General features: G+C 43.1%; 2 protein-coding genes across 2 annotated transcripts; one reads left to right on the forward strand and one right to left on the reverse strand.

The window, feature by feature from the left end:
• The first annotated feature begins 15,330 nt into the window (after positions 1-15,330).
• On the forward strand, positions 15,331-106,325 carry LOC120062236 (LIM and calponin homology domains-containing protein 1-like). Its single transcript, XM_039012055.1, has 25 exons — positions 15,331-15,398; positions 19,164-19,233; positions 33,461-33,567; positions 36,993-37,023; positions 47,751-47,861; positions 51,304-51,505; positions 70,964-71,258; positions 82,714-82,752; positions 87,757-87,883; positions 87,995-88,155; positions 88,913-89,399; positions 90,540-90,875; positions 91,414-91,528; positions 91,824-91,954; positions 92,692-92,797; positions 93,778-93,809; positions 94,442-94,564; positions 97,150-97,242; positions 99,429-99,593; positions 99,923-100,020; positions 100,823-100,993; positions 102,363-102,446; positions 103,081-103,189; positions 103,606-103,708; positions 104,069-106,325. The coding sequence occupies exons 5-25, from the start codon at positions 47,853-47,855 to the stop codon at positions 104,092-104,094; spliced, it is 3,012 nt and encodes a 1,003-aa protein (XP_038867983.1). The 5' UTR covers positions 15,331-15,398; positions 19,164-19,233; positions 33,461-33,567; positions 36,993-37,023; positions 47,751-47,852; the 3' UTR covers positions 104,095-106,325.
• A 1,423-nt stretch (positions 106,326-107,748) lies between these two features.
• On the reverse strand, positions 107,749-109,633 carry LOC120062110 (paired mesoderm homeobox protein 2B-like). The gene is made up of 3 exons (XM_039011920.1): positions 109,393-109,633; positions 108,553-108,740; positions 107,749-108,180 (listed from the first exon to the last, which is right to left on the reverse strand). Exons 1-3 carry the CDS (start codon positions 109,631-109,633, stop codon positions 107,749-107,751), a joined length of 861 nt encoding a protein of 286 aa, XP_038867848.1.
• Between the last annotated feature and the right edge of the window lie 34,546 nt (positions 109,634-144,179).

Genomic DNA, 144,179 nt, shown 5'->3' on the forward strand with positions numbered 1-144,179 from the left:
TAATGGTGTGTCTTGGTGAGGGATTTACGGACTGTGTTTTGACTTTGCTGTGGTCTAGTGCTGATTCCAACTGTGTAATACCATAGTAATTGTGCTCCATTAACTGTCATTACCTGTGATGATCCCTCCTCACAAAAGGCTTTTGTTCTGCCTCTGGCAAGCCCATGTTGTGGTTTAGTTGATTTAAACCCCTGGCATTTCCTCAGAGCTGACTGCCGCTCAATTTTCGCCAAAAAATTGAGATGTATATGCAGTGTTGCAAGGCTAATGTAGATGTAGGCTATAGACTGTGTGTTTCTGCACTCTCAAGGACATCGTAAAAGAAAAGTTAAGACATGAATATGTCGCAATTCTGAAGTTTATGTTATTTTTTTTTTTTTTAAATTGCACAGCTCAGTGCTGTCAAGCAAGTATTCCTGTCCCAAGCGTTCACATCTGTATCACTGTATATCCATGAGCTTGTATCTATTGGATGTCAGCCTCTAAATACTTTTGACCTCCACTTGGGTGATTTACTGTATAGATCTGTATGCAGCAAGTCTGAGGACCAGGTTGATACAACCTCTGCCAAGATCACATCAATGAACCCCAATGTTCCAAAGTAGACAGGGGATTTTTCTTTCTGTTTTACAGTCCTACACATTCTCTCCAGATGCTCTAGCTTCTCTCCTCTTCCTACACCATAGGGGTGAATATGACGACAGTATATTGTAGCTCATTCCTGTTCACCCCACGCTTATGCTAAGCTGCTAGCCTTGCGACATAGGAAGGGAGAGAGAACAGGGTAAATATCATAGTGCCGTGGGGGAAAAGGTTCTTCATTTTTTTTGTTTTATAGAAATTCACTCCTTGACAGGTGGCATGGCCAATAGTTTCCGAGGACTCGGACGGAAGGAATTAAACTTCGTTGACATTTGAAAAATTTGACCACAGGCATTTGAACAGTGTTCTGGTTAAATAAGTATGGACGTTTTGCTGCTCTGAATCACGCTCTTTGGAAATAATAATTTTGCAGTCATGTTTTTCCTAGCTGTCTATCAGTTGTGAAAATATCATTTTGTTGATTTGTGACCCTGTGACCCTTTCGTTGATTAGTGGTTGAACTCTGGGTTAAAATGTATGTTGATGACTTTTTGCAAAAAAAAAAAAAGAGATATCGAGGAACCTGATGGAAATGTTAACCAATTCTTGCCCAAAGGTCATGTATTTCTACTACCAAACGAGGCTCTTCTCCACCTCCCCCTCCTCATCCCCCTCTTCCTCCCACTCCGTAGGCCGAGTCCTTAATAGAATAGAATAGCACACTGGGCTAGTGCTAAAAGCAGAAAGTAGGCCAGAATCCTCCAGCTGCCAACAGCTTTACCAGCAGCCTTTGGGACTGTAGAGGAGGGCAGCAGTGGCAGAGACGTTTCATCGTGTTCTCACCCACTGCAGTGATGCAAAGCCTCCTTAAAGTTTTAACAGCTGCCCCCTGAGTTACCAACAGTGGTGTCAGCAAGCACAGCCACTAACTGTGACATTGAACCCCAAACCTCCCTCCCACCCCAGTCTATAATATATCCCCCAATGTGCCAAGCCCCAGGGTATCCAGCCCATAGTCACAATAGATGGGGCTAGCCACTAGAAATCCAGAGCCAATTGGTTTCCTTTGAGAATAGCAGCAGTGGCAGCGCGTGAAAAGGTTTGAATGAAGGTTCCTGGATGGATCCCTCTCATGACCTTTGGCTGAACTGTTGAAGCCTCAAATAGTTAGACAAACCCAAAGAAATAATAGAGGACCCCACGCATAGAATTCCTACAAACTGATGATACACAATGCACAGATGATTGAGTCCTTGGGTGTGTTTATTTTCATACATATTGTACATTTCTCTCTAGGTTAAGGGACAGGGATGGTTTGAGAGGGGCCCAGAGATTTTTATCATAGCTGTATCTTGGTAAAACGTGGCAGTCACAACATTTGCGGAGTTGTGCTATGTTTTGTCATGTCAACAAAAATGTGATTTAGTTCCTCCTGCCGTGCAAGTTGTAAATGGCTGTATTATTGTTGTAGTGGTATCACTCAATTTTCTACTCTTTTAATACCTTATTTTTATATACCTTATTTATTTATACCTTATTTTTATACCTATTTTATACCACAATGTCTAGTGCCTTGAGAAAGTATTCATACCTCTTCACTTATTCCACATTTTCTTGTGTTACAGCCTTATTCTAAAATGGATGAAATAGTCCCCCCCCCCTCAATCTACACACAATACTCCATAATGACAAACCAAAAACATTTTTTTTTAAATTTTTGCAAATGTATTAAAAATAAAAACTTAAATATCACATTTCCATACGTTTTCAGACCTTTTGCGATGAGACTCGGAATTGAGCTCAGGTGCATCCTGTTTCCATTGATCATTTTTGAGATGTTTCTACAACTTGATTGGAGTCCATCCGTTTGAACGTAAAAATATTTTTGGGGCAGAAAGGCCTTCTCAAACATATGAACTTTCATGTGCCTTAATAACAAACTTGTATGCCATCTGTAAATATAAATACAATTGTTAAATTATGAGCTTTGTTTTTTAAGCCACAGAAAAAGTCAGCAACCTTCCCACTAGCCATGATTGGCTGAGATGATGAGTGGGCTGGACATGCCAAGAGATGAGTTTGTATTGGTCTACCATATTGCATGATGGACGCGTCTCCCTGTCACGGATGTTTGAAGATGCCCTTAGTTTGTAGATATAATCCGGAGACAGGTGTTTTCTCCATCTCGTTAGCTATCATACTGTAACGCTCGTCGTTAGGATAATGAGAGGAGGACCAAACTGCAGCATGGTGAGTATTCATATTCCTTTTAATGAAAACCGAAATACTCGAACAAAACAACAAAATAACGATAAACGAGAATAAACCGAAACGAAACAGTCCTGTCTGGTGATATACACAAAGACACAGGAAACAAACACCCACAAACCAAAAGTGAAACCCAGGCTACCTAAGTATGATTCTCAATCAGGGACAACGATTGACAGCTGCCTCTGATTGAGAATCATACCAGGCCGAACACAAAACCCCAACATAGAAAAACACGCATAGACTGCCCACCCCAACTCACGCCCTGACCATACTAAATAAAGACAAAACAAAGGAAATAAAGGTCAGAACGTGACAGTACCCCCCCCCCCCCCAAAGGTGCGGACTCCGGCCGCAAAACCTAAACCTATAGGGGAGGGTCTGGGTGGGCGTCTGTCCGCGGTGGCGGCTCTGGCGCGGGACGTGGACCCCACTTCACCATAGTTTTTGTCCGCCTCAACCGCCCCCGTGGCCTCTTACGAGCGGCGGTCCTTGCCGCCGACCTCCGACTGGGGACCCTAGCCATGGGTCCCAAATGGACGGGCGATTCCGGCATCGCCGGCGTGACAGGCGGCTCTGGCAGCTCCTGGCTGACTGATGGCTTTGGCAGCTCCTGGCTGACTGACGGCTCTGGCAGCTCCTGGCTGACTGACGGCTCGGGCAGCTCCTGGCTGACTGACGGCTCGGGCAGCTCCTGGCTGACTGACGGCTCGGGCAGCTCAGGCGGCGCTGGACAGACGGGCAGCTCAGGCGGCGCTGGACAGACGGGCAGCTCAGGCGGCGCTGGACAGACGGGCAGCTCAGGCGGCGCTGGACAGACCGGCAGCTTTGTAGGGAGGAGACGGAGAGACAGCCTGGTGCATGGGGCTGCCACAGGACTGGGGAGACCTACAGGAGGCTTGTTATTAGGAGGAGGCACCTGAAGGACCGGGCTGTGGGGTGCACTGGAGCTCTGGTGCGCAGCCTTGGCACCACTCCCCCAGGCTGGATAACTACTCTAGCCCGGACCCTCCAGAGTGCAGGCACAGGTTGAACCGGGCTGTGGGTAAGCACTGGAGATCTAGTGCCTACTACGCGCACCTCTCCCTTAGGCTCCTCGCACCTCTCCCTTAGGACATTCAAAAGCATTTCTCTGACTACGTTCCTCCATTGAGTCAAAACAAAATCTGATTCCAGGGGCACCATGAGCTGTTGCTATCGATAAGGTGTCTGATTCATCATTCATCATCAACTTTATGCACTTGGCCAGATGATTCTGCATCTTTGTTGCATTCTTCACATATGATTTGGCACAGTATTTGCAAATGTACACAGCTTTTCCTTCTACATTAGCTGCAGTGAAATGTCTCCACGCATCAGATAGTGCCCATGGCATTTTCCTGTAAAGATTAGAAGGAAAAAAGATGAGGGGAAATGAGTAATAAAACCCAAACACAATTCCATGTACAGATACATTTTTAAGCAGTTAGATTAAACAACTCCTTTGTAAGATACATGTTTTTAAATGAAACATGTATGGGAACAGGTGAATTAACACTCATTAGTTAGCAGGCTCAAGCAAGCTAAAACCCACATGGTAGCAAAAACTAACTAGCAGAAATTGTTAACTGTCACGATCGTTTGAAGCATACTCGGACCAACGTGCAGCGTGATCTGGGTTCCACATCTTTATTTAGTGAAACACACAAAACAATAAAGAATAACGAATAACGAAACGTGACGACAATGGAGTGCTGACATACAACTACCCATAAACAATATCCCACAAAACACAGGTGGAAAAAAGGCTACCTAAATATGATCCCCCAATTAGAGACAACGATAGCCAGCTGCCTCTAATTGGGAATCATACAAACACCAACATAGAAAACACAACTAGAACCCCACATAGAAAATCTAAACTAGACTAACCCCCAGTCACGCCCTGACCTACTCTACCATAGAAAATAAGGGCTCTCTATGGTCAGGACGTGACATTAACTTCTTATGGCTGCAAGCCCGAGGCCGCCCACAATATGACAACAGCCAGCTCAAGTGCAGGGCGCGAAATTCAAAATATATATTTTTTTAATATTTAACTTTCACACATTAACAAGTCCAATACAGCAAATGAAAGGTACACATCTTGTGAATCCAGCCAACATGTCCGATCTTTAAAACTTCTTGCCACTATAGGGGGTGCTGTTTTCGCATTAGCATAATTTCCTCTACAGATTAAACTGCCTCTTATTCAATTATTGCTCTTACTATATGCATATAATTAATACCATTGGATAGAAAACAATCTATAGTTTCTAAAACCGTTTCAATTTTGTCTCTGAGTTAAACAGAAGTCATTTGACAGCACTTTCCCTGACCAAGAAGAAGAATGCAAGATGTGTATGCTCGCTTCAACGCTCTGCCTATATATGGTCACGCCACCTATGACCCGAAACACACTTCATTCGTCTTCCTCTGGGTGTCAAGAGGACGTCAGAGGAGAAATTTTTTGTTTACCTTGTACTGACGTGAAATAAGACCTATTTCTTTGGCGTGACCGACAACTTCCGGTTCTCTGATTCGCGCTATTTGGAGGTGCGATTGTCTACTGTTTTGCTGCCGTTACGGATGAAAACTATCTCCGTCTCGAAGTTTGTTTGATACATGTGACCATATCATCTTAATGTATGTTTTTTCAATATAGTTTAATCAGATTATTTGAATTTTTTCGGGAGTTTTGCCGTGTTCCGTTCTGTGACTTTTTTTACTTTGGCCAGTCGACCAGTACATATGCTAAATGAAGAGGGAAAGTTGCCATTATGAATGGATTGAACGACTCATCAGGACTAAGGACACATTGATCAACATTCTGATGAAAGATCAGCAATAGTAAGACCCAATTTACGATGTTATTTCATATATCTGTCGTGCATGTGAACTGGTCGGGGGCGCCCAGCTGGTTCTGGCTGGCGTGGCTATGCTAATTTAGCGCTACATTTTGTTTTCGCTATAAAACATTTAATAAATCTGAAATATTGTTTGGATTCACCAGATGTTGGGCTTTCAATATCTGTACGCTGTGTATTTTTCTGAAATGTTTTAAGATAAGTAATTAGTTATATGACGTTGGTCTCTGTAATTGTTCTGGCTGCGTCAGCACTATTTCAGATTGCAGCTGCAATGTAGAACTGTGATTTATACCTGAAAAATGCACATTTTTCAAAAAAAAACTATGCTATACCATAAATATGTTATCAGACTGTCATCTTATGAAGTTGTTTCTTGGTTAGTGGCTATATATATTTTTATTTAGTCGAATTAGTGATAGCTACTGACGCAGGAAAAAACTGTTGGAGTAAAAAAATTGTGTCTTATGCTAACGTGGTTAGCTAATAGATTTACATATTGTGTCTTCCCTGTAAAACATTTTAAAAATCTGAAATGGTGGCTTTATTCACAAGATCTGTATCTTTCATCTGGTGTCTTGGACTTGTGATTTAATGATATTTAGATGCTACAATTTACTTGTGACGCTATGCTAGCTATGCTACTCAGTGGGGGGGGAGTGGGGGGTGATCCCGGATCCGGGTTGGTGACTCGTTAAAGGTTAAAATGTTTTACAGCGAAAACAGCACGTATATTTATGTTAGCTCACCACCAAATACAAAAAAAGGACAGACATTTTTCACAGCACAGGTAGCATGCACAAAGCCAACCTAACTAACCAAGAACCAACCAAACTAACCAACAAACAACTTCATCAGATGACAGTCTTAACATGTTATACAATAAATCTATGTTTTGTTCGAAAAATGTGCATATTTCAGGTATAAATCATAGTTTACATTGCAGCTACAATCAGAAATTGCACCGAAAGCAGCCAGAATAATTACAGACACCAACGTCAAATACCTAATTACTCATCATAAAACATTTCTGAAAAATACATAGTGTACAGCAAATGAAAGACAGGCATCTTGTGATTCCAGCCAATATTTCCGATTTATTAAGTGTTTTACAGCGAAAACACAATATAGCGTTATATTAGCTTACCACAATAGCCAGAAAGACAAGCCAAAAGTTAGTGAAAAGTTAGCGTAGCAAAAGTTAGCGATCGTAACAAACCAGTAAAATATATATATTTTTTGACTAACCTTGATATTCTTCATCAGATGACAGTCCTATAACATCAGGTTATACATACACTTATGTTTTGTTCGAAAATGTGCATATTTAGAGCTGAAATCAGTGGTTACACATTGTGCTAACTTAGCTACTTTTTCCCACAACATCCGGATATTTTTATGACACTTTTTCTGACACACATATTCTGACCAAATAGCTATTCATAAACATAACTAAAAAATACATGTTGTATAGGAAATGATAGATCCATTAGTTCTTAATGAAATCGCAGTGTTAGAATTCTAAAAATAACTTCATTACGATATGCAGCTTCGGTATAGCTAGAGTACCCAAACGTTGGGCGTCGGCGACTAGTTCACATGTACGACAGATATATGAAATAGCATCATAAAATGTTTCTTACTTTTGCTGATCTTTCATCAGAATGTTGGACAAGGTGTCCTTTGTCAAGAACAATCGTTGTTTGGATTTGGAACGTCCATTATCCCTCTCGATTTAGCAAGCACACTTGCCAAGTGGCGCGAATCTCTCCATCGTCAACAAAGTCAGAGAACGGAACACGGCAAAACTCCCGAAAAAATTTAAATAATCTGATTAAACTATATTGAAAAAACATACTTTACGATGATATGGTCACATGTATCAAATAAAATCAAAGCCGGAGATATTAGTCGCCTATAACGGCAGCTAAACAGAAGGCAAATCCAAGTCCCCCTGCGCGCTCTCCAGAAAACCGGAAATGGGGGACACGTCATACAAAGAGCTTGTATTCCACTTCAGATCAAGATAAACACTAAATTTCTTCTCTCACCGCCTCTTGACATCCAGGGGAAGGTCTATGAAGTGCACGTATACTCTTACGTATCATGCCCATTTATAGGCAGGAAGTAGAACAGAGCCCCGATTTCAGACTTTCCACTTCCTGGTCAGGAAGTTTGTGCCAAATGAGTTCTGTTTGACTCACAGATATAATTCAAACGGTTTTAGAAACTAGAGAGTGTTTTCTATCCAATAGTAATAATAATATGCATATTGTACGAGCAAGAATTGAGTACGAGGCCGTTTGAAATGGGCACCTTTTATCTGGCTACTCAATACTGCCCCTTCAGCCCAAACAGGTTAACAAGTTTGAAATTATTTAAACACACTTTGCTGTAGGCTACTATTTACTAGTTAACAAACAATCATGTATGTCATAAAATATTTTCACCCCACCCAGTATTGTAATCAAAACTTACCAGAAAGCATGTAGTCCTTGGCTTAGACAGTGTAGTAGTGTGAGCTCAATAGCATATCATTAGTGTGCAAGATCTTGAGAATCAGCTGTACATGTGATGGAAGAGTGCACTGCACATGTGATGGAAGACTGCACTGTGCATGCAGAGGGTTGCAATTCCATTGAATTGTGGATAGTTTAACCAAAATATGCCACAAGACCTAGACTTGCCTTGTGTAACGGCAGCCTTCCCTCTCTTCACTAGAAGAGGGGGTGAAACAGGGATCGGACCAACACGCAGCGTAGCCAGTGCTCAACATGTTTAATTAAACAAAAAACAGTGAACACTTACAACGAACAAAATAACAAAGTGTGGCAAACCGAAACAGTCCTATCTGGTGCAGAACACAAACACAGAGACAGGAAACAACCACCCACAATCCCCAACACAAAACAAGCCACCTATATATGATTCTCAATCAGGGACAACGATTGACAGCTGTCTCTGATTGAGAACCATATTAGGCTGGACACAGAAACAGACAAACTAGACACACAACATAGAATTCCCACCCAGCTCACGTCCTGACCAAAACTAAACAAGCAAAACACATAAGAACTATGGTCAGGACGTGACAGTACCCCCCCCCTGAGGTGCGGACTCCGAACGCACCCCTAAAACTCATGGGGAGGGTCTGGGTGGGCATCTGTCCGCGGTGGCGGCTCCGGCGGTGGACGAGGACACCACTCCACCACTGTCTTTGTCCCCCTCCTTAGCGTCCTTTGAGTGGCGACCCTCGCCCCCGACCATGGTCCAGGAACCTTCACCAAGGCCCCTCCTAAATATAGATAACTCAGGACAGAGGGGTAGCTCAGGACAGAGGGGTAGCTCAGGACAGAGAGGTAGCTCAGGACAGAGCGGTAGCTCAGGACAGAGAGGTAGCTCTGGACTGAATGGTTGCTCCGGACTAGATGCAGCTCATGACTGGAGGGCAGCTTATGACTGAAGGGCAGCTCATGACTGGCGGGCAGCTCATGACTGGCGGGCAGCTCATGACTGGAGGGCAGCTCATGACTGGAGGGCAGCTCATGACTGGAGGGCAGCTCATGACTGGAGGGCAGCTCATGACTGGAGGGCAGCTCATGACTGAAGGGCAGCTCATGACTGGAAGGCAGCTCATGACTGAAGGGCAGCTCATGACTGGAGGGCAGCTCATGACTGGAGGGCGGCTCATGACTGGCTGGCGGCTCTGGCAGCTCCTGACTGGCTGGCGGCTCTGGCAGCTCCTGACTGGCTGGCGGCTCTGGCAGCTCCTGACTGGCTGGCGGCTCTGGCGGCTCCTGACTGGCTGGCGGCTCTGGCGGCTCCTGACTGACGGACGGCTCTAGCGGCTCCTGACTGACGAACGGCTCTAGCGGCTCCTGACTGACGAACGGCTCTGACGGCTCGGGACAGACGGACGGCTCAGATGGCGCTGGGCAGACGGATGGCTCAGATGGCGCTGGGCAGACGGATGGCTCAGATGGCGCTGGGCAGACGGATGGCTCAGATGGCGCTGGGCAGACGGATGGCTCAGATGGCGCTGGGCAGACGGAAGGCTCAGACGGCGCTGGGCAGGCAGGCAGCTCAGACGGCGCTGGGCAGACGAGCAGTGCAGACGGCGCCGGATATACCGGACCGTGCAGGCGTACTGGCTCCCTTGAGCACTGAGCCTGCCCAACCTTACCTGGTTGAATGCTCCCCGTAGCCCGACCAATGCGGGGAGGTGGAATAACCCGCACTGGGCTGTGTAGGCGAACCGGGGACACCATGCGTAAGGCTGGTGCCATGTACACCGGCCCGAGGAGACGTACTGGAGGCCAGATATGTTGAGCCGGCTTCATGGCACTTGGCTCAATGCTCAATTTAGCCCGGCCAGTGCGGGGAGGTGGAATAACCCGCACCGGGCTATGCACACGTACAGGAGACACCGTGCGCTCTTCCGCATAACACGGTGTCTGCCCGTACTCCCGCTCTCCACGGTAAGCATGGGAAGTGGGCGCAGGTCTCCTACCTGACTTCGCCACACTACCCTTTAGCCCCCCCCCCCCCCCCCCCCCAAGACATTTTTGGGATTTCTTCTCGGGCTTCCTGGCCAGCCGTGTTCCCTCATAACACCGGTTCCCCTTCTCAGCTGCTTTCGCTCTCCTAGCTGCCTCCACCTGTTCCCATGGAAGGCAATCCTTACCAGCCAGGATCTCCTCCCATGTGTAGCAACCCTTTCCGTCCAATACGTCCTCCCAAGTCCATTTCTCCTGGTCCCGCTGCTGCTGCTGCTGCCGTTGCTGCCCGTTGCTACGCTGCTTGGTCCGGGTTTGGTGGGTGGTTCTGTAACGGCAGCCTTCCCTCTCTTCACTAGAAGAGGGGGTGAAACAGGGATCGGACCAACACGCAGCGTAGCCAGTGCTCAACATGTTTAATTAAACAAAAAACAGTGAACACTTACAACGAACAAAATAACAAAGTGTGGCAAACCGAAACAGTCCTATCTGGTGCAGAACACAAACACAGAGACAGGAAACAACCACCCACAATCCCCAACACAAAACAAGCCTCCTATATATGATTCTCAATCAGGGACAACGATTGACAGCTGTCTCTGATTGAGAACCATATTAGGCTGGACACAGAAACAGACAAACTAGACACACAACATAGAATTCCCACCCAGCTCACGTCCTGACCAAAACTAAACAAGCAAAACACATAAGAACTATGGTCAGGACGTGACACCTTGTGTGTATCCCACTAAAAAGGTTAATTGTTATAAGCTAATTTATAATTCTCCAAATTCGCGGGCTTAACTTCCCATGTATAATTTCAGGAAAAATTCAGGAAATTTACCAGAAAGTTTCCGACCCTTTGCAATCCTAGATGGGACATCATACTACACTCCTTCAGTCACGGAAACCTGCATTTCGTGAACCTGGAATTACCGGTTATTAATTTGGGACAGGTAGCTTTCCAGGGAAATACCCCAGAGATTACCATATGGTAATTGTTCTGTTTTCATTGGCTGGGCCCTATGGATCCAGTTAAGTATATTTCCACAAAAAGAGACATCTGTTCAGGAAAATGTTGGCCCTTTGATGGGTCTTATGTCACAGGATTTTTGTCTAGTTTGGATGTCTTGGTCACTGGATTTGAACATGCAGGTATAGTAATATACAGTACCTTGTCTTTTTTTATAAGGGCCTCAGATTCCAATTTGTTACGCAACTTAGTTTCTCATGGATTTGATTTGATATTGTATGAGCAATTGTCGATTTGATTAGCCAGGATGGAAAGCAAGCAATGTCTCATCTTTCATTGCTCGTTCCCTGTGCTTGGCTTGAACAAGCGGACCGGACAGTTCTTCAGAAGTAACAAATGGTTACAAACTGCTTCTCCTTTGGTGGATCAGATTTCCAAGACTTCAGATCTAGGACACTTGAAGTCATCAAAGTGGAACAAGGCCTTTGTCAATTTATTCTTCAGAGTCCTTTTGCCATGGTTTCCTGGCTCAGAAAATGAACAAAGCTTTGCTTTTGCTTACTTTAAAAGTATGTCCATGCGGTTTTTCTCCAATGGAGCCTTCTTCTCTGCAAGCACGAGAAAGTGCTGAGACTGTTACACTTGGATACAAAGCCATAAGAACTGATTCTGTTTGGTCAGTAAAGATGTCCATGGGGATGGAACGTACGATTTCTTTTTGTCATGATTGTTTGCGGAACAATGCAGCCAAGCGTTGTGGACAACAAGCCTCAGGCCGCATTCCGCTGGAGGAAACAAAGGCGACACATTCCATAGTCTAATTGAGCACCCTCAGATGACCCCGCTGTTTTGAAACGTTTGGTCCAGAATTTACCAGCAACTTCACTGTGCAGGGAATTTGATATCAAGGCTGTGACCTTGATCACTTGGTCAGAATGACTCTTCATTACTTAGTTTCTATCTAGGTTTCTGTCTAAATGAGAGGTAATTATAGGCCATTTGTAATATAGATCCATTTATCGAACAAGGCTAAAAGGGCTTTTGAACTGGATTGAAAGGTTTTCAACTTTGAACTAGACTAAAGGGTCAATTAGACTTTGGGGTCAAACTCTCCTGGGCGCTTGACCCCAAGGCCATTTTTACTCAGGGAGCTGTGTGTTTATTCAATTGAACCTGTCACAGTACAGTAAAGCTCCAGTCTAAGGACCCTCCCTTGGTGTGCTAGGAACTAATTCAGCTTTTACTGCCATGTTAGACTATAGCTTCCTGATACAAGTCCCAGAGGGGCTATATTAGCCAGGACGGGCCTGCTTTAGCGATCAGCCCCCCCCCCCCCCCCCCCCCCCAGCCAGAAACCTCTATGATGAGGTAAGCCTGGGTGTGGTGGTGGGCCAAAGGCCTGCGCGAGTTCTACCAGCTTCCTTTCGTCCTTAGCGGGTCTGTGTTGTCTGTGTGTCTAGGCAGCTCGTATGAGACAAGCAGACGTGCAGGAATTACAGGGTCTTTAACAATTACAGTGGCTGCCAAAGAGGGGCCAGGCAAGGAGAAAAACAGAGCCCCTCAATATTCTGAGCCCAGACGTCCAATTGGCCAATCGCAGGCGGCGTTATAGCCAGCCTCCAGACCAGGAAGACGTAATGCAGGTTTATGGACGTAACCCCAAGGGCAGTGCATTTTGTGGCTGTTGCTCGAGGCGCTTGTATTGAGCTCTGTTGGTTATTTACTTCGTAGTTGTACGTGAAGCCGTGTATCGTCGTCATATTTCGAGCTTCCCAGTTTCCTTCAAAAGAATGAGTCTTTAGTTAGTCTTTAGTGAAACACAACTGCTGTGGGCCAGTTTGCCTGAAACAGACTGCTTGAATGAGTGTGTGCAGTTTTGTCCCTCTGCTACAGTACATTGCAGCTCTTTCTGTGTAGTAAAAATAACCAGATGTCATACTGTATCCCCAGCCCTGTTCAGTTGATGAAACACAGCTATCTGCCGATGCCCTCTACGCCTCGAGTCCACATCGGGTGAATCAGTGGACACCAGGTTGACATAAGCCATTATTCAAGCCTTGTAGACATTGCCGTTATCCTCAATTTTAGCTCAGAAATATATCATGCGTTGATATATCAAGGTCATCGTCACTAGAGTGAAATATTCTGCTGTATTCAGCACATCTAGGCTGATACTTTACTTTTGAGTCTGACACTGTATTAGTCTACATTGCACTGTATTATTATACACTGAAAACTATACAGCAATTAAAAATGACGCTCATAATTTGGACCATATGCTTTCTGACAGGTTAATGTTTGGACGATTGGACCTCACACGGTGACACAGACCTCCCAAAAGAATGTCGTCTCTCATCACTTTTGTAGTCAATGGGCAGACAATGCCGGGTTCACAATTCTCACCCACCGTATGAATAGTAGTAGTGAATGGCCCCAACGTCAGCACACTAGCCAGATCTGTAACACACACACACACACACACACACACACACACACACACACCAGGTGGTAGGGCTTGTTTTACCCACCACCCAACACAGATCAACATTTTGGCCTACTCACTGACATACAGCAGTCCATTTATTTTGTACACCGTCCAAGTCCAAATGAGCCAAAGAACTGACAGAAATGCACACCCCAGCCAGCAAGCCAGTTGTTGTATATCCCCATTCCCCACACTTTTTCCACAGCTGTACTAATAAATGTAACTGGACCAGTCAGGGAATTTAATCCCGTAATTGTTTTGGCTTCCAAATGAACGATCCGAAGAGGTCTACTTTTTAAATGGCTATTCTTTGCTATGTGAAAATGAATGACTTTTAACTTTGTCTTGCACTTACAAGTCTGACAGCGGGGAGGTTAGAGGGGGTTTTTGAGTGAGGAGAGATTATTTAAGTAACTACTGCTGATATTTGAGCAAAACGGTTGTAATTAGTTTGGTACTGTGTGTGTGTGTGTGTGTGTGTGTGTGTGTGTGTGTGTGTGTGTGTGTGTGTGTGTGTGTGTGTGGGGGGGGGGGGTGTGTGTGTGTGTGTGTGTGTGTGTGGGGGGGGGTGTGTGTGTGTGTGTTCCTGTCTTGTAAACATTGTGTTTGGCAGGATTTGGATGTGTGTGAGGAGGATGTCCTTCTGTACACATAACCTTCCAGGTTAGAGGTCAAGGAACCTTGAAGGGTCAAGAGGTGAAAAGGTACTCTAACTTGCTGAGGTTTCCATCGTAAGTTGTATTCGCTAGTGTGCTGACATTAGTCAATGCTTTCTCTAAGTGTTACTCTGCTTGAAACCTGATACCAGTCCGAAGTATATAAGCATACTATCATCTTTGGATGCTACAAAAATGTGTTTCAGTTAAGACTGAAAATAACAAATGTACATTTGAACAATACAGCCTAGCCTATACATCCAAATCTCCTATTTGGATGTATAGGCTAGGCTAGGCCTTAGACCACAGTGACAAATGTAGACTTAGTCCAGCAATAGCATGCAAACGTATAGCTTACCCCCACCAAGAGACCACTGAACTACTAGTAGAGATTAATCTCTTATGTCACAACCAATTAGTGGCCTGGAGCAGCCCCAGAGAGCGATTTTGTGGGGATGATGGCAGCTTATGTCAAGCTTGTTAGCGTACCGCTTGTCAGCTAGCGCTGTGAACTAGCAAGCGTTACCGAATAGACTTAGTTCCTCGTTCTCTTCCTCTTCGCTCTGGCGGTTTTATCTGGAGGTTTGTGGAGGAAAAGCTTTAAGCGCCAGGAACAAAGGTTATTGTTTTGTTTTTCCCCGCAGAGGGGTTTTTGGTTAGTGGACGATGATGTACAGTTTGACGTGGGATGTTTACTGTACACTCTCTTTAATCCGCTTCGGCCGGCCGTGCTTCTTCATGTGCTATTGAAGTAGCTAAATGTTTTTAAAAAACATAGCATTTTCTAGTTATTTATCTTCAACTAAGGAAAGACTGGTGTTTTTGAAAGAGAAAAGGCGGTGGTACACTGAGAAAGAGGAAAAGGAATAGCTGTTGCACATGACTTCTGACTGACACCACAGCACCGAAAAGGTTGAAGTAGCAATGAGGAATACGAACAAGGGAACTGACGCCATCTTTGTTTATTCTTTTTGATCGACAGGCGGTCACAGGCAGATGCTTCGGTGACAAGGACTTCAGGGGAGGCCTGGAGAATGGGATCCTGCTGTGCGAGTAAGTGCCCCCCGTCTTTTGCAACTCCTTCACGTTACTGTAGGATACGTTTCCTCAGATACGTTTCCCCTTGTGGCTCGGCACAATAAGTGTTGCATTTATAGGGCAATTTTTCTAAGTGCTCAAAGGACTTTATGCACAGATTATACTGTACAGTAGTAGCCTGGCATGCCAGACCGCGTGGTGCAGTAGTGAGCAAAATAAATGACACGCTCAACTGGGGCAATCAAATCAAATCAAATGGTGTTTGCCACATGCGTCAAATAAAACAGGTGTAGACCTTACAGTGAAACGTGTACCTACAAGCCCTTAACCAACAATGCAGTTTTAAGAAAATACCAAAAAAAAAAGAGATCAGTATAACAAATAACGTTAATTAAAGAGCAGCAGTAAATAACAGAGTTTGACTTTGTTGGCCAGGCTAACTGTACATTATGTGCACATTTTATAATATTGGCTATATATGTTAGGGCTATCGACCGACAGTTTGAGTTGAGTGACTTGGGCTTAACACAGAATTTGTTACCAAAAAATATTTGAAATTAACCAAGTCAAAAGACATTGGTCCAGAGTTATTTAATCCCCATTGCATCTACTCAAAACATTTTATTAAGATAGATACAGTAAATAAACAAATAAATAACTACAGTAAACTACTCGTTGAGTCCTCAACCCTTTTCCCGTAGTGTATAAATCACATGCATCCTCCCACCCAGCCTGTGATAAAAGTGTCAGCTACATACTTCACATTGTGCGAACACCTGTGTTATGGCTATAGTCTCTACTCCCCCCCCCCCCCCCCCCCCCCCTTCCCTTCAGACATGTTCCTCATCCTGTGGACATAACATACTTTACTTTACAGTCCCTGTCCTGTTCTTTTCAGCTGTGGAGTAAATCTAGGAGATTTATAGGTCTCGGTCTTCCCTCTGAGTTCCAGTGGTGTGGAGTCTGTTCGTGTAGTGCAATTCACAGACACCCGAGGGATATAGTACAACCCTTCTGGAGACTATGAAGGGGCTTGAGGTGCTTCCCTGCGGTCAATTCCAACAGATTGGTAATCTTAGGCGGGTGACAGGCAGTCTTCAAATGTGAATTGTGTGTCTCTGCCGTGTGTGTGTGTGTGTGTGTGTGTGTGTGTGTGTGTGTGTGTGTGTGTGTGTGTGTGTGTGTGTGTGTGTGTGTGTGTGTGTGTGTGTGTGTGTGTGTGTGTGTGTGTGTGTGTGTGTGTGTCTGCGTGCATGCGGGATAACAGTAATTATCGAATTGATCATATTAAAAACATTCACGCATTCGAGGCCAAATAAACATTTATTTTCATGGAGATCCATGCAGAAATGTGACACCGCCATTAGGGCTGGGCGATATGACGATATGTATCGTGTGACGATAGAAAAACGTCTATCGTTTCATATTATGCTCTATCGTTTATTTCGTTGTGTCGCAAATCGCACTCTTTACGGCAATATTTTTCGCCAGTTGGACGACGCTTTGCAGCACGTGTGGAAGGAAATTTGCAACACAAACAAACATGGAGGAGAGTGAACGTGACACAGAGCACGGGAGACACGGAGCTCGTACCTAAAAGAGGGGCTACTTCGGTCACATGGACGTGGTTTGGCTATGAAAAGTCTGACAGGGACCAGAAAACCCTCCTCTGCCGCAGGCCGGTCAGGCTCAAACACCACGAGTCTCTTTTACCACCGACGCAAGAATCATGTGAAACAGTACGGAGAGAGTCTAGGGATGAGACCCCCAAAAAAAGTTTTGTTTGTAGCACTTTGGTTGTTTTCATATAATGCTACAATTCAAACTTGAAGGAGTGTTTTGTTTACTTGTTATATTTGATATATTTATTTGGGAGGCTTATTTTGCTGCTATAGTTTAAACTTGAAAGTGTTCCATGTTTACATTTGGTATAAACCAATATTTGTTAGGCCTGTATTCATTTGTTTGCTTCTACAATTCAAAACGGTTCTACTATTAAAGAGCATGTTTGGTTGGGATATTTTAGACCATATTCACATTTTAGGCCTAATTGTTTTGTTTGCAGCTATAGGTGAAGTATTTTCTATTTACCTTTTTTAGATTTTATTACATTCATATTTTATATTTTGTTACATGCTTAATTGAAAATGTGCACAAAGGTTCTAAATAAAAGGAGAAATAATCAAATGTGAGTAAGTACCTTTTATTTGTTGAGTATAATTCAAAATGTAATAAGAAATAGGCCTTTACATGTGGTCATTTTATATAAACTATTTATTCATTGAATTTACGGAAAATGTGCTGTATCGTGATATGTATCGTTATCGGGATATGAAATGACCTATATCGGGATATGAGATTATGGTCATATCGCCCAGCCCTACAGCCATTGAATAATCAGCTTTTATCTTACCATATTATCAATAACCCCTATCACAGAAAAATACTCTTTCTCCCGTTTCTCGAGCGTAAAACCCCTTTGTCAACAACCAGAGGCTCCCTTACAACCATACACCTAGTCCTTTCCATATCTCGCCATCAGCAGCCATCCATCTACAACTCAACCTCTCCACTTTTCCACTCAGCGTTTGAGGTAGAATCACATTGCCATCCAGGTGTATCATAACATAACCTTAGAGATTGTTATCACGAGACGATTATTGGCTCTGGCTTTGATGACGAACAAAGGATGAACTTTGAAGTACATTCCTCATGTGGAACAGCAATAACAGAACTTAGGAGCAGGTCCGGGATCAGATAATACGAGGAAAAGTGGAGAATCTTGTAGTGCATTCCACAATAACAGGATGTACTGTAGTAACAGGTCTGGAATCAGATAGGGGGAACTCTTGTACATTCCTCAGGTGGAACATCAACAACTGGACTTAGGAACAGACCTAGGATCAGATAAGACGAGAACATCCCCTCTGAATCGTTCTAAAAAAACATTGCACCTCGGGAGGAAGTTGGAGAATGTCCCCTGTGGACCTTGTGCACTCTCTAAACAAGGGAAGGGTTGGACCGCAAGGAAATTATCTGTTTGGCTTTGACACCCTCACCCCAATTGTTTTTCTCATGTTTTGTTTTTGAGGAGGTTGCCTTCAGTAGAGAGGGGTGGTGGATGGACTTCAAAAGGGGGGTCTCATGTCTTCCCATGTCTTTGAAAGATTTCGTTGTTCATAGAAGTGTGTGTGTACAGTAATGTATTATAGCCACAGTACTCTGTCTGTGTGTGTTTTTGTAATGTGTTGTGATCCATGACCTGACAACATTATCCCAACCACTCATGCCCACTTCCTCAGGAACAACACATGACTGGATACACTAGAGGCACACTGAGATGGAGTATGATCGTGCACCACGTGTTTGCATTTGTTTGTGTGTGTGTGTGTGTGTGTGTGTGTGTGTATGCCTGTGTGTCTGTGGGTGTATTAAAGTCTCAAGGCCTTTCTGTGTGTCCTTGAGTCCTTCCAACTGATTTAGAGCCAGTGTCACCACTAACCTCCCAACACAGCCACATCGGATTCCTTCTTTCATTTACTCTTTCTTTTTTTAACTTGTCTTTTCATGACCTGATGAAGATCCAACTCAGATTGAAACGTTGTCTTTTGTACGTCTGATTCTGTCCTGCACCTGATTGGATATTATATATTACTTTTTTAATGTTTTTTTAAGTTGGGTGTACATTTCGTTTTTTTTTTAAAGATGTTATCTATATTCCATGGATAAAGCTGTAGAAATGTTATCTCTACCTATCTTTTCTCTCTCTCCTCCCCTCAGGTTGCTGAGCTCCATCAAACCTAGCGTGGTGAAGAAAATCAACAGATTACCCACTCCCATCGCTGGCCTGGTGAGTTCTCTCCTTCTTCTACCATCCCGCCATTCCTCTCCCCCTCTATCTTCCTCTCCTTCCATTCTTCTCCTCCCTCTAATGACTCCCCCTCTCCTCCCTTCCTCTCTTTTCAACCACCTATCCCCCCTTTCCTCCCTACATTTACTTTCCCTATCCTCCAAGTCCTCTCCTCCCTCCATCCATCTCCCCCTTCCTCTCACTATACCTATATTCCTTTCGGAATATAGTACAGTCTGTTCTGCACATTAAGTTATGCACAGATATACAGTACAGAGGTAACGGATCAATTCCCAGGCTGTAAGAAGACTCAAGCTCTGTCTGTCAAACAGCTGGGAACAAGGGTGTAAACATCACAGCAGTATTCAATTAGCAACTCTGTGTGTGTCTGTGTTAATGTGTGTGTGTGTTTTAGTGTGTGTTTTAGTGTTAGTAAATGAATGTGCGTGTGTATGTTTGTGTGTGTCTATGTTTCTTAGTTTGCATGTGTGTGTGCGTTCATGCATACGCATGTGTTTGTTTGTGTACCGTAGGCCTTTACGTATGGTGCCATTTCACATCTTGAGGCCACGTCGTTGGCGTTGGCCTGTATCTTCAACTGTGTCTGAACTGTGTTCAGCCTCAGAGTGTACATATTATTGTACTCCACATACCAGGAGACAGAAGGGGTGTACCCCTCCAACCAAAAGGATATAAAAGAGTCTCCCCGCAACTAATTGCAGCATGTCTTTCAAGAATCTTGTGGAAATACATCCAGCTCCTCATTTCACTGTCGGATGTGTAGAGTTGGATATCAAAGGAGAGGAAAGGAAGGAAACTTCAAGAGATCTGCCTCATTTTTTATTTTTGATGTAGTGCGTTAGAGTTGGTCTCTCCTACGCCAAGCCTTTCACATCTCTTTTTTGCACTCTTGTTCTCTTCTCTTAATGATTCTTCAGCGCTCTCTCTCTCTCTCTCTCTCTCTCTCTCTCTGTCTCTCTCTCTGTCTCTCTCTCTCTCTCTGTGTCTCTGTCTCTCTCTGTCTCTCTCTGTCTCTCTCGCTCTCTCGCTCTCGCTCTCGCTCTCGCTCTCTTCTCTCTCTCTTCTCTCTCTCTCTCTCTCTCTCTCTCTCTCTCTCTCTCTCTCTCTCTCTCTCTCTCTCTCTCTCTCTGTATCTCTCTCTCTCTCTCTCTATCTCTATCTCTATCTATCTCTCTCTCTCTCAATCCTCTGGGGTGTTTTGGCTTGGTTTGGGTCTGCTTTGATTCGCTGAATGAAGACAACTGGTTAGCCAAGCTCAGATGTACTGGGACAGCCCTGGGATCAGTTCTTAGTGTAAAATGAGTGTGTGATTGCTGGCAATGCTGCGAGACGAGCCCCATTTCATGGTGTGAAATCATAACCACAATGTTATGACTTTCCACACTACCTCTGCTCGACACTTTGGTCTTGGTGCATTATCGCTACCAGGCAACAAATGTAACACTTTAGTAGCCCTTGTATATCTTGACTAGATTTGTCACTACTATGAGATTTTGGGCTTTCGTAAATTCGTCAAAGACTTGACCAAATGTGTCACTATTGTGAGATGTAGGCCTTTCATAATGAACCAAGGACTGGACTGGCATGAACTAGCACACACAGGGTTCCTTCAGGACCAAGGCTGAGGGGCAAACAACGAGGCCTCTTTGAGAGTTAATGGAGAAGCAGAGAGGTGAAAGGTCAGCCTGTGTACTTCCTTCCTTCCGTCTCATACAGTACAGTGGCTCTGGCCCTCTAATAGTTCCACCTCATGTTGTCTCAGAGGGCGTTGTTTGATATGCCCCCCCCATTCGCTCATGACATCAATGCAGTCCCTGTTGGTCTCCGGGAAAGCTTACCTAGAGTTTCTTGCTTAGTTCCCACTTGGCTTCGTATGGGCTTTGGTTGAGAGAAAGCAAGGGAGGTTATAGAGCAGGGGTAAGCAGAGTCGGGTCGGTTTTATTGGCTAGCTTCTCTATGGGAGATCTAGGATCAGCTTTCCCACCCCAAATCCTAACCTTAACCATGAGTGGGGGAACATAGCATCTGAGGGAAACTCGTTGAATTGTTGTGGCTATAAGACAAAATGGCCTTGTGTTGTCTTTGACTGTGCTCGTGGTTGGTTAAGACTGAAGGGTAATGGAAAGAGTGCAGAAGGCATGAAGGACAGAGGAGAAAAGATGAACCGCAGCTGAATGAGATCGAGAAAGAGATAAGCAGAGACAGTATGAAAGAGAGGGGAGCTCAGCAGCTGAACGAAAGATATACAGCATATATAGAGAGAGAAACATTACGGAGGCCAGGAAGACTCAACAGCTATTTTTACTTAAGTAGTTTACACCACTGGTTCTGGAAGACCAGTGGAAGGCCTGAGATCATCACTGGACATAGAGAGAGAGAGAGAGCGATAGAGAGAGAGAGAGATTGAGAGAGAGAGAAAGAGAAATGCATGCATCATTGGCAAGGAGCAGAAGTGTTAAACTGTTTTGAAGGAAGTTTGGTTTGGCCCAGCTTCTCTCTCTCTCTCCTTACTCTCTTATCTGCAGGCGTCTCTAATTGCCGCCAACTAGCGTCCCCTGGCTTTAACAAACCCGGTAATTACACTCCTGTATTTTTAACAACCCTTTCTTTTTCTTTTTTTACAATCCCTCCCACTACAATAACATTGGATTATCTTATTATCTTGTTAAAGTTTCAAAGCAAAAGAGTTATCGCCTCAATTCTTACTGCTCGCGGTAAAAGTTTATGCTGCGCGATGTCAGTCGCTCTATCTCGTTTCTCTCTTTCTCTTTCTTTCTTTCTCTCACTCAGTCTTTTTTAAGAGAAGATACCTCAATATCTACGAGCAGCAAAAGTCAGTCTCCCTCTCCCTCTCTTTGTCTAATGATTTCTGTCTACATGACCCGAGGGAACAGTTCATCTGGGGTGGGTATCGAGTCAGTCTTTTAAAGGATTATAAGGGTTATCAATGATCCATCTACACACAGGTCCTCCACCAACAAGGGACATTAACAAGGAGCTTGTGAGTGGGAGGAGAAAGGGGGCATTAGTATACCTTTAGCAAGCTTTTGATGCGTGCATGAGTGGGCACCGGCCAATTACTGTATATACTGTATGAATGGACAAAGCCATCGATCACTTGGCACCATTCATTCCTATATGAAGAGTCAATAGCACATTGAAGCCAAATTAAAGTTTACATGTGGTCATAACATGCGTAGTTTGAGCTACTCCAGGAAGTGACGTTGCAGGCTAATTTAGAGCCGCTCCCTCTCATTGGGTAACTCAAGTTGAATTCCCTTTTTTGTGATATCTAATTGGCAGTTACGATCTTGTCTCATCGCTGCAACTCCCCAACGGACTCGGGAGAGGCGAACGTTGAGAGCCATGCGTCATGACCTGCCAAGCCGTGCTGCTTCTTAACCCAGAAGCCAGCTGCACCAATGTGTCGTAGGAAACCCCGTCCAACTGACAACTTGAGGCAGCTTGTAGGCGCCCGGGCACGCCACAAGGAGTTACTGGACCATGATGAGCCAAAGAAATCGACCCGGCCAAACCCTCCCCTAACCCGGACGATGCTTGGCCAATTGTGCGCCGCCCCATGGTGTTCCCGGTCACGGCCGGCTGGGATCGAACCTGAGGGTGTAGTTCCTACGGAGAGAGTGATCACACAGTCGTCCGGAACAGCTGGTGCTCTCATGCATGCTTCAGTGTTGCATGATATCCACACCTAGCTTTGTGTACACTAGTGAAACCATACAGCTCTGCTCACATGCACACTTCTACAGTTGAAGTCGGAAGTTTACATACACCTTAGCCAAATACATTTAAACTCAGTTTTTCACAATTCCTGACATTTGATCTTAGTAAAAAATGCCCTGTCTTAGGTCAGTTAGGATCACCACTTTATTTTAAGAATGTGAAATGTCAGAATAATAGTAGAAAGAATGATTTATTTCAGCTTTTATTTCTTTCATCACATTCCCAGGGGGTCAGAAGTTCACATACACTCAATTAGTATTTGGTAGCATTGCCTTTAAATTGTTTTTAACTTGGGTCAAACATTTTGGGTAGCCTTCCACAAGCTTCCCACAATAAGTTGGGTGAATTTTGGCCCATTCCTCCTGACAGAGCTGGTGTAACTGAGTCAGGTTTGTAGGCCTCCTTGCCCGCACACACTTTCAGTTCTGCCCACAAATTTTCTATAGGATTGAGGTCAGTGATGGCTTTGTGATGGCCACTCCAATACCTTGACTTTGTTGTCCTTAAGTCATTTTGCCACAACTTTGGAAGTATGCTTGGGTTCATTGTCCATTTGGAAGACCCATTTGCGACCAAGCTTTAACTTTCTGACTGATGTCTTGAGATGTTGCTTCAATATATCCACATAATTGTCCTCCCTCATGATGCCATCTATTTTGTGAAGTGCTCCTGCAGAAAAGCACCCCCACAACATGATGCTGCCACCCCAGTGCTTCACAGTTGGGATGGTGTTCTTCAGCTTGCAAGCCTCCCCCTTTTTCCTCCAAACATAAAGATGGTCATTATGGCCAACAGTTCTATTTTTGTTTCATCAGACCAGAGGACACTGCTCCAAAAAGTATGTGCAGTTGCAAACTGCAGTCTGGCTTTTTTATGGCGGTTTTGGAGCAGTGGCTTCTTCCTTGCTGAGCGGCCTTTCAGGGTATGTCGATATAGGACTCGTTTTACTGTGGATATAGATACTTCTGTACCTGTTTCCTCCAGCATCTTCACAAGGTCCTTTGCTGTTGTTCTGGGATTGAATTGCACTTTTCGCACCAAAGTACGTTCATCTCTAGGAGACAGAACGCGTCTCCTTCCTGAGCGGTATGACGGCTGCGTGGTCCCATGGTGTTTATACTTGCGTACTATTGTTTGTACAGATGAACGGGGTACCTTCAGGCATTTGGAAATTGCTCCAAAAGGATGAACCAAACTTGTGGGGGTCTTCAAAAAAAAATTCTGAAGTCTTGGCTGATTTCTTTAGATTTTCCCATGATGTCAAGCAAAAAGGCACTGAGTTTGAAGGTAGGCCTTGAAATACATTTTCTGGAATTTTCCAAGCTGTTTAAAGGTACTTAGTGTATGTAAACTTCTGACCCACTGGAATTGTGATGCAGTGAATTATAAGTGAAATAATCTGTCTGTAAACAATTGTTGAAAAAATGACTTGTGTCATGCACAAAGTAGATGTCCTAACCGACTTGCCAAAACTATAGTTTGTTTACAAGAAATTTGTGGAGTGGTTGAAAAACAAGTTTTAAAAACAACTGTACATAACAGTTGTGTCCAGGCTTGGACTTACGTATCCAAAGCAGAACCCCATGTTTGTTCACTTCTCACACCCTAATTGTGTTGTCAACAGTAGTAAAACCATACCGCTGCGCTCACACACAGGTCTGTGGATTACAGTGAGACCCTATGGCTGTATTCCCGCATGGTCTTCCACACAACAGAGAGACCTTATAGTTGCACTTACACAATCTACACAGGCTCAAGTATTCCATACCAGAGCAATGCTAGGCACCAAAACATCAACAAGAATACACACACAAACACACATACACACACTGGCCTGTGGGGGAGTTTTAGTGGGATTACTGAGGTGAGAAAGGCGTAAACAAGAGGACTGCTGTTATCTCAGCCATCATAATAAAACACAGACCAGACCAGGCACTCCCCCTTCCTTCCCCTTCCTGTTACAGCCTAATGGGAAAATGGTTCTCTGTGGAATTCCCTGTTGTGTAATCAGGCCGGATGGTGGATGGGGAACAGAGTGGAGCGCGGGATGTTTAGCAGGTTGGCTGGTTTGCTCTGGTCCAAGGCGTTAGGAAGGCTCAGGGTTAGCAAGCCGCACTACCTCCCTGGACGACAGGTGGTTGGCTATTATTATTTGAGTGTTATCCTTGGCTGCGAGTCTGCGAGGTTGGAATCTGAAACAAATCTGTGAGACATCCATTTCCCTCGGCTTAATCTGTGAACGCCTTTCCCCTGGATACTCTATAGGCTAGGTGTGAACACTGTTTTACTTCCCCCCTACAAGCATCTGCAGTCAGATTATGCCAGAAAGATATTGATTGCATCCAGCACCGTAATCAAATATGATCTGAGTCATTACAACTATTCCAATGGCTCATTTCAGAGGAAGGAACATGTTTAATGTCTAAGTACTTCATTCTTTATATCAATTCGCTCTGAATAGTTTTTTACTGTTTTAAGTCTGTTGGGGAAAGAATGTCTTAAAACCACTGGATTGGAATTCTCTGCGGATGTCTCTTTAAGTCTGTGTGTGTTATTGTGTGGGTTTTCTTGGGCCGTTGTCCATTGTTTTGGTGTCTGAGGTGGGGGTAGGAGGATGGAGGGGTGGGAAGAGGAGGGCAGTGGCTGGGGCACTGTTCGTGTTGACGTAGACGTCAGCGTCAATCATCTCAGCTGCGGACTCCACCCCGTTGCCTCTGCCAGTGACACACACGGTTCAAACGCCTAAACACAAATGCAAATGTGCAGGACATGGATGTGTCAAGTGATTTCCCCTAGACACATACATGTACAGTACACGCACGTACAGTACACACGCACGCACACACACCCTTGTCGACTTCTCTTTCGCACTCGCTAATATTTACTCAGTGTGGTCCTCTGTCCGAGTGTTTGTTTGCGTTTCTGTTATTGTTGGCCTCGGGCGACTTGTTGTCAAGCGACTTGTTCGTCAGAAGAGAGGAAAAAAGGGAGGAATTTGGTTGTTTGGTTTGGGAGTGGAGTGTGGAGTGAGATGGTTTGCGTGTGTTGTCTGAAACTATTGTTTGAGTTTTTCTCCTTTTTTCTCCTCTTCCTCCAGTTTCTTTGCTGTTCTTGGTTTGTTGTTACTGACTACTGGATTTATCAGGAAAGCTTTTGAGTGGATGGGGCAGCTAGCTACGAAAAGGGCTGTGTATTACCCTGCGGCCCCCAACATACAGTGAGCAGGTCTGCTGCTTGGAGCACCTGCACGGTGTGAACACACACAGTGGCGCGGAGCGTTACCCGCCAGGCATACAGCAACTATTTTACTGCCACCTTATTTGTATATAACCACACATTCATTATTTACATTTAGTTACACACCCACATATCTCCCACCCTCCTTTTGCGTCAACAATGGTAAAACTCTGCTTACTCCTAACCATGAAGTTATTATTGACACCTTCTTACTCACACCAAGGTAATCATGTTCTGCCCTTCAGTTGTGACTTCCAACTAACCATGACCCAGATCAACTGAAAACAGGACATCAACTAACCATGACACAGATCAACTGAAAACAGGACATCAACTAACCATGACCCAGATCAACTAAAAACAGGACATCAACTAACCATGACCCATATCAACTAAAAACAGTACATCAACTAACCATGACCCAGATCAACTGAAAACAGTACATCAACTAACCATGACCCAGATCAACTGAAAACAGGACATCAACTAACCATGACCCAGATCAACTAACCATGACCTAGATCAACTAAAACTGTCACGTTCCTGACCTGTTTTCTGTTGTTTTGTATGTGTTTAGTTGGTCAGGGCGTGAGTTGGGGTGGGTATTCTATGTTGTGTGTCTAGTTCGTCTGTTTCTATGTTCAGCCTGATATGGTTCTCAATCAGAGACAGCTGTCAATCGTTGTCCCTGATTGAGAATCATATATAGGTGGCTTGTTTTGTGTTGGGGATTGTGGGTGGTTGTTTCCTGTCTCTGTGTTTATGTTCTGCACCAGATAGGACTGTCTCGGCTTTCACATTTGTTGTTTTGTAATGTTTGTTAATGTTCATCGTTTATTGATTAAGTAAACATGTTGAACACTAACTGCGCTGCATTTTGGTCCTCTCCTTCATCCCAGGAAGAAAGCCGTAACAGAACCACCCACCAAACCCGGATCAAGCAGCGGGTTAACGGGCAGCAGCGACAGCAGCAGTGGTTCAAGGAGGAATGGACATGGGAGGAGATTCTGGACGGAGAAGGACCCTGGGCAGAGCCAGAGGAGTGTCGCCGCCCAAAAGCGGAGCTGGAGGCATCTAAAGCGGAGAGGCGGCATTATGAGGCGCTAGCAAGGCAGAGCGGCTGGAAGCCCGAGAGGCTCACCCAAACATTTCTTGGGGGGGGGGCTAAAGGGGAGTGTGGCGAAGTCAGGTAGGAGACCTGCGCCAACTTCCCGGGCTTACCGTGGAGAGCTAGAGTACGGGCAGACACCGTGTTACGCAGTAGAGCGCATGGTGTCTCCTGTACGTGTTCATAGCCCGGTGCGGGTTATTCCACCTCCCCGCACTAGCCGGGCTAGAGTGAGCATTGAGCCAAGTGCCATGAAGCCGGCTCTACATATCTGGCCTCCAGTACGTCTCCTCGGGCCGGTGTACATGGCACCAGCCTTACGCATGGTGTCCCCGGTTCGCCAACACAGCCCAGTGCGGGTTATTCTACCTCCCCGTACTGGGCGGGCTACGGGGAGCATACAACCAGGTAAGGTTGGGCAGGCTCAGTGCTCAAGGGAGCCAGTACGCCTGCACGGTCCGGTATATCCGGCGCCACCTTCCCGCCCCAGCCCAGTACCATCAGTGCCTACACCACGCACCAGGCTTCCTGTGCGTCTCCAGAGCCCTGTTCCTCCTCCACGCACTAGCCCTATGGTGCGTGTCTTCAGCCCGGTACCACCAGTTCCGGCACCACGCATCAAGCCTCCTGTGCGTCTACAGAGCCCTGTACGCACTGTTCCTTCTCCCCGCACTCGCCCTGAGGTGCGTGCCCTCAGCCCGGTACCTCCAGTTCCGGTACCACGCACCAGGCCTATAGTGCGCATCGAGAGTCCAGTGTGCCCTGTTCCTGCTCCCTGCACTAGCCTTGAGGTGCGTGTCTCCAGTCCGGTACCACCAGTTCCGGCACCACGCACCAGGCCTACTGTGCGCCTCAGCAGGTCAGAGTCGGCCGTCTGCCCAACGCCGCCTATACTGCTCGTCTGCTCAGCGCCGTCTGAGCTGCCTGCACTGCTCGTCTGCCCAGCGCCGTCTGAGCTGCCTGCACTGCTCGTCTGCCCAGCACCATCTGAGCTGCCTGTCTGCCCAGCGCCGTCTGAGCCATCCGTCTGCCCAGCGCCGTCTGAGCCATCCGTCTGCCCAGCGCCGTCTGAGCCATCCGTCTGCCCAGCGCCGTCTGAGCCATCCGTCTGCCACGAGCCTTCAGAGCCGCCCGTCTGTCCCGAGCCATTAGAGCCGTCCGTCAGTCAGGAGCCGCTAGAGCCGTCCGTCAGTCAGGAGCTGCCAGAGCCGCCAGCCAGTCAGGAGCTGCCAGAGCCGCCAGCCAGTCAGGAGCTGCCAGAGCCGCCAGCCAGTCAGGAGCTGCCAGAGCCGCCAGCCAGTCAGGAGCTGCCAGAGCCGCCAGCCAGTCAGGAGCTGCCAGAGCCGCCAGCCAGTCAGGAGCTGCCAGAGCCGCCAGCCAGTCAGGAGCTGCCAGAGCCGCCAGCCAGTCAGGAGCTGCCAGAGCCGCCAGCCAGTCATGAGCTGCCCTCCAGTCATGAGCTGCCCTCCAGTCATGAGCTGCCCTCCAGTCATGAGCTGCCCTCCAGTCATGAGCTGCCCTACAGTCATGAGCTGCCCTCCAGTCATGAGCTGCCCTACAGTCCGGAGCTGCCATTAGTCCAGAGTTGTCCCTCTGTCCTAAGCTACCTCTCTGTCCGGAGCGATTTCTCTGTCCTGAGCTACCTCTCTGTCCTGAGCTACCTCTCTGTCCTGAGCTACCTCTCTGTCCTGAGCTACCTCTCTGTCCTGAGCTACCTCTCGGTCCTGAGCTACCTCTCGGTCCTGAGTTGTCTCCTCTATTTAGGAGGGGCCTTGGTGAAGGTTCCTGGACCATGGTCGGGGGCGAGGGTCGCCACTCAAAGGACGCTAAGGAGGGGGATAAAGACAGTGGTGGAGTGGTGTCCTCGTCCACCGCCGGAGCCGCCACCGCGGACAGATGCCCACCCAGACCCTCCCCTTGAGTTTTAGGGGTGCGCCCGGAGTTCGCACCTTGAGGGGGGGGTTCTGTCACGTTCCTGACCTGTTTCTGTTGTTTTGTATGTGTTTAGTTGGTCAGGGCATGAGTTGGGGTGGGTATTCTATGTTGTGTGTCTAGTTCGTCTGTTTCTATGTTCAGCCTGATATGGTTCTCAATCAGAGACAGCTGTCAATCGTTGTCCCTGATTGAGAATCATATATAGGTGGCTTGTTTTGTGTTGGGGATTGTCGGTGGTTGTTTCCTGTCTCTGTGTTTATGTTCTGCACCAGATAGGACTGTCTCGGCTTTCACATTTGTTGTTTTGTAATGTTTGTTAATGTTCATCGTTTATTGATTAAGTAAACATGTTGAACACTAACTGCGCTGCATTTTGGTCCTCTCCTTCATCCCAGGAAGAAAGCCGTAACAAAAACAGTACATCAACTAACCATGACCCAGATCAACTAAAACAGTACATCAACTAACCATGACCCAGATCAACTGAAAACAGGACATCAACTAACCATGACCCAGATCAACTAAAAACAGTACATTAACTAACCATGACCCAGATCAACTAAAAACAATACATCAACTAACCATGACCCAGATCAACTAAAACAGTACATCAACTAACCATGACCCAGATCAACTGTGGTCATCTTGTTGGATGCAGGAAAAATGCAACTTGAAAAGGATGTTACAATCTGAAAAGGCATTGGAAATGTATTAATGTTTGCAAACATCAAATACTTAAGGGGGGGAAGTGAAATGTTTGGGGGGGGGGGGGGTCTTATTATCTGACTCCTTTATGGTCAAATAATTTCTTTGCTGACTTAAATATATGTTTCTGCATGAGTATATTTAAGCAATATGGTCCTAGGGGGTGTGGTATATGGCCAATATACCACGGTTAGGGGCTGTTCTTACGCACGATGCAATGCGGAGCCCTTAGCTGTGGTATATTGGCCATATACCACAAACCCCCTAAGTGCCTTATAAACTGGCTACCAACGTAATAAGGGCAGTACAAATACATGTTGTGTCATACCTGTGGTATACAGTCTGATATACCACGTCTGTCAGCCAATCAGCATTCAGGGCCCGAACCACCCAGTTTATAATTGTGAAATATGTTTATATTTAGCATTGCTGTTGTACTGTAGTAGCTTAGGTTTGCTTAAAGAAGAAAAAAATGTGACAAGTTATATCTTGTGTCCTTTGAAAATCTGTAGTAGACCACATCTTTGTACTATAATGAATAGCAGCTACTGTACTATGTACCAAATACACCCGTAACCGTGTCAACAGGAATATTTCCCACATTCTGGACTACTTTGGCTCCCTATGTCGTGGAAAGAAACACCTACCATATCTCTCTGTCAACATGGTGCTCCCGAGTGGCGCAGCGGTCTAAGGGACTGCATCTCAGTGCTCGTGGCGTCCCTACAGACAGTGGTTCGATTACAAGCTGTAGCACCGCAGATATTGCGATGAGCGCGATGCAAGACTTTACTCTCACATAGCCACACAGAGTATCTGCACGGGTTCGCTTCATGCTGCTACAACGTGGTATACAGTACCAGAAGAGCAGAGAGGTTTAGCATCGCGCTACAACGCTCTTATTTGTTGTGTAAATTGACCGACCATTACTCTTCACTCTGTGCTTTGCTGAGTCTATCTTTAAGGCATTGTGTCCCCTTATTCTCACATAGTAAACTAAACCAACCCAAATTAATGCGTAACCACACACTTATTGAACAGGCCCTTTATAATCGATTAGCTTAGCATTTCTAAGCAATGCAGGCATTACAAAGCGTGACCGATCTGTTACTCACAATAAGAAAGTGAAAAGCATGAAAGTGTGATTTCACAATGTCTCCTCTAAACCCAGCCGCCACTTTATAATAAAACCATCCTTTTTAAGCCCACCATATTGTGCCAGATCTCTGTGGCTAACTGGATTTCACTGGATTCCACTGGACTTAACTAGATTTAGTTTGGCCTCCTCCCGTATGTATTTAACTGGTCTTGATTGCCCTCCTAAACCCTTTCCATCCTCCTCTTCTTTCTTTCTTCTTCCCCCTGCCAACATCAGATTCAGCTATCCCTACAACAGGCTTTTTAAGCTGTGTAATTCAGCTGTGGTAATTGGGAAGTCTCTGTCCAATGGTAGGCCCGCTGTATTTACTTCATTTCAGTCAATGATTGGTGAGTCATTTGCAAACTCAAAGCAGATTCTGAATTGGTGATGCATTGCCAGTCAGGCTTCCCCAGTTGTGAGAAAATAGTTAGGAATTTTCTCGGAAGTTTTTTTTTGTAGTGTGCTTGGTGAAGTTAATTCTTGGATTTCAGGATATGGATTTCTCTAAATGGAAACAACCTCATTTTCCCATATCAGAACATATTTACACATAACCAGAAATATTTAGATATATACAAGTAACTGCCAAAATAAAGGAAACACCAACATAAGGCGTTGGGCCACCACAAGCTGCCAAAAGGGCTTCAATGCACCTTGGTATAGCTTCTACAAGTGTCTGGAATCTATGAACTAGGGATGCGATATCATTATTCCACGAGAAATCCCTTCATCATTTGGTGTTTTATTGATGGTGGTGGAAAACACTGTCTCGGGCACTGCTCCAGAATCTCCCATAAGTGACTGAGACGACCACGGCATATGGTTCACATCATTTTCATGCTCATCAAACCATTCAGTGGCCACTCGTGCCCTGTGGATGGGGGGCGTTGTCATCCTGGAAGAGACCACTCCCACCAGGGTTGAAACGATTCGTCATGGGTTGAAGGTGATCACTCAGGATTGCTGTGTATCTATTGCCGTTTAACTTGCCCTCTAAGGGGTTGAGTGGACCTTAACCATGCAGGGAGAAGGCACCCCACACCATAACAGTGCCACCATAGCCCTCATTTACTTAAGTGTTTCCTTTATTTTGACAGTTACCTGGCAGTTAGAGCAAAAACTTGCAGATTTTTTAAATGTATATGAATATTTTTCATCAGTGTGTGAATGCGATGCTGATTCGGGAGAAGTTAATATCCTTGAAGAAACTACCAATTGTGCTATATTTGTCGAATTTTTTTTTTACTCTCTTGCTGATTGTCTCTTACGTATCCTGCTGGCAGAGCGATATCCATCCACGACCTCATTGTGTGTGTGTGTGTGTGTGTTTTTATTCTCTGAGAAGTAAGGTCATTTAAAGTTATGTGATTTGGTTTATTTAGATACAACATTTCAATGTTGTTAACACACAGTAACCAAAAAACAGAATGTTCACCATAAGTTCCCAGAATTGTTTGCCAGATCTTAACAAGTTGCCGCAAATTTACCGCAACAGTTTGCCCCAAAATATTATTTGCATGTGAAAATATGAGCTTGCTGCAAAATTGCGAAAAATTTGCCAAAGGTTTGCCCCAACTGTTTACCAGGAGGCTGTATTTTCGGTACGGGTGTGGGTGGGGACTCCTCTCCAGGGTAGCAGAGATGGCACTCTCCCAAACATACAGGAAGCCAGAGGGAGGGGGGGTGGTAATTTACCACATTGAGAAAGGCTCTGGAACGTGAGAAAATCCAGCTCTGTGTGTGTGTGTGTGTTTGTGCGAGAAAGAGGGAGAATGAGAGAGAAGAGAGTGAGAGAGGCTGGGAACTGAAGACCAGAAGGGAACAGGAGCCTTAGCAGGGTCAGGTTTTACCAACTGAACAAAGGACCGTCGGACACCTGGCAAGCTCTGTATAGAAGACGGAGAAAGAGAAAGAACAAGCAGATAGGGAAAGAGGAAACAGAGAGAGAGGGTGAAAGACAAAGTTGCAAATAGATAGGGAAGGAAAAAAGAGAGTGAAAGTTTGTGAGTAAAAATCAGAGGGAGAAAGAGACTCGAGGAGAGATAAACCAGGGGAAAAAAGGGTGAGGATAATTTAAGAAGCAAGTCGGTTGTGAGAAAGCAAGAGTTGTTGTTTTCCTCTTTCTGGGGTGTGCGTGTGAGTGTGAGCGTGTGTGTGTGTGTGCGTGCCTGTGTGCATGTTTGCTTGTGTGTGTCCGTGATGGGGCACAATCTCAATGTATTTCTCCCTTTATCCACAAGAGGAGTGTATTCACCTTTCTCTGAGTAAAAGTGAGTATGTGCCCTATTATAACTGTGTGTGTGTGTGCATGTGTGTGTGCATGTGCCCTCTCTCCACAGGACAACCTGAGTGTGTTCCTGCGTGGCTGTGAGGAGCTGGGACTGAAGGGCTCTCAGCTGTTTGACCCCGGGGACCTGCAGGACACCTCGACACGCCCCAAAGCCAAGTAAGACATCACACACACACACTTGCTTCCCTGACTGGCTGGATGGCTGAAAGGCTAGCTGGTTGATTGGCTGGCCGACTCACTGTCCGTAGGTCAGTAGGGTGGTTGGACAGTTGTTCTTTCTGTGTCTGTCTAGCTGTCTGCCTGTATGTCTTTGTATTTTCATTCATGCTTGTCTTTCTACATCTCTGTGTCGCTCTTATGTCAACAGTACAGTAATTAGTGTCAAAGCAAAGAAATGTGGCTCTCCTTGTATGCAACGTCACTTGACAGGAGATTGTGACGTTGTAGCTGTTGCTAGGTGAGTGGGTGTTTCCCCCCCCCCCCAACTCTCCTTGTGCCAGGGCTGCTCCGTCAGTCAGTCAATAAAGAGATTGGGAAGGAGAGAGAGAAGAAGAGAGGTAGAGAGAGAGTTTCTTCACTTTGTGACAGGGCAATGTCAAACTTAGCAGGTCTCGGGGATGGCTTGACTGGTTCTGTCATGACATATGATTCCATGAAGAGTTCAGGTGTGGGCCAAGGGAATACTATTAGCTTTACACACTAGTCACTTTGTGTGTGTGTGTGTGTGCGTGAAGGTGTTTTTGTGCACGCGTGCAAATGTGTGTGTCCACCCTTTCACTGATGCCTGTGCATTTGCTTGGCTCCAAACCAAGTGCATTGCATTTGAATTGACCCTGTTCTAATGTTGATGGCTATGCATCCTTGCATTGACTTATATGACCTTGTTACTGTCCCTTAGATTTTGTGTGTAGCTCTACCCTTTTCTCCTGCGACTCTGCCCAGTGCTCAGGCAGGTGTTTTCTTATCTAGAAAACAGATTTGGACGGGGGTGCATAAAGAGACACCGCTCCACACAATGTGCTAAGGCCTGAAGTATGTCTTCTGTTCCATCTGCTGATGGAAACAGATCCATTTCCAAGATAAGTGACAGGTGGAGAGAGCGAAAGAGGGGGGTGGGGAGAAAGAGAGAGGGCAAGTGAGAGTGAGAGGGAAGAGAGATAATCGAAGGGGAGAGAGCGAGAGAGAGCAACAGCAAGAGAGAGTGAGATAGAGAAAGAGAGAGTAAGAAAGAGAGAGTGAGAGAGAGAGGGAAAAACAGAGAGAGGGAGGGAGTAAAGGTGAGATCACATGCAGTGATCTATTACCTAGTGGAATCTTTATTGCCTTCTTTCTCAGGCAGGCTTTAGATGTGGTTATGTAAGTAAGCAAGGTAGCGTGGTAGAGAAAACAGACCTGGCTCTCTGTTAATTTAGTCAAGCGAGAGGAGAGGAGGAAGGAGATAAAGAGGGGAGGAAGGTGAAATGACACAGGGACCTTCTGTTGGAAAAGAGGGAAGTTGGAGAGGGAGATGGAGAAACTAATGCTGAGACTGACTTGACCCCTAGCCTTTTGGTTTCAACCCCCCTATTTCACGTTCTTTCTTTTGAACTTTCTTTTGCTCTATATGAAGTATCTCTCTATCTCTTTCTTTCTCTCGTTGTCTCGCTGTCTCTCTCTCTCGCTGTCTCTCTCTCTCTCTCTCTCAATCTCTCTTCCCTTTTCTTCCCCCTTTTCTGTTGGATCAGAAATGAGTATTACGTTGCCGACCAACAAACGTGTTCCTCTCAAGGGGAGGTCCTATCAAATCGGCCAGAAATGGGAACAAACAGAAAATCTTCCAAATATCTTGTAGTTGCTATAGAGCCTTTCTGTTGATAATTGGAGAGATCTGGCTTTTGAACCCCTGAAGGAGGATCTGACAGGGCTAGGTGCTGCACAGAATACCTGATCGACAAATCACCTCCACCTCAAAACATCCAAGCCTGAACTAATTCATATAGTATAAGGATTAGTGAATCTACATGATCCCATGGCACTTGTCGCAAGAGTATGGGGTGTTATCCTTGGTGTCTACCAAATCATCCTCGGCTTCCAATTGGCTCATTCAAGCCCTGTTCTTTCCCCTGCAATTCTTCCCTAGGTCGTTGAAGAGAATGTGTTCTCAGCCAACCTGGTAAAATAAGGGTTAGGTATGAACAGGCATATTGACGTGTAACTCAATGGAAACGTTTCATCCCTCACGTGATTACGCGTCCACCTACTAACGATCTGGACATGAGTCATTTGATTGACAGTTTGGTAATAATCCCACTCATGTGGGAGTTAGCTGCATAACACTCTTAACCCCTGGGTGACCTGCGCAGATCATTACGACAAGGAACCGCGTGTGGGAGCTGAACAAGCCAACAAGGTTGACCTATGACCTCTGCTGACTAGTGTGTGAGTAAAGTATCAAGTGTAGGCTTAGATCAGCGCACGCACGTGTTCCTTCACGAACGTGCACGATACGCACACAGACGGAGGCGCACGCGCACAGGCACACACACACAAAGTCATGCACTCACACTCACGTGCCAGACAAACACAGAACCTGTAGCTATAATTCAGTCTCTAACCATTCTGAAACTGACATATGGTTTCATGTTTATTTAGTTTGATGAAAAATATGTTAGCGAGAGAAAGAAAGGCAAACGTCGCTCTCCGTGTGCATGTCTCTGTCTGTCTCCGTGTCTGTGCTCACGTCCATCTGTGTGTCAGAAAAAGAAAATGAAATAAGAATTGAATGTGTGTGTGTGTGTGTGTGTGTGTGTGTGTGTGTGTGTGTGTGTGTGTGTGTGTGTGTGTGTGTGTGTGTGTGTGTGTGTGTGTGTGTGTGTGTGTGTGATTGAAAGGCACTCTGGCCTCTCCGTCTTTGCCCTGCTGTTGCCTGGAGCCTCTTGAACACTAGACAAACATCCAAACAACCTTGCACTGCAGCAACGGCAATCAGGCTGGAGAGTTTGGAGATCAAACACTATTATTTTCTCTCTTTCAACCACTCTCTCTCCCCTTGTCCCTCTCTACTTCCCTCCTCTCTCTCTCTCTCTCTCTTTCTCTCTCTCTCTCTCTCTGTCTCTCTCGCACGCTCTTTCTCTCTGCCTCTGTTGCTCCTCCCTCCCTCTCTTTCTCCCTCCCCTCTCTCTCTCTTTCCCTCTCCCTCCATCTCTCCCTCCCATTCCCACTTTCACTTTCTCCCTCCTTCTTCTCTCTCTCCCTCCATCTCTCCCGCCCACTCTCACTTTCTCCCTCCTTCTTCTCTCTCCCTCTCTCTCCCTCCATCTCTCCCGCCCACTCCCACTTTCACTTTCTCCCTCCTCCTTCTTCTCTCTCCCTCTCTCTCCCTCCATCTCTCCCTCCCACTCCCACTCTCACTTTCTCCCTCCTCCTTCTTCTCTCTCAGCCCAGATGGGGGCTTTCCACAACTGCATCTGTGTGTCATTCCACACTGTGACTACTGTGTTGTTGTTATTGATTTATTTCTCTGAGAGCGAGGAATGCAGCTCGTTTGACAGCTCTCTGACCTGGAACCTATGATCACCTTCGTCTCTCTCTCTTCCCGGCAGGGTTGCCGACTCCAGCAGGAAGCTGACGAATGTAAGTGTCACCTCTATATTGTGTATTTTGTTTGTCCGGTAAATATATGTTTATGCTATGTACGCTCGCATGCATGGGTTGGTCTCTCTCTCTGTCGCTTTGTCCGTCTGCCTCTCTGTCTGTGTTCTCTCTATTTCTGTCATTCTTTATTTCTCTGTCGCTCCTTTCTCTTCATCATCGGTAAGGTCTCCCTCTCCCTCAGTCAGTCCATCCCATTACCGCCTCTCTCTCTCTCTCTCTCTCTCTCTCACACACACACACACTCCCTCACTCTCTCACTCTCCATCTATCTCCTGTCTCTGCTGCTCTAAGAGGAGCTAGCGAGCTAGCATAGTGCTGTTGTCATTCTCTGCGGTGTGAGCAATGGGAGCTCTCTGCTTGACTTGGCTAGCTATAGTGTACTCTGTAGGCCGTCTCCAGCTCTAGCTCCACAGCTGACCGAGCTGTTTTAGCTGTTTTAGCACAGGGACATTGAAACGCTACATTAGACTCCGTCTGCACTGCATCAGAACGTCCCATGAACTCACAACAGCTCTAGAGGGAGCTAGCCTAGTGCTAGTGTCGACTGTAGTCTTTTCGTTGTTGCCAACTGCAGCAGCAGTATTCAATTATTCATATTTTTGCTCAGACTCTGAGCACCATCAGACTGAGAAGATGAGATAGGTGGAGAAGTATTTTTGGACCGTTTTGTAAACGCAGCTCGGACTCGGCTAGGAAAAGGGACTATCATGCGGGACTGGAGGGAATTCTGCTGGCCTTATGCAATGTTAAACTGATGCATACGTAAACAGTAAGGTATCTATTTTGTTTATGTTGTAGGTATGTTTTATTATAAATATTGTTTGGTGTTTTGGTTCTGTAGCTGCTGCTGGGTGAAGTTGGTGTTTGTGCATGCTTGTGCTCATGCAAGCATGTGTGCTCTTGTGGGAATGTTGTGTGCACGCGTGTGTATGTGTGTGTGCTTGTGACACAAAGAGGTTATTTTCCCATCGGGAAACAACACATTTTGTCTGGTCCAGTAAAACACATCAGAGAAAACAAGCACTGTAAAGCAGTGGTGAAAAAAGTACCCAATTGTCATACTTGAGTAAAAGTAAAGATAACTTAATAGAAAATGACTCAAGTAAAAGTCACACAGTAAAATACTACTTGAGTAAAAGTCTAAAAGTAATTGGTTTAGAATATACTTAAGTATCAAAAGTAAATGTAATTGCTAAAATGTACTTAAAGTGCCTTTGGAAAGTATTCATACCCCTTGACTTTTTCCACATTTTGTTAGGTTACAGCCTTATTCTAAAATTGATTAAATCGTTTTTTTCCCCCTCATCAATCTACACACAATACCCCATAATGACAAAGCAAAAGCAGGTTTAGAATTTTTTGCTAACTTGTAAATGTGATATTTCAGTTTTTTATTTTTATAAGTATTCAGACCCTTTACTCAGTAATTCGTTGAAACACCTTTTGCAGCCTCGAGTCTTCGTGGTTATGATTCTACAAGCTTGGCACATCTGTATTTGGGGAGTTTCTCCCAATCTTCTCTGCAGATCCTCTCAAGCTCTTTCAGGTTGGATGGGGAGTGTTGCTACACAGCGATTTACAGGTCTCTCCAGATGTTTGATCTGGTTCAAGTTCAGTCTTTGGCCGGGCCACTCAGAGACTTGTCCCAAAGCCACTCCTGCGATGTCTTGGCTGTGTGCTTAGGGCTGTTGTCCTGTTGGAAGGTGAACCTTCACCCCAGTCAGGTCCTGAGTGCTCTGGATCAGGTTTTCATCAAGGATAAAAGCTGAAGAACATACAGTACGCTGAACATACAGTACCTGGCACCATCCTTACGGTGAAGCATGGTGGTGGCAGCCAGGTACTTTCAGCAGGTGCTGGAGTTGTAGGCAAACTCATGGAAAACAGAAAGGAAAATGCTGCACACTGCTTCTCATGCTCCCAGGTGATATTTATTTACAACATTTTGACCCGTAGGTCTTCATCAGGCATCCGTATCCCAGGTGGGGGTGGAAGGTCCTATATATAGGGGCAGTACTCAGTGAAATCAATTCCTGAAACAGGAAGTAAAAAATGTATAACATAGTTTTCATCAAGGACCTCTCAGTACTTTGCTCCGTTCATCTTTGCCTCGATCCTGAATAGTCTCCCAGTCCCTGACGCTGAAAAACATCCCCACAGAATGATGCTGCCACCACCATGCTTCACCAGGTTTCCTCCAGACGTGACGTTTGGCATTCAGGCCAGAGTTCAATCTTGGTTGCATCAGACCAAAGAATCTTGTTTCTCATGGTCTGAGAGTCTTTAGGTGCCTTTTGGCAAACTCCAAGTGGCTGTCATGTGCCTTTTACTGAGGACTGGCTTCCGTCTGGCCACTCTACCATAAAGGCCTGATTGGTGGAGTGCTGCAGAGATGGTTATCCTTCTATAAGTTTCTCCCATCTCCACAGAGGACTCTAGAGCTCTGCCAGGGTGACCATCGGGTTCTTGGTCACCTCCCTGACCAAGGCCCTTCTCCCCCGATTGCTCAGTTTGGCCAGCTTTAGGATGAGTCTTAGTGGTTCCAAACTTCTTCCATTTAAGAATGATGGAGGCTACTGTGTTCTTGGGGACCTCCAGTGCTGCAGAAATGTTTTGGGTACCCTTCCCCACAACAAGGAGGCATGAGGACTGCAGATGTGGCCAGGGCAATAATTTGCAATGTCCGTATTGTGAGACGCCTAAGACAGAGCTACAGGGAGACAGGACGGACAGCTGATCGTCCTCGCCGTGGCAGACCACGTTTAACAACACCTGCACAGGATCGGTATATCCGAACAGCACACCTGCGGGACAGATACAGGATGGCAACAGCTGCCCAAGTTACACCAGGAATGCACAATACCTCCATCAGTGCTCAGACGTCCTCAATAGGCTGAGAGAGGCTGGACTGAGGGCTTGTAGGCCTGTTGTAAGGCAGGTCCTTACCAGACATCACCGGCAACAACGTCGCCTATGGGCACAAACCACCGTTGCTAGACCAGACGGGACTGGCAAAAAAGTGCTCTTCACTGACGAGTCGTGGTTTGGTCTCACCAGGGGTGATGGTCGTATTCGCGTTTATCGTCGAAGGAATGAGCGTTACACCGAGGCCTGTACTCTGGAGCGGGATCGATTTGGAGGTGGAGGGTCCGTCATGGTCTGGAGCGATGTGTCACAGCATCATCGGACTGAGCTTGTTGTCATTGCAGGCAATCTCAACGCTGTACTTGGATGTGCACATTATGTGTGTGAGGTATGCCTAGATTGTGTACATGTCTGAAAAGTGTGCTTCCAATGACTGTATGCCAAACATAAAAAACTCTAGATCCTTAGATTACATTGATATAGTAAAACAAAGCAGCCAATCAGTCAGATTTTTATTGGAACATCAAAGAGCCTGCGTGATCTCCATATGGCCACAGTAGCAGGCAATCAATCAATCAAATGTATTTATAAAGCGCTTTTTACATCAGCCGATGTCACAAAGTGTAATATTGAAACCCAGCCTAAAACCCCAAACAGCAAGCAATGCAGATGTAGAAGCACAGCGGCTTGGAAAAACTCCCTAGAATAGCAGGAACCTAGGAAGAAACCTAGAGAGGAACCAGGCTCTGAGGGGTGGCCAGTCCTCTTCTGGCTGTGCCGGGTTGAGATTATGGCCAAGATGTTCAAATGTTCATAGATGACTAACAGGGTCAAATAATAATAATAATAATAATAATAATCACAGTGGTTGTAGAGGGTGCAACAGGTCAAATGGCTTTTAAATGTCAGTTGGCTTTTCATAGCCGAGCATTCAGAGACAGCAGGTGCGGTAGAGAGAGAGAGAGAGAGAATCAAAAACGGCAGGTCCGCTTCAAGGTAGCACGTCCGGTGAACAGGGGACAGCAAGGAGTCATCAGGTCAGGTAGACCTGAGGCATGGTCCCAGGGCTCAGGTCCTCCAGTAGGGGAGGGAGAGGGTGAGAGAATTAGAGGGAGCATAATTAAATTCACACACGACACCGGATAAGACAGGCGAAATACTCCATATATAACAGACTGACCCTAGCCCCCCGACACATAAACTATTGCAGCATAAATACTGGAGGCTGAGAAAGGAGGGGTCGGGAGACACTATGGCCCCGTCCGACGATACCCCTGGACAGTGCCAACGAGGCAGGATATAACCCAACCCACTTTGCCAAAGCACAGCCCCCACATAACTAGAGGGATATCTTCAACCACCAACTTACTACCCTGAGACAAGACCGAGTATAACCCACGAAGATCTCCCACACGACACAAACCTGAGTGGGGCGCCAAACCCGGACAGGAAGATCACGTCAGTGACTCGACACACTCAAATGACGCACCCCTCCTAGGGACGGGATGGAAGAGCACCAGTAAGCCAGTGACTCAGCCCCCGTAATAGGGTTTGAGGCAGAGAATCCCGGTGGAGAGAGGGGAGCCGGCCAGGCAGGGACAGCAAGGGTGTTTCGTCGCTCCAGTGCTTTTCTGTTCACCTTCACACCCCTGAGCCAGACTACACTTAATCATAGGACCTACTGAAGAGATGAGTCTTTAATAAAGACTTAAAGGCCGAGACCGAGTCTGCGTGTCTCACATGGATAGGCAGACCATTCCATAAAAATTGAGCTCTATAGGAGAAAGTCCTACCTCCAGCTGTTTGCTTAGAAATTCTAGGGACAATAAGGAGGCCTGCGTCTTGTGACCGTAGCATACGTGTAGGTATGTACGGCAGGACCAAATCGGAAAGATAGGTAGGAGCAAGCCCATGTAATGCTTTGTAGGTTAGCAGTAAAACCATTAAATCAGCCCTAGCCTTAACAGGAAGCCAGTGTAGAGGCTAGCACTGGAGTAATATATTTTCGGGTTCTAGTCAAGATTCTAGCAGCCTTGTTTAGCACTAACTGAAGTTTATTTAGTGCTCTATCCGGGTGGCCGGAAAGTAGAGCATTGCACTTCTAATCTAGAAGTGACAAAAGCATGGATTAACTTTTCTGCATTATTTTTGGACAGAAAGTTTCTGATTTTTCAATGTTACTAAGATGGAAAAAAGCTGTCCTTGAAATAGTCTTGATATGTTCCTCAAAAGAGTGATCAGGGTCCAGAGTAACGCCGAGGTCCTTCACAGTTTTATTTGAGACGACTGTGCAACCATCAAGATTAATTGTCAGATCCAACAGAAGATCTCTTTGTTCCTTGGGACCTAGAACTATCAAATCAAATCAAATTTTATTTGTCACATACACATGGTTAGCAGATGTTAATGCGAGTGTAGCAAAATGCTTGTGCTTCTAGTTCCGACCATGCAGTAACATCTAACAAGTAATCTAACAATTTCACTACAACTACTTTATACACACAAGTGTAAAGGAATGAATAAGAATATGTACATAAACATATATGGATGAGCCATGGCCGAACAGCATAGGCAAGATGCAGTAGATGGTATAGAGTACAGTATATACATATGAGATGAGTAATGTAGGGTGTGTAAACATTATATAAAGTGGCATTGTTTAAAGTGGCTAGTGATACATTTATTACATCCAATTTTTTATTATTTTTTATTATATGTTTTGTCCGAGTTTAAAAGTAGAAAATGTGCCGCCATCCACTTCCTTATGTCTGAAACACAGGCTTCCAGGAAGGGCAATTTTGGGGCTTCACCATGTTTCACCAAAATGTACAGCTGTGTATCGTCCGCATAGCAGTGAAAGTTAACATTATGTTCCCGAATGACATCACCAAGAGGTAAAATATATAGCGAAAACAATAGTGGTCCCAAAATGGAACCTTGAGGATGTCATGACTAGAAGCTCATTATTTTTGTTGTAAATTGAAATTTGCTCTCGTAAATGTTAGCATTACTCCACCTTTGCGGGATGCGCCAGGGATATGGTCACGAGTGTAACCAGGAGGAGAGGCCTCATTTAACACAGTAAATTCATCAGGCTTAAGCCATGTTTTAGTCTGGTCAATCACATCAAGATTATGATCAGTGATTAGTTTATTGACTATAACTGCCTTGGAAGTGAGGGATCTAACATTAAGTAGCCCTATTTTGAGATGTGAGATATCACAATCTCTTTCAATAATGACAGTAATGGAGAAGGTCTTTATCCTAGTGAGATTGCTAAGGCGAACACCGCCATGTTTAGTTTTGCCCAACCTAGGTCGAGGCACAGACACGGTCTCAATGGGGATAGCTGAGCTGACTACACTGACTGTGCTAGTGGCAGACTCCACTAAGCTGGCAGGCTGGCTAACAGCCTGCTGCATGGCCTGCACCCTATCTCAAGAGTGCTGAGTTCATACAGTGGCTTTGCTAAATAGAGGGAGATGAGATAGCCTAGCTACATAGAGGGAGATGAGATAGATAGCGGATGAGGTTGGCATAGTAAATTAGTCTGTCAGGGCTATGCTAGCCCAAAAATGGACTAAAGGAGCCTAATGTTACCCTTTATAATCCAAGGACCTTACATGTTCTGTTTTGAGGTGAATTGGCTCTGGCAGCCAAAACAGCCAAATACTCCATCTAAATGTGAATTGATTCTCAATTACGGTACAATTTTAGAAATGTGAAGCCCTCTACTTTCATATCACCTCAAAATAATTTCACAAATACTAAATATACACTTACTGTGCACAGGTTTTAACACAGTTTGAACAGACAGTATTTTCAGTGACGACACATGTGTGGTGTCTGTCTTCCGTTTATACACAGGTGTTCGGCAACGCAGATAGCTAATTAGCACAGGTACGGTATGCCTCTTGTCTTCCTTCTGTTTTCCGTAAATAAGCATTGTAACATGGTAACCCTATAAAGATGTGGCGTAACGTAACCTTTTGCTTTTTGAAAATGATTAATCTCCGATATGAAAGAGACGTTCCTTATATTTCTAAAACCGTACTGAAAGCGATGCGTTTTAACGTTTAGAATGAGCGTCAGGGCTCTTAACAAAACTCCCTTGTGCCAGAAGACACTATTGTCAATAGACGCTAAAGGTAGTTAGCCTCTATGAATGGGTTAGGGCTATGCTAGAATAGTAAATCAACCTAACCCATGTGGCAATGGTAAAGAGAGAGAGAAATATAGCTGTGTGTTCACATTGTGTTCATATTGACCCGATTTGTGGCCAGGACAATGGCTGGGTCTTGTCTTGCTTGTACAGAAACCCATGGCTAGCCAATTCCAATGATAGTGAAAAGAGTGGACCAAAAAAACAGGAAGTGAACCCTGTTGGTGGCCATTTTGATAAAACTGTTGTTTGTACTCCTCACAAATGAAAGACAAGTGGAATTGAGGGTGATTTAGGTTGTATGCCATGACTTCACATCAAACAAACAGTCAACGGAGGAAATGGTATAGAGATGTGGTATATTCTTACTAGCTAATGGCTACAGTGTGCCTTTGAGCCATAGCTGGCATCTATCACAGTGTGTAATGTGGAATTATCTGATTGTTCTCAGTTGGCTGAGAATGCTTGTGTTACTGTTGGATAGCATTAGCGTTGTGAAGTATACCTTAGAGCTGTCAGGAAGGTATTTCGTGGCCTACAGTATGCTAACTTTGCTTATGATAGCATTTTGCCAGTTTTACTCAGGAAGAAAAACAGTTGGTTTTGGTGTGGGACATTGTGCCCATAAAGCATATATGTAGCAACTCTGCTAATTAGCTCATTAGCTAATGTATCATGTGCTAGCAGCCTTGCATCATAAATTACACACAACTTGTGCACAAGCTATGGAGTATGAGACCACTGGGAATTGGTTAGGCCAAAAGTGCTGCCAAAAGTTGGTCAACTGTGTGGCCGGGTCAATTGGAAATGAACTGCCATTAAATTGAAAACTACAGAGTGTGACGTTAATGCATTGTCTTGTTAATAGACAATGCATTTAGCACACTCCGCCATGTCCTTGCCGTGTCTGAATCCTGGCTTAGGAAGGCCACCAACAATTCTGAGATTTCCATACCCAGCTACAACATTTTCCGTCAAGATAGAACTGCCAAAGGGGGAGGAGTTGCAATCTACTGCAGAGATAGCCTGCAAAGTTCTGTCATACTTTCCAGGTCTATACCCAAACAGTTTGAACTTCTAATTTTAAAAATGAACCTCTCCAGAAATAAGTCTCTCACTTTTGCCGCCTGCTATCGACCCCCCTCCGCTCCCAGCTGTGCTCTGGACACCATTTGTGAATTGATTGCCCCCCATCTAGCTTCAGAGTTCGTTCTGTTAGGTGACCTAAACTGGGATATGCTTAACACCCCGGCAGTCCTACAATCTAAGCTAGATGCCCTCAATCTCACACAAATCATCAAGGAACTCACCAGGTACAACCCTAAATCCGTAAACATGGGCACCCTCATAGACATTATCCTGACCAACTTGCCCTCCAAATACACCTCTGCTGTTTTCAATCAGGATCTCAGCGATCACTGCCTCATTGCCTGTATCCGCTATGGGTCCGCGGTCAAACGACCACCCCTCATCACTGTCTAATGCTCCCTAAAACACTTCTGCGAGCAGGCCTTTCTAATCGACCTGGCCCGGGTCCACTGATAAATCCATGATAATCGAAGATTTCAATAAGCCTTTCTCAACGGCCTGCCATGCCTTCCTCCTGGCTACTCTAACTCCGGCCAACAGCTCCGCCTCCCCCGCAGCTACTCGCCCAAGCCTCCCCGGCTTCTCCTTCATCCAAATCCAGACAGCAGATGTTCTGAAAGAGCTGCAAAACCTGGACCCGTACAAATCAGCTGGGCTAGACAATCTGGGCCCTCTCTTTCTAAAACTATCCGCCGCCATTGTTGCAACCCCTATTACCAGCCTGTTCAACCTCTCTTTCGTATCGTCCGAGATCCCTAAAGATTGGAAAGCTGCCGCGGTCATCCCCCTCTTCAAAGGGGGTGACACCCTAGACCTAAACTGTTACAGACCTATATCCATCCTGCCCTGCCTATCTAAAGTCTTCGAAAGCCAAGTTAATAAACAGATCACTGACCATTTCGAATCCCACCGTACCTTCTCCGCTGTGCAATCCGGCTTCCGAGCCGGTCACGGGTGCACCTCAGCCACGCTCAAGGTACTAAACGATATCATAACCGCCATCGATAAAAGACAGTACTGTACTGTGCAGCCGTCTTCATCGACCTGGCCAAGGCTTTCGACTCTGTCAATCACCGTATTCTTATCGGCAGACTCAATAGCCTTGGTTTTTCTAATGACTGCCTCGCCTGGTTCACCAACTACTTTGCAGACACAGTTCAGTGTGTCAAATCGGAGGGCCTGTTGTCCGGACCTCTGGCAGTCTCCACAGGGTTCAATTCTCAGGCCGACTCTGTTCTCTGTATATATCAATGATGTCGCTCTTGCTGCGGGCGATTTCCTGATCCACCTCTAAGCAGACGACACCATTCTGTATACTTCTGGCCCTTCCTTGAACACTGTGCTAACTAACCTCCAAACGAGCTTCAATGACATACAACACTCCTTCCGTGGCCTCCAACTGCTCTTAAACGTTAGTAAAACCAAATGCATGCTTTTCAACCGTTCGCTGCCCGCACCCGCCCGCCCGACTAGCATCACCACCCTGGACGGTTCCGACCTAGAATATGTGGACAACTATAAATACCTAGGTGTCTGGCTAGACTGTAAACTCTCCTTCCAGACTCATATTAAACATCTCCAATCCAGAGTCAAATCTAGAATCGGCTTTCTATTTCGCAACAAAGCCTCCTTCACGCCGCCAAACTTACCCTCGTAAAACTGACTATCCTACCGATCCTCGACTTTGGCGATGTCATCTACAAAATAGCTTCCAACACTCTACTCAGTAAACTGGATGCGGTCTATCACAGTGCCATCTGTTTTGTTACCAAATCACCTTATACCACCCATCACTGCGACCTGTATGCTCTAGTCGGCTGGCCCTCGCTACATATTCGTCGCCAGACCCACTGGCTCCAGGTCATCCTAAAGTCTATGCTAGGTAAAGCTCCGCCTTATCTCAGTTCACTGGTTACGATAACAACACCCACCCGTAGCACACGTTCCAGCAGGTATATCTCACTGATCATCCCCAAAGCCAACACCTCATTTGGCCACCTTTCCTTCCAGTTCTCTGCTGCCAGTGACTGGAACGAATTGCAAAAATCGCTGAAGTTGGAGACTTTTATTTCCCTCACCAACTTTAAACATCAACTATCTGAGCAGCTAACCGATCGCTGCAGTTGTACATAGTCCATCTGTAAATAGCCCACCCAATCTACCTACCTCATCCCCATACTGTTTTTATTTAATTTACTTTTCTGCTCTTTTGCACACCAGTATCTCTACTTGCACATCATCATCTGCTCATTTATCACTCCAGTGTTAATCTGCTAAATTGTAATTATTCGCTACTATGGCCTATTTATTGCCTACCTCCTCATGCCTTTTGCACACACTGTATATAGACTTTCTTTTTTCTACTGTTTCATTGACTTGTTTATTGTGTTATTGGCTTGTTTATTGTTTACTCCATGTGTAACTCTGTGTTGTTGTCTGTGTCACACTGCTTTGCTTTATCTTGGCCAGGTCGCCGTTGCAAATGAGAACTTGTTCTCAACTAGCCTACCTGGTTAAATAAAGGTGAAATAAAAAAATATAAATATAAATACGGGCTCTTAATCCTCCTCCTGTTGTAATTCCTCCCCAGGTTTTGATTACCATATACTGGCTGGGCCGGGCTGCCAACAGCTGCACCTCCTATAACGGGCCCACACTTGACCTGAAGGAGTTCGAAGGCCTGCTGTCACAGATGCGAAAGGTACGTACAGGGAAGGACGTAAGGCTATGAGATGTCATAAACCCTGAGGTTTGTGGAGGCTCAGTCGCTTGCAGTGCTAACAATGTTAAGGTTGGCGGTCCAATTCCTCGAAGGGCTGTGTATTTTAGGTACTTTTTCGCAGTTGCTAAGTGACTGTACTATTAGGAATATTAGACGAGAAGGCACTGTCCAACCAAAGCATATGTTTTATTTTGCAGACATAAGGATGTTATTATGCAAGCTCCCCTCGGGGTGCATTCATTGTTTCACAACTTCCTTTATCTCCTCTCCTCTCTTCCCCTCATCACGGAGTCATCCCTAGAAGAGAATGCTCTCTCTCAATCTCTCTCTCTTTCTATCGCTCTCTCTCTCTCTCTGTCCAGTGATGATCTCAGGCCTTCCACTGGTCTTCCAGAACCAGTGGTGTAGAGTACTTAAGTAAAAATACTTTAATGTACTACTTAAGTGTTTTTTGGGGGGGTATCTGTACTTTACTTTACTATTTATATTTTTTGACAACTTCTACTTTTACTCCACTACATTCCTAAAGAAAATAATGTCGTTTTTACTCCATAGGTTTTCACTGACACCCAAAAGTACTTGTTACATTTTGAACGGTTAGCAAGACAGGAAAATGTTTCAATTCACACACTTATCAAGAGAACATCCCTGGTCATCCCTACTGCCTTTGATCTAGCGCACTGAACACAAATTGACGCACTGAACACAAATTATTTGTTTGTAAATGATGTCTGAGTGTTGGAGTGTGCTGCTGGCTATCCGTACATTTATAAAAAACAAGAAAATTGTGCCATGTGATTTGCTTAATATAAGGAATTTGAAATGATTTATACTTTTGCTTTTACTTTTGATACTTAAAAGTATATTTAAAACCAAAAACTTTTTGACATTCAATCAAGTAATATTTTACTGGGTGACTTTTACTTGAGTCATTTTCTATTAAGGTATCTTTACCTGCACTCAAGTATGAAAATTGGGTACTTTTTCCACCACTGTCCAGAACCAGTGTCAGTCAGGCCTATTGGAACCTGGACTTTGGCTTTGGACAGACATTGAGGGACAGACAGGGACGTAGCTGTAGCTACCGGTCCCCCCATTCAGAGCATGATGTCACTCCTCTGCCATTTATTCCATCCCAGCAATTTGACATCCCCATCTGCTATTCTCTTAAAATGAGAAAGGACCAATAAGCCTAGAATGCTTTCCCAGATGTCCTTATAATCCACCACAACAGGGCTACGTCTCCACTTAACAAAAGATAACGACAGTGACTTAACGTGAGAGAGAAATTCAATATATTTATGAAATAATGTTGCACGCAATACAGGAGATGTAGTGATATGTGTTAGCTGCTGTAGTGGTGAAAGGCTCAAATGATGCAAACTTAATGTCGATGTAGACAAATAGTCATTTAACTTGACAAATGACACTCAGTCAATAGATCAGTTGAATATCCTGTCTGAAAATAAAGTATGATAGTTTGTTACCTGAAAAGGGCCAATGTGTCCTCTACAGGTTAGTTAGGCTCTCTGAAGGCTAGTCAGTTCAATGGTCACCAGACACATTCCTAAAGTAGGGCTCTAGGTGTATTGGTGCTGGGCTGGAACAAAAGCCTGCACACCCTTTAGCTCCAGGACCACTGCTGTTGTCTGAGCTCACTCAGGTTTCAGCTTGGGGTTCAGAGGACTGATCTGACCAATAAGTAAGACCCCCCCCCCCCCCCCTCAGAGTTGCCACTCAAAGCTAGCCATTGTACCCAAAATACCCACAACCCCTCCCCCCACACCCATCACAAGGTCAGACAAATAGGACCCCAGCATCCTCCTTCACTCAGGATCTGGCACAGAGAGAGAGGAAGAGAAAGGGGGAGTAAATTGGAGGGGAAAGTGGTTGAAGTGGAAGTAGGGAAGAGGGAGGGAGGGGGAAGGGGGAAGGGAAAGAAACTGAAAGGGATAGTGGGAGGAAGGGAGGGAGACTCTGCATGTAGAATTCTGCAAAAATAATGCATGCAGAGCAGAATTAGGCTGATAACCGCTGATTATCAAAATCCAGAAAAGAGACGTTAAATTCTACAACCATCTAAAAGGGAAGCGATTCCCAAACCTTTCATAACCACTCCATCACCTACAGAGAGATTAACCTAGAGAAGAGTCCCCTAAGCAAGCTGGTCCTGGGGCTCTATTCACAAACACAAACAGACCCCACAGAGCCCCAGGACAGCAACAGCAACACAATTATACCCAACCATATCATGAGAAAACGAAAAGATAATTACTTGACACATTGGAAAGAATTAACCAAAAAACAGAGCAAACTAGAATGCTATTTGGCCCTAAACAGAGAGTACATGGTGGCAGAATACCTGACCACTGTGACTGACCCAAAATTAAGGAAAGCTTTGACTATGTCCAGACTCAGTGAGCATAGCCTTGCTATTAAGAGAGCCCACAGTTGGGAGACCTGGCTCTAAAGAGAAGACAGGCTATGTGCACACTGCCCACAAAACAAGACGGAAACTGAGCTGCACTTCCTAACCTCCTTCCAAATGTATGACCATATTAGAGACACATATTTCCCTCAGATTACAAAGACCCACAAAGAATTTGAAAATAAGTCCAATTTTGATGAACTCCCATATCTATTGAGTGAAATACCACCGTGTGACATCACAACAGCGAGATGTGTGACATGTTGCCACAAGAAAAGGGCAACCAGTGAAGAACAAACACCACTGTAAATACAACCCATATTTATGTTTATTTATTTTCCCTTTTGTACTTTAACTATTTGCACATCGTTATAACACTGTACATAGCCATAATATGACATTTTAAATGTCTCTATTCCTTTGAAACCTTTGTGAGCTTAATGTTTACAGTTCATTTTGTATTGTTTATTTCACTATTTCACTTGCTAGGGCAATGTAAACATATGTTTCCTATGCCAATAAAGCCCTTTGAATTGAATTGAATTAAGAGGGGCTGGAGGAGGGAAAGAGACAGAAAGAGCGAGGGGAAGAGAGGGAGTAGGAGAGAGGGGTAAAGTAAGGCGATAGAGAGAGGGGGTAAAGAGGGGGGGTAGGTGGCTGCCAGGAGGGGGAATGGGAGGGGAGGAAGAGAAACAAGGCAAGACCAGGAGGTTCCTCAGGCAGGCAGGAAGGAAAAGCTTTTACTCGGCCCTGGAAACCAAGGAGGCCACAGACCAGGATACACTGCTGCAGCTTATAGACGCACAGAGAGAGACAGAGGTAGAACATCTATTCAAATCGGAGAGAGGGAGAGGAAGTGAATGTAATTGTCCAGGTTGGAGGAATCATGGTGAGTGATGGATCCGGATTGGATGGGATATTGGGATAATCTCAACACAAAAATGTTTACATTGACGTGATGGATGTTTTTATTTGTGTGTGTGTGTGTGTTAGGAGGCGGAGGAAACGGAGAGCCCCCAACGCAGCATACGGGACAGCGGCTACATTGACAGCTGGGACTCGGAGCGCAGCGACTCGCTCTCCCCACCTCGCCACGGCCGAGAGGACTCCTTCGACAGCCTGGACTCGTTCGGGTCACGCTCCAGACAGACGCCCTCGCCGGACGTACTGGTCACCCGCGGCATCGGCAGTGATGGTAGGACGCTAGACGCCCGGACAGGTCACACCACACATGCTTTTACTGTCACATACTTTCTACCTGAACTTCATTTTTGTTGTATAAAATGTTCTGTTGTTAAAGGTTTTGCTACGGTGTGCTAAGGTGTGAACTAATGAATATGACCCTGTTGTGTTATAGTGGCTTGCCGCTTGCATAGCTGTAACTATTTTGTTCATGTATCGTCATAGCACATAGTGACTTACCTCATCCTCTACCAATGTTTTACTTTGTGCACTTTAATGATGCATGGCAGCCATTTTGCACATACAGTATCATTGGGGAAGGTCACCATCAGCTGACGTGAAACTAGCTGTCCCTATCTGCTCTTTTCAACCTCTCCCTGTCTCATATCAATGGAATCATCTGGCAGGGTGTCTTCTAGCTCAGCCTAGCTCTGCTATTGACATCTGTGCAAAGGCGGTTTGGTGTTGCGGCTGACTGTTTGGAGTTGTTGCCATGGGTTACATCTCTTTGAAAGCCCTCTTGAAGAGACATGTGTTGAGAGGGAGAGAGAACATTGAAATCAGGCGGTGGATAGAGGAGATGGCAGCCTTGACTGATGGGTTGCAACATATTTCAGAGGAGTCGTGTTTTACACGGCATCTCATCTGTTCCAATCTGAGTGGTGTTGCACAAGATGATGATACCTGGTACTGATACCGATTAGTCACTGTGGGTGTGAGTGTTTCTGCCTGTCATATAGGGGCACACTTAATCTTGTGCCTATATTTTTATGCACAAGCATGCACACACAAACACACACACACCATTAATGATTGATATAGTTCTACAGTCCTACAGCACACTCGGGGCTAACTGGAGCTGAGCTGAGCGCCGTACTCAGATTATTGCATGGTGTGCTTTTTCCGTAAAGCTTTTTTGAAATCTGCCACAGCGGTTGCATTAAGGAGAAGTTTATCACTTGTATCTTTTATCAATGTTTATTATGAGTATTTCTGGAAATTAATGTGGCTCTCTGCAAAATCACTGGATGTTTTGGAGGCAAAACATTACTGAACATAACGCGCCAATGTAAACTAAGATTTTTGAATATAAATATGAACTTTATCGAGCAAAACATACATGTATTGTGTAACATGAAGTCCCATGAGTGTCATCTGATGAAGATCATCAAAGGTTAGTGATTCATTTTATCTCTATTTCTGCTTTTTGTGACTCCTCTCTTTGGCTGGAAAAATGGCTGTGTTATTCTGTGACTAGGTACTGACCTAACATAGTCAGATGGTGTGCTTTTGCTGTAAAGCCTTTTTGAAATCGAACACTGTGGTGGGATTAACACCAAGTTTATCTTTAAAATTATGTAAAATACTTGTATGAGCCAGAGGTTCTGTCCGAATGAGAATGCTAGAGGGATTTAAAATGCATCAGAGAGGTGTTGAAAGGTTCAGGAAAGCAGAAGGAAGATCATCGGGATCATTGTGAATGTCATCTTTCTTAGAGCAGGGACATCAATTTATTACCCCCGAGTCATTATGTGCTGTTTTGTCACAGTCCCTTCTAACGAGTCCTGCGTGACTTGTGGGCATTGTAGAGGGCAACCGAAAACAGATATATGTTCCTGAGAGGCTTACCTTTCAGGAATGGGGTCATTGTAGCTAATGGCCCAAACCGTTCAAACGCTAGAGCCAAATTCATAGGATGAAAACAAATTCAACATGTCTCACCGGCTTTAGAAAACCATTGGTTGCAAACAGCCTGACCGCCGTCTCAAAGGCGGCCACATGGTCCTGAAACACACCTGTAATTGCTATACTGGTACCATAGTAGCAAACAGCTTGCTACTGAGGACCATCTTCTGTATAGCAGTTGCAACATTATATCTATCAATGTCATCCCAACAGAGGAACTTGCTCCATCAAACACAACAGAAGAAAAATATATGATATGAATGTTTTATGTATTTTCCAGGCATGGATAGAGAAGCCAAGAAAACTCTTAGGCCCTGTATTTTAAAGCCCGATGATTGATTGTCCTACCAGGGCATTTTAAAAACCTGATTGTTCAAGGGGGACTGAGCCAAGAGTGAGGCCTAACCGTAACCGCACCATCCTGTCCAGAGTGACTCTAGCCTGCTTTCATCTTTTAATATACATATGTGCACACAAACACACGCAGACATTTTTTGAGCTGCCAGTCCATCTTTGACTTTTGCAGCTCAGTTATGTTTCAGGTTTTTATTGCCATGTGCACTAGTACAGTGGAACACCTTTCTTGCTTGCTTTTTCCAAACAATGCAGTACTCTATATCAGTCGGTTGTACTATAACAAATCAAATGAAAAGTCAAGTGGAGCAGAAACATACAAGAAATCGAAATAAGAAGAACACGAAAAAGTAAGTAAGCTATATGTAGGGTCAGATCCAGGGTCAGTAGCTATATACAGTGTCAGTTACAGGGTCAGGAGCTATATACAGGGTCAGTTCCAGGGTCAGTAGCTATATACAGGGTCAGTTCCAGGGTCAGTAGCTATATACAGGGTCAGGTCCAGGGTCAGTAGGTATATACAGGGTCAGTTCCAGGTTCAGTAGCTTTATACAGGATCAGTTCCAGGGTCAGTAGCTATATACAGGGTCAGTTCCAGGGTCAGTAGCTATATACAGGGTCAGGTCCAGGGTCAGTAGCTATATACAGGGTCAGTTCCAGGGTCAGTAGCTATATACAGGGTCAGTTCCAGGGTCAGTGCCAATACCATATTTACACTGGAGTGGTAGGGTTAAATATGTATAGGGGTAAGGTGATTAGGCATCAGGATATACAGTATGATAAACAGAGTAGCAGCAGCGTATGTTGTGTGTGCATGTGCGTGTGTGTGTGTGTGTGTGTGTGTGTGTGTGTGTGTGTGTGTGTGTGTGTGTGTGTGTGTGTGTGTGTGTGTGTGTGTGTGTGTGTGTGTGTGTGTGTGTGTGTGTAAAATGTGCATAGAGAAAAAAATGAAATAGAAGGGTCAATGCAGATAGCCTATGTTGCCATTTTGTTAACTCTTTAGCAGTCTTATGGCTTGGGGATAGAGGCTGTTCAGTAGCCTGTTGGTGTCAGACTTGATGCACCGGTACCGCTTGCTATGCGGAAGCAGAGAGAACAGTCTATGGCTTGGGTGTCTTTTGTGCGATTACCGGCCTTCCTTTCCCACCACCTGATATAGAGGTCTTCGATGACAGGGAACTCGGTCCCAGTGATGTACTGGGCTGTCCGTACCACCCTCTGTAGCGCCATGTGATTGAGGGCGGTGCAGTTGCCATACCAAGCAGTGATGCAGCCAGTCAAGATGCTCTCAATGGTGCAGCTGTATAACTTTTTGAGGATTTGAGGGCCCATTCCAAAACTTTTCAGCCTCTGGAGGGGGAAGAGGCACTGTCGCTTGTCACCTAAAACCCTCACAAACCTTTACAGATGCACAATTGAAAGCATCCTGTCGGGCTGTATCACCGCCTGGTATGGCAACTGCACTGCCCACAACCGCTGGGCTCTCCAGAGGGTCTGCACAATGCATCACCAGGGGCAAACTACCTGCCCTCCAGGACACCTAAAGCACCTGATGTCACAGAAAGGCCAAAAAGATCATCAAGGACAACAACCACCCGAGCCACTGCCTGTTCACCCCACTATCATCCAGAAGGTGCATCAAACCTGGGACCGAGAGACTGAAAAACAGCTTCTGTCTCAAGGCCATCAGACTGTTAAATAGCCATCACTAGCACAGAGAGGCTGCTGCCTATATACACAGACACATTGGCCACTTCAATAAATGGAACACTAGTCACTTTAATAATGTCACTTTAATAATGTTTACATATCTTGCATTACTAATCTCACATGTATATACTGTATTCTATACTATTCTACTGTATTTTAGTCTATGCCGCTCTGACATTGCTCGTCCATATATTTATATATTCTTAATTCCTTTCCTTTGCTTAGATTTGTGTGTATTGGGTATATGTTGTGAAATTGTTAGATATTACTTGTTAGTTAATGCTGCACTGTCGGAACTAAAAGCACAAACATTTCACTATAACATCTGCTAAACACATGTATGTGACCAATAGGATTTGATTTGATTTTTAAGTCCTTAGTGATTTGGACACCGAGGAACTTAAAGCTCTCGACCCGCTCCACTGTAGCCCCGTTGTGGTGGATGGGGGCCTGTTTCCTGTAGTCCATGATGAGCTCCTTGGTCTTACTGGCATTGAGGGAGAGGTTGTTGTTCTGGCATCACACTGCCAGGTCACTGAGCTCCTCCCTGTAGGCTGTCTCATCATCGCCGGTGATCAGGCCTACCATCGTTGTGTCGTCAACAAACTTGATGACGGTGTTAGAGTCGTGCGTGGCCACACAGTCGTGGGTGAACAGGGAGTACAGGATGGGACTAAGCACACATCCCCTGTGGGGCCCACGTGTTGTGGGTCAGCATGGCATAGGTAATGTTGCCTACCCTCACCACCTGGGGTCGGCACGTTGGAAAGTCCAAGATCCAGTTGCAGAGGGAGGTGTTCAATCCCAGGGTCCCATGCTTGGAGGGGACTATGGTGATGAACAGTGAGCTGTATAGTCAATGAACAGCTTTCTCACTACGCTCTATTTCTCTCAAAAAAAATTACGCACTTATTGCTGGGCCAAACAACTATCTGTTTTTCACTGTATTTAGGTATGGGTGGCCACACGTGTATGTTTTCATGTTTTAATTTTGGATGGTGCTAGTGCATGTCCTTCCATTACCAGACAATGGATGCAAACGTCCATATTCCAATGCGTCCACCATGTTTGCAAATGTCGCATGTTACATATGATGCCGTGAGAAAAGTCTAATGTCGGAAACAACTGTAAAGAATATTTACTGACTGCGTCAAAGACACGAATGGAGTCTGGATTATAGCTTGGCTGAATCGGAAGGTGTTTTGTAATGTCATGCCAGTCATAGAAAGACGTTGAGTAGTACCACAGTGTATTGCAGCGCAACCGCTTAACTTTTAATGGAGGCTTGTAAAAGGTTATGACGTTCGTCACCGAATGTATGTTTGGGCTGACATTCTGAAAACGAAATGCAACACATGGGACGAGGCCAAGCTTCCTGTCTAGGGCCAGGGTGTGTTATTGTTTGGGAGGAACTGGAAGTGTGGAGGAAAAGGTTGTGTCTATGGGTGAAAGTGCTTAGAGCTGGAGAGGTTGATGTTTGGTTTGCTATTGGTTTGTAGGGAAAGTTGGGTGGTTGATGTTTGGTTTGCTATTGGTTTGTAGGGAAAGTTGGGCGGTTGATGTTTGGTTTGCTATTGGTTTGTAGGGAAAGTTAGGTGGTTGATGTTTGGTTTGCTATTGTTGTTGCGAAAGGCTGAGTGGTTGATATTGAGTTTGTAGGGAAGCATTGAGAAGTAGATGTTTGGTTTGCTATTGGATTGTAATAAAACGCTAAGTAGTTGGTGTTTGTTTGCTATTGGTTTATAGGGAAACATTGATTGATTGATGCTGGGTTTTCTATGTAGGTAAACATGGAGTGATTTTGGTGAAATGAATTAAGTGAGGCCAGCTGTACATTAAAATAGGTTTCACTATCCATGTCACGGTGCCTCATGTCCAGACCATCTCCAGCCCTGGGCTCATCTAACTCTGACTCTAGAACAGTTCCTGGAGGCCCACACACTAGATCTGAGAACAGCTGAGCAGACCAGAGATCAGCCAATGATACAAGATTTGATTACACCAAGAAGAAAAGCTCCAAATGATCACTGTTTACACAAAATAGCTACACCAAACTAGTTTTTCATGGTCCAGGGCTTTCTTATGCTGCTACCGCCATTCAGCTCTCACACTCACTCTGGAAGTTCACTTAGTCCATCCCGAAAATAATTAGAGGACACAGGATTTTAATTTAATCTTCAAAAGTAATTTGATATCGACAGCCCTCTTTTGTTAGAGTTATGTAGATCAGCACACATTGTGGATAAATATACATCTTTGTGCTACTGTACTCTATCCCTATTCTAGTCTTCCCTTCCCTATTATTTTCTTCCCTCTTCTCTTCCCTCTCTTTTCTGCTAAAGCCGCTCCATCCACAGTCAGCAACTATGGAACTGAATACAGTGGGTTATGTGATGTCATTGAAATGTGTTTTATTTGTAATCACGTGGCAAGGAGCTTCACAGACACACAGCAGTGCTTTAACATGTGTGGAACCATGATATCATACACACAGAATGGAGGGAGAGGTTGGGGGTTTTTTTGCACGGGGGGGGCTTTCATGGTTGAGGAGCAGCTCTCGGGGAACTGTACGGGGGATCTTGGATGGTCGGGGGCCTGGCGGTTGGGAGCTTGGCCTGGAGGCAGGTAGGTCACTGGTTCGGGTCCCAGTTTTGACTTGGTGGGAGGTCTGTCGACGTGCCCTTGGGCGGGGTGCTTGACCCTGGTTGCTCCTGTAGGTCGCTCTGGATGGGAGTCTGCTAGATGACTGAATGTAATGTAAATGTTGAGCTTCTTCACTGCAGGAAAATTCTATATTTTAATATTCAATAAAACAATATATTTTTGTTGTCGAAAGACCTAGTTATTTTGTTGCTTTAACAGATATTTCTGAAGATATTTTTTTATATTTATGGGATTAGTGATGCATTTACGTCTGTCCCTCTTATGCAAACAATTTACCCCTTTAAAATAATTGACCATTCCACCAAGTTACATGTTTCACGGCACATGACGTCGTTTGGGCCTCCTGAACAGCATGGCGGGAAAGGAAGTTAGTATTCTCTGTCTTTATGGTCAGTTTATAAGTGTTTTATCTTTGACTGAGGTGGTCTAGCTCAACACGTCAACCCTGTTCCCTTAATTAATGTTAGCAAAGATTTTATTTGATTAAACATTTGTTGTGTGTGGAAGATATGTATAATTCCTCATTTAATTTACACCATGTGGTCCAATGAGGAGAAATGGCTGATCTTCACCTCAACCCTGTTATCCAGCCTACACAATACCCCATCATGTCAAAGTGGAACTTTGTTTTTCAAGAAAAAAAATAGAATTAATAAAAATACGAAAAGCTGAAATGTCTTGAGTCAATAAGTATTTTACCCCTTTGTTATGGGAAGCCTAAATAAGTTCAGGAGTAAAAATGTGCTCAACAAGTCACATAATACGTTGCATGGACTCACTTTGTGTGCAGTAATAGTGTTCAACATGATTTTTTAATGACTACCTCATCGCTGTACCCCACACATACAATTATCAGTAAGGTCCCTCAGTCGAGCAGTGAATTTCAAACACAGATTCAATCACAAAGACCAGGGAGGGTTTCTAATGCCTCGCAAAGAGGGGCACCTATTGGTAGATGGGTACAAAATGTAATACCAGATATTGCATATCCCTTTGAGCATGGTGAAGTTATTAATTACGCTTTGGATGGTATATTAATACATCCAGTCACTACAAAGATGCAGGCGTCCTTCCTATAACTCCGTTGCCGCAGAGGAAGGAAACTCAGGGATTTCACCATGAGGCCAATGGTGACTTTAAAACAAAGAGTTTAATGGCTGTGATCTGAGAAAACTGAAGATGGATAAACAGCATTGTAGTTACTTCACAATTCTAACCTAATTGACAGATTGAAAAGGAGGCCTGTACAGAATAAAAATATTCTACAACATGCATCCTGTTTGCAACAATGCACAAAAGTGATACTGCAAAAAATTATGCAAAGCAATTTCACTTTTTGTCCTGAATACAAAGTGTTATGTTTTGGGCAAATCCAATACAACACATTACTGAGTACCATTCTCCATATTTTCAAGCATAGTGATGGCTGTATCATGTTATGGTTATGCTTGTAATCATTAAGGACTGGGGAGTTTTTCAGGATAAAAAATAAATGGAATGGCGCTAAGCACAGGAAAATCCTAGAGGAAAATTGGGTTCAGTCTGCTTTCCACCAGACACTGGGAGACGAATTCACCTTTCAGCAGGACAATAAATTAAAACACAAAGCCAAATCTAAACTGGAGTTGCTTACCAAGAAGACAGCGAATGTTCATGAGTGGCTGAGTTACAGTTTTGACTTAAATATGCTTGAAAATCTATGGCAAGACCTGAAAATGGTTGTCTTAGCAATGATCAACAACCAATTTGACAACCAATTTGCCCATTATTCTTGAAAAGAATCCAGGTGTGGAACGCTCTTAGAGACTTACCCAGAAAGACACACAACTGTAATCGCTGCCAAAGGTGATTCTAACATGTATTGAATCATGGGGTTGAATACTTATCTAATCAAGATATATTAGTGTTTTATTTGTCATACATTTTTTGTGTCGATCGTTGGAGAGAAAAAAGGACAATTAAATTGATTTTAATCCCACTTTGTAACACAACAAAATATGGAAAAAGTAAAAGGGTGTGAATACTTTTTGAAGGCATTGTAGGTTTTTTTTTCATGGGATGTTTATCTGAATTTTAAAAGGTACACAGATGATATGGTAGAATATGTTGTTATGTCAATCCTTTTAGGAGCTTAATTTGTACCGAAAATAATGCACAATGATTACATTTACAGTTCATGTTCATTTCAATGTGTAGAACGTTATGAAAACTATAATTCATACTGACATTTGTATGAAATTCCAAAGACAGACACATTTTTACATGAAAAAACATAGGGTTTTTACATGCAAAATGCAAACTACATGCTGTATCATTGTAAAATGTTATGAGAACTGTAATTCATACCGACAGTTGAATGAAATTCTAAAGACAGACACATTTTTACATGAAAAAACATAGGGTTTTGATATGCAAAATACAAACTCCATCTGTATCATTATAAATTGTGGGTTAACTTTAACTGTTTGATATTGTATGGGAGTTTATTTGTACACTTGATCAATGAGTGACACTTGATCAATGAGAAAATGTTGGATTTATCTCAAACATGCTTTAAACTAATAGGCTGTTATATACACTACCGTTCAAAAGTTTGGGGTCACTTAGAAATGTACTTGTTTTCCATGAAAACATACATGAAATGAGTTGCAAAATTAATAGGAAATATAGTCAAGACATTGACAAGATTATAAATAATGATTTTTCATTGAGATAATAATTGTGTCCTTCAAACTTTGCTTTCGTCAAAGAATCCTCCATTTGCAGCAATTACAGCCTTGCAGATCTTTGGCATTCTAGTTGTCAATTTGTTGAGGTAATCTGAAGAGATTTCACCCCATGCTTCCTGAAGCAATTCCCACAAGTTGGATTGGCTTGATGGGCACTTCTTACATACCATACGGTTAAGCTGCTCCCACAACAGCTCAAAATGGTTGAGATCCGGTGACTGTGCTGGCCACTCCAGCTGACTGCTTCTTCCCTAAATAGTTATTGCATAGTTTGGAGCTGTGCTTTGGGTCATTGTCCTGTTGTAGGAGGAAATAGGCTCCAATTAAGCGCCGTCTGCAGGGTATGGCATGGTGTTGCAAAATGGAGTGATAGCCTTCCTTCTTCAAGATCCCTTTTACCCTGTACAAATCTCCCAGCAAAGCACCCCCAGACCATCACATTGCCCCCACCATGCTTGACAGACGGTGTCAAGCACTTCTCCAGCATCTTTAAATTTGTTGTTTTATATATCAACTCATGGAATCAGTACATCAAAAAATGTCTTCCCAACTATTTTGCAATCTGTATGGCACAGTTGTCAACATCATGGTCCTCAAAGGAAGCTGGTATACTTTCCTATTTATGCTCATTTTATTCCTCCACCAGTTTTGATCCTTTATATTGGGCAGACAGACCAGTTCCCTACCTCCTCCCGCTGCCACCTGCCTCCTCCATTTTTGTGGTAATGCTGTAATCAATTGGTTGTACTCTTGGATTGAGCAGACCTTCCCATACAATGCTGATAACTCCATGAAGGACGTAACTCTACCATTCCAATTTATAATATCATTTAAAAACAAATTACCCTTTTCAAACATCTTTCCCATAAATACAGGTATTTTATCAACCAGCACATTTGAGTTCAGCCATAATATCTGTTGTAATATTTGTTCTATCTTTTCAGGGGGATGAAATTGAAATTGTTGCCAGATCTGCAATGCTTGTTTGAAAAAGAGAGATACTTCGAAAATGAGACATGGCAATCTGCACAAAGGCAAAAAGGCAATTTTTAAACAATGGATGAGCTTTTCTTAGTAATCTACTTGAGAACCATTTAGGATTCAAGTAAAACTTTTAAATAAGTGAAGCTTTTAGAGAGAGGTTTAGTGCTATTATATTTAATTATCTCAACCCACCCAATTCATATTCATTATATAGATAGGCACATTTTATTTTGTCTGGTTTAGGGTCATAGAAAAAGCTAAATATTTTTTGCTCATATGATTTGAAAAACGAATCATCAGGAGTAGACAGCGCCATAATTAAGTGAGTAAACTGAGATATGACTAAGGAGTTTATCAGGGCAATGTTTCCATAAATAGACAGGTATTTACCTCCATGGTTGCAGGATCTTGTCTGTTTTTACAAGTTTTCTATTGAAATTCATTGTTGAGAGCTTATTTATAACTTTTGTGATATGAATACCAATTATGTCTACTTCACCATCAGCCCGTTTTATAGGTAAACTGCAGAGTAATGTAAAAGCTTTATTTTTTAAAGATCCAATACGTAATATTGTACACTTATCATAATTAGGTTTTAGTCCAGAGAGTACAGAAAAGTTATCTAGATCTTCAATGAGACATTGCAGGGATCTAGCTTGCGGACTTAATATAAAACTTGAGTCATCGGCATACATGGACACCTTTGTTTTTAAGGCTTGGATTTCTAATCCTCTAATGTTGTTATTGGATCTGATTTTAATAGCTAGCATTTCGATGGCCATAACGAATAGATATGCTGACAGCGGTCACCCTTGTTTACCTCCTCTGGACAATTCAAAACTCTCTGAGAAGTAGCCGTTATTTACTATTTTACACCAGGGGTTGCTATACATTATTTTTACCCATTTTATAGGAGAATTACCGAAATAGAAAAAAAAATCCAGGCATTTATAATAAAATCCAGTCTTACTTTATCAAATGCCTTTTCAAAATCCGCTATAAATACCAGGCCTGGCGTCTTAGATGTTTCATGATGTTCTATTATTTCTAGTAGTTGTCGTATATTATCTCCAATGTATCGTCCATGTAAAAAACCTGTCTGATCAGGATGAACAATACCTGGTAAAACCCTTTTAATTCTGAGTGCTATGTATTTCGCTAGTATTTTTGCATCACAACATTGAAGTGCAAGGGGCCTCCAGTTTTTTTAGATAGACCGGGTCTTTATATTTGCCATCTGGGTCTTGTTTTAATAATAGAGAAATCAGACCTTCCTGCTGAGTACCTGACAGATTACCATTTTTATAGGAGTAGTTAAAACAATCTAACAATGGAGCTTTTAGTATATAAAAAAAGGCTTGATATTCCTCTACCGGTATGCCATCAAGCCCTGGGGTTTCTCCAGACTGAAATGATTTAATAGCCTCAAAGTTCTTCCTCTGTTATTTGGCCTTTGCACTGATCTTTCTGTACATTTGTTAATTTTCTATTTTTTATATTATTTAGAAAAAATTGCTTACCGTAATCTTCATTCAGCCTGAAAAGAGAACATCTGCCTAAAATATGTAGCTTCGTCTTTTAAAATATAATTCGGAGAATCATAGATGACTTCGTCTTCAGTGACGAGTTTCTGCAAATTATTTTTGGTAGCGTTCCTGTATTGGAGATTCAGGATGAATTTTGTGCATTTTTCTCCATATTCCATCCAGTTTGCTTTATTTTTGTAATAGATTACATTAGATCGTTCTTGAATAAGTTCCTCAAGTTCTTTTTGTTTTCCCTCTAACATATTTTGTATCTCTATAGTATCGTTTTTATGGCTATCTACCTGTACTATTAGTTCATGGATTTCCCTTGTTAGTCTTGTCTCTTTAGCCAGAAACTGCTTTCTTATTATTGATGAAATGAATGACCTCTGAAGGTACATTTTAAAGGTATCCCAAACATTAAGGGGTTTTGCTGAACCTATATTATACTGGAAAAATTCAGTTATAAATTATTTTGTCTCAGTTAAAAATAAGTTGTCCTCCAGTAAACTTTGATTAAATATCCAATATCTCCGCCCACGTGGAAAATCTATAAGAGTTATGTGAATGCCAATTAGATGATGATCCAATCGCATTCTGTCTCCTATTAAAACTTTTTTAACCTTTGATTCAAGAGAGAAAGAGACAAGAAAGTAGTCAAGACGACTAGCTTGATTAAGTCTCTTCCATGTATATCTCACTAGGTTGGGATTTTTTAGTCTCCAAATATCCACTATTTCTAATGTGTCCATAATATTTGTGATTTCCTTAAGGGCACGGTGACGATAATTTGTAGAGTGATTACCTTTACGGTCCATTGAGGTACTGAACACTGTGTTATAGACTCCTACCATAATGATTTGATCATTTGTTGCCTGTAAGTTCAATAAATTGGTATAAATGTTTTCGAAGAAGTATGGATCATCCTGATTTGGACAATATAGATTAATGAGCCAAATCTCTTTTTCATCCACTTTCATATTCAAAAGGATCCTCCTTCCTTGTAAATCATTCCTGATTATTTGCACATTCAGATCAACATTTTTGTTAATTAATATCATCACACCTTTTGAGTTAATTTGTCCATGACAGAAAATTATTTCACCACCCCATTCCTTTTTCCATGCAACTTCATCTAAGGATGTAGAGTCAGTTTCCTGTAAACAGTATATGTTATATTCCTTTTCTTTTAGCCATGTAAAGACTGATCTTCTTTTTTTATAATCTGATAAACCATTACAATTATAACTAGCTATACTTATTTCACCCCTTACCATAACTAGATACTATTCTCAGGCTAAATTGACCATAATTCATGCTTGTAAAGTCCATGACTGCCATCAGAGGTATTTTGACGGTCAAAATTAGAGCTTCTTATATTTAGAATTCAAGAAATAGGTTCTAGCAATATTTGTTTTATTCCCTTGCCTGTTTGCCTGTGAACGAGGGCGATAGATGTTAGAAAATTGAGACAAGATATTATGTGTGTAGTAAATCTGAGTACGTTGATGTGTATGCTATTGGATGTGATTTGGTGAGAGTGTGTACGATGTCTGTATAAGAGTAGGACTATAATGTGTGCTGTCCAAATAAATAATATCTCTGCTAATTTGCATAGTTGAGTGTCTGTGTGTAACATGTAGTGTGTATAGCCTTAATATTCATGATGATAATTGTAATCCAAATCGTATCACCATTATAGTTGCACCATAATTACCTTTAACATCATTGAAAAACACATCCCAGCATTTCCATAGCAATTGACGTTTCACATGATCATGAGAGACCTTGCATTACTCGGGAGACGGCTTCTCTACAGTACAAATGTATTCCGTACAATATGTTATTATTCCCCTACGCCCCTATTCTTATATCTTCCCCTTGCTTGTTGTAAACATATATAAACTTGTAGACAAATACATAAAAAAAAGATAGACAAACAATAGACACATTAAATTATAAAACAGTTCTCGACAATAGAGAGATAGGTAGAGAAGAGAAAAGAGAGAAAGAGAGAGTGAGAGAAGAGAGCGAGATCAGGTGTTGTGTGTATAAGGTCATATGTGTAAGCGAGCATGTAATTGAGTACGTGTGTGTTCATATCCACCTCATAGTTTTCAAATATTTTTACAGTTCCCATACTTTCTTTTTTTCGTAACCTGAAGTCCCTGTAGAATGTAGTACAGCCATGGTGTTATGGAGCTGTCTCCTCAAACTTAGATTTGTCTGTCCAAAACACTTTTTTCCAATCAAATCAAATCAATCTTACACTGTCCAGTGTCTGTGTTATTTTGCCCATCTTAATCTTTTCTTTTTATTGGCCAGTCTGAGATATGTTTTTTTCTTTGCAACTCTGCCTAGAAGGCCAGCATCCCGGAGTCGACTCTTTACTGTTGACGTTGAGACTGGTGTTTTGCGGGTACTATTTAATGAAGCTGCAAGTTGAGGACTTGTGAGGCGTCTGTTTCTCAAACTAGACACTCTAATGTACTTGTCATCTTGCTCAGTTGTGCACTGGGGCCTCCCACTCCTCTTTCTATTCTGGTTAGAGACAGTTTGCGCAGTTCTGTGAAGGGAGTAGTACACAGTGTTGTACGAGATCTTCCGTTTCTTGGCAATTTCTCGCATGGAATAGCCTTCATTTCTCAGAACAAGAATAGACTGACAAGTTTCAGAAGAAAGTTATTTGTTTCTGGCCATTTTGAGCCTGTAATTGAACCCACAAATGCTGATGCTCCAGATACTCAACTAGTCTAAGGAAGGACAGTTGTATTGTTTCTTTAATCAGGACAACAGTTCTCAACTGTGCTAGCATAATTGCAAAATGGTTTTCTGAAGGACAGTTGTATTGCTTCTTTAATCAGGACAACAGTTCTCAACTGTGCTAACATAATTGCAAAATGGTTTTCTAATGATCAATTAGCCTTTTAAAATGATAATTTTGGATTAGCTAACACAACGTGCCATTGGAACACAGGAGTTATGGTTGCTGATAATGGGCCTCTGTACGCCTATGTAGATATTCCATTAAAAATCTGCCATTTCAAGCTACAATAGTCATTTACAACATTAACAATGTCTACACTGTATTTCTGATCAATTTGATGTTATTTTAATGGACCAAAAAATTGCTTTTCTTTCAAAAACAAGAAAATCTCTAAGTGACTCCAAACTTTTGAAAGGTAGTGTAAATTCAAGGGATTTTAATTCCAGAGATGGGAAACTGTTTTTCCGTATGCTAGACATATTCTCCATGCAATTGAAAAAAATATATATTTTAAAGTTAATTTCTTAAAAGTTTGCTTGTCCAAAATGCACACATAATGACCATGATACACACAAACACACACACCCACTCACACCAACACGTGCTTTAGTATTAACATATGTGATCCCATGGTATCATACAGAAAGATATAGAAACACGGGAACCTACAGTATTGAGATTCGGTATGGCATTGACACATGGTCCAAGATTTCTCATACAGGTCTTTACAGTAGTGATGTACCGATATGACATTTTTGGCCGATACCGATATTCGATATTTTCCTTGCCAAAAAAACACGATACCGATATTAAAACTGTTAGCGGCCTTTTAAGCATTCTAGTACAGTTAAATAGTTAACACACACACACATGGACGCAGTGGTCTAAGGCACAGTATCTCAGTGTAAGAGGCGTCACTACAGCCCTTGGTTTGAAACCAGGCTGTATCACATCCGGCCGTGATTGGGAGTCCCATAGGGCAGCGCACAATTGGCCCAGCGTCGTCCGGGTTTGGCCGGGGTAGGCTGTCATTGTAAATCAGAATTTGTTCTTAAACTTCTTATGGCTGAGATCCCGTTAACGGGATCGATATGACAACAGCCAGTGAAAGTGCAGGGCGCCAAATTCAAACAACAGAAATCTCATAATTAAAATTCCTCAAACATACATGTATCTAATACCATTTTAAAGGTAATCTTGTTGATAATCCCACCACAGTGTCCGATTTCAAAAAGGCTTTACAGCGAAAGCACCACAAACGATTATGTTAGGTCACCGCCAAGTCACAGAAAAACACAGCCATTTTTCCAAGCCAAAGACATGAGTCACAAAAAGCAGAAATAGAGATAACATTAATCACTAACCTTTGATGATCTTCATCAGATGACACTCATAGGACTTCACGTTACACAATACATGTATGTTTGTTCGGTAAAGTTCCTATTTATATAAAAAAAATCTCAGTATACATTGGCGCGTTATGTTCAGTAGTTCCAAAAACATCCGGTGATTTTGCAGAGAGCCACATCAATTTCCAGAAATACTCAAAGATACAAGTGTTATACATGGAATTTTAATGCAACCGCTGTGTCAGATTTCAAAAAAGCTTTACGGAAAAGCAAACCATGCAATAATCTGAGGTCGGCGCTCAGAGCCCAAACCAGCCAAAAAGATATCCGCCATATTGTGCAGTCAACAGAAGTCAGAAATAACATGATAAATATTCACTTACCTTTGATGATCTTCATCAGAATGCACTCCCAGGAATCCGTTCCACAATAAATGTTTGTTTTGTTCGATAATGTCCATCATTTATGTCCAAATAGCTACTTTTGTTAACGCGTTTTGTAAACAAATCCAAAGTCACGAAGCGCGTTCACTAGGAGCAGACGAAATGTCAAAAAGTTACGTTACAGTACGTAGAAACATGTCAAACGATGTATAGAATCAATCTTTAGGATGTTTTTAACATAAATCTTCAATAATGTTCCAACCGGACAATTCCTTTGTCTGTAGAAAAGCAATGGAATGCGAGCTACCTCTCACGTGAACGAGCGTCACGAGCCTGTGGCACTCTGCCAGACCACTGAGCCCTTATCAGCCCCTCCTTTACAGTAGAAGCCTCAAACAAGTTTCTAAAGACTGTTGACATCTAGTGGAAGCCTTAGGAAGTGCAACATGACCAATATCCCACTGTATCTTCAATAGGGAATGAGTTGAAAATCGACCAACCTCAGATTTCCCACTTCCTGGTTGGATTTTTTCTCAGGTTTTTGCCTGCCATATGAGTTCTGTTATACTCACAGAAATCATTCAAACAGTTTTAGAAACTTCAGAGTGTTTTCTATCCAAATATACTAATAATATGCATATATTAGCAACTGGGACTGAGTAGCAGGCCGTTTACTCTGGGCACCTCTGGGCACCTTATTCATCCAAGCTACTCAATACTGCCCCCAGCCATAAGAAGTTCATGGTTTTCCCCTTTGAGTTGTCTCGCTGAAATGTTCTTACTCTTTCAAATGACTGCTCGACTTGTTGACTGCTCGATCCACACAGCAGACATTGTGGGCTAGGTTAGGAATGCTGTGTTGCACGTGTAGCGCAAAATTTTACTTGGCGTCATTACGTCATGTACCTACGCTATATAGTTTTGCACGTCAGCTTTGACATCGGTTTGCATATCGGCATTAAACTAGACATCGGGCCGATACAGATGTTGGCATTTTTAGCTAATATCGGACGATTCCGATATGTTCACCGATATATCGTGCATCCCTACTTTACAGTGTATGGTACCATGGTGCACACATGTTAAAACAGTAGACCACATGTCAGTCAATATGGGCTGCATGCATGAGTGGCACCTGCTTCAGTTGAAGCAGTTGAATGGTCAAACCCCTCTAGAATCAACGGCCAGCTTGAAGCAGCAGTAGCTTGAGGCCTCTTTCTAGCCTTCATCCTGGCAAAAAGTCAATGTTTGCATCCCAAATGGCACCCTATAGTACATTACTTTTGACCAGGATCCATACGGCTCTCGTCAAAAATAGTGCACTATGTAAGGGGAATAGAGTGCCATTTGGGAAGCAGAAAATCTTTACACACTTAGAAAGAAGGGTTCCAAAAAGGTTCTTTGGTTTTCCCCATAGGATAACCCATTTTGGTTCCAGGTAGAACCCTTTTGGGTTCCATGTAGAACCCTCTGTGGAAATAGTTCTACATTGAACCCAAAAAGCTTCTTCCTGAAACCAAAAGGTTCTATGGGGACAGCCGAAGAACCCTTTTAGGTTCTAGATAGCACTTTTTATAAGTCCAAGTGAACTGGTTGACTCTAGAAGATTCAGTCTCAGCAACATTGAATGTGACAAACAGAGGAGATTGTGTGCTTGACCTTACCTATCGCACAGAGTCTCTCTGGTACTGTGCTCTTTAGGGAAGGGGGGGATACTAGGAACACATGTGGTGAACATCTTGGGGAGGAATTTACGTGGTGGAGCAGGGGGAAGACCTTGAGGGATGTGCTTCAGCATGACCAGGTGACCAAGCTGATATTGTTGCAAACATTTTCATCAAATGCATTCTTTTCAACCGTGGGGTGCAATTAAGTGCCGTTGAGTTCGCGAAATAGTAACTCTTAAAGATGATTGATATTGTATGTGCTGTCTAATGCCCTTCAAATACTGGTATTCCAACAATTTTTGGTTGATTTATGGTTGCAAGAGCAATGCTAAAGTATCTACCTTAGCCCATAAAAAGTTTACTGTACATTTTGTTTGAGAAAACCCGGTAAGGTGCATAGGTGGTTAAAAAGTTACTTCACTGCTAGACAGGCAAGTCCCATTATCATCTAGGCCATGTCCTGGGGGACTCCTGAATGTTCTTTCAATCTGATTCTTGTGGTTTATTTCCTTTTATACAGTCGATGGCTATTTCAGACTCAGAGCTCTTAAAGGGACCATCGAGAAGATGTCTTGCTGTTCAATTGTCCATTTTATTGAGGATATATAACCCTTAGGATGTTTCTAGCTTTCCTGTACACTACTTTCAGTAACATCTATCCAATTTCAGAGGTCAGTGATTGGATAGCTTAATTGAAATGAAAACCAATGAAAGTGGCCCGATTGTGAAACACTAGCTAGGTTTCCATCCAATTTGAGACAGATTATAATTGTTTTTTAATTCACTACGTGATGACGTAGTGCACATAAAAAAACACTTTTACGCTAAAGTTATCATGTACCGAATAAAAAACATAAATTCAATGTGTTTCCATTGCATTTTCCATTCTACCAAGGGTTTTGTCACACAAACTGTTGCGATAAATGGCACTCTCTAAACAACAGTTCGCTGATTAAGTTGACAGGTTAGGTGAGATGGATAAGAGCAAGAACATTCTTATTTGTTAATTGGCAGCGTGATCATCATGTGACTAGCATACAAATCAAGGCCCTCAATATTTATTGGAATGTGCTTTCACCACCCTGTGATGTTCAACATCATTTATTTAATCTGTAGCCTAATAAACGGTGCATGCTTTTTCAAGTCATAGTCGGACGACAACACAACGTGACTGCAAATTTACCTCGACATGGTTAATCCATCAACAAATGCACGTGAAATTGCTTCCACCGCAATTTGTCGCATAATTCATTTTACCGACACGGTAAGATACTACCATGTCAAACGGACAAATTGCCTATCAACATTTCTGAAATTGTACAGACACTTCCTGTTTCCATCATAGCTGTTGTGTTTTTTGTTGTTGTTGACAGTATGACTTTACCCGCATAAAAACTGTTTATGGAAAAATGGTTACTGATGTACAATTTAAAAATCCTAAGCAGTTATTTCTCTTTTTGTTTTCTGTTTTGTCTCTCTCCCCCCTCTTTCTCTCTCATTTCTCTTTTTTTCTATCTCTTTCTCTTTCTTTCTCTCTCTCACACGCACTCACAGGGGGTGGGCCAAGGTTTCATGGTGGTTTTAAGCAAATGAGAAGGTCTCAATAAAGACGGATCAAAAGTCAAAGTCTCTCCCTCTCTTGCACCCACCAGGCCGCGGCAGCGACTCAGAGTCCGACGTCGGACCCCACGGGGGCAGGAAGCTGCCGGACGTGCGCAAGGATGACATGCTGGCACGGCGGACCTCGGTGAGCGAGCCCAGAGTGATGGTGCCCTTCAACCAGTACCTGCCCAACAAGAGCAATGCCAGTGGCTACGTGCCCACACCGCTGCGCCGGAAGAGGGGCGACCGTGAGGGTCGGGAGGAGGACGGTGGCAGAGGGGGCGGGGGCGGCCGCAAGAGCTGGAGTACCGCCACCTCGCCCATAGGAAGCAATAGACCCTTCAGGTGAGCATTAGTGATGCAGTTGTAGTAGTGGTAGAAGTGATAGATTGAATGTTGTGGTGGTAGTAGGCTCTGTCCCAATATCCACAAGCAATGTATTGGATTCTAAGTGGAATGCTAGTATGGATATTGGATCATAGCCATGGTGTAATTTGTTAAATGTGTTGTTGGCATTCTTTCCTCCATGGAAACTTTTACTGACCTGTATCACCTGCTACACTTTGACAGGACAATATAGACAAACCCAAGCCAATAGATAGTGTGAGGGGTTATTTCAATAGCAGTAGAAGGTCATCACTGTATATGCTGGTTATAAATATATGTCATACATTATATTGAGAAAGTATTGTTCACTAAAGTGATAAATGTTTTCAATCAATCCAAACGTCAGCCCAAAAGGTTCACGCTAACAGCACTTTCTTTGGTACCATCAAGACAAAGCAAACTCGCTTATTCTTTCTTTTCTAGACGTGTCTAGCTTCTATACGTATCACCGATATGTTGTTTCTTCCACCAGCCCTGACACAGCACTTTAAAAACAGCTACCTCCGGCCAAATTTCCTTCATATTGTAATTCCCCCATTGCACAAGGGAGACTGGGAATGTCCTGTCTGATGTGGAACACGCATGTTTAAGAAAAGGAAAAATATAATAGAAAATGTACAGTGGTGGCATGAAGGGATGGGCTGATGGAGACCAGATGTGTGTTTTGATTGGCCGAGACTGAAGCACTGAAAGAAAAGCCAGCAACTGGCGAGGCATTTGCTATCCAGACACAAATAGGTGACTACTAAAATGCGTGACCGATTTTTGCTGCTATATGACTCGGTTGAGTGTTGGTGGAAACTGATGTCAAAACAGAGTATTGAGGTTTTCATGAAACAAAAATATGTCTTGTTCCACTCATCTTGTAATATTTCAGTAGATGGCAAAAATGATGTGTGTGTGTGTGCACACGTTTTTGTGTGTGCGTGCACTTATGTGCATAAGCTTGCATTGTGCACACACACATGTACAGTCAAACATTTGGACACACCTACTCTTTCAAAGGATTTTTCTTTATTTTGACTATTTTCTACATTGTAGGATAATAGTGAAGACATCAACTATGAAATAACACATATGGAATTATGTAGTAACCAAAAAAGTGTTAAACAAATCTAAATATATTTTAGATTCTTCAAAGTAGCCACCGTTTGCCTTGATGACAGCTTTGCACACTCTTGGCATTCTCTCAATCAGCTTGATGAGGTAGTCAAGTCACCTGGAATGCATTTCAATTAACAGGTGTGCCTTGTTAAAAGTTAATTTGTGGAATTTATTTCCTTCTTAATGCGTTTGAGCCAATCAGTTGTGTTGTGACAAGGTACGGTTCGTATACAGAAGAACCCTATTTGGTAAAAGACCAAGTCCATATTATGGCAAGAACAGAACAAATAAGCAAAGAGAAACGACAGTCCCTAATTACTTTAAGACATGAAGGTCAATCAATCCGAAACATTTCAAGAATTTTGTAAGTTTCTTCAAGTGCAGTCGCAAAAACCATCAAGGGCTATGATGAAACTGGCTCGCATGAGGACCGTCACAGGAAAGGAAGACCCTGAGTTACCTCTGCTGCAGAGGATAAATTCATTAGAGTTACCAGCCTCAGAAATTGCAGCCAAAATAAATGCTTCACAGAGTTCAAGTAACAGACACATCTCAACATCAACTGCGGGAATCAGGCCTTCATGGTCAAATTGCTGCAAAGATCCACCACTAAAGGACAGCAATAATAAGAAGATACTTGCATGGGCCAAGAAACACGAGCAATGGACATTATTCCGGTGGATATCTGTCCTTTGGACTGATGAGTCCAAATTTGAGATTTTGGGTTCCAACCGCCTTGACTTTGAGACGCAGAGTAGGTGAACGGATGATCTCTGCATGTGTGGTTCCCACCGTGAAACATGGAGGAGGTGTGATTGCGTGGGGGTGCTTTGCTGGTGACACTGTTAGTGATTTATTTAGAATTCAAGGCACACTTAACCAGCATGGCTACCACAGCATTCTGCAGCGATACGCTATCCCATCTGGTTTGTGCTTAGTGGGACTATCATTGGTTTTTTAACAGGACAGTGACCCAACACACCTCGAGGCTGTGTAAGGGCTATTTGACCAAGAAGTAGAGTGATGGAGTGCTGCATCAGATGACCTGGCCTCCACAATCATCTGACCTCAACCCAATTGAGATGGTTTGGGATGAGTTGGACCGCAGAGTGAAGGAAAAGCAGCCAACAAGTGCTCAGCACCAAGTGCTCAGCTCCTTCAGCACTGTTGGAAAAGCATTGCAGGTGAAGCTGGTTGAGAGAATGCCAAGAGTGTACAAAGCTGTCATCAAGGCAAAGGGTGGCTGCTTTGAAGAATCTGAAATATAAAATATATTTTGATTTGTTTACCACTTTTTTGGTTACTCCATTATTCCATATGTATTATTTCATAGTTTTGATGTCGTCACTATTATTCTACAATGTAGAAAATAGTAAAAAATAAATAAAAACCCTTGATTGAGTAGGTGTGTCCAAACTTTTAACTGGTATTGTACGTACGAGTGTGTGTATGTGTGTGCGTGTGCATGTGTGTGTCTAGCGTAAATAAATAGACATCACCTACTAAATTGGGCCTTTGCTCCTGTATCTGACCTTGTTGACATGGCTTGGTTTGATATTAATCTCATTAGTTTAAACCTGACTTTTGCCATAACACCTACACACCACTCTCACACCGATGATACAGGATTCTCAATAAGGAGGAGGGATGACTGGCTTCGAGCCCGGAATCATTCAGCAGAAATCAGCTTTCCTCTACATGTGTTTGTGTGTCTTTCTGTGCAAGGCTGTAATTGGAAAGAGTTAAACCTGTCAATGGAAGTGAATAAGGCACGTGTGTGTGTGTGGGTGCACATAAGTCTAAACCTGCATGTGGGTGTGCAAGGGTAGGTCCTAAGGTCATACCATACCTATCTGAGTACGTCCATGAGTACTGTATGTGTGCATTTGTCAGTGTATTTTTCTGCGAGTATGTATTTGTGCTTGTGCTTGCATGACATCATGAGATTGGCCTGAGCTTCTTTCTGAGGTCATCGGGTCCCTGACTGACCAATACTGACCAGTACATTATCCTTCGTTCAGCTTGTTCTGCTTTTCAGTGACTGTTCAAATGATTTGAGATTGTGTCATTATCATGTGTGATGTTTTTTTTTCTTTCTTTGCTCCTCCTCTTTTTCCCCTTCCACCGTGCATGTTTCCATTGGTGTGTTGTGGTTTCTATTTACTACTCCCATTGTCATTGTCCATATGACCACTCTGTGACTGGGTTTTGTGGTAACGGTTGTGTGTTTAACGTATGTGTTGTGGCTTTGGTTTGTGCTGTGTTGTGTCGTACCACCTGTGTCGTGGTTGCATGTTGGTGTTGTTGGGATTGCCCCTTGTGTGTGTGTGTGTGTGTGTGTGTGTGTGTGTGTGTGTGTGTGTGTGTGTGTGTGTGTGTGTGTGTGTGTGTGTGTGTGTGTGTGTGTGTGTGTGTGTGTGTGTGTGTGTGTGTGTGTGTATAACAGTCCGACTGAACTCCCCACCCTAGAAGTACCCCCAGTTATAGCCGCTATAGAGCTGCCATCCCCCGAGCCCCAAGCCCAACCCCTTCCCAAACCACAGAATCAGTCAGAAGAAGAACACAGGAACAAGGAAGAAGAGAAGGAGGAACAAATGGAGGGGAGGAAAGAGGAGGAAGGGAAGCTGACACCTGCATGCACATGGAGGCGGGAGTGGAAGGAGAGGGAGGAGGAATATGAAGGTCACCCCTACAACTCCCCTCAACGCTCACAGACCCCCACACTCACCCACGGGGAGACGGCTATACACCTGACTGGGACTGCTGAGCAAAGGTGCCAATCACAGTATGCCCTAACCCCTGAAGCCTAAACCCTACCCCTTGTCCCAACCCAACAACCCCCAGGCAAAAGTGTTTCAGTTTAATAACCCCTCACTCCAAAAATCCCCAGACAAGAGACTTTCCCGTAAAGTCGCTATTGGCTCATCAAGCCACGGTTCCAATGACCCCAACTTAATTAAACCTTTGCCCCAATCTTAGAATGTTTTTCCTGTAAGGTGTGTTGAACCAAGGTGCCCATTTTTAAAGCTTACACTGTTTTGGTGATGACACCTTTAAACATGCCCATGCAGACACTTAAAAGTCTTTTGCAGACAACTATTTACACAAACTCCGAGGGATTCAGTAAACCGTTTCGTAAGAGTTTAACTTTGCCTGTTATTTTTTGACACAGACATGACTGATGCTCATTTGGGCCCATTTGTGAGTTGAATTTGGATCCACCCAATGGATATGTCTGCTTTCTCTGGCCTCAATGATATCTGAAAACCTGGCTTGTCACTATTTTGGCTGATTAACGACACTCTAAAGTGGAAATATGACTTGTGTATAGGGCATGTTCCAAGTCTGTCTTAAATGGCATCCTATTTCTGATATAGTGCAGTACAAGGCTCTGGTCAAAAGTAGTGCACTATATAGGGGATATGGTGCCATTTAGAACACACAAAATAGTTATTCTGGGGATGTCCGAGGAGCTTTCCAAACATAAGCTTTGCTGTGGTGCATTGCTTTTGTTGGTGTTGGACACACATCTGCCCTCTCGTTCCATGTGAAACCGAGCCCAGACGTTTGGGGTTTCAGTGTTTGCCAGGAGTCTGCTGCTTGCGATGTTTGTGGTCTTCTTTATTTTGGACGAGTCTCCCTATGTGTTTCTGGCAGATGTATTGACATACACTACCGGTCAAAGGTTTTAGAACACCTACTCATTCAAGGGTTTTTCTTTTTTTTCTATTTTCTACATTGTAGAATAATAGTGAAGACATCAAAACTATGAAATAACGCATATGGAATCATGTAGTAACCAAAAAAGTGTTCAACAAATCAAAATATATTTTATATTTGAGATTCTTCCAATAGCCACCCTTTGCCTTGGTGACAGCTTTGCACACTCTTGGCATTCTCTCAATCAGCTTCATGATGTAGTCACCTGGAATGCATTTCAATTAACAAGTGTGCCTTGTTAAAAGTTCATTTGTGGAATTTATTTCCTTCTTAATGCGTTTGAGCCAATCAGATGTGTTGTGACAAGGAAGGGGGGAATACTATTGTTTGTCTATTGTTGTGACTTAGATGAAGATCGGATCTAATTTTATGACCAATTTATGCAGAAATCCAGATAATTCCAAATTGTTCACATGCTTTTTCTTGCCACTGTATATGGCAAATAGAACTCAAAACTGGATGGTGTATAGAGATATAAGAGTCTGGTTAAAGATAGCTGAAGGATGGGACTAAAAACAAACAAAAGATGACTAATGTAAAGTATGCTGTGTCCGTAAAATGTATATAGTATGTATAAGCTGGAAGTAGAAGCCTAAGGGTTGGTGTCCATTTAGTTTACTACAATTAGGGGAGGGGTGGTAGGGTTAGGGAAAATAATAAATAATATACACTGCTCAAAAAAATAAAGGGAACACTAAAATAACACATCCTAGATCTGAATGAATGAAATATTCTTATTAAATACTTTTTTCTTTACATAGTTGAATGTGCTGACAACAAAATCACACAAAAATTATCAATGGAAATCAAATTTATCAACCCATGGAGGTCTGGATTTGGAGTCACACTCAGAATTAAAGTGGAAAACCACACTACAGGCTGATCCAACTTTGATGTAATGTCCTTAAAACAAGTCAAAATGAGGCTCAGTAGTGTGTGTGGCCTCCACGTGCCTGTATGACCTCCCTACAACGCCTGGGCATGCTCCTGATGAGGTGGCGGATGGTCTCCTGAGGGATCTCCTCCCAGACCTGGACTAAAGCATCCGCCAACTCCTGGACAGTCTGTGGTACAACGTGGCGTTGGTGGATGGAGCGAGACATGATGTCCCAGATGTGCTCAATTGGATTCAGGTCTGGGGAACGGGCGGGCCAGTCCATAGCATCAATGCCTTCCTCTTGCAGGAACTGCTGACACACTCCAGCCACATGAGGTCTAGCATTGTCTTGCATTAGGAGGAACCCAGGGCCAACCGCACCAGCATATGGTCTCACAAGGGGTCTGAGGATCTCATCTCGGTACCTAATGGCAGTCAGGCTACCTCTGGCGAGCACATGGAGGGCTGTGCGGCCTCCCAAAGAAATGCCACCCCACACCATGACTGACCCACCGCCAAACCGGTCATGCTGGAGGATGTTGCAGGCAGCAGAACGTTCTCCACGACGTCTCCAGACTCTGTCACGTCTGTCACATGTGCTCAGTGTGAACCTGCTTTCGTCTGTGAAGAGCACAGGGCGCCAGTGGCGAATTTGCCAATCTTGGTGTTCTCTGGCAAATGCCAAACGTCCTGCACGGTGTTGGGCTGGAAGCACAACCCCCACCTGTGGACGTCGGGCCCTCATACCACCCTCATGGAGTCTGTTTCTGACCGTTTGAGCAGACACATGCACATTTGTGGCCTGCTGGAGGTCATTTTGCAGGGCTCTGGCAGTGCTCCTCCTGCTCCTCCTTGCACAAAGGCGGAGGTAGCGGCCCTGCTGCTGGGTTGTTGCCCTCCTATGGCCTCCTCCATGTCTCCTGATGTACTGGCCTGTCTCCTGGTAGCGCCTCCATGCTCTGGACACTACGCTGACAGACACAGCAAACCTTCTTGCCACAGCTCGCATTGATGTGCCATCCTGGATGAGCTGCACTACCTGAGCCACTTGTGTGGGTTGTAGACTCCGTCTCATGCTACCACTAGAGTGAAAGCACCGCCAGCATTCAAAAGTGACCAAAACATCAGCCAGGAAGCATAGGAGCTGAGAAGTGGTCTGTGGTCACCACCTGCAGAACCACTCCTTTATTGGGGGTGTCTTGCTAATTGCCTATAATTTCCACCTGTTGTCTATTCCATTTGCACAACAGCATGTGAAATTTATTGTCAATCAGTGTTGCTTCCTAAGTGGACAGTTTGATTTCACAGAAGTGTGATTGACTTGGAGTTACATTGTGTTGTTTAAGTGTTCCCTTTATTTTTTTGAGCAGTGTATATATATATATACAGTTGAAGTGGGAAGTTTACTTTAGCCAAATACATTCAAATACCTTAGCCAAATACATTCAAATACATTCGTTTTTCACAATTCCTGACATTTAATCCTAGTAAAAAGTCCCTGTCTTAGGTCAGTTAATTACTTAAAAATCATACAATTAGATTTCCAGGATTTTTGTTTTAGATTCTGTCTCTCACAGTTGAAGTGTACCTATGATAAAAATTACAGACCTCTACATGCTTTGTAAAGTAGGAAAACCTGCAAAATCGGCAGTGTATCCAATACTTGTTCTCCCCACTGTATATATATATATATATATTTCAAGTAGTATATATATTTGTAATATATATATATATATATATGGTGGATTGGAAATTATGCAGACATTTACATTAATAGAAGCCACAATCTACTTGAAATATTCAAGCTGAACCATCCCCCAATTTTTTTTATTTTTTTTAAAGGTCTTCTATGAATTACATTTTGTGAAAATCCCCCAAATCATTGTGTTTTTGGCCTAGGTTTCGTGAGCAATCACTCATGTGGTCCTTAGAATGTATCTTTGGCTACTGTTGTTCTCTTATCCAGAGCGTCTCACAGTTGGTGCTTTCAACTAAAGTAGGTAGCAGGTTAAACAGCCGCAAATGTGTATTACGAGAGGGTATTTGAGATGCACAAACTCAAGTGGCATTCCTTTGTGCCCTTTTTTTCTGGATAGATGGTTGTTAGATATCTCCCTTTGACAGAGATTGACCTTTTGACCTGTGAAGAGTGTATTTTGCTGATTGAGTGTTGGAGTATAATCAGATGTGTTAGCTATTCATTCATCACCTAGGCAACATAGTTCTATGGCACTGGTTGGAGATAATCAACAAGTCACCATGCTGCCCTTGTGTATGGCAAACACACCTTGGTTGTTCATGCACGCACATACACGTTGGATGTAGACACACCCTTGCACACACGCGCGCGCGCGCACACACACACAACACACCAAATACTTGCCATAGTCTAGCTAGCCTACCCATACTGTATTACAGTATTTTACACACCCAGAGAATTGTACTGTAATTCAACACACAGGGAACATGTGAACCCACCCTCAGAAATTAGGAAATGAGGGGTCCTTCCGCCGCCTGACCCCCGGTCGTCAATAGCTTCTATACCCACAAAGTCATAAACCCCGCTCATTTCTACAATTTCTCTTCTTAGAATTCGATTTTAAACCTAACCCTAACCTTAACTTTAACCGTAACCACAATATGAATATTAAGACCAAAAAGTACATTTTTTGTGACTGTTGAATCTGGCTTTGTGGGTGCGGATTCTGACTTTGTGGGTGTAGAAGCTAGGGCTGGGACATGATGTTTCTTTCTCACTGCCAGGCAGAATCTATTCAATGACAGAGGACATGTCCACTTTCTCAATGGCAGTGGCGTGCATACTGAAAATGACTCTTAGTATGCAAGCCCTAATATAATATGGGTGGGGAGAAAAGTCATGTTTAGGTGCTTGAACCATGTATTCAAGTTAACTGTGTGTGTGCGTCAAACAAAGAATAATGTTTTGGGGGGGGGGGGGGTATCAGAGCAGCTTAGATATAGCTGTTGTGGGTTTTCTCCCAATACTTTCTTTGTGAGTCACTACTGTTTTTTTCTGCTTTCGTTCACAAACCTATGTTCCACATCTAATGTCTCACTGGGTCGAAAACTGTTTGAGTCAACATTGTTTCCACGTCATTTTCACCCTACTCTTAACCTAAATCCAATGACATGGTGCCATTGTTGGTTGATTTGACATTGAATTCACGTTAGTGGACAACTCAACCAAATGTAAATCAAAACTAGATGTTGAACTGACGTCTGTGCCCAGTGGGGTGAGTTCCGAGACAATGCCAAGGTCTTTATATTATGACCAGGGATGGGCACGGTTAATCGAATATCCGGATATCTAAACAATATCTTTGATTACTTGAGCGAGTGTTCATTTGCGGAGAGAAATAAATGGTAGGCCTGTTTTGACAATGCCTTGTTATAAATTAAATTACATTATCCTTGTTACCTACAAGGATATACAATGACATTTGCAATACGTCATTTGATTAAACAAACTTTTGAATGTAGTACTGTGTTGAGCTACTGCTGCGCATTTAGAGCTCTGGTCTGCCCTGACGTCGGTATGCTATTTTCCCCACTTCAGATATCAATTACAGACACACACCAAACAGAGTTTCCACAAAACCTGACACAGATCAATGCAAAACACTCACCAGAAAACCTTTTTGTAACAGAATCAGTTCTATCATGGCGAAAATCAGACATCTCTTTCACTGTTCTTTTTAGCCAAAAACTAAGGAGAAAAGCAACATTCTGCTGTTTTAATATAATTTTGAATATCCAGATATCCCCAGAAATGTAATGATATTATTTGAATAGTGAAATACTGTCAAATGGCCTTCCTTAATTACAACCTTGGTCAATGCTAACCAAAGCACTCTCTCAGCAGTAGCCCTGCCCGCTCATGCTCCGAGGAACTATACCGCCTGTCGTCCCTGACAACCAGCCCCATGACGACCTCCATCGTCGTGACGAGCCCCCCCAGCGCCGGGGCCAGCCCGGAAACAACCAGGAAGTTCCCTCCCCCTCCCATGATGGACAGGGAGGAGGCAGGTCCAAAGAAGGTGGGGTTGGCCATATCCCTGGCGACAGACACAGGGAGGTACAACGACATGTGGGCTCGCCACACCCTTACCTCGCCGAAACACAGCAGCACTACCGGTCCAAGCCAGTTCCTGCCCGTTCCTGCAGCCAGGGCAACCACCACGCTGACGGTCGCCTGCCAGGGTGGCATGGGCAAGTCGGAGGTTGAAGGTCGCGAGGGCGACAAACCGGCGGTGGCGAGACGTCCATCTTGGCTTGACGATGACCTCCAGCTAATGTGAGCCTGTCGTCCAACGACTAGGATTGAGTGACCGATACGAAATTCTCTGTTGTCTAAGAGAGGAGCATCACACCTTAATGGCCATAACTTATTGGGTTTCTCCCGGCCTACACGGATCAGATACTGGGAACTACATTACCCATGATCTTTCAGAAGACGTTTAGAAATCCTGCTTCATACGCATGCGGCCGTGACCTCGAGCAGTGATGCACACCTCTGGATGGCATATGTGAAGATTGCATGACCTTTCGCAAGTGGCAGAATTAGATCATTTCAGTTGCTTTGACCCGAGCAGGCAAAGGAAAGAGTTTAAAGTCTGAATGAAGTGTGTTGCTTTTGGATGCATGGACGCTAATAATTTATTTTTAGTATTTGATTTGTTCATTCAGGTTTTTATATTTTTGAGCATGTGAGCAAGATATGACGGTGACCTGTCATAGATGTGACCTTTTAATAACCTTGCATGATGACCTTTGACATTGACCTTTTCCAATACACACTGTTTGAAGCAACTCCCTCAAAAATGACACTGGTAGTAGTAGAAAATATGTCTCTTTTTCCCGCTCTCTGTATGGCAGACATGACAAATATATGACAAATACATACAGCCCATTAAACAATATATTTGCTTTCCATTTCATAAGACCTCTCTTCACTGGGTCTCCTGCTTTCTTGTGGCCAGTCTTAATAGGACCACAAGCCACATTTTCACTCACACCCTTCCCAACATCAGAAATCCAGCTTTAAAAGCTCTCTGTGACCATAGAACTTAATCCCAAACCCGGTTAGCCCAAACCGCCTATTTTGGGTATCGTGGTCGCAAAAGTTTACAAACCCCAGCTTTGAAGATGGGTTATGAGCAAGCTAATAAAAGATGCATGCTTTTATTGATAGTTTTGTTTTAGACTGCGCCATGAGATCATTTCCATCTGCGCCACACAATATGCCGTAGAGGCCTATATTAGTGCAGTGAATTCAGTGGTTTTTCTCCCAAGTACTCAGCTGGCTGTATTTTTGTCTAGAGCGCCACCTTGTGTTCAAATGGACACTTTTTCTAAACTTGGCTCTGCAGATCCTGTTGTCTTAAATGTTTTGCCATTTAAGACAGAAATTACTGATTTTTAAATAATATTAAACCTACAGTATCTCATTAAGCATGCATGCCTGTTTACTAAGAACTCATACTGTTGTCAACGGTAACCCATACAGTACATTAAGCCTAAAGGTGTTTTCAACACGCCCCCTATATTCCATCACACTTTTTTACTATTCTCATGTCTGTATATATTGCATTGTGTAGTTGTGGGCTCATATCTGTATATATTGCATTGTGTTGTAATTGTGTGTTTGTTCATTAGTGTTTGTGCTCTTTCTCCATGTCTCTGCTTTCGTAGATTCAGTCACAGAGCTGCTAGTATATCAGATGATCCAGAGTAAGTGGTTCTTTGTTACCCATCGGACGCACATCCCTGCCCTGCTAAACCACACCTGCTTAGTATGCACAGATCCCTAAAGCCCAACCTCTAGACATTTCTAGTAGATCTGTAAGGAGCTGATAGGTTTAAGCAATATGGTGGAAACTCTGGCCTTACTGGACTTGTAACCATATTACACCCATCCTATCCGTTCAGATATACGAGAAGTGGAGAGGGACTAGCGGTTGACTTTCAAATGTGTTTCTAACCAGCTTCTGTTATCTGCATGTCTCACACTCGCACACACACAAAAGCAAACGTTGGAACTCAAGACGTGCCTCACCGAGTCACTTTGTCTCTTCTATCCTTCAAGGGTCTAATGTGGAATGGGATGTACCTATATCGCTCCCCTGTGTCTTGTGGAGCGCTCATAGTCTCGTAAACCCGACCCTAGGCAACAGCAGTGACAAGGGTCTGGTTTCAGTGACGGACTCTTTTGGCAACTTCGCTAAGGGTAAAAAAAAGACAGACAACTTCAGGCAGACAACTCTCCCCAAAAAAATCACAAAGCAGACATGCCAGAACATTGCGATTTGAAACTAAAGTTTGCAGGCAAAACCTTTACAGTGGATTTAGTTAAGGTAGTTGATGCAAACTAGTCACTTGTGAAATGCACTCATTAAAAACAACCTCCTTGATCTCCATCTTGCTAGTTACTATTTTGTATTTTATTCAAGTGGGTAAGGTAGTGACATAGGCAGAGGACGTAGTTCCTCTATGCCAAACTGACGTTCTGTTACGTACAGACGTGTGAAGCGGGGAACATTAGGAAATGGTGGCAGGCAACATGGATGTCTAGAGAGACTAGAGAGGTCACCATATGATGCATGTCGCATACACTCACACATAAGGACACGGATCATCACTGTAACGCCACTGTATGAGGATCTCACTGTGGTTCTCGAAATAAGATCTGGGTCAAATACTTGCAGAGTATGACTTTGATGCTCTGTGCTGTTCTGTTGTATAGATAAGCTTCTATATATACAGTGAGCTCCAAAAGTATTGGGGAAGTGAACATTTGTGTTGTTGTTTTGACTCTGTATCCAGTACTTTGGATTTGAAATGATACAATGAAATCGCAGCACTTTTTGTACATAGCTCCCCCATTTTAGGGGACCAAAAGTATTGGGACAAATTCACTTATGTGCATTAAAGTAGTAAAAAGTTAGATATTTGGTCCCATATTGGCAATGACTATATATGTAGCTTGTGACTCTACAAATGTGTTAGATGCATTTGCTGTTTGTTTTGGTTGTGTTTCAACCAAAACAAAGGGAATTTATCCCAATACTTTGTACAAAAAGTGCTGTAATTTCTATATGGTTCAACCGATATGGATTTAAAAAAATACCCTCAAATTAAAGATTCACTATGCAGGAATCGCTCCGCCATTTCCTGGTTGCTAAAATTCTAATAGTTTGCCTGATTTTAGTTTATGTGAGAGAACAAGCAAGTATAGTGTAGATAATCATTGTAACATCTAAACCGCTGGGCAATAGTTTATTTTCCATAACCAAAAATATTGTATTCAAATCAAATTGTATTGGTCACATACACATATTTAGCAGATGCTCCAACAGTGCAGTAGTATCTAACAGTTCACAACAATACACACTAATCTAAAAGTAAAATAATGGAATGAAGAAAAATATAAATATTAGATCGAGCAATGTCGGAGTGGCTTTGACTAAAATACATTACAATAGAATACAGTATATACATATGAGATGAGTAAAGCAGTATGTAAACATTATTTAAACATTATTAAAGTGACAAGTGTTCCATTATTTAAGTGGCCAGTGATTCCAAGTCTATGCATATAGGGCAGCAGCCTCTAAGGTGCAGGGTTAAGTAACCGGGTGGGAGCCGGCTAGTGATGGCTATTTAACAGTCTGATGGCCTTGAGATAAAAGCTGTTTTTCAGTCTCTCTGTCCCAGCTTTGATGCACCTGTACTGACCTCGCCTTCTGGATGATAGCGGGGTGAACAGGCCATGACTAGGGTAGATGATGTCCTTGATGATCTTTTTGGCCTTCCTGTGACATCGGGTGCTGTAGGTGTCCTGGAGGGCAGGTAGTTTTCCCCCGGTGTTGAGTTGAGCAGACCGCACCACCCTCTGGAGAGCCCTGCGGTTGCAGGCGGTGCAGTTGCCGTTCCAGGCAGTGATACAGCCTGACAGGATGCTCTCAATTGTGCATCTGTAAAAGTTTGTGAGGGTTTTAGGGGCCAAGCCAAATTTCTTCGGCCTCCTGAGGTTGAAGAGGCGCTGTTGCGTCTTCTTCCCTACACTGTCTGTGTGGGTGGACCATTTCAGATCGTCAGTGATGTGTACGCAGAGGAACTTGAGGCTTTCCACCTTCTCCACTGCAGTCCTGTCGATGTGGATAGGGGTGTGCTCCCTCTGATGTTTCCTGAATCCCGCGATCAGCTCCTTTGTTTTGTTGACGTTGAGGGAGAAGTTGTTTTCCTGGCACCACACTCCCAGGGCCCTCATCTCCTCGCTGTAGGCTGTCTCGTCATTGTTGCTAATCAAGCCTACTACTTTTGTGTTGTCTGCAAACTTGATGAGTGGCCACGCAGTCATGGGTGAACAGGGAGTACAGGAGGGGGCTGAGCATGCACCTTTGTGGGGTCCCTGTGTTGAGGATCAGCGAAGTGGAGGTGTTGTTTTCTACCTTCACCACCTGTGGGTGGCCCGTCAGGAAGTCCAGGACCCTGTTGCACAGGGCGGGGTTCAGACCCAGGGCCTCGAGCTTAATGATGAACTTGGAGGGTACTATAGCGTTGATTGCTGAGCTATAGTCAACGAACAGCATTCTTACATATGTATTCCTTTTGTCCAGATAGGATAGGGCGGTGTGCAGTGCGATGACGATTGCATAGTCTGTGGATCTATTGGGGCGATAAGCAAATTGAAGTGAGTCTAGGGTGTCAGGTAAGGTACAGGTGATATGATCCTTAACTAGCCTCTCAAAGCACTTCATGATGACAAAAGTGAGTGAGTCATTTAGTTCAGTTACCTTTGCTTTTGCAGCAGGAACAATGGTGGACATCTTGAAGCAAGTGGGGACAGCAGACTGGGATAGGGAGATATCGAATATGTCCGTAAACACTCCAGCCAGCTGGTCTGCGCATGCTCTGAGGACGCGGCTAGGGATGCCGTCTGCAGCCTTACTCACGTCAGCCACGTCAGCCACTCACGTCAGCCACGGAGAAGGAGAGCCTACAGTCCTTGGCAACTCCACTTTGTCTCTGTACTGACGTTTTGCCTGTTTGATTGCCTTACGGAGGGAATAACTACACTGTTTGTATTCGTCCATATTCCCAGTCACCTTGCCATGGTTAAATGCAGTGGTTCGCACTTTTTTTTAAATCTCCTTTTTTAAACACTTCCTGATGAACTCAGTCACCGTATCCGTGTATTCATCAATGATATTCTCAGAGGCTACCCGGAACATATCCCAATCCGCGTGATCAAAACAATCATTGAAGCATGGATTCCGATTGGTCAGACCAGCGTTGAATAGACCTTAGCACGGGTACTTCCTGTTTGAGTTTCTGCCTATAGGAAGGGTGAAGCAAAATGGAGTCGTGATCAGATTTGCCTAAGGGAGGGCGGGGGAGGGCCTTGTAAGAATTTCGAAAAGTTGAGTAGCGGTGGTCCAATGTTTTCCCAGAGCGAGTACTACAGCCAATGTGTTGGTAGCACTTCGGTAGTGTTTTCCTCAGATTTGCTATGCTAAAATCCCCAGCTACAATAAATGCCGCCTCAGGATATGTGGTTTCCAGTTTGCATAAAGTCCAGTGTAGTTCTTTGAGGGCCATCGAAGGTATCGGCTTGAAGGGGAATATATATTTTCAGCTGTTTGATGCTGGTGTACAAAAACAAAAGTAAAAGACCAAAAAAATATATAATTTAAGCTGCAATTTGAAACTTTTTGGGCCAAATTCACATAGAAATATGACTTATAGATCTGTCATTCTCATTGATAGCAAGTCTAAGAAGTGGTAGATCAGTTCTATGTGGGCTATTTCTATGCTTCCCGTTCTTATGTTTCATTTTTGCATTTTTAACATTCAGTTTTGCACACCAGCTTCAAACAGCTTAAAATACAATATTTTTGGTTATGGAAAATATATTTCACAGTGGTTTAGATGGTACAATGAGTCTCTACACTATACTTGCTTGTTTTGTCACATAAAAAAACTGAAATTAGGCGAACCATTAGAATTTTAGCAACCAGGAAAAATGCCAGAGCTAGTTCTGCATAGTGCACATAGAACAGATCTACAGCTTCTTAGACTTGCTTTCAATGAGAATGACATATCTATAACACACATTTCTATGTGAATTTGGTCGGGTAGCCCCAAAAAGTAGCATATTGCAGCTTTAAAGCTGAGAGTCTGCACTTTAACCTCATAGACATTGTATCATTTCAAATCCAAAGTGCTGGAGTACAGAGCCAAAACAACAAAAAATTTGTCCCAATACTTTTGGAACTCACTGTTTGACCTTTTGATAGCATGTTGCTTACTTGTGGTTGTAATCTCCCTTTATTAACATTATCTCTGGTGCCTTCTGTTTTGCGTGGTTCACAGTATAATACAAACGAATGTATACAGAAGAATAATATCATATAATATAATATTTGTGGTAGTGCAATGAGATGTATTGTCAGAGTAATAATGAGTTCCTTTTGGGTTTTGTTTATTTACATTTGAGTGGACCACTTCAGTACCTATAGAAGTTGTATCCGTAAAGCGTTTGACCATCCAACCTGTTTGACCTCGACCTTTCCTGGCTGAACTACGACAACTCCAGAGCTCCAGAAAACATCTTATGTGCCTGGAAATAAAAATAAATATTTGTCCATACCGTATGCATGACTTTTCTCCCAGTAAATCTCTTTATAACTCCTCCCCCTCTCATGTCTCTTTCCTCTCCTTTCTTTTTCTCAGGAGTGTGAGTATGATTGACATGCGCTGTGAGGATGACGCCAGCTTGCCGCAACACAGCCAGGTGCGCCACGAGCTCATGCACAACCAGTACAACATGATGAAGGAGGAAGAGGACCACTGGCAGGACGTAAGCACTCACACACAAACACACACACACACACACACACACATACTAATACACTTTCACACACTCACTCACACATTCATGCACTCATACATTGATGTGTCTGTGTGTTAGGACCTAGCCCGGTGGAAGAGTCGCAGGAGAAGCGTCTCCCAGGACCTGATCAAGAAGGAGGAGGAGAGGAAGATGATGGAGAAGCTGATGACGGGCGAGGGAGGGGCCATTTCTCAGAGGAGGAAGAGTATCAAGACCTACCGGGAGATCGTGGAGGAGAAGTAGGTCACAAGGCCATTTTAGGTCAAACCCTGGTTTCCATATTGTTGGTTGCCTCAATGTACAGTATTGCCCTATACCTACTCCCATGTTTCTTATATCCTAGCCTGTTGTTTCTTATATCCTAGCCTGTTGTTTCTTATATCCTAGCCTGTTGTTTCTTATATCCTAGCCTGTTGTTTCTTATATCCTAGCCTGTTGTTTCTTATATCCTAGCCTGTTGTTTCTTATATCCTAGCCTGTTGTTTCTTATATCCTGGCCTGTTGTTTCTTATATCCTAGCCTGTTGTTTCTTATATCCTAGCCTGTTGTTTCTTATATCCTAGCCTGTTGTTTCTTATATCCTAGCCTGTTGTTTCTTATATCCTAGCCTGTTGTTTCTTATATCCTAGCCTGTTGTTTCTTATATCCTAGCCTGTTGTTTCTTATATCCTAGCCTGTTGTTTCTTATATCCTAGCCTGTTGTTTCTTATATCCTACCCTGTTGTTTCTTATATCCTAGCCTGTTGTTTATTGTATCCTAGCCTGTTGTTTCTTATATCCTAGCCTGTTGTTTCTTATATCCTAGCCTGTTGTTTCTTATATCCTAGCCTGTTGTTTCTTATCGCATCCTGGCTCAACCATTTTTTTTTATGCTTTTAACTGCATCAGGGGATCAGTAGCAATGTACAGAAATGTTTCAACAATGATGCTTTCGTCAGTGTGTAGCCAGTCACATGGCCCCTGTCTCACCTTGTCCTCCCGTGTCTCCTTCCCTAGGGAACGTCGTGAGAACGAGCTCCGCGAGGCCTACCAGTCGGCCCGCACCCCTGAGGAGGCAGCGTCGGTCCTCCACCGCTACGCCCAGCGCTTCACCATCAGCGAAGCGGTGCTGGAGCGCCTGCAACTGCCCAAGCTGCTGGACAGGAGCGTCTCTGAAGATCCCACCACTGCCGCCAGCACACGTCTCCCCCTCACCCCCACCTCCCGTTCTCCCAACTCAACCGGCCCGGAAGAAGATCCAAATGGTCCTCTGAAGTACCTGAGGCAGCAGTCGCTCCCGGCACCCAAGTTTACTGTCACCGTCGAGGCCCAAGTGGCGGGGTTCCCCCAGGGTCAGTCTCATCGCCCCCAGATTCAGTCACGCACTCCTGAACCAAACCCCTCTATCCAGGCTGCCTCGCCTAAATCTGTTCCTTTGCTGACGCCCAAGCCTTACATCCAATCCAAGGGCACGCAGATGCTGGCGGGACCCAAGCCAGGCAAGGTGAGGCACAAAATGCAAGCAAATGGAGCAAGGGTTTTATCACTAGTGTATTTTACTATGTGTGAGCCAGGGTTCAAATTACCAGGGTGTTGTGGGGGATTTTGCACTCCCATGACAAATCAGGGCAGCTTCCAGAAGTGTTATGATACTAACAGATACTAAGATACTAATGTCCCCTGAAGTAGTTTTGTTCAGCCTAGTATTCCCAGGGCACACCGAAATGTATTATGTTAAATGGTCCCTGGTCTTGGCATTTACATTAGAATAGCAGACAGAAACCATGGCGATTGGGTGTCTTGTTTTTAGACAGAAGGATAAGGAATCCCATTTCCTTTTTCTGCGAAGTCGGTTGTGACGTCTCAATTTAGCACAACAGGGTGTTCATTTTCATCCGCGGAGAGCGATTTGCCAAATGGGCCTATTCCAAAGGACGATAACATGTTTTTCGGTTATTACGGGAACAAACTGGGAGCCACTTCTTTCCACTTTAGTGGCTGGAATGTCTTATTTGGAGCCGAGTGGAGCCTCCGCCTGAATGGGGGGGGGGGGGGGGGGGCTCTGTTCCGTATTGACTTAAAAAGTTGACAAGTAGGCCCTCTCAATATGAAGTGGGTCTCCAGGCAGACAAAGAGGGCCACACAGACTGAGGGGGGATTGTGGGTAGTGAGTCCCCCCTCCATTCAACAACCCCCCTGTGCGTCTGGAGTTAGCACTCGGCGCTCCTCACACATACATTACAGCCTTTCATTCAGTCCCAGCGTGTTATCGGGAGCTAGCTGAATAGCTAATAGGCCAGAGTTAACATACATGAGTTATGGTTTTATTTATAACATGGGGCAACTTCTGGTCTGGAGGGTCTGGAATAGAACTGTCTGGTCATATTGCGGTCATTGTGTGGAATGTGGTATTTTGGGATGTTTCACCCCAGTTGACTGTTCTTGCATTACTGTCTGATGGATACTTTTGGGGTGAGGATGCAGTCACAGTGTCTCTAAAATGGGGTTTTAGGGATTGATTTTTAGATTGAACTGCGTCTTTGTGGAGTGTGCATGTGTTCATGTGTGCCCACATATGTATGCGCGTGCTGTATGTATGTGCATGCATGTTTGTGTTCTTTAAGCCTTAAGTCTGTGCACTCAGGTGGACGGCTTGCTGCGAGTGAACGGCGACATGGGAAACGATGAGGTCACCACTCCAGAGAGCGACGGAAGAACCTCCCCTGTACGGTTCTACCCTTCCACTGCCACGCCTACAGCCTCCTCCGACCCTTCCGACACACCCCCATGTGTGGCCACTCCCCCACCCACACATAGCCCCTCCCCCAGGGCGAGCCCATTAACAGCCATGACAACTGTGGCACAGGGTGGCACAAGCACCGCAGTGCCACCTTCTTCAGTGCCAGGAGAAGGTGATGCCCAGGAGAAGAGTAACGCACAGGAGTCCATCCCACCTAGCCGGCCCACCTCACTGCCCTCGGTGAGGCTCCAGTACATGCAGCCAAGCCTGCTTTGTTTCTCTGAAAAAATAGATATAAGTTATCAAAAGGGTGGCCATTGGATCCAAGGGTCTGAATAGACCACGTACCGCTAGCAGCATTGTAGCCACAGACTGTTAGCGCCACAGACTGTTAGCGCTAGCTGTCCAGTCTTTGTTTTTGAAGTGTGTAATGAGCATAGAAAGACGGATACATGTAAGGAATTGGCAACACCCTCTAATTTTGAGAAATAAGCATCTTCTTCGCCAGTTAGGCCACTTGATTTCAACATCTTAACAAAGTGAACAGGCACGTTGTTCAAACAGTTGGAGGCGGACAGGAAGGTGTAGTCGTAACAACATAAGTCTTGAAAACTGTCAAGTGAAAACCCACATATAAACCAGACCTGTGTGTTGTTCTTAGTCTGCATGCAGTCCTAGATAGGATAAAGCAACATTGAGTCAGATAGGTCATGACTTCAACAAAAGGAATGTGGAGGATGCGTTCACAGAGTATTTCTCCCTTTGTGTGTCCCTACAGGAGCTGCAGAGCACAGAGAGCATTGTGGAGGCGGGAGGCAGGTCTGCTGCAGGCCCACTGAAGGATGGGGAGCCCAACACAGCAGCGGCTGCAGTACAGTCCTCTCCAGCTACAGGTCTGCTCCTATGGGTTACCTAGAATGCCAGTCTAACCTCTGCTACCCTGACACCTAGTGGTGACAATTTATGTTGTTTTTATAACCCATCCAATCCTTTTGCTATTCAATATTCATGCTAGTCATGTATTACTCATTGTCTGACTTGAAAACGAACACTTTAAGTTATTCAACTATTTATTCAACTTGGTCTTCCTGTGGTTAACGTCACATTATGACCCACTGTCTGGACCTGTACTCTGATGCAGAACCTTGCTCTGATGCAGCTAAACATGTGTCTCTGTTTCGTTGAAAGAGTCACAACACGCTACCAAGGAACAAACAGAAGTGTGTACGAATGCCACAGCGACCAGACCGAATGCCACAGTCCCCTGTCCTGTTCAATCAGAGCACGCAACACAGCAAGCTCAGCCAATGACTGCACAGGTGAGATCACCTACCAACTAATCAATGGCCCCAATGCTCCAAATAGTCAATAATTTGTGCCCTGATTTACCTCAAGCACACTCTTAGACATAAAGGAGCCTGGGAGAACCTTTTGGGATTCTAAAAAGGGTCTTCGAGAAACTCTGTGTAAATGTTCAAACCTGAATCATTTTGTGATGGGAGGAGTTCAATCGAGTACCACAGTATGAGTCATAATACCCATAAAACCTAGCAGTCAAAAGGGAAATGGTTCCAATCGTTTTTTTCCACCCTTCATTTTAAAAACACTTCAAATAAGGGCAGTGTTTCATGCAGGCTTACCCTGGTTGGACATTTAGATAACCGTGTAAATCTCTCTAGGACAAGGTGACTTTTATCAATATATTCGCCTCTATTTGAAAGCCACGCCCCTACTAAGCCATACCTCCAGTCCAGGGTTCCTCCATAGAATTAGTTGTGGCTCGAAGAACCGTGAAGATCTTCAAGGAACCTGGATGATGGGTTCTTGGAGGAACCGTTAATGTGTCAAAGAGTGCCCGGGAGGGCGCAGCACCATTTAACTTTCAGATAGAAATGCATTATGTACAATGGGCATGATTCTATACTGTGTAGAATAGGGTATCGCATAAGCTATATAAATTCAATTTATATCTGCTACATTCTAACTAAATATTTGGAATGTTCTCCTGGTCATGTTTTGATCATTGTGTTTATGATTTTTCTGCTTCTGATCTTAGGTCAGTGAGCCCAGCCTGGAATTGTCTCAGAGTGCAGAGGAAGTTGCTGCCTTGGCTGATCCAGGACCTGTCAGAAACAAACCGCCATGTGAGGCACCCACAACAGGTAATCAAAATCTGTTTTCAGATGAGAATGAACCTCAAAAACGACCTTTTCCCAATAGTCTTTATTGTACGCAGCCCTTTCAACTCTGCTATCACACACCCCAACTCTTTTTTTCCCCCCCCTTGGTTCTCCAACTGGCACTGTATTTTTGCTTTTGATCTCTCTATCTATCCCCTCCTTTTCTTCTCCTCTCCCCCTGCCTCCTTCCTTCCCCCTGCCTCCTTCCTTCCCCCTCCGTCTCGCTTGTGCTGTAGAGCTGGCTAACAGTGCCAGCTTTCCGCCAGAAACCGGCAACCCTAGGTTAGGCCTACGTTGGGAGTTCTTCGCCCCACCAGGTAAACTGCTCACTGAATAGTTGGGCTCGCCTGTAACCCCCGTTGGAGTTCACATACTCATACACTGTGCAGGCTTTCCCCAGTGCTTCCCTAGGAGCTGGGTGACAGCATTGGAAACCCATTTCTTCAATCTACTGTTTTTTTGTTTTCATTTATTATTGGTGTGCTGTGGATCCCATTATATTACACATGAAGTTGGTGTTATAATGCTGTAATTACTACATTAACTACAGCATTGTTACAAGTGTAACTACCGTGCCGCTACAGGTATAAGAGCAACTTCCTGTAAGGTGTTACAGCACTGTTGAATGTTCCCTTTTGCACAGACCATCTCCAAAATGGAAACTGGAATTGTTAGCTACTCAGTAATTAAAAATACCTCACGGCTCGTCGTTTCTAAGCAACTCAATCTTTAACTTTATGCCTTATCGCCTTGATTTGTTCCCTGCCATCTTTCACTTCATTCCCTAATTCCTCCCCGTGACATTCATTATGGAATTAGCTTTTTCCATGTGTTCACACAAAGACGGCATAGTTAGCAAATGATATGATAAAAATGTCCTGTCCACTCAGCATCAGTTCCTGTGTTGGAAAGATGTTTGTTTTCTAACCGTCTACCTTTTTCACTCTACTTCTATTCCATAGAGGGGGAAGAGCCGAAGCGTGGGAAAGTGCCGGTAAGTAGGTTGTAACGGCTCCTATAGTCTTTCCTGGTTGAGTTCTAAAGGTTTAAAAAAAAAATGTTTCTCATCCGGTTGAGCCAAAATGTGTTCATTAGGCCACACGTTTCTTATTGGGCAAGTTTAGGTGGCTCCCCGTTTCACTCCATTTCAGAGAGTGTTCTTCTGTTTCGTGCCTACTGAGCACAATCCTTTTGTTGTTTCTGTAATATATTTAGGACCTCCCTAAGACCCAATGATTGACTGGTCATTCTTCATTGGCTCAACCTATTAAATGAGGATGATGTACAGAGTGCCCAGCATTGCTTTTCTCCTTTTCCCTTCATCCCCTCATCTCTCTTTTCTCTCTCCTTAGTAGGACTCATTTGGCTAGCATGGAAATGGTGCTGTGGTAGATCAACTGTCTGTCTCCTCTCTTCCCTCTTTGTGGATGTGTGTGTGTACTCCGGTTTGTGGGTTGGTGTATGTATGCATGCTTGTGTGCACAAATATGTGTGTGTGTGTGTGTGTGTGTGTGTGTGTGTGTGTGTGTGTGTGTGTGTGTGTGTGTGTGTGTGTGTGTGTGTGTGTGTGTGTGTGTGTGTGTGTGTGTGTGTGTGTGTGTGCGAGCCCCGGATGGGCCCTATCAGGTCACTCAGGTGTCATCCCCGGTAGTGATTCAGGCAAAGCGGGGTGACCGCTGGGCTTGGGACCCAGATGAGGAGCGAAAGCGTCAGGAAAGGTGGCAGCAAGAGCAGGAGCGCATGCTTCAGGTAGCCTGAGTTATGCTACTAAAGACAGAAACGCTAAGCCTGACGTAGCATGCTAAATCTAGGCCTGAGTTAAAATGCTGCTAAAAATATGTTAACAAAAGCTGATGCTCTATTGACGTTAGCAAAAGCTAGGCCTGAATAAGCCTGCTGTTTACTGAATATATGGTCTTCAGCCCCAGTTACATTTACCCAAAGCGGGTGCTTTCTATAAGCTTGCAGCCACATTTAAATTAACCACAATATTGCTTAGGCATCTGCCTGCTCTGAGTCTGAAGTCGAACCCCAATCTGCTACTCACTGCTGTGCAGACAGTGGCCACACGTAAGCAGCATTGCACAATAAACACTGTGTGCTATGGCATGTCCTGCATCTCACATTCACTCGCCAGATCCCCAGATCTGCCGCCAGTCAACCTCACACTCCTCCTCTACCCACCCATCATAGGATGTGTCTCAATTCTCCAAAGTAACCTTCCTTTATCCTCACATCTTCAATATATTCTCAGATCTGTACAGAAGAAAGGGGGGAGATGAGGAAAGAAAGCCATTTAGACTTTTGAGATCCACCCACAGGGTTTGCTTGGCTGATGCATGAACCCTTGTCACCCTTGTCACCTTTGACCCCTAAACACCCTTGTCATTGTATGGTGTGTCTGTTGCTTTGGTTGGCAGCTTTTTGATGGTTTGTATTTTCTCTCATCTTTATATGTTTCATCATGCATGCTATGTTTGTGTATGCCCACTTTTTCCTGTCACATAATTGGCCCGTTTTTCTCAATGGTGCTTCCTACAGACCTGAACTCAGTTATTTATTGAGATGAAATCCAATGTGAATGGATAAAATCAAAGTTGGTCCGATGGTTTCATATTTCAAAATGAGTCTAAAGTTGAGTCTTCTGTATTTCACACCATCTGTTGCGGGGGTCTTTCAGTACCACTTTAAACGAAGTACAACCTATAAAGGCTTTATAGTACACTGAACAAAAATATACACGTCACATGCAGCAATTTTAAAGATTTTACTGGGTTATTATTTATATAAGGAAATCACTATTGAATTAAATTAATTATTCCCTAATCTATTGATTTTGCATCACAGATACCTTAAAAGCAAGGTAGGGGTGTGGATCAGAAATCCAGTCAGTATCTGGTGTGACCTCCATTTACCTCATGTAGCTCAACACATCTCCTTCACATAGAATTGATCAGGCTGTTGATTGTGGCCTGTGGAGTGTTATCCCTCCTCATCAATGGCTGTGCCAAGTTGCTGGATATTGGCAGGAACTGGAACACGCTGTCATACACGTCGGTCCGGAGCATCCCAAACATGGTCAATGGGTGAAATGTCTAGTGAGTATTCAGGCCATGGAAGAAATGGGAAATGTTCAGCTTACAGGAATTGTGCACAGATGCTTGCGACACACTTCTCCAACGTGCCAGTGGCTATCGAAGGTGAGCATTTGCCCACTGAAGTCAGTTAGGATGCTGAACTGCAGTCCGATGGAGTCTCTGGTGAGTTCGACGAGCACGCAGATGAGCTTCCCTGAGACGGTTTCTGACAGTTTGTGCAGAAATTCTTCAGTTGTGCAAACCCACAGTTTCATCAGCTGTCCGAGTGGCTGGTCTCAGATGATCCCACAGGTGAAGGAGCCTGATGTGGATGTCCTGGGCTGGCTTGGTTACCGGTGGTCTGCGGTTTTGAGGCCGGTTGTACACACTGCCAAATTCTCTAAAACAACGTTGGAGGCGGCTTAGGGTAGAGAAATGAACATTCAATTATCTGGCAACAGCTCTGGTGGACATTCCTGCAGTCAGCATGCCAATTACACGCTCCCGCAAAACTTTAGACATCTGTGGGGTTGTGTTGTGTGACAACACTGCACACTTTAGAGTGGCCTTTTATTGTCCCCAGCACAAGGTGCACCTGTGTAATGAGCATGCTGTTTAATCAGCTTCTTGATATGCCCCACCTGTCAGGTGGATGGATTATCTTGGCAAAGAAGAAATGCTCACTAAAACAGGGATGTAAACACATTTCAGTTCATGAAACATGGGACCAACACTTTACATTTTTGTTCAGCATACATAAAGCCTTCATAAGCAATACATAAATGTTTCACAAATGATCTATAACCGTATGTCGTAATCTAAAAATGGTGTGTAAAGGGTGACATAACAATTCCTACTGTACAGTCAATGTCCGTGCCCCTGTGGAACTTTAATTAGCATAATAAACACATTCCCATTCAGATCTGTCTGTTTAAACTAGAGATATATGTTGCATAGGCTGTGTCTCAATCCACCTCATCCACCGATGTCGGCCTTCCGCATCTGTAGTGGAAGGTTGCAGAGCTGCAGCGCTGTTTGTCAGACCAAGAGAGGGTTAGCTAACACGCTAAGTAGTTGCAAAGTTGTTAATTAGCTCAAATGCTAACGTTGCCTGTGATGAGATTGAAACATGCAACCTTTGGTTTGCTAGGCGTTTGCGTTATATGTTTGACCTACCACTTTACTTTTGTTTGTCTCAAAATCTCTCATTGTCATTGTTGATGAATGTATGTCGTCTCTCGTTGCCAACGATAACAGGAGAAGTACCAGCGTGAGCAGGAGAAGCTGAAACAGGAGTGGGAGCGAGCGCAAAGAGAGGTGGAAGAGGAGGAGAGGCGGTACCATGAGGAGGTGTGTGCGTGTGTGCGTGTGTGTGCGTGTGTGCGTGTGTGTGTGTGTGTGTGTGTGTGTGTGTGTGTGTGTGTGTGTGTGTGTGTGTGTGTGTGTGTGTGTGTGTGTGTGTGTGTGTGTGTGTGTGTGTGTGTGTGTGTGTGTGTGTGTACTTTATGAAGATGGCAGGGTTGAGAGTGTGTATTTGCAGTGTGGGGGAGTAGTGAACTACATGTAGTTTAACTAGTAATTCAACTACATTTTGCAGTAGCTTGTTGGTAGTTAAACTCAATTCTAGGTAGTGTTTTCTGTAGTGAATTACTTTTTTTGCCATGTAACGATGTAACTAACTACTGGAACCACACTACTTTTTTTGCAAAAATAAGATAAATATGGGTGAAGTAGGCAATCATTTCCTTTCTTGTTTGGCATCAGTCCTGCCTAAATCTCACTTGAAACATTGTTTCTGTGTTTAACAGGCTAAATTACACATTCTGTTAACATATGACCCCAAAGATATCTGTTCTTGTAATTTTGTATTCTATGACATTTCAGATTGACATAAGATAGTTTTTCACGAAGTAATACTTTTTCAAAGTAACTTTAGTTAAGTAATCTATCTTCTTCATATGGATAGCTTTAGTGTAGCTTAACTTCTTCCAGTGTGAAGTAGTTGGTAGCTTGGTAAGTTACAGTGCCTTCGGAAAGTATTCTGACCCCTTTTTGTTAGGTTACTGCCCTATTCTAAAATTGATTAAATCGTTTTTTTCCCTCATCAATCTACACACAATAACCCATAATGACAAAGCAAAAACAGGATTTTATAAATTTTTGCTAATTTATTAAAAATGTCAAGTGTAAATATCACATTTACATAAGTATTCAGCCCTTTACTCTTTACTTTGTTGAAGCAGCTTTGGCAGCGATTACAGCCTCGAGTCTTCTTGGGTATTACGCTACAAGCTTGTATTTGGGGACTTTCTCCCATTCTTCTCTGCAGATCCTCTCAAGTTCTGTCAGGTTGCATGGGGAGCGTTGCTGCGCAGCTATTTCAGGTCTCACCAGAGATGTTCGATCGGGTTCAAGTCCGGGCTCTGGCTGGGCCACTCAAGGACATTCAGAGGCTAGTCCCAAAGCCACTCATGCGTTGTCTTGGCTGTGTGATTAGGGTCGTTGTCCTGTTGGAAGGTGAACCTTCACCCCAGTCTGAGGTCCTGAGCGCAGGAGCAGGTTTTCATCGAGGATCTCTCTGTACTTTGCGCCGTTCAACTTCCGTCATGTGCCTTTTACTGAGGAGTGGCTTCTGTCTGGACACTCTACCATAAAGGCCTGATTGGTGGAGTGCTGCAGAGATGGTTGTCCTTCTGGAAGGTTCTCCCATCTCCACAGAGGAACTCTAGAGCTCTGTCTGGGTGACCATCAGATTTTTGGTCACCTCCCTCACCAAGATCCTTCTTGGTGGCCAGCTATAGGAAGAGTCTTGGTGGTTCCAAACTTCTTCCATTTAAGAATGATGGAGGCCACTGTGTTCTTGGGGACCTTCAATGCTGCATAAATATGTTGGTACCCTTCCCCAGACGGGTACTAAAACACAATCGATACAATCCTGTCTCGGAGCACTACGGACAATTCCTTCGAACTCATTGCTTGGTTTTTGCTCTGACATGCACTGTCAACTGTGGGACCTTATTTCGACATTTCCAAATCATTACCAATAAATTGAATTTACCACAGGTGGACTCCAATCAAGTTGTAGAAACATCTCAAGGATGATCAATGGAAACAGGATGCACCTGAGCTCAATTTCAAGTCTCATAGCAACGGGTCTGAATACTTATGTAAATAAGGTATTTCTGTTTTTGCTTTGTCGTTATGGGGTATTGTGTGCAGATTGCTGAGGATTTTTATTTTTTTCTCAATTTTAGAATAAGGCTATAACGTAACAAAATGTGGAAAAAGTCAATGGGTCTGAATACTTTCCGAAGCCACTGTATGTATGTGACTGCTGACTGAAAACAAACGTGTTATCCTCCTATCAGTGTCCTCCTACCTTTTCCCTACAATGACTCTTTCCTGCATTCTGCCCTCCCTCTCGCCCTAACTCCCTCCCTTCATCCTTCAATCTTCCCTCCTTCCCCTCCCCCTTTTACCTCCTCCCTCCGCCTTCTTTCGTCCTTGCCTCCCTCCCTCCTTTCCTCCCTCCACAGGAGCGCAGGATACTAGAAGAGACTGTGGCCCCCCTGACCCCCCCCTCCTGCAACTTGCCCTCCCCCATCCGGGGTGACGCCCCCACACCAACGGACCCCCAGGACACCATCGTCCGGTCGCTGGCCGACTGGGAACGCAAGCAGGAGCTGCTGGAGAGGCAGGGGGTGAGAGGAGACGTTATATTGGGTTACCTTTGGAATCAATCTCACATTTTGAATTAGCCATTTTATTCAGTAAATATCTGCAAAGAGGCAATGTGTTTTTTGTTACACTGGATTTTAAGGTAATACAACTTGACACAGTTCGAAGGCATTATACTCAGTGTATGAGTAGGGACGTGGACTTCACTAATCCAGTGAAATTGTGAACTAACCGTTTGAATTTATTGAACAGCTAATATGTCCCATAATGCAGTATGTTTTGTGTTTCAGTGGATTTTAGGGTGATTGTAACTAACCCTTTGAAACTGCCTTTACCTCCGTTCATCCACCAGGGGAACACAGAGAGTGTGGAATGGAAACGACAAGACAACGACAGGAGTAGTGACATCAGCACAGCGTCCAGAGATGAGAGCCTGAAAACAGCAGTTAGGTCAGTCTGTGGACATGTTTAACTATAGTTGTGGGGACCAGAAGTCCCCACAAGAATAGTAAACCAACAAAAATTTGACCAACCATTTTCTTGGTCCCCACAAGGTCAAAATCTATTTCTAAAGGCGTTTAGTGGACCAGTAGGACCAGAAGTCCCCACAAGAATAGTAAACCAACAAAAATTTGACCAACCATTTTCTTGGTCCCCACAAGGTCAAAATCTATTTCTAAAGGCGTTTAGTGTTCAGTTTAGGATTAGTGTGAGGGTTAGAATTAGGGTTAGGAGATAGGAGATAGGGTTCGTTTTAGGGTTAGGAGCTAGGGTTAGGTTTAGGGTTAAGGTTAGGTTTTTGGGTTAAGGTTAGGGTTAAGGTTAGGGTAAGGGTACGGGTTAGGGTTTAGGGAAAATAGGATTTTGAATGGGACTGAATTGTATGTCCCCACAAGGTTAGCTGTTTGGCGGGGTTTGGCCAGGGTAGGCTGTCATTGTAAATGAGAATTTGTTCTTAACTGACTTGCCTAGTTAAATAAAGGTTAAATAACATTTAAACATTTAAAAATCTGTGTGTGTGTGTGTGTGTGTGTGTGTGTGTGTGTGTGTGTGTGTGTGTGTGTGTGTGTGTGTGTGTGTGTGTGTGTGTGTGTGTGTGTGTGTGTGTGTGTGTGTGCCCTTGAACCCTACAATGGGCGTGAAAATAATCACTTTCTATTTATTATCATGGCTCATTAATGACAAATGTTTATTTTTTTGTACCCAAACTGAAACTAATCAATCATTTAAGCAAACAATCAATCATCCACAGCTCGATCAGCCAGAACAGCAGTCAGACAGACAAGCTGGCTCCGAGTCTGAAGAACGGTCAAAGAGCACCACCCGCCATGGCCCTGCCCCAGCCCCCCAACAAGAAACAACATCCAGAGGTCTTACTAGACTGCACCAAACCCAGCCAGCAGACGCCCTCTCGGGACAGGAGGTATGTGTGGGTGCGGAGAGGTGTGGGGTGGGGGTAGGGTGCATGCATGAGTTTGTTCTATCATTCACAGGCTAATATACACTGTATCATGCAGAGAGGTTTCTCTTTTTGTTTTTAAGTTAGTTTATTGAATGCTACTCCACATCTTCTATCTGTTTGATGGACATGCCTTTTACCCAGATGGCCTTGTCTCACTGTCATGATAAACTGTTCATCTCAAACCACCCACTCGCCCCTACCAACTCACTCGGAGGGCCCTCCGTTGTCACGTGTTGCTGACGAAACTCCGAGGGTGACTTCCAGAGAGTGGCGAGGGGATCAATAAACCCATCAACATTGGGACACACTGGTGACTTGAATGATGCAATTCGTGTTCCACTTTTAAATAATAAAACAAGCATAACATTTAAATGAGCAAATCCAGCCTATCGTTTTACAAGACATAAAGCTCGGTAACAGTTAAGCATTTAATTTGGGAGGTATTTCATCTGTTTACGTGTCAAATCTCAATATCAGACATAAACAAATTGGCGTGGCATGTAATTAGGCACGACGACTCTCCATTATGTTGTTCTGAATTGCACATAATTCCAAACACATCACGGTGCATGTTGGGATAGCACTTCGCTCTGAATTATGCAGCCTTGCTGGCTTGGCTGAAGTGGCTATCGCAGGGTCTAATTAGCCCCATGCACCCTCGATAAGTTTTACTCCATCAGCTTTGTGGGCACTTGTGTATATGGCGGAGGCACACGTGAATGAGCAAATGGAGGGCTGCGGGAAAGGGAGTGATTTGGGATTCAGTGAAGGCTTTATAGATTCATGACAACAGAGATGATACATTTACAAATTCACCCAAAAAAAAGTCCCTTATTTATAATTGTCCAACCAATATTTTTTTTTTTTTTTTTGTGGTTCAAGAGATGAAAAAATAAATAAAATAAGAACACATATTGGTAAACCTACTGCCTATAGTGCGAATTTGTAAAATGCAGCTGTATTGCACACTGTATGGTCAACAGAATTGGCATACAACATCTGAATTTTCACCTATAACAGTGTTTCCCAACTCAAGTCTTGAGTTCCCAACAGCACACATTTTTGGTGTCACCCCTGACAAACTCACCTGATTCATCATTGAGGGTTTGATGATTTAGTTGACAAGTTAAATCAGGTGTGCTTGACCGGGGCTACAAAAATGTGTGTTTGGGGTACTCGAGGACTGGAGTTGGGAAACACTGACCGATTGAACCTCAATATTGTTTGCTTAGCTCCCATACTTTTGATTGGTCCAATTCATACTAATGGATTCAATCATGTCCATGTTGCTAGGCAGGTCATCATGTTGCATGTTGCTCTTCATCTCCAGGTGTGGCTCTATTGAAACCATGGGGCCCAGTCCATTAAAGTCACCCACCACATGCCCATCCGACATGCCCCCATCTCCAAACAGGTATTTTGACACATGTTGACATATTGTACACCAGAGGGCGCCAAACTCAGCTCCTTGAGATCACTCACTGCTGCGTCTGTCATCTGTTGTATTGAGAAGGATATTGAACTTGCCGCAAGTGCAAGGTTTGATCTCTGTGAATAGTAGGGCAATCATGTCAGTTCTATAGAAGACATTTCTGGTATCTCAAACTGGTATAACTGAGTCACATATACTGTAGTAATAGGGCACACTCCCTCCCGAGTGGCACAGCGGTTAAAGGCACTGCATCTCAGTGCAAGAGGCGTCACTGCAGTCCCTGGTTCGAATCCAGGCTGCATCACATGTGCCTGTGATTGGGAGTCCCATAAGGTGGCGCGCAATTGGCCCAGCGTCGTCCAGGTTTGGCCGGGGTAGGCCGTCATTGTAAATAAGAAATGTTTCTTAACTGACTTACCTAGTTAAATAAAGGTTACACGTATAGATTCATATGCTTTTGCTACAGTATATGCGAGTCAGGAGGAATCTACAAGCCTCAATCCCTAAATGTTCCATTCACTATCACTGGACCATACTTCATTTGGCAGCGCGGTCGTTCAGTTTGTGCTGCTCAGTTGTCAATCTGTGTTAATCGGGACCATATTCTCCCCTGCAGGTCAGTGAGTGGTAAGAAGCTGTGCTCCAGTTGCGGCCACCCTCTGGGCAAAGGGGCAGCCATGATCATTGAGACCCTCAGCCTTTACTTCCACATCCAGTGCTTTAAGGTCAGTATCACGCAGGCAGGCTGTGTTAGGTCAGCACCACATCCATCCATAGGTAGTAGCCACAGGGCCGTGACTAATGCACTTGATGATGAATTTCAGTCCAACCCGTAGACCCAACCCCCCCAGATTCTCCTTGTTGATCTTTAAGGATAGTACAGGGGCAGGTAAAATGTCCCACCCAACCAATCAGAAGGCAAGGTGAAGGAATTACCATATTGCTTAAACCTTTTCGAATCCTCTCTCATCAATACTTTAACCGATGCCGCCAGCTTTGTCAGATCAGCGATTACTACAAGGAAGTAAGGAAAGAATTATGCATTTACAAACGTATTCAAACAAAGCCCATGTCTTACTTTGCTTCCACCTTCCTCTCTCTCTCTCTCTCTCTTCCTCTTCCCCCTCTCTTCACCCTGCAGTGTGGGGTCTGTAAGGGGCAGCTGGGTGACACCACCACAGGGACAGACGTGAGGATTCGGAACGGCCTCCTCAACTGCCACCAGTGCTACATCCGATCCCGCTGTGAGTCACACACACACACACACACATCCCCGCTTACACACACACACACACACTCACGGTTACACACACACGTATACATACTTGCATACACACTATCTCTCTCTCAAACTCACACATACAGACTCCCTCTCTTTCTCGCATACACACCTTTGTCTTCCTCGCTTTCACATGATAAATAGCTACATCACACACTGATTCATTTATTGCCCTTTTCACAGTATTAATTTTGCTGATATAGGAGTATCATTGACCAAATTGCCTCAGAGAAATACATGTATTTTCCCTTAATCCAATTGAATTATGATGATCATCTATTAGAGAATTTACGGTTGTGCTTATTATTGCTCTATTTCTTTTCAGCAGCCGGCCAGCCAACCACATTGTGACGACATTGGGAAAGCACAAGGATTACGGAGAAATTGTCTCCCTTCTCCCTTTTTCTCCAGTAATCGACATATGCGTGGAATGTGTCTTGTCTGTCAAGGCCTATGTTGGGATTTTTGCAATATCTGCAATTCACATCCCATGACTTTATTGAAATGGGCCAAAATATTCCTGACCTTGGGAAATTGTGTGTGCATTGAATATTAGTGACTGATCGTTGTAGTTGCCCTATGGATTATATTGACCCTGTATGATTACAGCTCAGAGGTTCTCATTTCCTCGTTTCTATATGCACCCACAAGCCCTTGTGAAGATGGCGGCCATTTTGATTCTGAGCTCTGATACTGTAAATTTGGTGTAGACAGTATGACAGCCTCCATCACTTCCAAACTGAATAGGAAACTCCTGAAAATACCAATGCAATGAAATCCAACAAACTGAGTTTGGGACTTAGACTAAATATTTGTTAATAAGAAAAACCTTTTCTTTGAATCTCTTGTACGGAGGTTGTTAGATAGGCCTTGTTAGTCTTTCGTTTGTAACTTCAGCTTTTCATTTGTTCCTTTAAGAAGGTTGTCAAGATTTCGAATTAAAGTGTCAAGTATTGTAATAGAAGTGTATTCCATTTTGATGACTTGAGGTCTTTAGGGGTTATTTCTTGATGGTCAGCAAAAGTCTTAGAAGAGCCAGATTTTTTCCTCCTGATTTAGATTTTTGCTGAAATCCCAATTAATCCAAACTCTGGTTTAAATTCTGGGAGTAAAATTGTTTTTCTGCCTTTCTTATATTTACAGGAAGCTCGAAAATTGGCTGTTTATCTTTTATTTATTCCCTATTGCTTTAGTAGCCTACTGGATTTAAAAAAATATACCGTGCTGTTACTAGGATATACATTACCGTAACATCGCACTTTGGCCTGAAAAGGTCATCCTTTTCTCTCTTTCTTTGCTCGAAACAAATATCCGCTTACAAAGTTAGATGTACTTGATTTTAGAGCAATAACAGGAACTGGTGCATGTGAACTGGTTGCGCTTGTGGAGGTTAACAATTGTCATTAGTACGGATGTATGCTACTGTACTAAACCATTCGGTTTCCTCTTAACCCAATTCTCTTTAGGAATTCCACGCTTGAAATGTTATAAAACATGTGCCTTAGGTAAGCAGGTGATTGCACACGCCAGGGAAGGGAACCCAATTACGGTGTCCACTTAAGTATGACTGGTAAGAATGGGAGGTATTTGTCCATTTGAGTATGATTGGGTAGGTTAGGAGGTTTTTGTCGAAATAGTGCTAAAACACAGAGGACACTGCACCAGGACTTAAAATCGCCCACTCCAATTTTTTGTTGTTGATATCCCCCTTTATTTTTTGCTCATGTCATAGCCTACCAAACCTTCCATTGTTTTCTCATGATTTCGTGATTTGCGGTGATAGTCTTTACAATTTAAAACGGAATTTAGAATATATCTAAGACACACGGTGGAAATATTTCATATCAGCCAGTTGCAAGAACAAAAATGCCATTGTTTTTTAATTGTGTTTCCGAATGTTTTTATTGTATTATAATGAGTCTACATGCCTCTCCCTGTTGACAGTGGTGACGATGTTGGTAAATGCTCAGCAATAGAATACCATTTTCAACACAAAAAAATAATAATCATTAGGCCTACTTGTTGCATTGTGAAATTATGGCTAAAATGTTCTTACCAGCAGTTGCACGTGAGTAACATTTGTTTGGATATAAACTAAAGACCAGTGCCAGCAGTTGGAGAAATTATACCAGTTGTGGATATATGTTAAAATGGACGTAGGCCTATTCCAAATCATTTGCTATGTCGAAATAAATCCATAGCTTACTCTTATATCGGATGTATGATCCATTCTCAAATGTAGCTTACAACTTTGCCCGTCTGGGTACATTTTTCTGACATACTGTATTTTTAAGCTTCGGTTCTGATTGTGTCTTTTTTACTTTTACTTAGGAAATGAATCAATCCCGGCTAATTCTGCAGGGGGGCATCTTTGAGACAGAAATAGCGATATTGTCTTAGCAGGATGAATAGCTTGGGAATTATATTTTATGTCTAAGTTCTGTATTTATTGTAATATTCACCTGAACACTATCCGAATATAGATACATGTGATGTTCAAATGCAATGGCTTTATAGTATACTGTATGTTTATAAATAAAATGTAACAAAAAAATGGACTTGTGGGTGTCTGTAGTTATGATATTATGAAGTAATGTGCAGCATGTGGGCGATTCGGCTCAATTTGCGAGAAAGCGTGCTTTCTGGCGGGATGCGCTGTCCATGGTGCTGAAATCAATCCCCAGCCATTAGAATGGGCCACGCCCGCCAGAATGGTGTCTTTCAGTGTATTAGGTGACTTATATTATAGATGTGCATAGTAATACATTATATTATAGAATCCATGACAAAAGTTATTAAAGAATGTGATTTAATTTGTGAGAACCAATATGTGAATTTGACATGGATTAGGGAATCAGAAGACAATAGCAATTTATGTGCGAATTTGGTTAACCTTTTTTTTTTTCAATATTTTCTATGCAGAATTGTAGCCTAAGGTGTTTGCTTACATTTTGTCTAAAGATGTACAAAGAAAAACATGACAAAGCAAATTTGATTATTATTTTTATCATCAACAACCATTTCAATGGTACACCTGGAAAACTATGTGAACATGTAGAAATATTTCCCTCTTAAATATAAGCATTCATTACCTACATATAAATAGCTTTCAAATCCTGGACAAAACATGTTACATTATGCTCACAAAATGGGGGAAATTATTATAAAATTGGACAGAAAAGACAACATGCAAATAAAAATGAAATAAATACAATGTTTGCATCCATTCCCTTTTTTTACACAAAATAAATTCGCCAATTGTAACTTTGTAAAACATCAAAAAAGACTGTGATTCTACAAGGGGAGTATGGCCTATGGTCAACTATAGGATACAATAATACATATTAACACTATACAATTTGAGCCACAAAAACACAGCCTTAGAAAGACACACAAAACAATTAGGCCTACTTATTCCTGTCAGCAGTGAACTGTTGTACTTTGTGCCTTTTTTGGGGGAAATAATGCATGTTCATTTGATATCAACAATTGAAAAAAAAAACGACATTCTTCATGAGCCCTGAAACAGTGACGAATAGGCTACTTATACTTAACAAGTTGCGTCAGGAAAATGACAAAATAGTCGATGTCTCATTCGATAATAAGCAGAGATATTCGATATATCAAACACCTTCAGTCAAATCAGAACGTTGGCAACTTAAAAAAAAAAACAAAGCAGTTGTAGCCTACGGTGTCCGATATATTTTGACATCTGGTCCTATGATGGGACTGCGTATGAATGCGCAGCTGTTAGTGGTTACTTGAACCAAACGGTTATAAGTGCAGAATGACCACAATACCAGACGATAACCGAGAAGGAAGGCGTGAGGCAAAAAAATAAAAGTAGTAATCTTCATTATTTTACAACTGCGGTTATGATTGGCCTATCAGTGTCCTTCTGTCTGTCTTGTAACATCCCTCCTTCCACGGACTCAACACTCCTCAGTCACCGGAGTCAGTAAACCATGTTTCTCTTGTTGATTTTGTCAATGGGTCTCCGCTGTATTAGAACATGCTTGTCTTTACTAACGTAGCTTTGGCTCCGTTCTGTCTTTGCAAAGAGGACAGTACGCTGGCGAACGGTCCACCCAATGAGTCCGGGATAGAGGTGATGGTGCCGGGGGCAGAAGCCCAGCCTTGAATCGGTATGTTTCCACACATGCCGGGAGACACTGATGTCTTCCCTTGGTCCACTTGTCCGTTTCCGCTGGAAATGTTGACCTGGCCACTGGTTGGACTGGGCCCGCTGCAGTTGGACGTTGGGACGGGGTTGGGCCCTGGTCCTCCGGTGCTGTCAGGATCGGTAGATTTGGTCTCTTTACTGTCCTCGTCCCTAGAGTCCGACTTCTTCCCGGAGCCATTCTTGGCAGCTGCAGCGGCAGCAGATGCCGCGCGCTCTTGCTTGCGGAATTTGGCGCGTCGGTTTTGGAACCACACCTTAACAACGAAAAACAGATCCAAAAGATTTAGACAACTGATAGTGAGCTTTTTTAAATTGTCATTAAATCAAATGGGACTACTGTATATGTAAATGACTGAAACCATTGTCATTCTGTCAATATTGGATGATGCAATATGATAGTGTATCCGCATATTGACAGTCGGAAAACAACCCTCAAATGTGTAGTTATTCACATATAAGCATACAACAGTGTAAGCCTAGGAGTTCTGTACGGACCTGATTTTGGCAAAAGTCGTAATAAACCAAATACAATTTTTTTAACCCCAAAATAATAGTAGGGAGCCTTGTTCGTAATGACTCGAGTGCACTTGGATGAGGTGAGGATAGCGCCGGATAGCATAGCCTACCTGTACTCTGGCTTCAGTCAAATCGATTTTGAGCGCCAGCTCTTCTCGTGTGTAGATATCCGGGTAGTGGGTCTCAGCAAAAACCCTCTCGAGCTCCTTGAGCTGTGCGCTGGTAAAAGTGGTCCGAATGCGCCTCTGCTTTCTCTTCTCGTTCAGTCCACCATGATCCGTAAAGAGTTTGTAAGGAACTGGGGGAAATAAATGTCAACATTAAACGTATTTGCAATGGCAATAGCTATGGAGTAATAGAAAGATTTGATCATATGTAATTGCAATGTTGTCAGATTAAAATCAATCCGAATTAGGATGATTCTGTTGAAAATCGGGTTATATTGTTATTGTATTCTATAATCTGTTTGATTTCTTGTGGATTAGTGCTAAATTGAGACCAGTGATGAAATGTAATGTGGTTAATTGTAATGGTAAACTAATTCTTGCTTTGATATTGGGGTTCAAGTTTGGAAACTTGTCATAATGTTGCCATCTGTCCCGGTAGTTGCTATTGTAACTCCAATTCCGTGTCAATAATGAGCTTTAGTCTTTGGTTATCTAATTATTTTCGAAGCTTTATGTCTCGTCGCAAAGTAAATAAATTATGCCTATCATTTTGGCAGTTTAAGATAATTTTGTTGGCGGTTTGGGTGTGACTGGTATAGTGTAACCCCGTAACTGAATTACCGATTGCCTGCAATCGCTTCTAACGTGATAAATTATTTCATTTGTGTAAGCAAATTTCGTTTGGTAAATACTAAACACATTTCCATTTTCAAATGCAATCAAGACGTCCTATATACCCGGGTAGAGAGCGTGGAGTGGTGGACAAAGTTGGCGGTTGCTTACCTGCAGCGTACGGGCTGCTTTGGTGGTCCCGCAGGGTCCCGAGACTGCAAGACCCCGGCGTGAGCGACGGGCAGCCGGAGGTAGCCCCAAACGTGGTCCTGATCGGATTGTACTGAAACCCACTGGCTTGACTGCACGAGCTGAAGTCCGCGTAGGCTGATGCCAAGCTTGACGTGTCCATCCCGGCCATACATGACTCGTAGGCAGAGGAATTTAAGTAAGAATACTCCATTTTATACATTTGAAAAGGCTCCGTGGATAAAGAAAGCAGCACTTCCCAGGAAAAATGATAAGAACGCGAGATATGTTGGGGAGAAATGAATTGCTTGGATTTGACTGTTTTGGAAAGAGGCTAGACCGTGGGTAGATGTGCACTGCTCGGCGCCTGCTCCAAAACTGGCCTCCTTTATAGGAGCTTCGCCCTGTTTTATGAAAAGCCCCCTAAGAGCCGCCTAGCCTCAGGTCTCTAGAGCATATAGTCCTCATAATAAACTTGGCTCTTTCCGCTTGGACAATAGCAAAGCGTTTGGTCTTATTGCTAGCGCTTTTTTTACATGACAATAACTCATCAGTCTATTGGGCTGGCACTGTGGGACCGCGCTGTCCAACCTCCCTATCATTGATCCCCTGCATCTCTAATTAGAATTTAATACCACGCCATTACGAGCCAAGCCCCCCCCTCCCCTCCCTCCCAGCGCGCTATCCACCTCTCTCCTTTCTAACCACCATCTTGCCCTTTAATTCAATCACACCACTTGGAAATAATGAAAGTTGGGTGACGATTCTCCCTGATCCAATTTCCCCCAAGCTTTTAAGCCTTTTAACCGACCGTATACCTTGGGCAGAATTTCAGATAGTATTCCACTTCTCTCTTCTTGCCTTTTGATCACACTGTTTTGCACTCTTTCTTGGCTAGAAGTACGGATGCCTGGATGCTATACCTTGTAGGAATGTTAGCTCATGCGTAATTTTACAACAAAGGTCGATCTCAGGAGCGTATGAGATCTGTAGTGTTGTTAAATTACACACCATGTAACACTCTTACACAAGGCTGGATTGTTGTTTTTATTGTTTAATAATTCTATAATGATTTTTATTATTACTTTTATTGCTATTATTGGACTTTTTGTGTTGTTTTGCCCTACCACCGTTGTTGTTGTCTGACTGTTGTTGTCTCAACAAACGAAACGAAAGTAGCCTGAACGAAAACAAAATAGTAGGCCAGACCGGCAATGTTTCCTTTTTAAAATTCACCTTATTATAGGAATATAGGCTATTCCTGTAGTAAATACTGGATGGGTATAGTCTATTCCTATAAAACAATTATGATAGTCCTGTATTATTTCAATTACTTAAGGTAAAGCCGCAGAATAGGTTTTATCTTCTAAATTACACTTCATGTGCACCGGGTGTTTCAATTAAACTTCGGGGGTATTTTTTTATGATTCAAATTAGTTTGTTATTCGTTTTATTGCATTCTTTATTCCCTTCATTTGGCCAAAAATATCTCTCTAATTAATGTAACTAGTTGTGAGCAAGCCATCGGAACTTCTAGGCACACAATATTAGGCTAATTTGGTTTTGGTAATAAGGTGAACCTTTTTGTAAGGTGGCCTATTGTTCTTTCATTTGATCACGTTCCTGCCCATAACCTACATGTCATCTTTTCTGTTTTGTCCACAGACTATTTCTCCAAGGAATTCTTGCCTTTCTAAAGAAAAATGCCGTGTAGCAACATTTTATTCGTTGCGTAATGTTTCTTTTTCTTCCACTGCAATATTACCCGACGGAAGTGTATCAAAATACATATGTCTAGGCACATAGGTGTACATATGTCTAGGCACAATTATATTTTTCTGCATCAATTGAAGACGAATGTTCGCCAGAATACTCTGACAAATAAATAGACAAGTTGTCCCCCAAGTCTCCAGCCATAAAACCAGGGATGTGCACACTGCACACATCTGTAGGGATAGGTAACTCAAAAGAACCCCTATAAGATTAACGTAAATTTGAGGGTAATCATTCAAAGTATACATTTCAAAAAAAAATCACCGTGAAATTGAAACGAAGGCATCTGCCAAAAATAGATCTTTAATTATTTGAGGTAAACTGATAAAGGCTTTGACCCATTGTTGTTGTCTCTAGAAAAGAAAGTAGGCCCATGTATTTTTTTATGAAGTTCAAAATAGGAGATACAAGGTGCATTGAACAAAAAAACGATTATAACATTGAAGATGTTACGCTAATGAAGTCCTATGCGATCGATTGTTTTTTTTCTCACCACAATCGCTGACGCGTTTCAGTGTCTTTCCCCCTTTTCTTTAAGCGTTGCAAATTCAATGATGAACGACAATAAAAAGGAATTCTTTCTTGACACAACCCAGTCCCTTTTATGTAAATGCGTTCTCTTTCTTTCTATTTTTCTTTCTACACGCGAGTTGTGACTTAAAGTTGTAAAGCCTACCAAATGGTTAATTTGATTATTGAAACCAAAGACCAACTGGTTCACCGTCCTCCCTCCACGCGTCTGGCACCCCAAAAGAAGCCATCTCTATGAATTAATCTAATAATGGACAAAGAACCGAGAAGTCCTTTCTGATATTTTGCCGAGGCAAATATAATTATAGCGTTTGCCATCCGTTTCTCTCATTCAAATGGATCTTTATTCGACCTGACCATAGTCCACCAGCCATTGAAACGCCCTCCTTTATATTTTCAACATCTCCCTTTATTCTATCAACTGGTTTCGAAATATGTTGGGCGGAATACAATTTCAGAGTTAAAACCTTTGATATTTTGATTCGAGAATGTTACGCCCGTCCTCACATTTGTAAGACACGCACACAGGCACAGCACCGACACACACACACGTTTGTTTTCAAAATCAACGAAATAAAATAAGATTTGAGTCAGACTATGAGTTGAGCCTTTTTCAAAAGTGGTTGAAATACAATTACGCATTACACTTTCGGTAATGATGATGTTAACAAGTCCTCCCACTTGAAATTAAGCATTATCTCAAAAACAAATATCACAAGTGCATGGAATCCGGGATTTACAGTAACATAATGGCTATTTCATAAAAATGAACCTGCAGTTAATTTGTTAAACCTTCGACACATAAATGACAGCAACCATACTATCACTTAAATGAATCAGAACAACTGCTATGCGTGCGAGACACTACATTTTCATTGGCAAGTGCCACACAATAACCGGAGACATTTAAAAGGCGGACAAGGAACTCCTCTTCTTTTAGTGGCCTCTGTCGTTGCTCAGCAATACAGGAATGCGGGTCGACAGGGGGACAAAAAAGAGGAACAAAATGACATTGTCTGTGGATGGATTGGATATATCACACTCACAAAAAGGGAAAATACAGAGGGGGATCAAGACACTGCGATGGGAGGAACCTCTGTCACATTGAACATAATGTCTTACTCGGGCTGACGAAAACGTACCGTTATCAAAACGGTTATTAATAAGGGCGTACGTGTTAGGGGTGGGGTCGAATCACAAGCCAAAGGCAATGTTGATGATAAAGCTCAACATAAAATATTCATTCGGCTTGTTCTCCTGACAATTTCGTCTGATATCTCAATTTGATATTGAGATGATTAAGGCCTATACTAAAGTGCCAAGGGAAAATAAAACGCACAGCACCAAACATAAAATAAACGAATAGGCTATGGAATTGTTTACACATTTACCACTGTGCAATGAAGTGCCCTCTGAGACTCATGTTATTTTTCAAGTGCAAAATGTAGCAATCACTAATCTCGTATTATAAAGGAATTATGAGCATATTTAATATGTCACTGTTTTTCGATAGCAATTCTATAGCGATATGGGAAATAATTTGTCACATAATATTTCCTTATTAGACCTAGACCAATTTCTTCCCTTTATTTCCTACATCCATAGCCGCAGCATTTTGACTTGCCTACTTTTCAATGTCAAAATAAAGCTTTTATACCAGTCAAGTGAGCATGAAGACGTCGATGTAAGAATGTGATTTTATGATTTCCCTGCGAAAAATAATAGGCTATGTGGCGCGTCACCGGGCGCATCACGTTTCCACGCGCACAGACGGAAGGTGACATCTGGGGAAGAGGTAAATTAAATTAAATTCTTTTGATGTCTGGACGAAAAGTTTCACACACAAAAAAAAGTGTGTTGTGCTGTCCAGAATACAAGAACTCGATGGGCACTTTTCTGTCGAAGACGCTGGTCTTTGATAACTACTTCAATTCGTTGTGGGAGGCCTACTTCGTATAAATCTGCCTCTGCCTCAACATAATGATGTACGCAATGTGATGATGACAATATGGTCAAAATGAGGATATGTTGATGACGACAATGGTGGGTTGTGATGATGACGATAATAGTGTTTATGATTAGGTTGAGCATTGGAAATCAGCCATCTTCGGTCGTGTGTTGATCAAAGCGAGTTGATAGGACGCAATTGCAAGATATAACATCTAATAGTGTCTATGACGTTATCCATGTCTTCCAAACTTCGCCGGTCATCTTCGTGGGTCGAAGGCTTGTGGTCTGTCTGCCCTCCTCGGGTTGCGCCTCTGCATTTTAAGCATTTTGAGGGCCTCCCAAGTGACAGAGACCAGCGACTGGATTAGCATAAAAATCTTATTCCACAGGATAAGATTAACAAACAGCCTACGTTGCCCTCGAACGCGGACCTGGCAGGAGCGAGAGCTATAGGCTAGGAATCAATTACTAAATTACTCAAACCTCTAAGTCGACATTAACGCAGAGGCATGCCATCGACCAGCCTGAAATAAAGATTTTTGAAAAGATGTGATCATTAAATCTCTCGCCAGTGTTCAAAAAATGTGGTTAATAAAATCGTCCAAAATGAGATGGAATTAAATTCTTATCAGAGTCCCATGTCATCATTTGATCTCGTGCTGTTTAACATAGGTCAATGGCCTTCATGCGATTTCCCTCTCTTTAAATAAACTTAGTAAGTGAATCCTCCCCTCCTCGAGACATTGTTTGCTTGTTAATTTATCAGAGTTTGGCGGATATGACTGCATGCCTACTCCATGAGATAAAACCGGGAATTATAAAATATAGTCCACAGTTTTATGACAATATGCATTTTTTTATTTAGATCTTTTGTTTGTTTTATTTATTTTATCAACACAAAGATAATGTAATTTATAGTAGCCCTATAGTCAACTTTTTTTTGTTTGCCTAATTTCACGCATTTTACACATAAGCAAAGGCCTAGGCTGTGTTAGGCCTACGTTTTTCACATGTAGGCCTAAACCCCAAATGTCTTGGGGACTACTTAAACTCAAGCTGTCAAAGCCTTACTAGCTGTCTCCCCTAAGTAGCCGTGCGGGGTCGTCATGTGTCAGGCCAGTGGCGGGCGAAAGAGAGGGCATATTTTACTTAGCATATACTGGCATTATTCCCCCCACATTAGCAATTGACAATTATTAGCTCCAGTTTCATAAATCAGCTGCTTGGAGCGTTATTATTGTTGAATTGAATGGCTGTTGGGGAAGTGAGGGTCAGTGTCATTAACTAGCCACCCGAATCCCCGCGCGTTCCTCCCCCGGCCCCCTGAAGGCATTTGTGCTCAATACAAGGCAAAGACCTGCTGGCTAATATCGCCGTGTGGTCGGGCTAAAAGCTTAATCACACATGCATTAGCCAGAGACAGCGGGCCATTGTGTACACGTAGGTTTACTGGAATTAAGCGATTAATGGCCGGCTAGGACGGCAGGCGACAGGGCAGCGCATCAAGAATGATGGAGCGCTTTTTAATGTTAAAAACAAAAATTGGCCAATGAGAGAGCGGATGTCGCGCTGACCGGTGCGGCGTCAAGGGGAGCGGCAATTACAGTAGACCTAGTCTCTCAATTCATCATAAAACGTCAAGGTCATTGTGAAATGATATTGAAGATTGTATCCCAGCGCATTGTAATGTTTATTGCTTTGCTATTATACCTATTCCAACGATGCACACGTGTAAACACCTGCCATGCATCACAAAAGCTTACCAATTTGTTTCGCCTCATGCAGTAGACCCTTTTATTTTCATTCATTTCATATTTGATGGCTTCACTTGTAAGTTCTGCATTACAGAACATTTTTTGTATGAGTAATCCCTTTAGGCCAATAATTACACGGTCCCCTTATGAATGAATTATCATGAATAATTCAAAATAAACCCAAAAGTGGAAATTGTTAATATAATTAATTAGGCAGACTATAATATCCAGGCAACATAATTATTTAATAAAAATGAAATGTATTCACATGCTGGAGTTTGTACCATATGTAATGTGAATATGTTTGTGGGATGTTGCTATAGGGACAAAGGTTGTCCATTCATTACAATAATATATTACACACATTTGTCTTGTATTGCAGATTCCACAAATTGCTTTAATTTATATTGGTAGTTAACTTGCCGACTGCTAAATTGTTGAATCTATGGTTTCAGCCTGCAAGAAGGCATCTATTTTCACAAGGAGGCTTGACTGGGTAACCTATCACCCAAAATACTGTAATCTTCTTGTGGGTTTATATCCACTTCATTTAACCATAACTACATTCTATGGAACTCAGAACCTCAGCAGAGACAACACTCAATCAAAACCACAAACTGGGTTTCCAAGATTAGTCCAAAACATCATTTTTCTTGCACTGCAGGCTAAGGTTGATACTCAACAAAACAATATAGTGTGAACCTAGAAGAAACTCTACTGCATATTAATATACACATTTTTCTCACTGTTGTTGAAAGAAGAAAAAAGTATCCTTAACCCGGTTATAATCGGTTTTGATTGAATAGGGCCTTCAATACCCACAGCCACTAGCCAATCATAATGCCTGTGGATCAATCAAAGCTAATTTGATTGGATGTAATCCTTAAAAAATAGCCAGATGGGAGCAATCGGATGCAGTCTGCCCGTCTGAGCCTCTGATTCACTTCCTGTTCCCAGAAGGCCCCTCTCTCTCGAAGAAGAAGAAAATGCTCCAGTACTTCCCTCTCCCAGCCTCCCATGAGATTGTGTGACGTGTGTGACAAATTGCTGGATGTGCAGTTTTCTGAAGCGAAACCAACATGCCTCTCATCATCATAGGGCACAAATTTGATCAGAACACACCCAGAATCCCCAAGCTATCTGATGATGAATTGGCGTATCAGAGACTATGTTTATGCATCCCTCACTGGCAAACGAGAGTAAATTAATTCTCAGGCAAATATCAGGCTTGGGATTCCACAAGGGTGAGTACTGGGTCTACCCACCTTGGTTAATTGCCGAACATTTCCATAGAACATAGTAAAAGTAAACAGAAGTTATCTTATATCTGGTGATGTTTAAATATACATGTACCCATCCATCTTTTGGTCCCACAGAGTCCACTTCAGGGAAGAATTAGACAAGATTTTTGGAGTATTGACTCGGAACCATTATGGAACCAAAACCAGAATACACAGGGGCTCTCCAGAAACAGCTTCTGCTGTCAGGTACTCACATTGTCCTCTACGCCATGATAATGTGCTGAGTAAGCACAATAGACATCCAAATGGTTTTGCAATTATAGAAATGACGGATAAGTTTTGATCTGTTATAGCTCCTAATCGTGTTTTTTTAATTATGTTTTTGTTTTCCAATACTTTCTCTCGTGCATTTTTCCCATTGATGCCATGACCTCCCACGCTATGACCTGTGTAGGAGCTCATATGAACAGCTTTTGTTTTACTTCAGCCACTGTACAGTTGACTTGGCTAGCGCTCGGTCTAAGTCCATATTGAACCGACCCATAGAATGAAAACCAATAGCCCAGGGGTGATATAAAGTATCACTCAGAAGACAGAGCAAAGCCTAAGAGTAGCAATAAAGCTAACGCAATCAAATAAAATGGTTTTCTGAATAAAGGTGGGATGAAAGCGATAGCCTGAAATCTCTATTTACAGACCCTGGGCAGAGGTGACAGTTTGATGAAGCAAAATCCTACAGCAAGTTCATATTTGTTTTTCTGAGGTCAGATGCTAAAAACATTCCCCCAACCAACACTATATATAATATGAGATAGGCTATTTATTCACTGCTGATACCATGTTTAGGAAATCATGTTGGTTTGGATTCAAGTTTCAGCCTGTCCTGCATACCTCATTTTAGTCAAGCTGTTTGGAGGAGTATACAGATTCTTTGCACACTGACGGGACAAACCCTGGAAGGGTCTCAGGGCCAAAAACATGGAACACATGTCATCGCCAGTGTGTGGGAGTTTGGTTTGAAAAGATAAAAGCAAAGCCTTCCTGAAAGTATTCAACCCCCTTGACGTTTTTCCACATTTTGTTGTGTTACAGCCTACAATTTAAATGATTTCAATTTGGTGTCACTAATCTACACACAATATCCCATGATGTCGAAGTAGAATTTAGATTTAGTAAATGTTTACAAATGAATTGAAAATGAAAAGCTGAAATTTCTTCATTGAGTAAATAACTATTCAACCCCTTCACAAGCACAGGTGTAAACATTTGCTTAACACATCACACAAGAAGTTGCATGGACTCACTCTGTGTGCAATAGTAGTGGTTAACATGATTTTTGAATGACCACCCCATCTCTGTACCCCACACGTGCAATTATCTGTAAGGTCCCTCAATCGAGCACTGAAGTTCAAGCATATATTCAACCACAAAGACCAGGGAGGTTTTCCGCTGATTGGTAAAAAAAAAGAAGAAAGAAAAGCAGACTGAATATCCCTTTCAACATGGTATTAATTCGGTTATGGATGGTGTATCAATACACCCAGTCACTACAAAGTTACAGAGATTTCACAATGAGGCCAATAGTCATTTTAAAACAGTTACAGAGTTTAATGGCTGTGATATGAGAAAACTGAGGATAGATCAAGAACATTGTAGTTACTGCACAATACTAACTTAAATGACAGAGTGAAAAAGAAGGAAGCCTGTACAGAATAAAATAGTCCAAAACATACATCTTGTTTGCAACAAGGCACTAAAGTAATACTGAAAAGAATGAGGAAAATACTTTTTGTTGTTGTTGTCATGAATACAAAGCATTACGTTTGGGGCAAATCCAACACAACACATCACTGAGTACCACTCTTCATATTTTCAAGCATGGTGGTGGCTGCATCATGTTATGGGTATGCTTGTCATCGGCAAGGACTAGGGAGTCTTTTTTTTTGTTGGATAAAAATAAACGGAATAGAGCTAAGCATCTGCAAAATCCGAGAGGAAAACCTGTCTGCTTTCCAACAGACACTGGAAGACAAGTTCCCCTTTCATCAGGACTATAACCTAAAACACAAGGCCAAATCTACATCAGAGTTGCTTACCAAGAGGACATTGAATGTTCTGTGTAGCAAAGATCAACAACCAGCTTCACCGAACGGCCACGCAGGGCACGTGCCCCAGTCCCCCCGACCTCCAGGGGGACCCCAACCCCCAAAAAATAAAATAATTGGGAGGTCGTGGCGCCCCCAGATAGCATATAATAGCAAAACGTGTAGAATTGTAGGAAATTAGCTTTAAAACTGCAACATTTTCTCTCAGCCTCAGGCAAAATGTAAACAAAAGCATGAGAGGAGCTATAAAACAAAAACATTTTCCCCCTGCCCAATGGCAAAAAGTGTAGAATTGCAGGAAATTAGCTTTGACAAAATGTGTAGAATAGCATTATAAAACTTCACATTTTTCTCTCTGCACCATGGCCCCAGCCCTGAGCTTGACAGAGTTTAAAGAAAGAATGATGGGCAAATATTGTGTAATCCAAGTGTGCAAAGCTCTTAGAGACTTACCCAAAAGTACTCACAGCTGTAATTGCTGCCAAAGCTGTTTCTAACATATATTGACACAGGGGGTTAAATACTTATCGAATCAAGATATATTAGTGTTTTAAAAAATAAATAAAAATATTATTATTGTGTAGATCGTTGACAAAAAAAATACAAATCAATTTTAATCCCACTTTGTAACGCAACACAATGTGGAAAAAGTCAAGGGGGCTGAATACTTAGGCCTAATGGTGAGCAATAATGCATCCAATTACGAGTTTAAGGTGCAGTCATACTCCAATGATCAGTAACGAGACTTCAATGTGCCCACCATTAAGCCCATGCTCAAAACATAAACACTATTTCCCTGCATATTTGTTCACCCTCTCTTCCCACTGTGTCAATTTTTGTGAGATCAACGCGCATCCATCCATGCATCTGAATCATTGGGGCCTGAGCACTAGCTGGCCACGTGGAGGCAGATTGATGTCATTGTCTCGGCACACTGACCTTTGCTGTAATACCCACGGCAGACATCGCAAACTCTCACATCAATTTAGCCCAATTGGATGTGGCATGTCTTGGCTAACTCGATTTGTGGAGAAATGCACCTGTCTCTGCCTTCTCTCCCTATAGATTTCGGCTGAAGTGGGAGGGAGGGGGGGGGGGGGGGGGCGTAAGGGAGGGGAGGGGGGCTTGGAGTGGAGCTGCTGCATGGATGTAGCTCTCCACCCCCATCCACCAATCCCTCTATCCCTCCCTCCCTCCATCTCTCTGCAGATGTAGCCCCGTCTGCAGTAGCACACCCCCGTGTGTCTTGCCTTTCCAAGGTCTGGCCAGAGCGTCTCCGAGCAGCAGAAGGAAACCCATTAGCCAGCCGGATAATCTGATTAGGGAAACGTTAAAGGGGGATGTGGATTTAAACAGGGAGGAGAGGAAGAAAGTTTGAGGTTTTATTAAGGTTGTTCATTTCTCATATGGTTTGTGTGTAGGGGGGGTGGGGTTTGTGTGTGTATGAGTGTGTGTGTGTGTGTGTGTGTGTGTGTGTGTGTGTGTGTGTGTGTGTGTGTGTGTGTGTGTGTGTGTGTGTGTGTGTGTGTGTGTGTGTGTGTAAGTGTTTGTAAAACAGAGAGAGAGAGCGAGAGAGAAAGATCGAAGATGAACGAGTATTAATGGTGTGTGTCTTTGACTATTGACAAGCTATATGTTCATGAGTTTGTGAATGCCTGTATGTGTGTCTGTGTGCATGCATTAAACTGTGTTTTTATGTCTAGGCCTGTGTGTGGGTGTGCATTCTTTATATGCTTTTGTCGATTTGTGCATTTGCGTTAGTGTGCGAGAGACAGTCGATTGTGTGTGTGTGTGTGTGTGTGTGTGTGTGTGTGTGTGTGTGTGTGTGTGTGTGTGTGTGTGTGTGTGTGTTTGCCTGCATGCGTGTGTACATGTTTGCATACGTGTGTGTGTGCGTAGGTGTATGTGTGCGAATGTGTGGGTGCATGACGTGTGCCTACGCACATATGCATCCGTGTTTGTGTGTATGCGTGTGCGTTATGCAAAGCAGTGTGAGCTGTCAGCGATGAATAATATACAGTGGGTTATGAGCATTAGGTAATGAGGCGCATGCTGTGAGATAAGCGCTAACGCAGTATGCCATGGCCCTCCATCTGTGCTGACACTGTTTATTTGTGATTACAAACAAACACACCCACCAGCACTAGGTATAAATGGGGCGCTACAGTCCCACCGTGAGGCTTGCGCATTTTGTACTTCTAACCCCATTTCAATGTTGTGCGTTTGAGCTACAGACGACCTATGTCTTCTGCATCAGCTGATACCAACCATTGGTCTGTGTGATTAACGGGGGCTGAGCTAGAGTTTGTTTGTGAGACAAGGGCAGATTCTTACAAACATTTCTGTAAAGGCCCGAACAGTTTGAGCTACAAACTATTATGACCCATCTATGAAAAGTTGTTAATCTCACACAACAAGCACATGTAACATGTTTTCATCTATGATGCTCACGAGCTACATAAGTGTCGTTAGGTCAGGGGTTCTTCTACATAGATCATTGGAAATCCCAGGACATAGTGTCTATAATACTGTAATAAGCTCATATAGTTGCTGTCACAAGCTAGAAACTCCACACATTTGTCACTGACTAGTTGGATAGTCATGTCCCACTGAGCAAACAATTTCTGTACAGCATTCCTAGAAATACATTTCTTATAAGGTTTTTGCTTGTCAGACCTTAGTTTTTTTATGGAGATTTTTTTAATGGCACTCATGAATGCAGCTGTTTATGTCAAGTTGTTTCGTGTTCTACTTGTAGCCCTGGTTGTCCTGAAAAGAACATGGTAAAACACTTTAATTGTGAGAAAAATATGTGCCACGCCCTGATCTGTTTCACCTGTCCTTGGGCTTGTCTTCATCTCCTCCAGGTGTCGGCCATCTTCCCCACTTATACTCTGGGTGTTTATACCTGTGTTTTCTGTCTGACTGTGCCAGTTCGTCTTGTTTGTCAAGCTTACCAGCTTTTGACCTGTCAGCTCCTGTCTTTTCCCAGCCTCGCTTTTTCTCGTCCTCCTGGTTTTTGACCCTTGCCTGTCCTGACCCTGTACCCATCCGCCTGTGCCTGAGCCTGCCTGCCTGTACCTTTGCTCCACCTCGGGATTACCGACCTCTGCCTGACCTGATCCTGAGCCTGCCTGCCGTCCTGTACCTTTGCTCCTACTCTGGATTATCGACCCCTGCCTGGCTTGACCTGTCGTTTGCCTGCCGCTGTTGTTACAATAAACATTGTTACTTCACACAGTCTGCACTTGGGTCTTACCTTCATACCTGATCATATGAGGGCATAGCAAGCAGATTAATGAAAGTTGTGAATTTCAGGTTTTTCATTGTGGGATTTCCTGGGACTGATAAGGTTTGAACATACCCTCTTTCTGTCTGTTTCTCTGTCTCTCACACGCACTCACATGTACACACAGACACACACACACACATATACACACACGAGACCAAACACACAACAGATGTTGAGATAGCAGTCCTATCCGTTGGGCTTATGGATTTCCACCGCAGGGATATTGACGACCAGTCATTATCCACGTGTGCAGAGACCAACCTCCATTTTCTACCCTAACGTTCACTTAACACTGAAATGTAGAAATCACCTCCTGGACAGCACAAACAGCCAAGAGCATTGTATGCCAAAATGTCAGTGTTGCTTATATCAATCACCCAATGTACTACTTTAGTTTTCACCTCACTCATATGGAATTGTGAACCTTCCATATTGGTGTAAGGATAAACTGTCAATCAGTATGTATCCCCAGTGGTCATTTGGTTTACAAACAGGACAACATGACCAAATATACACAATCCATATACAAGAAAACAGACCACAGAGTGGCATACACCACATACCACATCACCAATTCCAGGTTGGAGTTGTAAATGAGAACTTGTTCTCAACTGGCCTACCTGGTTAAATAAAGGTGAAATAAAAATAAATAAAAATAAAATCATCATACTGCATTTATTAAAGATGCTGCTGCTGATCCACTACATATAAACTAAGCAGGAAAAACAGCCTGACACTGGGGGTCAATGTCCCCATCATCCCCGTGAGTGCCCCGAGGCCCAAGACAACGTCGTCATAACACCAGAATGCTGACCAAACCCACGGTCTACACACACATGCACACGCACAAGCACACACACATGCACACGCACAAGCACACACACATGCACACGCACATGCACACGCACACACACACACACACACACACACACACACACACACACACACACACACACACACACACACACACACACACACACACACACACTTTGTATTCCCCAGTATGGGTCCACACAGCCACACAGTGAGTGACCTGTTCCAATCAGGCTCCCCACCAGCCACCACCCCAGAAGTCCAGACTGACAGAGTGACCCCCACTGCCCCCCTCTCACCCCCACTATCCCCTCTTCTCTTACCCCCCACCCAAATGCTGAGGCATCACAGTTCCTGAGCACACAGTCCTGTCCTATAGCACCCCCTGACCCCACGGTGTCCCCCATTATAGGCCAGTCAGAAAGCTTTTAGGGGTCTGGTAACGCTGAACGATTGATGGCGTAAAATGGGGTGGAGGAGGGGGGAAGAGCAGGTGGTTAAGAAGAAAATGTCCTGCTTAATGGGTTGCAAGGAATGTAATTCAATAATTATGAAAAGTGACTCAGGGAAGCCGGGATGGATGGCTTGTGGTTTCAGGAGCATTGAGATTGTTCAGAGCATTGGGGGTGTTGTGCGCATGCCAGGTCCCTTCACTTCCTTCTCCCTAACAGGGGAGTTATGTCTGACTAACTTCCTGCTTCCTGCTATGACAGCCTAGATGTACAGTAGCCAGTATTGGAATGACCCCCCCCAGTTTTGGTTCCAGTTCTACCTGGAACTAAAAAAAGTTATACCTGGAACCAAAAGGGTTCTCGTATGGGGACAGCCTAAGAACCCTTTTGAGTTTATACAGTAAAAGGTATAACAAAAACATAACAAAATCTAGAACCACAATAAAGGGAAAGAATGTCTCTTACAATATCAACTATTTTGACGTGTTGCCATTTTTTTTTCTCCATGTATATTTTTTGAGTAGAATTCTCCTTCAAGCAGGCCCTGTAGTTAAAATGTCATAAATGTACAGACAGTAACATGACTGATGACGATATGAAAACACACAGGTTTTGTGACATTTGCTAACTCCGTATGTCAATAAATCTCTTCAACCTAATGTATGTCTACTGTAGGACTCCAACCAGTTGTTGTATCTTCCAACTTTTTATCTAACACCCCCTTCCAATGCCCAGGGTCTATTCTATTCTATGTCTTTTGTCTTCTTATTCTCTCTCAGCAAGATGTATTGATAATTTCCAGCAAAAATACAATTTCCGTTTATTCTACAGAGCAAAAAAATCCAATAGTGCAGTCTTCAATTCAATTGCTTTTTACAAGAGTGGAGAACAATAAACAGTGAAAGGACCCAGCTCCAGACATTCAACATGAGATTATTGTTCAAAAGAGACCTGATACAATTACAGGAAGCAATAGATAATAATTACATCACAACATGATCTCTCCTCAGTGAACAGCACATATTCATCTGTGTTATGCATTGGAGTGAAGCTGAAATGTGGCAAGTACAGCATGGCAGGGCAGGAACCAAGTCTTTTATGAAGGTTGGCGGGTATTTTAATACTGTGTTATAGCAAGGTGATGGGACTCCAATACATACATTTAAAATTTAAGCAACCTATTTTGGGACAAAACTGGTATCTGAGAACTGGTCTAGTTATTATATTTTGAGATATAAAATGTCAAACATGTAAGAAAAGCTGTGGTTCCATCAACAAACATGCATTGAAGGTTTGCAGATGACATCACAAAGAAATAGACAGATACTGTAGGACGTATTATTGTTCATCAACAATTGTATGAAGCTTTGTACTGTGTAGATGTTAAAAACATTTTAATGGAAAAACACGGAAAATGTTGCTTTGTTTTATAAAATATGTTTTATTGTCACATACACCAGATAGGTGCATTGAAATGTGTCATTTTACAGGGTCAGCCATAGTAGTATGGTGCCCCAGGAGCAAATGAGGGTTAAGTGCCTTGCTCAAGGGCACAGACATATTTTCCACCTTATCAGCTCAGGTAGTCAAACCAGTGTCCTAGGCTACCTGCTGCCCTTTTTAATATTGTTTATGTCTGTATTTAGGCTTAACTCAAGTGCAGAAATATGATCAATATTGATCCCTTTAACAACCGTATATCACTAAATATTGCACCTGTTATGTGTATATTCATTTATAAAAATTAGCTTATGTTATGTTATGTTATATGTTAACCTCAAATAATGTGGGCCATACACCACATTAGCCTCACATGGCGATATGGCACCACATCTCACAACTACACCCCTTAAAACCCATTCCCAAAATAGCAGGCAACACATTAACCATCCCAAAAAAAGGGGGACTGAAAACAAACTTAGAGTAATTTGATTCCAGTGTGCAAAGAGTAGCTGTTTGGCGAGGAGGGAGGGAGGGGGCAAACAAACGGTGGGGACCAGGCGGTGAAGGATGGCCCCTTTTACAGGGAAAGACAATGCAAAAGAAAAATAACAAAACTGCCCAACTTTGAGGGCCCCTGAATATATTGGTCACTCTGCCTGTGCTGCTGTGTGTGTGTGTGCCTGCAGCAGCAGAGCAGCAGCAGCGGGTGGGGGGCAGAAGGGTTAAGTAGGATAGAAGGCACCCATACTTCAGATTGGCAGCAAGCTGCCGCAAGGATAATCTAATCAGGGGATATAATTCAATTAGCTGGGGTCTCTGGTGCGGCTGAGCCAGGCAGCCGGTCGCAGAGCAGAGCCTCTACGCTACCGAGGAGCCCGGTTCTCCTCCACCGATAGTAGCCCGACCGACGCTCCCCTCGGCCCGGGCCGCGCCGCATGAATGCAGATGAAATTTGAAATATGAAAATATCCAATAATTTATGGAAGTTGTCAGGAATGCCGGGGCCAGGCCAGTTGCTGGTGACTGGGTTGGGAGGAGGGAGTTGGTTTGGAGAGGAGGAGGGAGGGGGGTTTATTCCACCCACAGAGACAAGTGGAAGTATCTGACTGGTTGTTCTTCGATCTCAGAGCGACTAGTTGTGCATGTGTGCTCGGCCTTTATGTTACTTGCTATATTGCAAACAGATGAAAGCTTTTACATTTTACATAATACAAAGGATCATAGCTGACTTAGCACAGTAGCAATGACTTCCAAACCTCTCACACACAAATCTGAACTTTGCCACATATCCCGATCGTTATCTCTTCATCTCCCCTTCTCTCTCAAGTAACAACAAAGCCACACAATTATGAAAAACACACACACATCCCAACTCCCCCCCCCCTTCCTTTTCCTCCTCAAGAAAAGAGAGAAGAAGCCGATGAGTGCAAGAGGTGGAGAAAACGAGAGAGCCGAAGGAATAATGGGTATTCTCTGCTGTGAACCTGAGCCTTGAGTGGAATGAGGGTGGGGAGTGGAGAGAGAGAGAGAGAGAGAGAGAGAGAGAGAGAGAGAGAGAGAGAGAGAGAGAGAGAGAGAGAGAGAGAGAGAGAGAGAGAGAGAGAGAGAGAGAGAGAGAGAGAGAGAGAGAGAGAGAGAGAGAGAGAGAGAGAGAGAGAGAGAGAGAGAGAGAGAGAGAGAGAGAGAGATATAGAAAAAGAAAGAGAGGCTCTTAGACAAATTACACCTCATTAGAGGCTGCCTTGCACTGTGCCATTATGTCAGGAGCAATCCTTTTTCATTTGCAAAAATTTGCCTGGAATTCTTCGAAATTAGCCTGGCCTCCATTATCAAACATGGGAATCTGATTAGCTCTTGATTATTCTCTGCCTCCCATGCCAATGTTTCCTCATGTGGCCTGTGCTGGTGGCTGGAATCTTCGCTAGCCTTTTAGTAACCCCCGCCAACACACCCAAACAAAAACATATAGGTCTATATACGCTATTATGACATAAATTAGTAATCCTTTGACCAATGCCCACCTCTGTGATCTAATACATGTTTACTATGCTATATGCAGTACTTGTGTAATGATGTGATATTAATGTTTGTTTTGTTTGTATGAAAATAGAATAAAATAGCATTGTCAAACATTTCGATTTGTGTATTGTTACCCTATGCTCTTCTATATGATCATGTTTTAATACTAAGACACAGGAGGGTAGGCCTATACATATTCAATTTACCATCGCACTCCATTTAAGCTAATGATTTTACTGTCATAATACCCCTATTAGACCATGATAAATACCTACTCTTATGATATACTCTTATTCATTGGGGTTAAATATGATTATTGATTATTTGATTCGATCATTGAGAAGCAAATCCAAACCTAAATCCATCATCTTATCAATTGGTTGGCAATATGAGCAAGACAGCGACAGATTCACCCTTCTGATAGAACAGTTGGAATGGTTTCCCATTGCTGAATAATCACTCCAATTAAACAATTACAACCAGAGGAGAAATTGAGTTACAGGGACCCCGTGAATCCACCCCTTCTTCACTAATCATAATTGAACAGAGACACACTTGATTTTTATGGTTTCATCAACCTGTTGGAATGTTAACACAAATCTTGAAGGGCAGCTTCATGGTTTGGTCTGCCATTTTGTATTAGCTATGCTGCTGATGAAAGAAAAACAACACAGTTTATAAGAAAATTTGCTTTATTAGGCTACATATATTTGTCGTTATTACAGAGACAACAAATTATGTTTTCTCAAAAAATTGTCCAACAAGCTCTCTTCAAAACTGCCATCCTCTGTAAGACACAGTATAAACAAATTGATTAGAACATACCAGATGTATGGTTCTACACACACCACCGTTCAAAAGTTTGGGGTCACATAGAAATGTCCTTGTTTTTGAAAGAAAAGCACATTTTTGGTCCATTAAAATAACATCAAATTGATCAGAAATGCAGTGTAGACATTGTTAATGTTGTAAATGACCATTGTAGCTGGAAACGGCTAATTTTTAATGGAATATCTACATAGGTGTACAGAGGCCCATTGTCAGCAACCATCACTCCTGTGTTCCAATGGCACGCTGTGCTAGCTAATCCAAGTTTATCATTTTAAAAGGCTAATTTATCGTTAGCAAACCATTTTGCAATTATGTTAGCCCAGCTGGAAACTGTTGTCCTGATTAAAGAAGCCTTCTTTAGACTAGTTGAGTATCTGGAGCATCAGCATTTGTGGGTTCGATTACAGGCTCAAAATGGCCAGAAACAAAGAACTGTCTTCTGAAACTTGTCAATCTATTCTTGTTCTGAGAAATGAAGGCTATTCCATGCGAGAAATTGCCAAGAAACTGAAGATCTCATACAACGCTTTGTGCTACTCCCTTCACAGAACAGTGCAAACTGGCTCTAACCAGAATAGAAAGAGGAGTGGGAGGCCCCGGTACACAACTGAGCAAGAGGACAAGTACATTAGAGTGTCTAGTTTGAGAAACAGATGCCTCACAAGTCCTCAACTGGCAGCTTCATTAAATAGTACCCGCAAAACACCAGTCTCAACGTCAACAGTGAAGAGGCGATTCTGGGATGCTGGCCTTCTAGGCAGAGTTGTAAAGAAAAAGCCATATCTCAGACTGGCCAATAAAAATAAAATATTAAGATGGGCAAAAAAACACAGACACTGGACAGAGGAACTCTTTCTAGAAGGCCAGCATCCCAGAGTCGACTCTTCACTGTTGACGTTGACGTTCATTTCTCAGAATAAGAATAGACAGACGAGTTTCAGAAGAAAGTTCTTTTTTTCTGGCCATTTTGAGCCTGTAATCGAACCCACAAATGCTGATGCTCCAGATACTCAACTAGTCCAAAGAAGGCTAGTTTTATTGCTTCTATAATCAGAACAACAGTTTTCAGCTGTGCTAGCATAATTGCAAAATTGTTTTCTAATGATCAATTAGCCTTTTAAAATGATAAACTTGGATTAGCTAACACAACGTGCCATTGGAACACAGGAGTGATGGTTGCTGATAATGGGCCTCTGTACGCCTATGTAGATATTCATATATTTTTTTAAATCAGCTGTTTCCAGCTACAATAGACATTTACAACATTAACAATGTCTACACTGTATTTCTGATCAATTTGGTGTTATTTTAAATGGACAAAAAAAAAAGCTTTTCTTTCAAAAACATGGACATTTCTAAGTGACCCCAAACTTTTGAATGGTAATGTACATAATACAACCATTAGGATAAATCAGAGGGCATCAATCCTAAATGACTGGGACACATTAGCATTATCTTAGAAACTCCTTTCATTTCCAATTCAATTACATGGGTTTGAGTGGCTGAGGTAGAGGGATCATTGGAGAGCTCGAGTGTGACATAGAAATAGAACATCCAGATAGTCCCGCTACCATGAGACATCGCCTTGAATGGCAACGTCCATTCTACCAACTCTACTCCCGCTCATCTGAGACCTACTGGGAGTAAGTGTCATAGGGCAGACTGGAGCCACAGGACATAAGCCCATCACTCCACCCCCTTCCTCCCTCCTTCTCATCCCTCCATCTCCAACCAGGCCGTACTGCAGTGTACCGTGTAGCTGCACTGAGCCTGGGGTCAGTGTAAAGCTGGCTTGGTAGGAGATGATTGCAGCCTAATTGTGCCATTGAGGGATGTGGTGCACCGGGGTTAGTATGGCCTGCATGAGGTCTGTCTGGCCACTGTGGTGGACCATTGGGACTAATGCATTTTCAGGATGACAGGGATTCCCCAAGCTTCAGTGGGGAAGGGCTCTGTGGAGCAGGGGTCAATGGCTGACCAATTGGTCTCCTGTTGCTTGGTGCAAGTGTGGCACTTCTATGAAGGCCTTTTGATTAGCCGGTGCCTGTTTGGGATTCTTGCTTATAGATATGGATGAAGGGATGTAAATAAGTATTGTCCCAGATGTTGTCTTGTTTTGCCTCTTTGTTTTCTACACTATATTGCCTGAAGAGTATATCACTCTTCGGCTAGATTAGAATTTCAATTTTTCATGTTAAGATAAAGAATATAAGTGTTACATACTCAAGCAAATACAAAACACCTGCATTTTCTGATATGCAAATCATTCCTTACCTTCTACCCTGCGTCTCCCTACCTCCTCCCCTCCTGTGGGCCCTATCCAGCCCTCCACTCCCTGCTATTTTCACCCCCCCCCCCCACACACACACACACATTCGTCGCTGCACTTATTATCCAGCCTCAGACGGCTGGTGGCTCAATGGCTAAATGGATTATGGAACAACAGAGCACCTTCCCCTCTTCGCTTGCTTGCCTGAATCCTCGTAGGCGGTGGCTATTGAGCGGGCCCAGGCCCTCCACTAGCCAGGCTTTATTGAGGCGTCTATGGGGCTTTATGCTGCCAGCGCTCGGCCTTGCCCTCGCCTTCATCAATCATCTGGGCTCCAGGGCTGCTATCACAGCGGAGACAGGCCTCCAATGCACTGCAGCACCCTTCCAGGAAACTCTATAGGACACAGAGAGAGAGAGAGAGAGAGGGACAGAGGAAGGGAAGGGGAGAAAGGAAAGAGCATCAGTCTGTTGGTGTGTTTCTTAGCCTGCCACTCGTTTCTGGGGGGGTTTGAGTGCCATAGAGTGCATGACATGACAATGCAATGATTAACAAGGGTTGGGCTATTGCATTTCGTTTAATCATAACGTTGTGAATGTATATGTCATAATGTTGGCCCCTTTGTATTCCTGATCATAGTGATAGTAGTTATAATATGAATAATGATAATTTCTGTTTGAAAATAATGACTTTATTCAATAATAGATAGACCATTGACAGATAGAGACCATACTGTATCTATGCTATAGGATATTGTGTAAAGCTAAATGAAGAAAGGTTATTTAGGGATAATATGTCTCATATAGGCTAAGGTCTGTCGGTGTTATCACTTTCCCCATTTTTCAACATGCCTCAACAGTATGTCGAATTTTACTCTGTGCCTAACTTTTTTAATAAAGATTTTTTCCCCTCCCCTTCAGCCGTAAGCTCTCACTCTCTCCTCCCCGGTGGAATAGCCTAATGTGATTATAGTTCTATTTTACAGCAGACGCCAGGGGCGCAATAAAAGGAGGGGAGCACGGAAACGGGACTTCAGCCATCAGTTAGATCTCTATTAGCAGCCAATGCAGACCTCACCGCAGAAAATACTGCGGCCGGCCTGCCTCAGCCAAGCGCCGAAATTAAAAAATTATTCAAGCCCCTCGACAAGCTTGAGTCAAGTCTCCATTGTTTTGGGCAATTTGTTGTTCTATAACCGATACGATATCGTCTGAGTGCTAGGATTATAGGGACACTTATGCGGAAGCAATGACCTTGTGATCTGAGGCGGTGCTAACAGGTCAATGTGAGGTAATTAGCTGCAAATCCACAAGCTGCTCCCGGCATTAGCCTATACCTAAAGTGGACATTGGCTGCACAGAGTCTAATTAAGAGAAATCCCATGCAGCCTTGTTTTCAAGTTGAACACTGAGATGTCTAATCTACACCTCGATTAGGCTGATAGAGATCCTCATTATTTTGTTTAAGAACTTTAAATTTGACCGTCAATATTTCTATATAGCCTAGGTCTACAGACTTTCTCGTTCTGAACTTCTAAGGCGAGTGGGACGGGTGTGGCTTTGTGACAAGGATCACAAGAGCAGATGCTCACCAATTTGACAGCTCCAACACAGTTACACCTCTGACACAGTCAAAACATCAGCTATCGCTGGTTAATGCTGATTGAATCTAGGCCTAATTCGTGATTGTAAAATGAGATGTTTCTGTCTATCTGTTTCCTGGCTAATTTGTGCTAACAGCACAATGGTGATGGGAAGGTTAGTGATTTTCAAAACATCCATTCAGGACCCAGGGACTTCTAGAATTGCCTTCAAAACTGGCCACTAGGGGCAACAGTGAGCCAAGTAAAAGATGCATGTTCAATCCCAGTGATAGGCAACTGTTTTTTGTTTTTCTGTTTTAAGCCTTTCCTAAACCTTAACCACTCTGAATTCATTCCTAAACTTAACCCTATTTTAACCCTATACCACACCTTAACTTCACCAGATGTGAAACCCCTAGCCCAATGGCAGTTTAGTGTTTGGTTTCACTTGAGTTAGGTAACAGTGGCTTAACTTAAACATTACAAATAACTGTTTTACCTTGACTTCAGCCACAGACGTTTGGAAAAACGTGGACAAATGTCACATTTCCGAAGTTAAAAAGTGATATATGGGATTTGATCCACTTGATTAACCAACGCTAGCCTCCCATTAGGACAATTTGTGTTGTTTTGTGTGGAAACTTAATTCAGAACCCTCTTGTGTGTTTATAATGCATTTGTGTCATGTGTGAATTGTTCTGTTATGTATTTATTATCTCATCTGAATGCCACAACCGAAGCTACCTCTGAGAAAAAGTAATTCTATTCTTGCTGATCTTTTTTGCTATCAGACTCAGAGCAAACTGAATGTCTGATTTCACTTTGTGGGAAAATGTCTCAAATAAATGTAACTATTGTTATGCTAAACAAGTCATGGAAGAGACACTGTTATGGCACATGAGTATGCTCTGCTCATTCTCCATTGATGAAGAGAGCATGCAGCTTGGTCTTGAAAAACTTTCCAAAAATTCACAGGTTATTCCAGAAATCCCAGATGGAATATTCCTGGAATCAGGTGGGAATAAGCAGGAAATCCATGAATCCTCCAACCAATTTCAAAAAAGTTAGGAGAATTTTGCAACCCTTTATCTGTTGGCCACACCTTTATCGGTAAAAAACTAAAAAATCTCTTTACCAAACCTTAACTAATGCAGCATTAAAATGTCAGTTCAAAGAGATATTAATGAAATCATTGACATTGAGCTTTGGAATTGGGCAAAGTTGAGAGAGGGACTGAAGCAGTGTGCATTGTGTGCAGCACTATTATTGCAATGGCAGAAATATGTCACCAAGGTGTAAAGCTATAGTGTTTGTGCTGCATGTACAGTGCATTTGGAAAGAATTCAGACCCCTTGACTTTTTCCACATTTTGTTACATTACAGCCTTTTATTCTAACAGATTAAATTGTTTTCCCCCCCTCATCAATCTACACACAATGCCCCATAATGATAAAGTAAAAACAGGTTTTTAGAAATGATTGCAAATGTATCAAAAATATAAATAAACATAAAAATAAAAAAAATCACATTTATATAAGTATTCAGACCCCTTACTCAGTACTTTATTGAAACACCTTTGGCAGTGATTACAGCCTTGAGTCTTCTTGGGTATGACGCTACAAGCTTGGCAGACCTGTATTTGGTGAGTTACTCCCATTCTTCTCTGCAGATCCTCTCAAGCTCTGTCAGGTTGGATGGGGAGCGTCACTGCACAGCTATTTTCAGGTCTCTCCAGAGATGTTTGATCGGGTTCAAGTCTGGGCTCTTGCTGGGCCACTCAAGGACATTCAGAGACTCCTGCGTTGTCTTGGCTGTGTGCTTAGAGTCGTTGTCCTGTTGGAAGGTGAATCTTCACCCTGAGGTCCTGTGTGTTCTGAAGCAGGTTCTCATCAAGGATCTCTCTGTACTTTGCTCCGTTCATCTTTCCCTCGATCCCGACTAGTCTCTCAGTCCCTGCCGCTGAAAAACATCTCCACAGCATGATGCTACCACCACTGTGAGTCACCGTAGAGTTGGTGCCAGGTTTCCTCCAGACATGACGCTTGGCATTCAGGCCAAAGAGTTCAATCTTGGTTTCATCAGACCAGAGAATCTGGTTTCTCATGATCTGAAAGTCCTTTAGGTGCCTTCTGGCAAGCTCCAAGCCGGCTGTCATGTGCCTTTTATTGAGAAGTGGCTTCCGTCTGGCCACTCTACCATAAAGGCCTGATTGGTGGAGTGCTGCAAAGATGGTTGTCCTTCTGGAAGGTTCTCCCATCTCCACAGAGGAACTCTGAAGCTCTGTCAGAGTGACCATCAGGTTCTTGGTCACCACCCTGACCAAGGACCTTCTCCCCCGATTGCTCAGTTTGGCCGGGCAGCCAGCTCTAGGAAGAGTCTTGGTGGTTCCAAACTTCTTCCATTTAAGAATGATAGAGGTCACTGTGTTCTTGGGGACCTTCAATGCTGCAGACATTTTTTGGTACCCTTCCCCAGATCTGTGCATCGACACATTCCTGTCTCGGAGCTCAACAGATAATTCCTTCAACCTCATGGTTTGGTTTTTGCTCTGGCATGCACTGTCAACTGTAGGACCTTATATAGACAGGGGTGTGCCTTTCCAAATCATGTCCAGTCAATTGAATTTACCACAGGTGGACTCCAATCAAGTAGTAGAAACATCTCAAGGATGATCAATGGAAACAGGATGCACCTGAGCTCAATTTTGAGTCTCATAGCAACGGGTCTGAATACTTATGCAAATAAGGTATTTCTGTTTTATTTTTGTTTTATAAATTTGCAAAAAAAATCTAAAAACCTGTTTTGATTTGTCATTATGGGGAATTGTGTGTAGATTGATGAAGAAAAATAATAATTTAAGCAATTTTAGAATAAGGCTGCATGCAACAAAATGTGGAAAAAATAATACTCTCTGAACTTTCCGAATGCACTGTATAACCATTCATTAACACCCATGCCATGATTCTCTAGTCTAGGGATGTGCTTGTCACAATCTCCAACCAAGACAACATAATTCTTGCATTTTAGGTTTAAATAAATATACATAGCATAAAATAAAATAAAACAAACAACGTTTGTGTTAGTTCATGTTGCTTCGGTAGTCCTATAATCTTAAAGTTCAACAAAACGAAAGTACCCAATCTTTAGCTGTTTCTTAGTAGGGCTAAAGGCTCGTATTTCTCTATTTGTTCAATCAAAGGACGGCCATTTATCATCAAGAGGGACAGCTTCGTATTTTCTACCTAGTTCTCTGAAGCCCAGACCCAAATTCAGCATTTTTATGGAAAACTGCAGTCATTTTGATTGATGAAATCTAAAGATGTCTAAAACAATGCAAGAGATCCCCAACTGTGGCGCGCCGAAGGGGTGCTCCACTGTTGTCATTGTTCCGCACAAATGGGGAGCGTTGGGAGAATACGCAAGAAAAAATAGCGATTTCAGTTCAAAAGGAATAGAAAAGTAGCATTTCTTTGCAGGCAGTGGGAAAGTTTCAGAAAACATTTTCCACTTCACTCGAAAACAAAGCTAGCTTTGGTCTTCTCTTGACTAATTCAAACATATAGGCTTGCATAGGAATAGGATATAAAGAATAGATTATTTTACTGAATATGAAAGTCGTTTGTTTGCATGCATGAGTGCCTTTGTGTCTCCAATTGAGCCAATAATAAAAATGGTAAGTTTCATGTGTCCTATATAAAACGATTATTATTTGACTATCATGTAGCCCAGGGTTTCCCAAACTAGGTCCTGGGGCCCCCCTGCGTGAACGTTTGGGTTTTTGCCCTAGTGCTACACAGTTGATTCAAATAATCAAACCTTGATAATGAGTTGGTTATTTGAATCAGCTGTGTAAGGCAAAAAACAAAACGTCCACCTTGGGCTGGACCGAGTTAGGGAAACCCTGATGTACCCTACTGTAGATTTGTGACACATGGATTTGTTTCCTTGGCATGTAATACAAATTTTAAAAATTAAGTACCATTTACATTTGTTTTTGATAGAGGCCTACTTGTACTTGCTTGTTTTCCCTTCTGTCTGTCTTGTTTAGCGTGATACATAATGTAACCTGCCTAATTTCCACCTTATATTATTAATACCAGGAGCGCGTGGCATCCTCATCACCCGCAGGGAATATTTTACTTAATACCGCGACACCCAAAGGGATCAATAAATCTCCCTTTAACTGCCTTCTCCCTCAAAACTCCTTCAGGCGAAAGGGGGCCGTGTCAAGATTGCGTTTGTGTGCCAGTGCTTAGGACCAGCTGCTCCTAAAGACAGACAAGCCCTTGTCAATTAGCCGGTGACAAGCAGGTCCTCTGGTTGCCTAAGGCGCTCCACCACCCAGCTAGCGTATTTGGTTCCTTGGAAGTTGTGGGAACTTTTGCTTTTGTTTTCAAATTGGTTGTTGGAACAAAGCAATACATTTCCTGACCATTTAAACTGAACCTTTTTTACATGTTCTGAGAACAGAAGGGAAAACGTTGCCTGTTCTGGCAACATTTATTTTCAGGTTGCAGGGAGGTTCTGAAAACATTTTACTCTGGTTCCTTGAAATTTTTTCTTGGAGGTTTTAATTAAGCTCTGAGAATGGAAATTATAGGTTATTTGGAGGTTTTTTAATAACTTCCTTAAAAATGTCACTGAATGTTTCAATATAATTTTTAATAACACTACTAGCTTATTTTGAGTTTAAAAAAAAAACTGTAAGCACAGATAGGACACAGAAATTATTGTCCTTAGGCATTTATACAACCACATGTATTTTTTTATTGTGATATGGCATTAGTGGGATTTGAATTTAAGATATTCTATTTTCAATCTTTTGAATTATTCCACTGCGCCACCAGAATGGAGCTATCATGCTTCTTCTTTTGTTAAACAAACAAAGCTTTTAATTTTAGTCTATTCAAACAAACCCCATTTTTAAAGGAAACAAGCACTCATTAAGATCAGGTGTGGCCAATTAGAGGGCGTGGCCAACAAGACAGAGGATAGAGGGAGTTTTGTTGAAGCTGACAACGGAATGTATATGTTTTTAAATAACATTCTTAGAACGTTATCTGAACGTTACTAAAGTTCTCTTGTGTTTTTTTTTATGGAACATTTTCCATGAAGAAACCGGTGGGAAACTTTACGCAGAAGTACGGAAATTCCCACAGAACAACACTGTTTCATAATGTTCTTGGCACAATTTGAGAACATGACTTTAAACAGAACCCTGAGGAAACCTATAGGAAACATTATGCTTCAGTACTGAAATTCCCACAGAAAAACGTAGATTTTTAACATTCTCTGTATTATTTGAAAACATTCCTGTCAAACCAGTTGGAGAACCTTCCTAGAACATGACCAACATTGAAATTAAATGTAACCATGTTTGAACTTTTAACTTTTAAGAAAGGTTCTGTAATGGAATATCGAGAAAACTAAGTATTTTTGTACCAAGAAAATAACGTTTTTTTGTCAAGTTCCTTAAAGGTGCTGAGAACGTTCCAAAGCCAAGCAACTATCATGCACCATTCCCAGAACGTTGTGGGAAGGTTGTATGCAAAATAACCATAGGACAACCACGCTCTCACCAAGCTCTAAGAAACATATGGTTCTCAGAGCGTTATGTGCAAGCTTGTCAGCTAGCCGTGTAGTACAGTCCCTGCAATTAGTATACATTTCTGTCTGGACCTCCTTGGAGCACACAAGGAGGTCCAGACAGAAATAACTGGATAGGCCACAAATTACAATGCGTAATAGACAATTTTAGCTGCAAGAGAAGGAAATGCTGGAATAGTAAGAAAAGGGAGACTTTTTTTAGGCTTAAATTCAAACATGAAACTGTGTTTGGTTCCATGAGACTATTAACAAATTTCAGTCCAACACTGTCACAATACTGACATCCCATAGAACGATTGCTCACCGCGAGCCTTTGTGGCCGGTGTCACCGCTAGCAGCTGGTGGTGCCATTCTGAGCCACGGACGGTGCCCTTTGGCCCGTGGGGGGATGGACTTCGGACAGGGCGGTCCAGCCGTTTCAACAGCGCAACGGAAGAGCTAAGTTTCCAGCAAGACATGCAAAGTCCAGAGTTAGAACACAAACGCAAAAGCTCGCCAGGCCCGCCGAATCATTAGCACGAGCGTTTATTTAACCAATTAGCAAGCTGGGCAGTCAGGGGACGCTTGTAGTCGACAGGGTATTTATTTGGAGGAATATCCAGAGTTCAAAGTACAGGATGGGGACACGGCAGCGTCGCCTGGTGCGGCACACTGAAGTTCAAGAACAGTGCAAACAGCACATGCCAACAATGGGGGGGACACACACTATTCAACTGTGGAGCCAAAGAAGTCCCAACGACTGCAAAATAGAGAGCGAGGGGGGAAAGATCCCCAGTTAAAGATGGGAAAGTTTAGGGAACGGGTCGGCGGGTCAAGAAAAGTCAACAAGAGAGCAGTCTTGATGACAGAAGGAATTTAATATCAAAAATACATAAATCTTCGAGTAAGGGCAGGCGCACAATGGGCACAAAGGGGGCGAGTGTTCCGAGTCAACGTAGATTTGTAGTTGGCGGTAAAAATGGATTAGGCCAAGTTGTTAACATTTAACACATAACGTTGGCACTAGAATAGAAGTTGGGTGAAATAGAAGGGGGGTCCCTGTAGGCCAGGGCGGTCTACAGGGAAGAAAAACAGCTTATGGTTTTGCCTCGAGGCTAATTGGAGACAGCCAATTCCACTGAGGGTGGCTATTTTTTAAGCACGTACAAGTTGGTCATGCGAAAAAGTGCACTGGTTGATTTTTTTTTTTTAAATACAATTTAATAAGCAATATGCAAAAAGAAAGCTAAACTTACTCGCAAGAGCTATGACTTAATGAGCAATGATATGTCAGGCCTTCATGCTGGAATAGTTCGGTGCACTGAAATGCATCATCAACCTAGTTGATTTTATGAGTAATAAAATTGGCACTAAAATTGGCACATTTTGGAATATCGGTACTTCACCAACTGTAAACATTATGGGGTGAATGGTAAAAAAACGAATTACATTTACATATAGCAGCCAATACCAAGTCCCAATCCAGTCGTAAACTACAAGTGGCGCCACTTGTGTCTCCTCTCTCCAGTCCTTAGAAGATGCCACACACTGAACAGTGAGTGACCATTACTGCTGAGAACTTCATCTGACCTTCGCCAGTTTCTCAGCGGTTGGCCGCCCTCACCCTTCCTAACCCACACTAGGTCGCCCAGCAGTCGCCAACAACCCCTGAATTCCACAATTCTTCGACGAAAAGGCATTATTAGGGAAATCCTTCCTTTTTGACAATTTAATAGTGAAAACTAATCATCTGCGTGACACGGGACATTCATCTCGTCATAGCGAGACAAAGACGAGGCCTCTTCGCATGTTGAGTCTGGGATCCTGCAGCTAAGACATGGCTCTATTTTAGGATCTAGTGCACAATAAAAGCATTGTGACTGCTTAATGGTTATGTTTGTGAAACCAATACCAGTGTATTAAGTAGATTTTTGCTACGGATTAGAAATCTAGCCCAACCCACAGAACTCACGACTTTCATGTTACGTTTTCAATTTAGAAGAGGAGCGAAATGGTATCTGAAAAATAGCTATCTTGAAATGCGTAAAAGTAAGGACAAACATGACGGAGAAAGCAGGGGGGAAGATAATGGTAGGGTGCCACACAATTAGGCCTACTATCTGTAAAACCTGAAACAATTTAGTGGTTCCAAATCATTTCCAAACATTCTCTTGCGGGATTAACAGGCCAGAGAAATTGATCCGTTGAGACCTCACCTTTCAGTGCGCCTCAATAAAAGAGACATCAGCCTCGCGCGACGACTGTTTAATTTTTAATATATATGCAATAAATGTTCAATTTGTTTCCTGAAATGACAGGAAATAATAACGTCAAATTTTAAAGCCATCCATTATAACACAACGATGTGCTTGCTCTATTGCGTGGCACTTGATTAATTCATTTTCTTATTGTGTTTGATAAAGCAATAAAGATAGCGCTTTGATCTTGACATTGTGCTCTCCGCGGGGCAGGTAGACCAATTCCCCTTTAGGGGGAAAATACTATGCAGGCATAGGCAGTTGTTTAAATATTATCAATTATTAATTTATGAATTCGACGTTATTAAGCTACGCCATATCTGGTTGCCCCAAATGTCAACATCAAAATAGGTCTACAGATAAGGGCCCATATTTTAGGCCTTACCATTAGATTGGCGATCCGATCCAAACGAAGGATTCGTTTTTCAAGAATGTCACACACTACTTTTAATTTGTATACCAACACAAATTGTTTATGTCTTCTACAGTGAAAGTGTCCTCTGTTTAAAATTACCTACAATAGGCCTACACAAAGTTTAGTTCATAAACATCATAAGAAATATGGCGATTATGGTAGCCTTCCGGCTACCCATACCATTATCACCAAACGAACAAAAGTGGCCTATCAGCATGCCTTGGCCACTGCACAACGAATAAATCAAATACGCCTTCCATTGGGTAATATTCCTCTAACCATTTGATTAATACTATCGTATTCAACCAAAAGGAGGCCTATGAGCTAGAGGGACGTGACATAATAGTCGAGCATCCCTGCGCGCCCAGATGAGTTGTGGTGACAGCACAGGGCCTCGTTTCCTAGTTGCAATGTAACTTAAACATTACGATTATCGTACCAGTTGCTTCCTTATTTACAAGTCAACTTTTTAAACAAGCATGTAGAGAACGTTCGCTAAGTCCATCGTTAACAGATGGTCTTTAGACCATGTGTCGACACTGACAGGATCGAGAAACATCATAGCTGCTCTTGGATCAGCCTTCTCCACTCAAATCTTACCTTAACATTATAATTATTCCACAATACTGAAGATGGATCAGCTCCTAGAGAAATATTACCACATATGGCTGCAAATATTGAGGCGGCTTATTATGCTTACCCAATAATAAGGTACTAAATCACATTGGGCACATCATTGTGCATGATTGGGAAACAGATCGGCTACTAAAGATACATGGTAAAATGGTTTTAAAGATGATCTTAACGCTACGAATGCTCTGGGAAACGAGGCTCAGACCACTCGCACAGCAGCCGAAGTGCATCGTTAGATGCTTTTTTGCCCTTCCTCGTCACTTTATTCACAGAAGATCTCCGCTTAACATTGAATCAATGTTTAGGCTATCGATCTGACTGTGACTGCTGATAACTTCGGATTGAAGTTGACTACAAAGTTGTCAATGTATTTGCAATTGTTACAAACAAATGAAGGATAAAATTATGCTTCAAATGAAACCGAGATGACTGCATTAAAATATAGATAGGCTACATAGGCCTATGGCCATTTCAATCATATTGAAATCAATTTCATGTTCAATCAATTGAGTTGTATTTTGCGACTAGGCTACTGTCTGTCATTTTTGTCTACTTTTTTGCCTCAATGTGTGACAACATGTGTGCAATGATGTGCCCAATTTGTGATATCTCTAAGTTTCCTTATAGAACCAAAAAGGGGTATATCGTTTGCTTCATATATGGAACCCCTAAAAGTTCTATATAGAACCCTTTTATATGGTTCTTTGATCAGAACCCTAGAGGTTCTTCTTCTCTGATCCAAAATGGTTCCATATAGAACCCTGCATGGTGCCATTTATGAATTATGGATACTGCTATTAAATAGTCATATTTTTTGTTGCAAATAATATAATTTAATAAATAATTAAATAATGGACCAAAAAAATACCAGCATAGCTTGAATAAATGATTGTCATTATATGCAAACGTAGTCTGGAAATATGCACTGGTAGCCAGGGAGGCATTTCTTTGTTTGAATAATGGCCCATGTCAACTCCATGTCAACAACTTCTTTACAATACAATGCAATACAACTTTGTCCATTAGTTACAGAGAACAGCACACATATGTCTTCTGCTCCATTCTCAACAGTGGAGGCTCCAAAGAGGAGCATCCTCCTCAGTTCATTTCAGAAAAAATAAAATAGTGAAACATTTAAAAAGTTATCCTTTTTTAGATACAAGTATACTAAATATATTCACGTCAACAAAACATTTATTAAAACACACTGTTTGTAATGAAGGTCTACAGTAGCCTCAACAGACTCTGTAGGGTAGCACCATGGTGTAGCCGGAGGACAGCTAGTGTCCGTCCTCCTCTGTGTACTATGACTTCAATACAAAACCTAGGAGGCTCATGGTTCTCACCCCCTTCCATAGGCTTACACATTACAACTTCCGGAGGATGTCCTCCAACCTATCAGAGCTCTTGCAGCATGAACTGACATGTTGTCCACCCAATCAAATGATCAGAGAATGAATCTAGTACTGAAATGATAAGCGACAGCTAGATAGCACTGCAGTGCACAAAATGTGGTGAGTAGTTGACTCAAAGAGAGAGAAAGACAATAGTTGAACAGTTTTGAACAAATTAATTTCTTAAAAAATGAAGGTGAAGCAAGAGAGGGAGAGCTAGCTGTATTTCGTTGTATCTTTTTCCACTTCACTTCCACTTACTAAGCTTGCGAATGCAGCTAGCTAGTTGAGTCTACTCAAACACCCTGCACAAAAAGAGAGGGATGCTATGTTAGCTAGCTGGCTATGGCTATCCAACACTGGAATTCTTCCAAGTCAAGGTAAGCTTTTGGTTTTATTCAGTGCTTGATTTGGACTGAAATAGGTGCTGGTACTCATTTTAGATGCTGGTACTGTTTGTATTTGAGTTCAGGAGCTCCACAATAGTTTTGAGCTAATATTCTAAAAGAGGAACATTAGCTCAAGCGTTACAATATTTAAGGTGCTGGTACTCAGCTACGGTGAGCTCTTGCCCAAGTCAAGCACTGGTTTTATTAATTTATTGCCACAGGGGCCTGCCGGTGGAAACTGCTTGCTGACTGTATACTGTACTGCATGATTGTAGTGGGTTTACTAACACGTTAGTTCTAATAGCTATGTTGACTATGACATAAGCTAATATGGTGACAATGAAATAGGCTGTGTGTAGCAGTTAGCGGTTATGATATGAAGGTTTGGCTTGGAGACGTTTTTTCGCCTGGTCACAGACAGCTGATGTGCTGTGCACTGAAGGCCACAAGTGAAAGAAAAAGATGGGAGGAGGTGTGAGAAGGAATGATACAATGAGCAAAGTGATCATACTGTTTGTATGTGGCTGCTATGAAAGTGAACTGTGTTTTTGCATATAATCAGGGGTGTATTCATTCCTCCGATTCTGTTTCTTAAATGGATGGAAACGGAACAAAACGGGGATAAACATACCCGAATTTGTCCAATAGAAACTTGTTTGCAACTGTTGGACTTATTGTTACAGCCGAGATCAGCTAGATGCAGGCAAGAGCGTGCAAGCTTGTATTGAATGTGTCACTGTCTGTCAACTTGATTACTCAAATTTTTCTCTCGACCTGTGTGCACCTACGTTGTAAACTTTCATTCATAGGCTAGGTTATAGCCACCTCATAATGGGTATAGGGAACATTTTAGTATCATGTAGAAGCCTAAACCTATCGATGTTACATTGAGCTGGGTGAGTGGAATATGAATGACAGTCATCCAATATGCTGTAATAGAAATAAGGCCATGCTCATAAAAAAATGTATCTTCCTCCCTCATCTTAAACGGCACTGACCGCCACTGGTTCTCAACCCCCCTCCCCAAACAGCTGACCTCACACAAACAGTTGAGATGAGCACAGGTTCAAATCAAATTGTATTGGTCACATGCACCAAACACAGTAGGTGTAGACTTTACTGTGAAATGCTTACTAACGAGCCCATTCCCAACAATGCAGTTTAAAAACTATGAAAATGATTTGCTAAATAAAAAATATGGAAATGGCAACAAAATACAATAACAATAATGAGTCTATATACAAGGAGTACCAGTACAGAGTCAATATGCAGCGCTACGAGGTAGTTCAGGTACTTGAGGTAATACAGTATGTCCATGTAGGTAGGGGTATAAATGACAAGGATAGCAGCGTATAGCAGGATAGCAGCGTATGTGAAGAGTGAAAGTGTGTCTCTGTGAGTGTGGCGTCAATATTCATGTGTGTGTGTGTGTGTTTTGTGTGTGTGAGCATATGTAATGTGTGTGTGTGTGTGTGTCTGTGTGTGTGTGTGTGTGTGTGGGTAGAGTCTAATGAGTGTACATAGAGCCAGTGCAAGAGAGTCAGTGCAAACACATTAAAATAGAACATCTATAATAAAGGGGGTCCATGTAAATAGTCAGGATAGCCATATGATTCAATTTTCAGAAGTCTTATGGCTTAGGGGTAGAAGCTGTTCAGGAGCCTTTTGGTCCCAGACTTGGTGCTCTAGTACCTCTTGTCGTGCAGTAGAAGAGAGAACAGTCTATGACTTGGGTGGCTGGAGTCTTTGACAATCTTTAGGGCTTTCCTCTGACACCGCCTGGTATAGAGGTTCAGCCCCAGTGATGTATTGGGCCATATGAACTACGCTCTGTAATGCCTTGAGGTTGGATGCCGAGCAGTTGCCATACCAAGCAGTGATGCAGCCAGTCAAGATGCTCTCAATGGTGCAGCTGTAGAACTTTTTGAGGATCTGAGGGTCCATGCCAAATCTTTTCAGCCTCATGAGGAGGAAGAGGTGTTGTCATGCCCTCTTTACGACTGTGTTGGTGTGTATGGACCATGATAGGTCCTTTGTGA

This window comes from Salvelinus namaycush, chromosome 17 (assembly GCF_016432855.1).
Source record: "Salvelinus namaycush isolate Seneca chromosome 17, SaNama_1.0, whole genome shotgun sequence".
In the NCBI taxonomy this organism is placed as follows: domain Eukaryota; kingdom Metazoa; phylum Chordata; class Actinopteri; order Salmoniformes; family Salmonidae; genus Salvelinus; species Salvelinus namaycush.

Excerpts from the sequence above, each read along its gene's own strand:
- LOC120062236 (XM_039012055.1), top strand. Across the intron at positions 71,259-82,713 it reads GGAAGCAATAGACCCTTCAG|ATTCAGTCACAGAGCTGCTA; the intron begins GTGAGCATTAGT and ends CTGCTTTCGTAG. Across the intron at positions 88,156-88,912 it reads CGGGAGATCGTGGAGGAGAA|GGAACGTCGTGAGAACGAGC; the intron begins GTAGGTCACAAG and ends CTCCTTCCCTAG.
- LOC120062110 (XM_039011920.1), bottom strand. The coding sequence starts at position 109,633 with ATGTATAAAATGGAGTATTCTTACTTAAATTCCTCTGCCTACGAGTCA. Across the intron at positions 108,741-109,392 it reads AAGCAGCCCGTACGCTGCAG|TTCCTTACAAACTCTTTACG; the intron begins GTAAGCAACCGC and ends TATTTCCCCCAG. Across the intron at positions 108,181-108,552 it reads TGACTGAAGCCAGAGTACAG|GTGTGGTTCCAAAACCGACG; the intron begins GTAGGCTATGCT and ends TTCGTTGTTAAG.